Consider the following 144,179-nt stretch of genomic DNA (forward strand, 5'->3'; position numbering starts at 1 on the left):
GGATGAAGCTGCTATAAGAAAGATCGGTAGATGGGAGTCAGATCGCTTTAAAATTTATGTTCGGCCAGATTTAATTGTTTTAGAATTTTCTTCTTAGGTCCCCGGAACATTGTTGTCTGGATTGTAGGACACTCTTGTTTTCTGGGCTCAGAAGAGAGCAGCTGATCGTTGCTATAGTGAAAAGCTGTCCTTTGATGTGAACAAGCTTAAAGGTTTTCTGGGGAGGAGTTAGAGGTTTAAGGTGGAGAAATGTGTTACAAAATATTGTAAGTAGAAAAGAGTTCTGGCCGGAGCCTGATATTTTAATTATTCATGCAGGAGGTAATGACCTTTAAAAAATCTCTACTTTAACCCCTTAATGCCGAAGGTGTTTTAAACTTTAGTGACCAGAGCAATTTTCACAGTTTTGCTATTCACAGATGTAACGCAGTATAAGGGCTTATTCAGACGAACGTGATATACATCCGTGCAACGCGTGTGATTTTCACGCCCCTTTGTACGGACCTATATTAGTCTATGGGACCGTGCAGACAGTCCGTGATTTTTACGCAGCGTGTGTCCGCTGCGTAAAACTCACGACATGTCCCTTCTTTGTGCGTATTTCGCACATCACGCACCCATTGAAGTCAATGGGTGCGTGAACACCACGCATGGCACACGGAAGTGGGACGTGCGTGATTCGCGCAACAGCAGTGAAAAGTATGAATGAAAACAGAAAAGCACCACGTGCTTTTCTGTTGACAAACAGTGTCATAATGATGGCGGCTGCGCGAAAATCACGCAGCCGCGCATCATATGGTGATGACACACAGAGCTGTTAAGTGCCTTTTGCGCTCGCAAAACGCCACGTTTTTTGCGTGCGCAAAACGCACACGCTCGTGTGAATCCAGCCTAACTCTGTATGTGTTTTATGTATCTATGTGAATTTTGCACTGTCTTCTTGGGACATGTAGTGCTTCCTTTTTGTGGTATATATGTATAGGTAACATTTTTGTTACTTTTTTTTATAGCCGTGGAAAGACAGAAAAAAGAGACATTTTTGATATTTCATATTTAAAATGTAACAGTTTGAAAATAAAAGTAATTGTATCATACAAATGTATTGAAATATATTTTTTCATTTATCCTGATCATAAGGACACCTGACTTGGAGGTGCAGTTTATTTTTTTTGACCAGAAATATAGTATAAAACACAAGTGCCCCTTTTTTCAATTGCGCACTAAAATGTCTTAATTTCGTTTTTTACACCATGGTAGTAATGTATGGGTAATGGACTTGAAGTCCAATAAATAATGTTAAAAAAACATTGTGTTGTACAAACTAGACACTAAAGTCTATTTCTAGCATGCTTAGAAGGAAAGGAAGGTTGGATCCAGCATTCGTGGAAATAAAAGGAATCTTTTTCCAAGTTTTAATTATTCTTGTTATAGCAGTTCAATTTCCGTTTTAACCCTTCACACTTTTTATTTTAGATCCTTTTTATTGTCAATTTTCACATTTTCTTACAAACATTTCACGTAAAAGTTACATCATGAGTGCGCAGCACTCAACTGTCATTGAATTAACTTTGAATTGAATTCAACATAACATAACATATAAACATGGCATAAATGTCGATCTTCATATGGACCGAAAACATGACTTCCCCCAACCCCGATACGACTTAGGTCATCAATGAGTATCTACTTATCATTTATCCCCCAACTAGCTCAAAGTTGCAACCCCCCTAAAGTGCCTGTCAAGAGCTGTGTGCAGTACCACTTTGTGTGCTGGAAAGGCTTAACAATTTCCGCTATTTCGGCTGCTGTACATTGCGATTCTATGAATACTTGCCACTTATCAAATAGCTTCTTGGTTCCCGTCTCTTTCCGCCTTTCTACCTCCACCCTCTCAAGAACTAATAACTGTTTCAGCCGTGACACAATCAGATCTAACCCCGGTGTGTCTGCCTCCAACCATTTACTCAGCAGGCATCTCAAGGCTACCAGTAAAATCGTGTGCACCAGCACTGGAGGTGATCTCACTCCTCGAGCACCCTCTTCCTCTGGCGGCCGCGCCTGATGGAATAGTAGCGCTTGAGGCGTCAGTGGGAGGTTCGCTTTCCAATGATCCTTAATATATTTTTGTACCATCCCCCAAAATCGTTTCGTATGTACGCACCCCCACACTCCATGCCATAAATTCGTCAGAGGTGTATTGCATTTGGGGCAACACGTAATGCAGTCAGGGAAGGATTGTGAAGGCAGAATATTAAAGCCATATATAGCTGAATGCATCAACTTGAAATAGGTTTCCCTCCAGCTCTCATTTATAACACTCTTCCGTACTGTCTCCCAACCCCCCAGTATGATCTCTCCTATACCTGGATCTTGGGTCCACCGTTCCCAGATTTTGAAACTAACCCTTGATTGCGGACGAACAAAACCATCTCTCAGTGCTCTATACAACCCTGAAATAGTCGCACCCCCAGTTGTTGGACCTATGACCTCATCTAGAGTGTGCGAGGTAGCTTCCTTACTCAAATCCCTGAGCCTGGAGGTGCAAAATGCTCGTACCTGAAGTATTTGTAAAAAATTGACCCTACCTTCTATGGGTCTGAGTTTAGTGGTAATTTCCTCCCCAGTTAACCACCTCCTTTCCTCTGTGTGCATAAGATCCCCTGCGTTGTCAATGCCTACCATCCCCCATGAGGCAAATCCGTCCCCCTTGCCTACTCCCGGTAAAAATGCCGGGTGTCCGCTCAACGGCATATATTTCGATACCAGGTGAGGTAACCCAAACTGCTTACGTACCACTTTCCAAGCTAGGGCTGTATCTCTCAATACAATGGAGGTTTTGAGACGGCACGGGAGAGAAGCAACTCTACAATGTAACAAAGCTTTCAGGTTCCAGGGTGAGGCATACTCCCCCTCCAGATCCAAGTTGGAATAATTGCTTGTTTCGTGAAGCCAATCTACTACATGACGAAAAAGACAGGCCACGTTATAACGCCTGACATTCGGAAAGTTCACACCCCCTTCTTGTTTGCTCATCATGAGCTTGGTAAGTGCGATGCGAGGCCTTTTTCCTGCCCATATAAATTTAGTGAATGAGGCCGTCAGTTTAGAGACATCCACATGCTTCAATAAGAGAGGGATTGTTTGAAAGGGGTATAGCAATCTGGGGAAGCTAACCATCTTCATCAGGTGGCACCTTCCCAGGAGGGACAACGGCAATTGGCCCCATCTAGTGAGTTCCACTTGTATTTTTTTAATTAACGGGGGATAATTTAGGTCATACAGGGTGTCCGGCGCCCTCCCTATTATGATACCCAGAGTTGAAACACAATGTTCAACTGGGGATATCCCACACCCCAAGGATTGCCAAAAGGTCTTAGGCAATGGCCTGCCCAACTCCAGCAGTTCGCTTTTAGCTAGGTTTACTTTATATTCCGAGCATTGCCCAAATTCCTGCAAAAATTGAAAAACCGTCCTTAAATGTTCTTGAGGATTTGACATAAAAAAGTATAACGTCATCAGCAAACAGGGCTAACTTCACTGCCCGAGACCCTACTTGAATGCCTCTGAACATATCTGATTCCTCCAGAAATCTAGCCATAGGTTCCAATGCGAGATTGAATAACAGGGGCGACAGGGGACAACCCTGTCGTGTTCCTTTATGTAATTGGAAGGGATCCGACAGGAACCCTGAGGAGTGAACACGTGCCTGCGGGTTATTGTAGACACCCTTCAGGAAGACCCGGAAGTCTCCCTGAACGTTCATTTTGTCCAGCACCATCCCCAGCCATTCCCATTGTATGTTATCAAAGGCTTTCTCTGCGTCGAACGCTAATAGTGCTGGCCTGGTACCTGGCTGGGGATCGTGCCTGACTGTTTCTAGCACCGTCAACACTTTGCGTAGATTCGTCACTGCTGCCTTGCCCTTTACAAATCCTACTTGGGATTTTCCCACCAGTGTGGGTAGATACATAGCCAGCCGATTGGCCAAAATTTTTGTGAGCAATTTCTGATCTTGGTCTATCAGTGAAATGGGACGGTACGACCCCGGGTCAAGAGGATTCTTCCCCTTCTTGGGTAACACCTTTATATTCGCTACCTTGGCCTCTGCTGGTAAAGCCCCCGTCCTTAGTAAAATATTATAGTATGCCACCAAGATAGGGCTGATTTCTTCTCTCAGAGATTTAAAAAACTCTCCTGTGAATCCATCTGGACCCGGGGCCTTTCCGTTAGATAAGGTCTTGATGGCGCTCCGAACTTCCTTTAATGTAATCTCTGCGCTCAAGTGACCATTCTGCTCCTGAGTGAGCCCTGGCAGCTTCACCTTCTCCAGAAATTCCCTCCCTTTTTGGAGATCTATAGGTGTTTCTGAGTAAAGGGCTTGGTAGTATTTACTTAATATGGTGTTGATTTTTTTTGGGTCTGAGGTAGAAGTTCCATTTGATTCGTTAAGTGTTGAAATGTGTGACGGTGCATACCTCCCCTTCGCTAATCGCGCTAATAATTTGCCCGCTTTATTGCCGAAACGCATTAGATCGGCATCAAATTGGGACCGGTAAATACTCTCTCTTTTGTCTAACCACTGATCAAACTGTCGCTTGGCTTCCCTCCATTTCTCCCCCAATGGCGGTAATGGAGAATGTAGAAATGCTGTGTATGCACACCGTAATCTGTCGCTCGCTGCCTTGTATCCTTCGATCGTTTTGCGTTTAAGATTAGACATAAATTGCATAACTTTCCCCCTTATTACCACTTTGGCTGTACGCCAATACAATGACGGTTCCGAACGATGCGATACATTATCCCCATCAAATTCCATCCACCACCCCTTAAGCTTCTGTATAAAGCCCTCATCCTTTGCCAGAAAGGCGGGAAACGTCCAGATAAAATCCGTTCCTCTAGCTACTGTGTCGGCCAAGGTAATGGTAACCGGGGCATGGTCCAAAATAACTAGATCTTCAATCGCCGCTTCACGTAATCGTCGCGATAATGCGTCATTAACTAGCAAGTAAACAATACGCGACCATGACTGATGAACATGGGAGAAATGTGTATATTCCCGCGCATCTGGGTGTAGACTCCTCCACGCATCTATTAGGGCCGTGTGTCTTAAAAATTCGGGCAAGATCCTATCTCTATTTCTCTGCGAACTAGTCCCTGTGCTCCTATCTTCCCTTGAAGACCTCACAGTGTTAAGGTCTCCCCCCAGAATCAAAAACCTAGTGCGATCCTGCTGGAGTTCGGTTTCCAAATGACCAAAAAACCCTGTGTTAATCGTATTTGGGCCATACACATTATGAATACTGATAGTTTTCCCTGCATGCTCCATTACTAGATGGATCCAACGGCCCTCGTCATCCCGTTCCTGGGACACCAGCGTAAACGCAAAATTTTTATGTATCAAAATTATAACTCCCGCCTTACCCTCACTTGCCGACGAGCAAAAAACATGACCCACCCAGAATTTTTGCAAATACTTAAACTCTGGCTCGGTAAGGTGAGTTTCCTGTAATAGGGCCACATCTGGGTGCAATCGTTTCATGTGTCGCAAAAGTTTGGTCTGTTTCTGTGGGGATTTCAGCCCTTTAACGTTCCAAGAGACTATTTTCATGTTATTGGGCCGTGCATAAGATGAGCTAAAATGCCTAAAAGTCGTTATAGGTTCGGGGAGTCAGATCCGCCTTTTTCCAAGAGCCATGTATAAACATTAATAACATAACCAAAACCCGGCTTATAAACCAGAACCAAACTCCATGTCAAGGCCATCCGGCCCTTATCTAACAACACCATAAAATCACCTACGGCAAGGGTTATCAGCCCCTTAATACCCACTGGTGTAAGTGACTTCACTTTTTTCTGTTGTGTCAAAACACGCCCCTCCCTCCCCCTCCCCCCCAGACCTGCATATACGTCTCCTTCAATGAGGAAGCAGCACCTGCCCTTACCACCTCATTACCCCTTTGTCGCCTGTGCACACATTTATACATTCTCATACCGTCGGTTTAACAACTTAGAGTCCGTTTGGATTATATCCTCACATAACCACCTAAATCTTGTTTCGCCTCTAGGTTTCCCTGCCTCCTTTTCCCAGATCTCCTACCGCAACTTCCCCCAGTATGCTATCTGTGGCAGATATAACTAATCCCTTGTGTAGGGGAGGCATTGTATCATTCCCGGTCGATCCCGCCCACAAGGAAAAATCTCAGAACCTGATCTAACTCCCTCACTAATCTCCTGTAGCGAGAATGCAGGGAAATATCAAAAATGCATACATTTCAACATTGTAACATTATAACATTAGGTCAGCTGTTGACCGGTACAGAGTGCCGTATAAGACCGCCAAATATCGCCCTCAAAACTTTCAAATTATCTGCAAACTTCTCTGTAGCCGGTCGAAATCTGCAATTGGTCTACAACGTCCACAAAAATCATCATCCCATCAGCTTGAATAAAATGGTGCTGAAAAGAACTTCGTCCGTCAATCAGGAGACGTAGATCGGGTGCGGTCCCGCGTTCGCCTCTGCGGCTTCGGAGAGTCCCCTCCATTTCCGGCTCGACCCCCCCGGGATCTTCCTGGTGTGGGCATTAAAGCTTCTGCCCAGGTTCGCTCCATATTTTGTCGGTTCTGTTTGGCTTCTCTTGACTTGCGATTTGGACTGTATGCTGGACTGTGACGCTCCTCTTCTTGCTGGGGTCTGTGCCTGCAAAGCTCTGTAAGTGCGTCCTCCGCTTCCTGTGTCGTGGTGAAAACCTTGTTCCGCCCGTTCTCTTGAAACACCCGTAAGATGGCTGGGTACTGCAGGTTAAAGCGTATTTTCGCTTGGAACAGCGCGGTGCAGATCTTGCTGAAGGCCCGCCTTCGTTTTGCAACCTCCACAGAGAAATCCTCAAAAAGTAGCACTTTCATGCCCATTATTTCCAAAGGACGCGATCTGCTGCGGAAAGCTTTCATGAGTGCCACCTTGTCATTGTAATCCAACAGCTTAAAGATTACTTGTCTGGGACGAAGCGAACTGTGGTCATCTGTTGCTGGGAGGTTTCTAGGGTCCGGCCCCACTCTGTGTGCCCTCTCCACCCGGCAGGGACGGGGAAGACCTAAAGCTGCTGGCAATGTCCTCTCACATAGTCGCTGTAAATTAGAAGATATCACCACTTCCTTCAGCCCCACCAGTCGCAGGTTGCTCCTCCTGGAGCGGTTCTCCAGATCCTCCACCTTGTCCCCCAACTGCGTAGTAACAGACAGCACCCCTTTCAGTTTGGATTGCAGACGCTCATTTTCATCCTCCAGCAGCGTCATACGCTTTTCTAACTCATCAGCTCTGGTAGTGACTTGTGCCAGCTCCGCCTGCACGCGGTTTAGGGAATCTTGCACCGTTTTTTCCAGCGCCTTTTGCAGTTCTGGCGCTATCTGTTTGGCTACTTCACGGGCCAGGGCTACATAATCAATGGCTGCAGGATGAGAGGACATTATGTGTTCTGCCGGGCTTGAAAGCTGGGACTGATGGTGTTGCAGCTCATCTTCCTGTGTGTATAGCAGGGTCGAAGTGGCGGGAAGCGCCGCCATCTTACCTCCCTTTACAACGGCCGCGGCTGAATCTTCCATGGCTGGCTTCTGCGCGCTTCTGAGGAGGTACCTGTCCATACAGGCACCACCGGGTATGTTTCCGTGTGCAGGGCTGGTGGCTTCACCGCTGATTGTCGTCGCCGAAGCGACTATTGCGATCAAACAGGCTGGACGGGAGCGGGAGCTCAGTCACTCGCGTCCTGCATCGCCAGCGCCGGAACCGGAAGTCCTTCACACTTTTTACAGAATTTGTCCAAACTTGGGCCAAAAAAAATGTAAATTCCATTTTTTTTTTTTACAAAAGTGGCAAATTTCTTAAGCCATTTCGAAACACCATATGACATACTGGTAAAAGTGACACCTTTCCACATTCTGCTATTTCTCCCGTGTATGGCGATACCAAATATGTGTGTCTAATCTATTATATGGACCCGTTATAGGGCATATCATAGAAGGAGTCCACTTTGGGTTTTGGAGGCCTGTCACACAAGAATTAATTATAGTGCACCATGCTGCATTTGCCATAGTACTGGAGTGGCAGACTGTCAGAATTTACCAAAATGACCATGATACAAAAAAATACACACCCCAAATTCTATTTCTAGCGGTTCAATTTCTGTTTTAACCCTTCACACTTTTTATAGAACTTGTACAAACTTGGGCCAAAAAAATGTAAATTGCATTTTTTTTTTTACAAAAGTGTCACTTTTAAGCCATTTCGAAACACCATATGACATACTGGTAAAAGTGACACCTTTCCACATTCTGGTATTTCACCCGTGTACGGTGATACTAAATATGTGTGTCTAATCTATTATATGGACCCGTTATAGGGCATATCATAGAAGGAGTCCATTTTGGCTTTTGGAGGCCTTTTTACGCCAGAGCTGATTTTAGGGAACCACGCTATATTTGCCGTGGTACTGCAGGTCATTTTGACAAGTATAAATTTCCTGCTAATATTCATTTAGGGGTATAGTGAGTATTTTTAATAGATGGAAAGAAATAAAAAAATAGTTTTTTCCAGAAAATACAGTATTGCTGCATTTTTACAGTGAAACATTATCCAATAAGCAACCCTCCATTTTGGTTCTCCCTAAGCCAATAAGTAACCCTCCCTTTTGGTTCTCCCTAAGCCAATAAGTAACCCTCCCTTTTGGTTCTCCCTAAGCCAATAAGTAACCCTCCCTTTTGGTTCTCCCTAAGCCAATAAGTAACCCTCCCTTTTGGTTCTCCCTACAAAAACAGTGTGAAAGTAAATGAGTTAATAATGTGGGTAATATCACAGTCTTTGCCTTCATAGATTCTAAAGGCAGATGTGTAGCCTGTACCGCTCTCACAGAGCTTGTAGATTTTAACCCCATATTTTGCTCTCTTTGGGGGGGGATGTACTGGCAGAATGAGAGCCTGCCTTTGTAACTCATCAGTGATTCATCCACCGCTAGGTTTTTTTCGGGTTTGTACACCGGCATTAAATGACTCCTTCAAAGTTTTTATCAAGGGCCTTATTTTATACAGGCGGTCACGGTGTGGATCACTCCGGGGGGGGGGGGGGCCTGGTGATTGTCGTTAAAATGAAGGAAATTAATTGGCACTTCATATCTGCTTCTGGTCATAACGGCTGGAAAAAACGGTGTGGCATGTGTAGGGCTTGTTGTGCAATATGACCGGATTGAGGGCTTTTTCACTAACCCCATGTTGAGGATGAACCCCAAAAATGTTTACGTTCGCCAGTATTTGTGGGGTGCCACTGCTTTGCATAGGAGGATGTTGGCTTTTCAGCAAAGAATTGGCGAGCATACAGATTGGTTTGGTTGACAACCAGCTCCAATAGTTCATCTGTAATGAATATCTTAAAAAAATTGGGGGCTGTAAAATTTTCCACATTAATATTTATCCCTGGTGTGGCAATAAATTCTGGGATATTAGGGGAAAATGACTCTGTGTGTACCCACTCAATATATTCTGGGGGAATAGAGTGGGCCGTGTTTTGTGGTACTTCTGCGACATGCCCTGTGCTTGTGGACTCTGCAGCGACACTTGAATTGCAGAAAGCGTATCACTGTCATCATTATTACTGGTAGACAACATTTCTAGTCAGAAATTAACATGGCGTATGCCTCTTCCACCGTGAACCTTCTATGGGACATTGTAATTACACACACGTACAACAAAGACTCACACGCAGACAAATTTTATTATTTTTTTCTTTACTTTTTTTTCACAAAAATACACGGACGTCACAAAAGCAAGCTTCACAAAAAACTGATGTCGAACAAACACGTAGACTATAAAACTATTTTTTTTTTACATATATTTTTTTTGCACAAAAAAATAAAATACACAGACGTCACACACGTACGCTACACAAAACCCTAGGCAAAACCTAGGCTAACCCTAGAATAGGACCTAGAATAACCCTAAGGGCATGTTCACATGTGGCGGAATTGCTGTGGAATTCCTCTGCGGACAGTTGTTTCTATCCATTTTTAGGCAAGTTAGTGCAGACGTTGCGGAAAACTCCGCTGCGGACCATAGGCTGCGGTGCAGAATTTTCCCTCCGCAGCATGCACTGTCTGTTGCAGAGAAAAAGCGGAATTTCACTGCGGATTTCAGCCTTTGCAATGCAAAAACTGAAATCTGTGGCAAGTCTGCTGTGTTTTCTGTAACGTCTGAATTACCTGTCAAATATGCAAATGTTGGTGCAGATTCTGTAAAGGATCTGCCAGACACAACTTCTGTGTCGACGCCCATAGGTAATCATTCTGCACCTGCTTCTATGTCTGTGAGACTGACTCCATCTTCCACCACTCAGGATGGCAGGCTTAGGAGTGGGAGAGCCTATCACAGCCTGGCCAGACGGAGCTAGCTCCCGCCCTCTGTCTATTTATACCTGCCTTTCCTGTTCCTCCTTGCTTGTGATTCTTCTATGCTTGTTTCCTGGCTCTGCTGCAGCTTCTTGAACTACTGATCCTCTGCTTGTGATTGACCTTGGCTTTTCTGACCATTCTTCTGCTCTGCGTTTTTGTACCTCACTCATCTCCTGGTTTGACTCCGCTTGTTCACCTTGCTTGTTGCTCACGGTGTTCCCGTGGGCAACTTCCCCATTTCCCTGGCTTCTTTGTACCCTTGTCTGTTTGTCTGTCGTGCTCCTATTGAGTGTAGGGACCGTCGCCCAGTTGTACCCCGTCGCCTAGGGCCGGTCGTTGCAAGTAGGCAGGGACTGAGTGGCGGGTAGATTAGGGCTCACTTGTTTGTTTCCCTACCCCGACATTACAGATTCGTTGCGTAATTACCCCAAATCTGTACCAACATTTGCAGCGGAGAAACTCTGCCACGTGTGAACGTGCCCTAAGGATAACCCTAGCCTAGGTATACAATTTAAGTTTATATAAAGTTTATATATTAGATTTTTTGTAATTTTGTGTCTTTGGTGTCACAGTAAAATTCTCTCTCGGTCTCTTCTCATACAAAGTAACAAGTGTGAGGAGAGACAGAGAGACAGGTAGGAGAAACACTTTGTTTTTCATTTTGTGATCACTGTGAATGGTTCTCACAGTGATCACATGAACGGAGACCACGGTTATTGGTCTCCGATCATCACTCTGAAGCCAAGGCTGTTGCGAACAGCCTTGGCTTCAGAAGTAGATTACCCAATGACCGGGAAAACCGCTCCGATGCGGCTCCCTCCCTCCCAAATCACTCAGATGTGGCGCTTGCTATTGAGCGCCGCATCTGAGCGGTTAAATATGATCGGAGACCACTACTAGTGGTGTCCGATCGTTACCCTGAAGCTCGAGGCTGTTACCAGCAGCCCGGACTTCAGGAGATCCTCGCGAAAACCGCTCCGATGCGGCCCCTTCCCACCCAAGCCACTCAGATGCGGCACTTGCTATTCAGCACCACATCTGAGGGGTTAAATATGATCTAACAGCCCGGTCTTCAAGAGATCCCCGCACAATGACAGAAAAGTTCTTCTGAAGTGCCGACGTGAAAAGCCGACACTTTAGAAGAACTACCCTGAACGGCCGACGTAAAAACATTATACGCCAGTCGTTAAGGGGTTAAATTTGTTATGGGACATTAAGAACGATCTTGCACAGTTAAATTGTTTGTTTCCTGATTCAATCCTCTGTTTTTCAGAAATAGTACCTAGGTTGCTATGGTCGTTTTCTGATTTTGCTTTCACTGAGAAGATCCGAAAAAGGATCAATAGAAACTGGATGAAATTTATGCAATCTGTCGGTGGTATGTCCCTTAGGCATTTCGAGCTAGAGGGGTTTTTGTCAGGTTTCTATAGATCAGATATGGTGCATTTATCTGACATTGCTTTAGATATATTTAATGTGGATCTTCAATTATTAATTGAGAAGGCTTTGGGAGGGCCATAGCAATTAGAATTGCCTTGGCATGTGGGTTGTCGCCCAATAAAATATGGGTGGACAAGATCATTGATGGTTCAGTTTAAATTTGGACTCATAGGCTTGAGTCTTTAGGACTAAGCCTTGTTATGGTCATTATTTATGGATTTATTTTTTGAAATTTTAATATGTATGGTAACCCCTTAATAAATACTGCAGCCCTATTTATCCAAATGGTATTGCTTTGTGTCATTTTATTATTCATATCACAGTGGCGTCTATGATCCCATGACTTTCATCACGCTTCGGATTTGACATTGATTTTGGCACCGATTCTGTGCCAAAATCCACATCAAATCCAATAACAATCGCATTCCCATGCATGTGAATTTCACAAGGATTTTTATATGCCACTTGGAAAAAAATTAGCCACAAAAACAAAGTAGCATGTGATTTTTGCGGATTCCACATAGAAAAGCCGAGGATTAGCCCCCATTCAGTGATAATCGGGCTTATCCTTGTGCGGATTTGCAGCACAGCCGCGGCAGATATACCAGGCATTTTTGCCGCAGAAATACCAGGCATTTTTGCCAAGGATCATGTAGTAATGTATATAGCAAATCCAACAAGTATGAAGGGACCCACATAAAGCTGCTTGGATAGGACACCCAAATGGTATCCGTGCCAACACAGACATAAATAGCTACAATTCAAAGCAAGTTGTAAAGGATCTGCCAGGCACAGCTTCGGGGTTAACTCCCATAGGTAATCAGTCTGCACCTGAATCTACGTCTCTGAGACTGACTCCATCTTCCACCACTCAGGGTGGCAGGCTTAGGAGTGGGAGAGCCTATCGCAGCCTGGCCAGACGGAGCTAGCTCCCGCCCTCTGTCTATTTATACCTGCCTTTCCTGTTCCTCCTTTGCTTGTGATTCTTCTCGTGTGGTTTCCTGGCCCAGCTACAGCTCCTATCTATTTGATCCTGCTCCATACTGACCCTGGCTTACTGGCTACTCTCCTGCTCTGCGTTTGGTACCTCGTGCTCTCCTGGTTTGACTTGGCTCGTTCACCACTCTGGTTGCTCACAGTGTTGCCGTGGGCAACTGCCCCTTTCCCTTTGCTTTGTATTCCCTTGTATGTTTTGTCTCGTGCACTTACTGAGCGTAGGGACCGCCGCCCAGTTGTACCCCGTCGCCTAGGGCGTGTCGTTGCAAGTAGGCAGGGACAGTGTGGCGGGTAGATTAGGGCTCACTTGTCCGTTTCCCTACCCCCGTCGTTACACAAGTGCAACAGAGAAGTAGAGGCATTACCCGCAGCAACCAATCAGATTCCAGTTCTCATTTCTTAGAAGTCCTTTGGGAAATGAATGCATCTGCTTGACTGGTTGCTGTGGGCAACTAACCCATATGTCCTCACTAGTTTTGATAAATTTTCTTATTGTGGCTAATGACGTGAATAGTGTAGTGAGGAGGATATGCTGCAGAAGATAATTAAAAACTTAGATGCAGAAGAAGCTTAGTTTAAAGTATAGACAGGACATGTAGATTCTCCTTTATTTACTTATTTGGGAGGCACAATTCCAATTTTAGAAGCTCTATTACCACCTTAACTGGTTGCCGACACAGGACGAGCATGCTCGTCCTGAGCGGCGAGCACTTCGCGCATTAAGACGAGCATACTCGTCCTGTGTGACAGCCGTCTGTGCGCGCGATCGAGAGCGGGGCAACGGCTGTAATACACAGCCCTGGCCCCGCTCTGACAGTGGAGAGAATAGAAACATCTTCTCTCCGCCGTTAACCCTTTGAACGCCGCGATGACAGCTGATCACGGGCGTTCAAAGAGGGGGGACTGCACATTGATCGCGTCACAGAAAATAACTGTGACGCGATCAAAGCTCACAACTCGTATGGCCAGACAGCCCAGGGTCCATTGAAGGACCCCAGGGCTGTCTGAACATATTTCTTGTTAGGACATACTGAGGTATGCCCTAACAACTGCCTGTGTACAATCAGCAACAGGCTAATGTACTGGCATCAGGGGCGGACATACCGCATGTGCAGCCGGTGCAGCTGCACAAGGGCCCCGCGTGGGAAGGGGGCCCGTTCCTCTGCTGGCCGACTCAGTTCTCAGCTGCGCGATGCTGAGGACTGAGACAGAGGCCCGTGGACCACTGGCGTAGCTATAGGGGTCGCAGCGGTCGCAATTGCGACCGGGCCCCGAAGCCAGGGGGGCCCACGGCCCCCCGCACCACATCAATAAAAAGTTACTATAGTAACTCGGGCCGCGGGCCCCTGTTACTATAGTAACATACTTTACTTACCTTCCTGGTTCCGGATCGCAGCGGAGGTCCTGACGTCAGGCGCTGTGCGCAGCACATGACGTCACAGCGCTATGCGCCGCGCACAGCATCGAGACGACAGAACTCCCGCCGCGGCCGAAGAGGAAGGTAAGATAGCCCTGACTGGCGGGGTCCGACTCCTGGGACCCGCCAATCAGCTGTTTTGAAGGGGCCGCAGCACTCGTACGAGAGCTGCTCCCCTTCATTCCTGTCACTTCATTCCGGTCACACTGTGAATCGGTTTCGGCGATTCACAGTGTGGGCGAGTAGTGAAATGAAGGGGAAGCAGCTCTCGTACGAGTGCTGCGGCCCCTTCAAAACAGCTGATTTGCGGGTCCCGGGCGACACATCAGCTATTGATGGCCTATCCTGAGGATAGGCCATCAATGTTTAGGGACTGCACAACCCCTAAGCCTACGATGTAGCAGGCTTAGGGGGCCCATGAGACAGGATCACAGATTGTGTGATGCTGTCTGCTGGGCCCTGTATCTAAGCCAATCACATGGTAGGCTTAGATACATGGCCCATGCGTGATCCTGTCTGCTGGGCCCTGTATCTAAGCCTACCACACTGTAGGTTTAGATACAGGGCCCCAGCACACAGTAATCTTATACTGTATAAGATTACTGTCTGCTGGACCCTGTATCTAAGCCTACCTTGTGGTAGGCTTAGATACAGGGTCCCACAGACAGTATCACACATGGGCCCTGTATCTAAGCCTTAGGGTATGTGCACAGACACTAATTACGTCCGTAAGTGACGGATGTATTTCGGCCGCAAGTACCGGACCGAACACAGTGCAGGGAGCCGGGCTCCTAGCGTCGTACTTATGTACGACGCTAGGAGTCCCTGCCTCGCTGTGGGACAACTGTCCTGTACTGTAATCATGTTTTCAGTACCGGACAGTTGTCCGGCAGCGAGGCAGGGACTCCTAGCGTCGTACATAACTATGATGCTAGGAGCCCGGCTCCCTGCAGTGTGTTCGGTCCGGTACTTGCGGCCGAAATACGTCCGTCAATTCCGGACGTAATTAGTGTGTGTGCACATACCCTAACACATGTGTTACTAATCATTTTTTGTGTGTTTTCTTACAGGTTCGGTCGTTGGACTACGGCGGATTCCAGGACTACTTCGATGACAGCTTTTTTTTTTATTAATAAAATGGTTAATGAGGGTTGTGTTTTTTTTTTTTATTTCAATAAAATATTTTTTCTATGTCTTTGTGGTTTTTTTTAAACTATATTACTACCGCCTTAGTAATGGCCGCCGGCTGATTGACAGCATCCATTGCTAAGGCAGGGCTTAGTGTTAGCCGGTGCAGAGGCTAACACTAACCCCCTTTATTACCCCGGTACCCACCGCCACCAGGGGTGCTGGGAAGAGCCGGGTACGATCCAGTACCTGACCATCTGTAGTGATGGTCGGCCACTGGGGTGGCCGCAGGCTGGTATTATCAGGAGGGGAAAGGCCAGATACAGTGGCCCTTCCTACCCTGGTGATGCTAGGCTGCTGCTGCTTTATTGTATCTGGCTGGTTATGAAAATGGGGGGGACGCCACGTCATTTAAAAAATAATTGGAAAGAACGATGTCGGGTCCCCCCCAATTTTCATAACCAGCCAGATACAACACAGCAGCAGCAGGCAGCATTACAAGGGTGGGAAGGGCCACTGTTTTTGGCCTTCCCCAGCCTAATACTACCAGCCTGCGGCCACCCCGGTGCCTGCCCGTCACTACAGCTGGTCGGGTACTGGTTTGTACCCGGCTCTTCCCAGTACCCCTGGTGGCGGTGGGTACCGGGGTAATAATGGGGGTTAGTGTAGACTCTGCACCGGCTAACATTAAGCCTCGCCTTAGTAATGGAGGTTGTCAATCAGCCAGCGGCCATTACTAAGGCGGTGATAATAAAGTTTAAAAAGATACAAGCACATAGAAATTTTTTTTATTGAAATAAAAACACAACCCTCATTAACCATTTTATTGAGAATAAAAAAAACGCCGTCATTGAAGTCCTCGTATCCGAAGTCCAACAACCGAACCTGTAAAAAAAACACAAACACACAAAAATAATCAGTAACACATAAAGAAGCAAAATTATTATTCTTACCTTTCCTGGGTCCAGCGCTGGAGCCGCAATGTCAGCGAGCTGGGCCCTGTATCTAATCCTATCATGTGTGATACAGTCTGCTGAGCTGTGTATCTAATCCAATCATGTATGATACTGTGCTGGGCCCTATATCTAATCCGATCATGTGTGATACTGTCTGCTGAGCCACTGTATCTAATCCTATCATGTGTGATACTGTCTGCTGAGCCACTGTATCTAATCCTATAATGTGTGGTACTGTCTGCTGAGCCACTGTATCTAATCCTATCATGTGTGATACTGTCTGCTGAGCCACTGTATCTAATCCTATCATGTGTGGTACTGTCTGCTGAGCCACTGTATCTAATCCTATCATGTGTGGTACTGTCTGCTGAGCCACTGTATCTAATCCTATCATGTGTGATACTGTCTGCTGGGCCACTGTATCTAATCCTATCATGTGTGATACTGTCTGCTGAGCTGTGTATCTAATCCTATCATGTGTGATACTGCCTTCTGAGCCACTGTATCTAATCCTATCATGTGTGATACTGTCTGCTCAGCCACTGTATCTAATCCTATCCATAGTTTATAGGGTCGTAGTGCTATAGATATGCTATGCTGTCTCCTATACACACACTTTTTTTTGGGGCGGACACATATGTATTGGGGCTATTTCCCGGACATTTTAAGCCCTGAGGGTATGTTCACACGGCAGCGTCTGTTACGGCTGAAATTACTGTGCTGTTTTCAGGAGAAAACAGCACCGTAATTTCAGCCGTAATGGCATGTGCAGGCGTCTTTTGCTGCGTCCACTACGGAAGTAATTGAAGCTGGTTTTCCATGGAGTCCATGGAAAACGGCTCCATTTACATCTGAAGAAGTGACAGGCAGTTTTTTACGCGCCGCCTTTCGACAGCGGCGCGTAAAAAAAAATGACCATCGGCACAGAACATCGTAAGACCCATTCAAATGAATGGGCAGATGTTTTCCGACGCTTTTGAGCCGCATTTTCGGATGTAATTCAATGCTAAAACGCCCAAATTACGTCCGTAAATAGTGTGTGTGTGAACCCAGCCTTAGTGACGCACCGGCTGCTAGTGCTGCATTGTTGGGTCACTTAGGAGACCCAGCGATGCAGCTGAAAGCGGACCGTCGGCCATGAGAAGTTTGCGGGGTGGGGGGGGGGGGCCCTGGCACATTATCTGCACAGGGGCCTTTTGCAGTCTGTGTCCGCCACTGACTGGCATATAGATCTATGCCAGTACATTACAGTTACAAAATCAAAATCAAAATGATAAATCCCTTTATGGGATTAAAAAAAAAAGTTAAATGAATGTAAAAAATTTTTTATGATAAATAAATAAAAAGTAAAAAAAATACACAAACACACATTTTTTATAATAAATAAACTTTTTAAAATATAAGTCCCAAAACATGAAATATAGACATATTTGGTATCGCCACGACCGTAACAACCTGTACAACAAATGTATAACATTATTTATGATGATCGGTGTATGGTGTTAAAAAAAATAAAATATTAAAACTGCAGCGGAACTGCTTTTTTTTCTGCATTTTCGCCAAAATAAAAATTTAGAGAAATTAAACGATAATGTATTTGTTATGAGCGTCGGGATGCAAAGAGGGGAAATGTAAAAAAATTGCTCTGTCCTCAAGGCCAAAATTGGCCGTGTCCTTAAGGGGTTAAAGCTGCCTTCACAAAGGGTTTTTGACTGGCCTTTTAAACTGTATGAAAAAATCCATGTAAAAATGCCATGCATTTCTTATGGTGTTTTTAATATGTATTCTATGGAGTTTTTTTTATCTTGTGCAATTTTGTACATTCATTTTTCCTGGTGTTTTTGAAGCTCTATCCAGCAGCCTTTAGGGAAAAATTATAGAAAAAAATGCCAGTGACCACAAAAACCAAAGCATTATGAAAGTAGGCTATCTCATATTTCACTAGAAACATTAGCGGGCTCATGGGCTTAGCCCGTTCCATAGAACGAGTGTGACGGCTGTGTGTAACATCCGACACTTCAGTGTAACGAGCGGGATCCTGTTTGTTTAACTCCTTTAAAAGCAATTGCGACATCTTAGCGTTTAGAAATGGGGGCGGCCCCCTGTGATGTTGTGTCGCCCCCCCCCCCCCCTCACGACGCAATCGTGGGGTGTGTTGATGGTTGCATGGCAGCCTGGTGTCCTGATGAAGGCCCCCTAGTCTGCCATTCGGCAGGGCTTCATGCGGGACTGTCAGTATAATGAGACTATATATAGACAGTATAACAAGACTTTCAGTATATTTAAGCCGCACAGTGAAAGCTGTAAAAGAAAAAAATGAAACCGCCAGAATTGCATTTACCCAAAAATAGTACCAATAGAAATGACAGCTCATTCTGCATAAAATAAGCCCTCATATCCCTCAATTGATATTGAGGCGTTCTTGCACCTGCATACACGTTTTGTTTCATTTAGTTGGAATGTGCTGTTCAAATTTTTGTTGTGTTTATGGTATCCATACATGTGGGGTTAGTGACTGCCTCAGTTTTTTGATCTTGCACTCCTCCCATTCTGCCCTGGGTGATTTTAATTAGTTTAATGCTGGTTCCTACCATCCCCAAGAATATGTAGGCTTAGTCCCAGTTCTGGGTGCATGTGCAGCGTAGGTTACACCTATGAAGGACGCCTTGTCGTGGCAGGTGGGCTCACACAATTTAATCAAAATGTGTGCTAAGAACTTCCCTATTGTAAGCAGAATTTTCAGTAATGCATATTTATTTATATTCAGTGGCTTAGGTGGCATTCGCAGTGTGCTGTCACCTTGTTTTGTGTGCTGTACAGTATATATATATATATATATATATATATATATATATATATATATATGAAAGAAATCCCACAGCAGTCCTATAGCAGGACGGAAACGTTGCAGCTGTTGACTGAATAAATCACATACTTTTTGGATCTATCGGAGTGCTGTGTGATTTCTTTCATTTATGCCACAATCCACGGATCTGGATTACCTGCTTGCACCCATTACCGTGTTGGAATTTGACGCAGAGTGCTGCTTATTTCTATCTATCTATCTATCTATATTTTATACATTTTCCCTCAAGCTCAACGTAAATAAAAAAATAAAAAATATTAACATAACTGGTATAGCTGCGTCGGTAAAATTCTGATCTATTACAATATAACATTATTTAACCCGCATGGTGAAAGCTGTAAAAGAAAGAAAATAACACGCCAGAATTGCATGTACCCCAAAGAGGTACCAATAGAAACGACAGCTCATCCCGCAAAAAATAAGCCCTCATATCACTCATTTGACGGGGGTGGGGGAGAGTTACGGCTTTTAGAATATAGGTGACAAAACCCCCAAATTTTATTTTTAACAATCAGTTTTTTCTTTGTAAAAGTAGTAAAACATAAAAACTATATATATTTGCTATCGCCGTAATTGTAATAACTTTATTCTGCGGGTCATCATGCAGTTTTTACCGAACAGTGATCATAAAAACAAAACCCCCCAAAACATGGTGGAATTGCTGTATTTTCCTATTCCACCCCACAAATACATTTTTTCCAGTTTCCCACTGCATTATATGGTGCTGTGAAAATGTACAATTCATCCCGCAAAACACAAGCCCTCATACGGTTATATCAACGGAAAAATAAGTCATGGCTTTTGGAAGGTGGGGAGGAAAAAACGAAAGTGAAAATTAAAAAAATGACTGCGGCGGGAAGAAGTTAAACTAACATTTGGCCGCAATGTTTTTTCCCCCAAAAGGCAGTGAAAAATGTTCTACTCACAATGCGCCAGAATTCTGGTGGGCACCCTGTTTGCCACATTTATTAACTGTTTTACACTATTTTTTGTGCTGCGATTTACAAGGGGGCGTGCTTATCTGGAAAGAGGTGTGCTCTATCAGAAATTGAGCGTGGCTTAAATAGCGGCACCATGCTCCAGAACTGCGGGAACATTTTGGTGCAAAAACTGGCGTACACTAAGCCAACTAAGAAGTGGCATAAGGAAAAGTGGCTAAGATGTCTAGGTAGATGCGCCAAGTTTATCATACAGCATTTACACTGTGATAAATTTGGCGCATCTTCTGACTGCCTGGTCTAAGTTTACACTCTCTAAGGCTGGGTTCAAACGAGCATGTTACGTCCGTAATGGACGGAGCGTATTTTGGCCGCAAGTCCCGGACCGAACACACTGCAGGGAGCCGGGCTCCTAGCATCATAGTTATGTACGATGCTAGGAGTCCCTGCCTCTCCGTGGAACTACTGTCCCGTACTGTAATCATGTATTCAGTACGGGACAGTAGTTCCACGGAGAGGCAGGGACTCCTAGCGTCGTACATAACTATGATGCTAGGAGCCCGGCTCCCTGCACTGTGTTCGGTCCGGGACATGCGGCCGAAATACGCTCTGTCCATTACGGACCGAACATGCTCGTGTGAACCCAGCCTAAATCTTACACAGTGTTAGTAAATCTGCCCCAATAAGTGAAACTGGCCGGAGGTTTAGTGGAGGACACGGTTATTTTTGAGGACAGTTGCTACAACTTATAGGGCACCTGTCTGGCACCTGTGAGAACTCTTAGGCTGGCATTTGGAGGCACTGTGACTGGAACTTATTAAGCACTTTTAGGGTATGTTCACACGCTGTCATTTACGGCTGAAATGACAGCCTGTTTTCAGAAGAAAACAGCTGCGTCGTTTCAGCCGTAAATGCTCCTCCTCGTAATATACGAAGCGTCTGTGACGCTCGTATATCTTGAGCTGCTCTTCATTGAGTTCAATGAAGAACAGCTCAAATTACGTTGCAAAGAAGTGCCCTGCACTTCTTTGCCGAGGCAGACAATTTACACGTCGTCGTTTGACAGCTGTCAAACGACGACGCGTAAATTACAGGTCGTCTGAACAATACGTCGGCAAACCCATTCGGGTATGTTCACACGGTCTATTTACGGACGTAATTCGGGCGTTTTTGCCCCGAATTACGTCTGAAAATAGAGCCTCAATAGCGTTGACAAACATCTGCCCATTGAAAGCAATGGGTAGACGTTTGTTTGTTCACACGAGGCGTAATTTACGCGCCGCTGTCAGAAGACGGCGCGTAAATAGACGCCCGCGTCAAAGAAGTGACCTGTCACTTCTTTGGCCGTAATTGGAGCCGTTATTCATTGACTCCAATGAATAGCAGCGCTAATTACGTCCGTAATGGACGTTCAAGCGCCTGCACATGCCGTTACGGCTGAAATTACGGGGATGTTTTCAGGCTGAAACATCCCCGTAATTTCAGCCGTAACGGATGCCCTCGTGTGAACATACCCTTCAAATGAATGGGCAGATGTTTTCCGACGTATTGTAGCCCTATTTTCAGGCGTAAAACGAGGCATAATACGCCTCGTTTACGCCTGAAAATAGGTAGTGTGAACCCAGCCTTAGACTAGGACTCCACAGCGGCATTTGGTTGATGGATTGCAATCCATCCCTTGCCACTATGATGGAAATATTGGCAGGGGACTTGTGACAAGAATTCCAACATGTTCGCCGATTGAGCAACTTTTTCTCTCAAAAGGGATGTATTGAGGTTGCATGCAATTTTGTAAATACTGTAATTTTATTACGACTCGCAGGTGACCTTATGATGCTATGGAGCCCTCGTCTTATGGAAGAACTATGGGGGCACTGGATAGGGTTATGTGAAAACTGCTGTAGCGTGTACGGAGACAATGCCTGGGGTATAGAGAGGGTATGTGTATATATATATATATATATTTACTAAGTGTATAAGATGCCACAACAAGCAGCTCCACACTGTTTGTATCATGCCATCCAGGCTAGGTGCCCAGTGCTGCGCTCTGTCTCAGCATGTACCCGGGTAACAGCTCAGAGTTGTAGGTTGCAGGAGCAGCTCCAGACTCCGCCCCTCTCAGCTGTGCCCTCGCGTCACCTCCTCCCCGCAGGTCTCTCTCTTTCTCAGTCTACAGCTCCTCCTACTCGCTGCTCATTTGCATACGTGTTGACGCGAAGGGGCGGGACTTGAGTGGCTCCCGGAGCAGACAATGAAAGTCCCGGACCGCTAGCCGGGGAAGTGTCCATGTGATTGGTGTCTGTGGTCGGCTGGCGGGGACACTATCGGGTTATGTCAGTGTCTACGGGCCCTTCAGCCAGACACCATGGAGCCCGTACAACAATCTTCACCCCCAGTGCTATGCTCGGTGCTGTCGGTGAAAAGTCACAGCTGCGAGGTGACCCTAGATCCCGGCCGGGCGCTGTTGTCCTGGACAGAAGTGAGGCCGCGGCTGGGCAGGGATAGAAGCCGAGCTGGTGAGTGGCAGGAGCGGAGACCTGGGGTAATTGTTACAGGATCACATATTGGTGGTGTTGGCAGACGTGCCAGTCAGCTGGTATCATATGGGTACCCTTGTCATTGGGCAATGTATGGTGCAGATGCATCTGTTGTCTTCCTGGGTACTTGGTAAACATGTCTGTACAAGGGTAGATCACACATTTATAGCAGGTATTGGTTGTGGGCCGTGCGTTTATGTGCAGTGTGCCACCTATGACCCAAGGCTGGGTATATACACAATATGGATAATCTAATATTGTGTGCTCCAGACCATTGTACACAACTGTGCCCTTTCTGTTGGCACCCTCAGGCAACCATGTGTCCCTTTCAGCCTTGTTTGGGTTTACTGTCATTAGATACAGCACATTGTGCGACCGGCCTGGCACTTGTTGGCATAGCTTCTGTAGGCATCTTCTTTAGACAACTTGGTAGAACGTTCTGTACTTTTCCATTCTAATATAATATGATACTGAATGCCTGATTTCTGGACATGCTGTGCCTACAATGTTGGTTTGTGTAATTGTAACCCGTGTGGTGCAGTGGGTGCGTATGCCCCCTGCATGTTGCTCCTTATTGTTATACTATGATGACACCAGGGATAGCCGATCATTACGTCAGCTTGGCACCAAGGCCTTAGAACTGACAAGTTAATCATATTGCTTGGTACGGATCAAGGGACAGGCGTTGGCACTACAACCAGGGCCAGCCTATGGTTGGATGGCGCCTTGTGCGGGACTCTCTATTGCTGCCCCCTACACAAACCAAAAATTAACCACATATATAGCCACGCACATACATACTGTACACACAGACAGATATTTAGACATACAGGTGAATATACATACACAATCTGGACTATATACATACAGGTAAATATATAGACCTGCGCACAACAGACAGGAACATCTACAAATACATAAAAGGCGCATATATATATATATATATATATATATATATATATATATAATATAAATACACATTCCCAAACAGACCCATATATACCCAGTAGAGATAATGTCATACATTTGACGTGTAACACCACAGATAAGTGATAACTCTGAGTACAGATAATGTAGTAGATAACTATACCCACAGACACATATAAACATATGCACGGAGGTGTATATAAGGGGCAGCAGGGTATATAGGGGGCAGCACAGATATCTTTTTTGTTTTATCTGTTTTACTTTAATATTGAACACACCCTTTTACAAAGATATAGATACTCACGATCTCTCCTTGCTAACCGGATCACAGGCTTCGTGCAGGACGGGCTGTGGGCGGAGCTTCCTCCTCTTCTCTTGCTCCTCGGCTCTTATTTGCTCCATGTGTTTAACTAAAAGCAGAGCATGGAGTGGAGGCAGAGCCCAGTGGTGCCCTCTTCATGCAGGGAGGGTGCAGAGCCCTGTGCACTTGCACAGCTCCCACACCCCTAAGGCCGGTCCTGACTACAACCACCACAATATCACACTGATGACTGCTTGGTTGGTAGTTGGTTGTAAGGCTGCGTTCACATCTGTGTCGGGATTCCATCTGATCCATTTTGATACAATTTTCAGTGTTTTTTTTTTCATGGGTCCGTTTGAAGCGTCAAAAACCCAGAAACTTTTGTTCAGTTTGTATCAGTTTGAAATCCATTTTGCAGTTTTTTTTTTCTTTTTTTACGCATCTTGCAGATGAGGGAGGGGATTTCCAAACTCTTTTCTGGTCACTAGACCGTGCCCAGCACATGGGCACAACATTTTGACAGATCTTTCAGACGGAATGAATGACAGATACAAACTTAAGACATTCCGTTTGTATCCGTCATCTATTGACTCCCATGTTAAAAAGAAAGCTAGTACAGAAATCTCCGTTCCATCAAGTTTCCATTTTTTTGGAGGGGAAAAAATAGCTTTGCAGTTACAGAAAAGAAAAAAGCGGAAATCCCGAAGCGAATCCAGCCTAAAATTATTAAATGTATCATTTATTTGGCTTCTGTTGTATCTTTAATGTCACTTGACGCCGCCTGTTATGTTTCAATGTGGTTCATGAGCTAAGAAAAATGTTGTGGATCTTTGTATACCATGGCGTACGTCACCTATAGACCTTTATGTTAAAAAAATGACACCATGCGTTATATTTAATTTTATTTATTTTTTATATATGCGTTTCTGTTGTATGGGATAGCATAGTCTACTACGCTAATCCATACCTAAAAAATGTAGGTGTGACGACAAAAGAACGCTTTTTTTTTTGGCCTCCGTCAGGCTAACTGAGCCCTATGTACACGTTTAGACGTCGGAGAGCTTTCCTGATGTACACGCTAAACGTAGGGGAAAATGCCGCAATAAGGAGAGGCACAAGGTCCACAGCATAACTGGCTAGTATAGTAGGGCAGACTGCAAGCGGTGCTTCGCTTTTATAAGTGGTGCTCATATAACTGAGCTGTAAGTTACACAACTTTGTACTTCCATTCTCCCATTACAGCAGAGCGGCGGACTGAAGAGCTCAGAACGTGTGTAATAGGAGCACAGCAATGACTTTTGTACTGAAATTCCGCAGCATTTACATTAGCAGCAAAGTGAATGAGATTTAAAAAATCTCATGCCGACGCTGCCGACTGAAAATGCAGCGAAAACGTTCATAAATTGACCTGCGGTGCGGATTCCGCATCATGTCAATTTATACTGCGTTTTCGTTGCTTTCCTGTTGCGGGTTTTCCCTATTAAATTCGATGGGGATGTAAACCCTACAATAAATAACCAAGTGTTGCAACTTCTGAGGTGGAAACGCTGTGATTCCACTACAAAAATCACAACTCAGAAAAAAAAAAAAAATGTAATCTTTTTTTTGTTTAAAAGGAATTAAAAAGCTATTAACACCCGGGCGTTGTCATAGCGACACTTTCTTCTGTTCTTTCAGGCCGGTGTCCCGGGATGACATTTCATCCCATGTGACCTCTGCAGCCATTCACAGGCTGCAGTGGTCACATGGGCTGCAGCATTATCCCATGAGGCCGAACTGCACGGACAACGGAGGGACGCGTCGCCGTAACTGCAGCCCAGGGTAATGCATAAATATATATATATTTTTTTTAAGCGCTGCTTTCCGTAGCGGAAATTCCGCACAAACCACTACACCTAAATGTGATGCGGTTTTTCAGACTGAATGTGCTGCGGGTTCTAGGTAGGACATGCTGTGTAGTTTTACACAGCGTATGCGACCTGTGGGAACCTGGCATAAGCGTATGTGCACTTGTCATTTTCTGCCGAGTAGAAAAAATCTGATTCGGAGGCAGATTTTGAACTGCCTGCACCTATTTTCATGCTATTTTTAGTCCGCGGCTATTTAGGGATGTCACGATACCAGAATTTGGACTTCTATACCGATACTTTGTGTAGTATTTCCATTTTTGATACCAAGACGATACTTTTCCAACAGTAATAAAAAATAAAAATAAAAAGTTCTTCCATTTTCTGATGTGAGGCACGTGGTGTGATGAATTTTGAATGTGCCTCACATTAATAGTAATTAACCCCATCATGTTTCTCAGTCATAATGGGTTAATGTGTAAGGTACATGATGGGGTTAATTACTATTAATGTGAGGAACATGGAGGTTAAATTCATCCCACTTCGTGCCTCACAAGTGAAAGAAAGCAGTTTTTATTTGATTTTTTTTACAGCGTACACATCATAAATGACGCAAAAAAATTTGTTGTGCAGATTATTACGGCCGCGCCAATAACGAATGCATATATTTTATGTATTGAGACTTATTTTTTTAAATTTAACATTACTTTGTTTTTACTTTTTTATTTTTAAACTTTAATGTACTGGCATATATTTATATGCCAGTACATTAGCTTGTGTATGGAAACATGGTAAGACAGCCCTGGGGTCCTTCAATGGACCCTGGGCTGTCTGCCCAAATATGGTATGTCCCTCAATCGCGTCACAGGGATTCCCTGTGACGCGATCCAAGCGGCATCCCCCCCTTTCTCATTTTCCCCTGAATGCTGCAGTGGTGGTCAGCTTTGATCTCAGCATTCAGGAGAATAGCGGCTGTGTACTATGTGCACGCGGTCAGCATAAGGTGATGCGGCCGGCGCTGCACTGAGTGGCAGGCAGTGAAGACAACATGGGGGTGTTTTGCAGTGCGTCCGCAACGTTCAGTCTTCAGTGCCGCCGCTCATTAGTGCGACGCTGGTCGCATCATATCGTGCTGACCGCGCGTGCACACTTGTCAGGACTCACAGCCATTGCCCCGCTCCTATCACACAGCCGTAGCCTCGCTCTCATACATTCATGTGTTACTATACTGAGCTGTGTGGCTGCACAGCTTAGTATCGAAATACATGAAATAACGGTATTGAACTGTTTGAGGGTGCACGGCGTCTAAACAATTTCGACGTTTCGCTGCTTCGTGCATCCCCACGGCTATTAGGGTATGTTCACACTCTGTGTTTTCAGGCGTATTTCGGGAGCGTAAACCCCCCGAAATACGCCTGAAAAAAATGGTAGCTAAACGCCTACAAACATCTGCCCATTGAATTCAATGGGAAAAATGGCGTTTAGTTCAGATGTTAAAAAACGGTGTGTGAACTAGGCTTAATACGTCCTACTAGTAATGCATGGAACAATTAGGGCTTGGCCATATGTTACGGAATTGCTGCGTATTTTCCGTCCGGAATTGCGGACGGAAAATACGCAGTGGAATACAGTAGCAGCAAAGTGAGTGTGTCTTATCAATTGTCATCCACACGCTGCGGAAAAATTCAGTCCACAAATTCACCTCCGGTGCATAATATTAGTTTTGCAGCATGTTAATTATTGCTGTGGTAAGCGGACTGATTTCCTGCGCTTTCCTGATGTACTGCATAATTTGCTGTGGAAACGCTGCAGAATCTCTTATAGGGGGTGGAAATGACATCACAGGAAGAAGTAATATCACCATCACAAAGTCATTTTCCATGGTAAAAAACGCATGAAATGGTCTGGGTTTTCTGCATCGGATTGTCTGCTAGTTGATGCGTAAATGCTAAGGAAATATTCCACAGCAAATCCGTTACGTGTGGACAAGCCCTTAGCGTGCCATCTTCCTTTTACTTTTTTTTCTATCTTGTCACGCTTTTTTTTTTTTTTTTTTCCCCTATTTAAATTTCCAGTTTTCCTCTTTCCTGCCCTTTTTAGGCCTGTTCACATTAGCGTCGGACTTCCATCCATGGGTTCCGTTTGACCTTTCCGTTGGAGGAACCGATGAATGGAAAGCCAAACAAAAACAATAGCTTCCGTTTGCATTACAGTTGATTTCAATGGTAATTCTTCCGTTCCATTTGTTTCCGTTCTGTAAGGTTTCCGTTCTTTTGTGGAAACTATAGCATAGTCGACTATGCTATTGTTTCCGTGAAAAAACGGAAACCTTACGGAACGAAAACAAATGGAAACCAACTGCAACGGAAGAATTGCCATTGAAATCAAATTTGAAGAAAATGTCAAAAGACTATTTTTCAAGGTCCAGTTCTGTTCTGAAGTGGCTTTGAGGGCCTTACGAACTAGATAGACCCCATAAATCACCCCATTTTGAAAACTGCACCCCTCAAAGTATTCCAAACAGCATTCAGAAAGTTTCTTAACCCTTTAGGCGTTTCACAGGAATTAAAGCAAAGTAGAGGGGAAATTGACAAATTTTTTTCCCCGAAATTTATTTGTAATAAATTTTTTCCTGTAACACAGAAGGTTTTACCAGAAAAACGCAACTCCATAATTATTGCCCAGATTCTGCAGTTTGAAGAGGTCTTGTGGTGCCAAAACAGTGGAAACTCCCTATAAGGCCTCATGCACACGACCGTAAAAACTCCCGTAATTACGGGCACATAGACTTCTATTGGCCACGGGTACCTCCCCGTATGCTTACGGGAAGGTGCCCGTGCCGTTGAAAAAGATAGAACATGTCCTATTTCAGGCCGTAATTACTGCACGGGCAGCCAATAGAAGTCTATGGGGCTCCCGTAATTATGGGTGACTACGTGTGTGCACCCATAATTACGGGAGCGTTGCTAGGCGACGTCAGTAAATAGTCACTGTCCAGGCTGTTGAAAGAGTTAAACGATCGGCAGTAACTGTTTCAGCACCCTGGACAGTGGCTACCGATCACAATAAAGATTAAGCTGTAAAAAAAAAGACATTCATACTTACCCAGAACTCCCTGCTTCTTCCTCCAGTCCGGCCTCCTGGGATGACGTTACAGCCCATGTGACCGCTGCAGCCATTCACTGGCTGCAGTGGTCACATGGACTGCCGCGTCATCCAGGGAGGTTGGACTGGATGTCAAGAGAGGGACGCGTCACTAAGACAACGGCCGGGTAAGTGTGAATTTCTTTTACTTTTATTACGGAAAGGGCTGTCCCTTCTCTCTATCCTGCACTGACAGAGAGAAGGGCTGCCGATTTAGTGCAGTGAAATTTTGCAGCCAAAAACGTGCCCGTAAATACGGGTGGAATACGGGTGACACCGCACCTGTATTTACGGGCACGGGTCCGTAAATACTGGTGCAATACGGGTCGAATACGTGTGACCAAGGACCCGTATTTATGCCAGTATTTACGGGTGGACAAAAATACTGTCGTGTGCATGGGGCCTAAGTGACACGTTTTTGGAAACTACAAGCCTCAAGGAATTTATCTAGGGGTATAGTTAGCAGGTCTTTTGCTATATTTATTGGAGTTTGTCTGTGAAGATGAAAATCTACTTTTTTTTCAGACAAAATATAAAAATGTTAAATTTTTACAAGGAATAAAGAATAAGAAGCACCGAAAACTTGTAACGCTATTTCTCCCGATTACAGCAATACCCCATACGTGGTAATAAACTGCTGTTTGGACCCACTGCAGAGCTCAGAAGGGAAGGAGCACCATTTCGATTTTGGAGCGCAGATTTTTCTGGAATGGCTTTCAGTGTCGTGTCGCGTTTGCAACGCCCTGGAGGGACCAAAACAGTGGAAACCCCCCAAAAGTGACCCCATTTTGTAAACTACTCCCTTCAAGGAATTTTTCTAAGGGTATAGTTAGAATTTTGACCCCACAGTTTTTTTTGTTGTTGAATTTAGTGGAATTAGACCGTGAAAATGAAAATCTCTTTTTCTGAATTTGTCCTGATTTATGGCGATATGCCATATGTGGTAATAAACTGCTGTTTGGACCCAGGGCAGGACGCTGAAGGAGCAATATTTAGCTTTTCGACTACGCTATAGCTTCTGACAAAACGACGGATCCGGTGCACAACAGAGACAAACGGAAACCATGGGCACCGGATCCGTCACCATTGAAATCAATGGTGATGGAAACGGAAACCCCTGGTTTCAGTCTTTGTCAGTGTGTGTCTGTTCAGGGTCCCGTTCTGACGGAAAGCTTAGACGGAATGTCAAAACGGGACCCCAAAGCAGATGTGAACAGAGCCTAAGCTACAAATCTCTCCTTTTCTCCCAAAGGGACATTTTGGGTAAGCCTGGAATTACCTATCCGCTTCTGGCTTGGTCTTAAGAAAAGCTGTGACAAAAACTGCATGTGTGATTCCAGCCTAAGGCCAGGAAAACACTCACTCACTCACTCACACGGCAATTTTTATTTCCGTTTTTGGCTCTGACATGGACACAAAAGAAAGGAGATGCATCAGTCTTTTCGTTATACCTTTCCTTCCTTTTCGATCCACTTCTGGCTTTGAGCTAAAACTTCATCAAAAGTGCGTGTGTGCGTGCGTGCTCGTGATCCTGGCCTTTATAGGGGTTTTTCATATTGATGACCTATACACATCGGTATATGACCAGTGGGGGTCGGACACCGCAACGATCAGCTGTGCCCGGTTCCGGAAGCTGTTCAGTGTTCCGTGCCAAAAACAGATTTCCCCCACCGATCATATACTGATGACGATCCTGTGGATACATAATCAGTATGAAAACCCGCCCCATGCCTGGACAAACTCTTTAACCCCTTAATGACCGGGCATGTTTGTACCTTAATGACCAAGCCAGATTTGTCAAATCTGGTATGTCTGACTTTATCAGAGAATAAATCTGTGAAAGTTTTAAATATCCAAGTAATTCTGACATTGTTTTTTAGTCACATGTTGTACTTTATTTTAGTGTTAAACGTAGACTGATACCATTTGCGGAAATTAATTAAAAAATAGAAAAATTGAAGAAATTTTGTAAAAATTACCATTTTCCCCTATTTTTAACTGCAATATGTCACATATGTACACACATACTGTACAATTTTTTTTAATTAAATATATATTTCTATCTCTTTACTCTATTTTGGCAGCACTTTTGAAAAAATAAAATACATTTTCAGCAATTTAGAGGACTTACAAATTGAATAATAATTTTATAAATTTTGAAGTACATCTTGTTTTCCTGTACCAAGCCAGGTTTTCAGAGGCTCATAGGTCTCAGAGTGATGGAAACCCCCACAAATGACCCCATTTAGAAAACTAGACCCCATAAGGTATTTACCTAAGGGTATAGTAAGTATTTTGACCCCACAGTTTTTTGCTAAATTTAATACATAGCAGGTGAAAAAAAAAAATTCACCTTTTTTTCATAAAAGTATCAGTTTGAAGACCAATTTCTTTGTAAAGCGACCATAAGAATGAAGAAACACACCACAAAATCTATCACCCTGTTTCTCCTGTTTTCAAAAATACCCACATTGTGGCCCCAATGCGCTGCCTAGACACACGGCAGGACCCAAAAGGAAGGGAGCACCCGGAGGCTTTCAGGACTCATATTTTGCTTGAAAATGTTTTAGGCCCCACTGTATATTTGGAGAGGCTTTGAGCTGCCAGAACGATAGAAACTCCCCATAAACGACCCCATTTCGAAAACTAGACCCCTTAAGGTATTTATCTAGGGGTGTAGTGAATATTTTGACCACACAGGTTTTTCGCTAAATATATTGGAATTAGTCTTTAAAAATGAAAATGTACTTTTTTTCTGAAACATAGAAATTTTTATTATTTACAAGGAATAACGAAGGAAATGCACCGCAATATTTGTAAAGCAATGTCTTCCGATTACGACAATGCCCCATATGTGGTATTAAACTGCTGTTTGGACCCACAGGAGGGCTCAGAAGGGAAGGAGCGCCATTTGGATTTATGATTTTTCTGGAATGGTTTTCGGTGCCATGTCGCATTTGCAATGCACTGGAGGGACCAAAACAGTGGAAACCCACCAAAAGAGACCCCATTTTGGAAAAACCTTCAAGGAATTTTTCTAGGGGTATAGTGCGCATTTACACCCCACGGGTCTTTTGCAGAGTTTATTAGAATTAGGGCGCGAAAATTAATATCAAAATTTTTTCCACTAAAATGTTGCATTTTCTCATTTTCACAAGGGATAAAGGAGGCAAAAAACAACCATTTTTTATAAAGCAATTTCTCCCGAGTACGGAAATACCCCACATGGGGTCATACGTTTTTTCATTAGAAATGAATTAACCCTTTCAGGACTGATCCATTTTTTGCTTTCATATTTTAGATTTTCACTCCCCGCTTTCCAAGAGCCATAACTTTTTTTTATTTTTCCATCAATAGAGCGGTGTGAGGGCTTATTTCTTGCGGGAAGGGCTGCAGTTTTTATTGGTACCATTTTTTGGTACATAAAAAGTGATTCAAAAGTTGTATTACATTTTTTTTTTTTTTAGAGCGAAGTTGACAAAAAAAAAAAACTGCGATTTTGGCGGTTTCAATTATTATTTTTTTTTTAAGGTGTGCACTGTGCAAATTAAATATTGGTATATTGTAATAGTTCGGACTTTTACGGACGTAGCGATACCAATTTTGTTCATTTTTTTACATTACTTTAGAAGAAAAATGCGAAAAGGTGTTTTGTTTTTTTAACTTTAAAAAAAAAAATTCTCACTACTAATAACTATAATTCTTCTACACATTTTATTAATCAATCCCCTTAGGGGACTTGATCCAGCGATCATTGGATCACTGGTACAATACACTGCAATACTAATGTATTGTAGTATATTGTTATTCTTACAGGCTTCTGTAACAGAGCGATCGCTGTACCTGTCCGTTAGTACCGAGGGGGCCTGCTGTAATACACAGCCGACACCCGCAGCGTATGGAGCGGGCTCAGCACGTGAGCCAGCTCCATACATCAACCGCCGCACCATGACGGGCAATTAAGTCATAGTGCGCAAAGGGGTTAATGCGCAGCGGATGGTTCAAAGTGAAAATTGCAATTTTCCACTGATACGCCATTTTAGTGCATAATATGTTGTGCCCAGTTTGTGCCACAGAAGACAAATACCTCATAAAACGTTAAGCGGGTTCTCTCGGGTATGGCGACGCCATATGTGTGGGCGCAAACTGCTGCTTGGGCACGCTGCAGACCTCAGAAGGGAAGGAGCGCCATTTTGCTTTTGGAGCGCAGATTTTGCTTGGTAGGTTTCTGTTTTGGGTTTCGCTGGTATTTCAGTTTATAATGTGGGGGGCATGTGTAATCTGTGCGGAGAACATCAGGGCATAATAAGAGGGTATAATAATGGGGTAAATAAATAATATTTCATAGATATGTGCCCGGTGTCGCACTGATAAATGGCGCCCGATCTTATCCACTTTTGGACACTCTGCACATTTTGCATCGCCATATTCTGAGAGCCAGAACTTTTTTATTTTTTCACCACCGGATTTGTTGCGGGACAATCTTTAGTTTTCATTGGTACCATTTTGGGGTACATGCGATTTTTTTTTTTTTTTTTTTTTTTTTTTTTTTTTTTTTTTTATCACTTTTTCCCGCACTTTCCCTTATCCATACGACAAATGGTGAACACCGGTTCAGAAGCTGAGTCGGTGCCATCATCGCCGGATGACAGCAGTGTATTACAGCTGACATCCAGCTGTAATGGCGGGTACCGAAATTAGCTTCGATCCCCGCCATTAACCCCTTAAATGCAGGGATCAAAAGCGATCGCTGCGTTTAAGTTGTTTGCAGCTCATCGGAACCCCAGCAATGAAATTGCTGGCATTCCGGTGGCTGCGATGGCAACCAGGGGCCTAATACTGGCCTCCCGGTCTGCCTAGCACAGAAAACCTTCCAGGCCCCGCCCGGAGGCAGAGCCTGAAAGGCTTCCGAACCCGACGGAAAGATGAAACCGGCTCAGGAGCTGAGCCAGCGTTACCAGCGGTGGATGTCCGCTGTATGTTACAGCTGACATCCACCTGTAACAGCTGGTACCGAAGCTAGCTCCGATTCCTGCCATTAACTCCTTAGATGCAGCGATCTCTGCATCTTAGAGGTTGCTAGCAGATCGGCAGCACTCCGTGGAATGTCTATTCACTGTCTAAACACTTCAGTATAGTTAATGTGTTAGTATAAGGGTATGTTCACACGGCCAAATTTCAGACGTATACGAGGCGTATTTTGCCTCGTTTTACGTCTGGAAATACGTCTCAAATACGTCGGCAAACATCTGCCCATTCATTTGAATGGGTTTGCCGACATACTGTGCAGACGACCTGTTATTTACGCGTCATCGTTTGACAGCTGTCAAACGACGACGCGTAAAAATACAGCCTCGTCAAAAGAAGTGCAGGACACTTCTTTGGACGTTTTTGGAGCTGTTTTCTCATAGACTTCAATGAAAACAGCTCCAAAAACGGACGTAAAAAGCGCCGCGAAAACGGCGTGAAAACGGCGTGAAAACGCCGCAAAAAATGCGAGTTGGTAAAAAAACGTCTGAAAAGCAGGGTCTGTTTTCCCTTGAAAACAGCTCTGGATTTTCAGACGTTTTTGTTGACTACGTGTGAACATACACTCAGACAGCACATAAGGATCTAGCAGGATCCCTATGCGCTGAGTAAATGAATGGAGAGAAGTGTATGACGCTGATTGGTCAGCGTCATACACTCCCCTGTACAACGCCCACTTGGTCTAAAGTAAAAATACGCCCACTTGGGCATTAAGCAACTCATTAGCATAAATCTAAAATCGCTAATAAAGTGGTAAAAATAGATCGTTTTTTTTTAAATAAAAAGCATTACTGTCACCTACATTATAGCGCCCATCTCCTTATGTAGGAGATAGGGCACTTATAATGTGGTGACAGAGCCTCTTTAAATAGAGAAAAATGCAAATTTTGCCAGTAACATAAAGTCCAATGTGTCACGAGAAAACAGTCTCAGAATCGCTTGGATAGGTAAAAACATTCTGAAGTTATTACCACAAAGTGAAACATGTCCGATTTGAAAAATGAGGCTCTGTCAGGAAGGTAAAAAGTGGCCAAAGAGGGAAGGGGTTAATAATAAAAATACATTGTAATAGTAAAAAAAAACTAAAAATAAATAAATCTTCAAAGGTTTACATAGCCTTTAAGGCCCAAAAAGGCCTGGTTGTTAAGGGGTAAACAATAATAATGGTAGCTAATAATTCTAGTCTCTAAAGAGTGTTGAAAATCTAGATTCAGCTCTGTCCTCAGTATCGCATCTGTTTTTCACAGGGGCTGTTCTGTGTGTTTCGTGGCTTCCCTAGAAGACATCCCATCCAGGATACAACACTGATGACATACGAGTGCTATATGACCCGTGATGACAGGCGTGTTGAGGAACTTCTATCCTCGTGGGAAACTAGTCTAAGCTTGGGTTTTATTTATGATGAGGACTTTACCTAAAAGGACGCATGATAGACTCGGTCACCCAATTTTCAGAGCATTTGGCTCTCTGTCACCCCCATAAGTCCGTACTTGATCTAGAATGGTAATAAGCCATTTTATCCTTGATCTCCGTTTTTTTCTGATCACTGACACTGCTTACAAAATGCTATTTGGAGGTTGACCTTAACGTACAGTAGCTCGGTCAGCAGCATCGGCAAAGAGGTCCCAGGACTTTGCAGTATAATGTTGTCCTCAATGATGTATATGTCCTCCTGCCTTTCCTTTGAGGTCAATGTTCCCCACAGTTGTGAATATATAGCAGGATGATTTCTTTATCTGTAAACTCTGACCTTTGCTTGAACCCATATTGATCAGGCTGATTGATACAGGCCGGATGTACCATTTCCTTACAAGTATTCTGTTAAATCAACTGTCTAGAAAAATGCAAGTAAAATGTCCCTAGTGTCAGATGAGCATAAAGCGTCGAGGCGGTCCATAGAAATAAATATCCCGTAGTTCCGTTAATGATAAACACATTAGAATTTCATTCCGGTTTTATTATATCTGTAAAAATACAGCAAAATGTAGATTTCTGTGTCTGTAAGGTAACATTTTCCAGGGGTGTGCGCGCGGCGTATCGGAGGTGTTTAGTGCAGTGGGATGGGACTTGGCCATTATGACTTCATGAAGAATCAAATCTGTAGATGTTCAGAGATTGTTCCGTTCAGCAGTCCATACAAACTGGTCCCCGCTCGTATTTAAGGCATGTTTATTTTTTAAATTGTTCCCATCAGGTTTGCTTGTTCCCATAGCAACTGTGGTCCCTGGAGATGCCTGGGAAGTGTAGAAGCGATGTTTGCATGAGCTGCGCTCGGCCCTCCTAGGGTGGCCAAATGTCTATAAATTAGCATTCCCATAGTTGTTTGTTTGCATTAGTTTCTTGTGAAAGTCTGTCTATCTGCTGGGATCAAGAATGGGAGCGCTACTCCGGATAATTCTGTAAAGTGATAAGAACGCCATCTGGTGAAACGCGGCACATCCAGCCCCGGCTATGAGCTGCTGATGGGTACACCGGCTTTGTCTGTTCATACTGGCAACTCCGGTGCTTTAACCCTGTCATATCCATTTATAGGGGCTGTTTTGTAAAATAACAATAACGTGCGCGTGTTAAATCAAATAAACACGTGGAGAACAATGCATCCCTTGTAATACGGTTAATCTAGCTAACCAGGCTTATGCCGATGAATTATTTAGATTTTTCTAGTCCAACTGTACCTGCAAACACACAGCAGTTTTATCTAAAGCCGCTCGCTGTACGAGAAAAAGTCAAAGGTCAGTAGTTTCTGGAACTAGAGATAAAGTAGTGATCATGGGGGTGGATTTTTTTTGTCGAGCACGTCTGACTGTTAGGCCTCATGCACACGACCGTGTTTTTGCGTCCGCAATTCCCCCGAAAATCCACGGGAGAATTGCGGCCCCATTCTTTTCTATGGGGCCGTGCACACGACCGTAGTTTTTGCGGTCCGTGCACGGCCCGGGAGCCCGGACCGCTGAAAGTACGGCCATGTCTTATTACGGTCCGGAGTTGCGGTCCGGGCTCATTGAAAACAATGGCCGCGGCCATGTGCATGTGCGGGCGACTTGCGGCTGACAGTCCGCTGACAGTCCGCAGCCGGCCGACCCGAAAATCACGGCCGTGCACACGGCTACGGTCGGGCTACGGTCGTGTGCATGAGGCCTTATATCAATGAAGAATACTGCAGTAAGGCCGGGTTCCTACGCAGCGTAAACGCTGCGGAATTTCTGCAACTTAATTGTGTGCGGAAATGCCGCAGTTTTTACAGTAGCAAAGTGGATGAGATTTAATATATCTCATGCCCACGCTGCGGAAAAAAACCGCGGCTTAAACGGTATTAAGTTGACCTGCGGTGTGGAATTTAAATCCGCAGCATAAATTTGTATGTCAAATGTCAATTTATGCTGCGTTGTTGTTGATTTCCTGTTGTGGGTCTTGCATCCCCATTGAATTCAATGGGGATGCAAAATCCGGAACAGAAAGCCAAGTGTTGCAACTTTTGCAGCGTTATCACAGCGATTTACTCCGCAAAGATCGCAAATCCGTAAAAAAAAAATCATACTTACCCAGAACGCCCCCCTCCTTCCTGCGGTCCGGGCTCCTAGTGTCACTTTGCATCCCATGTGACCGCTGCATCCAATCACAGGCTGCAGCATCACATGGCCTGCAACGTCATCGTAGGAGGCCGGAGCGGACGTCAAAGGAGGGGCTAAGTATGAGCACTTTATTACGCAGCAGAATTTCCATCTGAAATGCCTCACCACAATGTGGTGCGATTTTTCGGAAGGAAGGTGCTGCAAGTTCCAGGTCGGATACGCTGCCTAGTTTTTACACAGCATATCTTACCAGTGGGAATCCCGGCCTAACTCCCCAGGCGGAAATGGCTTCTTGCAGAGTGGATTTTCAGTGAGGTATTTCACTGTTTTTTTGCCCAAAAAACACTGCGACTTTATAGTAGATAGTAAATGATGAGAAAACCTGCATACATTTGTCGTGTTTCTTTTGCTTTTTTTTATTAGGCTTCTCTATGGAACGTCAAAAACTCCATAAAAAATGCTTTTCCAAAATGATACAGAATAAAAAACTGCTTAAACACGTGAAAAAATTGACATTTTTTTTATAGGCATTTTAAAAAGCTGAAAAAAAAAGTGTGTGAAGAAGGGCTAATTCACACAACAGATTTGATCAATTTAAAAAAATCTGTATTTTCAAGCAAAAACCAGGACTGGATCCTAAACACAGGGGAAATATATTAGAGATTTTTACTTCTTCTCTTTATTGCATCCACTCCTGATTTTGGCTTCAAAATATTGACCGGTTCACACCTGCGCTAGCCATTTAGTTTTTCTGCCCCGTCAGAGGAGCGGAACAAGGGAATAACTGGAAACACCGCTTCTGGTGCAGCACGGACCCCACCGATGGCTGGTGGAAGTTGTTGAGTTTAGTGGGTTCCGTCGGGGTATCCGCGGTTTTGACGGAAACTGTAGCGCAGGTAGTAAAATATACTGGGGTACATTACTATTCAAAATGTGTCAGAATTCTTACTGAAATTAAGACTGAGTTCTGGCGTACGTGCCATGCCCCACGTTTATTAGCAGTTTTAGTCACTTTTTGGCACGCTCGACAAGGGGACAGGGCTTAAAGGGTGTGTGGTTTAAAGAGGCTCTGTCACCACATTAGAAGTGCACTATCGGCGGCGCTGTAATGTAGATTACAGCAGTGTTTTATATTTAGAAAAACTATAAGTTTTGACTTAGTTATGACCCATATTAGCTTTATGCTAATGAGTTTCTTAATGAACAAATGGGCGTATTTTACATTTTGGGCAAGTGGGCGTTGTACAGAGGAATGTATGACGCTGACCAATCAGTGACCAATCAGCGTCATACACTTCTCTCCATTCATTTACACAGCACATATCGATATAGCAGCCACATAAACACACTATAACGTTACTGCAGTGTCCTGACAATGAATATACATTACCTCCAGCCAGGACGTGATTTGTATTCAGAATCCTGTCACTTCTGTATAGTCTCTGTGATATTTACAACAAGACAAGCGTAATCTCGTTTGAAGTGACAGGTTACGTCGTAATCTCGCGACATTACTTTTGCCTTGCTGTAAATATCACACAGACGCTACAGAAGTATCAGGATTCTGAATAGACATCACGTCCTGGCTGGAGGTAATGTATATTCACTGTCAGGACACAACAGTAACGTTCTAGTGTGTTTATGTGGCTGCACATAGCGATAAAGCTATATCACTCTGTGCTGTGTAAATGAATGGAGAGAAGTGTATGACGCTGATTGGTCACTGATTGGTCAGCGTCATACACTCCTGTACAACGCCCACTTGGTCAAAAAGTAAAACGTGCCCAGTTGTCCATTAAGAAACTCATTAGCATAAAGCTAAAATAGGTCATAACTCTGTCAAAATGATTGTTTTTCTAAATAAAAAACACTGCTGTAATCTACATTACAGCGCCGATCACATCATGTACAATATAGGGCACTTATAATGTGGTGACAGAGCCTCTTTAAGTGAAGGAGGATAAACTTCAATATCAGACAAAGCAAATGTACAATGGTGTTGAGATTTCTGGAAAAAAGCAGACCCTATTTTGTAAACTCCTACAACCGCCTTAGCCTTTTATAGGACAAACCGTAAACTGAGTAATGTGTATATGTGCAATGCAGGCAGTTTTCAATGTATTCTGCAGAATGCATCCTGTTTGCATACCGCAGACTGCTGTAAACTGAATCCTATTGTCTGCTCATGGGAAACGTTGCAGAATGTGACCCCCCCCCCCCCACCATTGTGTATCTTGGATTTGTCTTTTGAGAGCAGTTCCCTTAATACGTTCTATTAATTGTTAATAACTTGTGAATGATCGCTCCAACGGTTGAATTACTATTTAGGGTTAGTGTAATGTAACTGGGTTAGAAGGTGATCTCCATATTATCTAATAACAATGTCTAGGTTATTTCTGTGTGTCCATTTTTTACCTTCATTTTTAGAATAGATTGGAGGGGGAGGAACTGACTCATTAACTATATCTGTCTCTGGAGGACTGTATTGTTATGCAGTATTCATACATTATGGTAATGATTAATGAATAATTTACAGCAGAGACAGTGATAAATCTTACGTTGCATAGCAATTAAAACTTCCGCTTTTACTGTCAAATATTACCGTACAGTTGTAGTTTTATTACCCACTGGGTGTATTATTATGTATAAAGAAGAAAAATGCTGTAAATATGTCAGGTTTGCGAAGTTTAGTACAGTTATGGTGAATTTTCAGTGATAAGGCTATGAACCCTAAAGACTGTGTACTGCAAGTATTTCAAAATACACCATTTCATAATAGTAAAAACTGCTACATAAGCGTAAACCGTATTTCCCTGTGATATTAATGTATATGTATTGGCATAGGTCAATAGCACATATGATAACATTAAACTTTAATATTTGTTATTAGGCAAAGGTGGCAACTTCCAGGAACCTGTAGTTGCCTGTTTACTGCCTGTAGGCCCCTCACTCGCTAAAAAAGACGTCTTCGGTATTACAGTAAATATTGGACAGCTAATAGGGGGATTAAAACTGCAGCATCACTCTGTGTAGCTATGAGACGACATGCTGTGAGAGGGGAGTTTTCAGATTGGCTCAGCTCTTGCATCAAATCATGGAGAGACGGCCCCTTGGAAAGCTTGGAGAGAGAGAGATTTTAATTCATGTCCATTCAGGAGGCGATGTCTGGTCATTTTTTCGACGCTCCGGTAAAGTTACTGTGGGAGTAAGTGACAGCACAGCGTGATCTCGTGAGATCACGCTGTGCTGTGAGTAAAGCTGGACATGAATGAAGAGAAGTGTATGACGCCTTAAGTTGCTGTCCATATATGGACAGTGACGTCGGCAGCAGTAGTGGAGTCCCCGAGCAGAGCATAAGCTGATGCTCTGCCTGGGGACTCCAGCATTAGGCAGTGTGACAGCCCCTTAGGGTCATGACATTGATAATACGCCGTCACGAAAAGCACGGGAAGCAAGCCCTCAGTCACGTGTGGCCGTGTCGGCGCGTCCTCAATATTAGAAAAGCTCCAGGACTCACGGGAACAGTACACCGGGTTTGAATGGCACCATTTAGTACCGAATTTTTAATTAAAATTCATTAGTAAGTGACTTCTTTTTACATAAAAATATGAATGCAAAGCAAATATTTGGTCCCCGGATAACCCCTTTAAAGATATGTTCTTGGCTGTCTCTGTAGACTTTGAATGGAGCGATGCTATGTGAAAGCGACCTAACAGAAATAAATGGTAGCTTGAGGTTACAGATTTACCAAAACTATCCTCTTATGGATGTCTGTGACATGAGATGATGATCAACCTCATTTGATTTTTATTTACATTTTCTCCCATCTTTTAGACATGGGAGAAAATTAAACTACTCTATTAATCCACAAGTGTTTTTGTCTTTTGCTTAACTATGAGAAGGCAATTCCGTACTATGGGTCTGAAAGTTTGTGTAATTGTAAAGAAGCCGTTACTGAGAAAAGAAAATAGACAAATAAGAACATTTGCACTAGATCACTGAAACTGGTCATCCGATATAGGGAGCTGTATGGACTGATGAGTCTAAATACAGTGCATTTGGAAAGTCTTCAGACCCTTTCACTTTTCTTCTCATTTTGTTATGTTGAGGCCTTGTGCTAAAATAAAAAAAATAAAAAAATGTTTTCCCCATCATTCTGCGCTCAATATTCCATAATGACAAAGTGAAAAGAGAATTTTAGAATTTTTTGCAAATGTATTAAAAATGATAAGCTAAAATTTGCATGAACATAAGTAAACAGACCCTTTGCTATGACTCTTGAAATTTAGCTCTGGGCCTCCCATTTCTCTAGATCATCTGTGAAATGTTTCTACACCTTGATTGGAGTCCACATGTGGTAAATTCATTTGATTGGACATGATTTGGAAAGACGAACCTTGTTTATATATGGTCTCACAGCTGACAATGCATATCAGAGCAAAAACCAAGCCATGAGGAGGAAAGAACTGCCTGTAGAGCTCAGAGACCGGATTATGTGAAGGCACAGATCTCGAGAAGGGTACAAAACGAATTCTGCTGCACTGAAAGTTCCCAAGAGCATAGTGACCTCCATAGTTCTTTAATGGATGGGGTTGGGAACAACCAGGACTATTCCTAGAATTGGCCACCCCACCAAACTAAGTAATTGGGGGGAGAAAGACCTTGGTAAGAGAGGTGACCAAGAACACAATGATCACTCTGTCTGAGCTCCAAAGAGCATGTGTGCAGATGAAACGTCCAGAAGGTCCACCATCACTGCAGTACTCCACCAATCGGCTTTATGGCAGAGTGGACAGAAAGAAGCCTCTCCTCAGTAAAAGCCACATGAAAGCCTTCTTGGAGTTTGCATAAAAAGCACACAAAGGACTCTGACTTTGAGAAACTGTGGTCCGATGAAACCAAGATTGAACTTTTTGGCCTCCATTCTGGAGGAAATCCGACACTGCTCATCCCTTGCCCAATACCATCTCTACAGTAAAGCATGGTGGTGGCAGCATCATGCTGTGGGGGTGTTATTCAGTGGCTGGGACAGGAAGACTGGTCAGGGCTGAGGGAAAAATGAATGGAGCAAAGTACAAAGATATTCTTAATGAAAACCTGATCCAGAGTTCTCTGGACCTCAGACTGGGCGCCGGTTCACATTCCAACAAGACAATGACCCAAAGCACCCAGCCAAGACCACACAGGAGTGGCTTAGGGACAACTCTGTGAATGTCTTTGAGTGACCCAGCCAGAGCCCTGACTTGAACCCAATCAAACACCTCTGTAGAGACCTGAAAATGGCTGTCCACCTACAGTCCACATCCAACCTGACAGAGCTTGAGAGAATCCGCAGAGATGAATGGCAGAAAATCCCCAAATCCAGGTGTGCAAACCATGTGGCATCATACCCAAGAGGACTGGAAGATATTATCACTGCCAAAGATGCTTCAACTAATTACTTAGTAAAGGGTCTGAATATTTGTTAATGCAATATTTCAGTTTTTGATTTTCCATAAATTCGCAAAGATTACTAACCTTCTGTAATCACTTTGTCATTATGAGGTATTGAGTGCAGAATGATGGGGAAAATACGTGAATTGATATATTTTATCACAAGACCTCAACATAACAATATGTGAAAAAACTTAAAGGGTCTGAAGACTTTCCGAATGCATTGTATGAGATCCTTGAAGTAACAGAAGGCAGCATGTAGACCACCATGTCTACAATCATCAGATAAGCATGGTAGAGCACCGTTGCAAGTTCAGGGATATATAACTACCAAATTTAATACATCATATATTAACCTCTGAAGAACATATAATTGGGGAAAAGGTATATAGTCAAATAATGACTTAATGACTTGTCAACAAAGAGGCTGTGGCGTTGCTAGAACATTAGGCTGACTACCACAGAGCCCAGACCCAATGTCACTTAATGTGTTCATGATTGCTTGGCTGGTGAGCAGAAAATGCAACCAACTTTGATGGCCTCATCCACATTACTGTATGTTGACTCTGTACAAACGCCAGAGCCGAAGTACAACACCCATAGTCTTCTACACTGTACCTCTATTTGCCTCTTTTTTTTTTATATGCAGGCATATAGAGGTGGCATGCTCAATTGGACATAATTTCACTACGGTATCTGTACCAAGCACCATACATTGGCACACGGAGTGTGCCTCCATAGTATGGAGCCACAAGGACTCAGTGTGTCTTCATAAAGGCTCAATGCACATATTTGTGCTGTTTGCTCAAGTCCTAAGACTGAACTTTAGTGGTGTTTTATAAAAAGCATTAAAAATATCCTGAAATCATTAAAAGCATTAAAAATATGGCTGAAATCAAGTCTCCTAAAATAAATGGAATTTGTAATAGAAGCAAAGGGGTGACACAGGGAATACCGAAAAAAGTATATAATATGTGTTTAGCCTGGTGCCACAAGCTATCGATTTCCAGGCAGGGACTACTGGAGAAAGGTTTGCGCTTGCACGCCATTCTCTCCATTCTGTTCAATGGGACTTAGGAAAACAGCCGAGCAAGCTCCCATACAACACAATAGAGAGAGCTGCACGCAAGCTCTCACCACTAGTCCCCGCTTGGAATCTGAGTCCAGTGGCTGCCGTACCTGGCGTAACAGGGGTCATGTGGCCCCTGTTCTCGATTCTATAGGTGCAGGGTCCCGCGTCTATCAGACATTTATGGCATATCATGTGGATATGCCATAAATGTCTACGTTATAAACCCCCTTTAAGTGGTCTTCTTTCCAGGCTGAAATGAGAGGGGTTCTCCAGGATTTTTTTCCAGAAACAGCCCCATGCCTGTCTCTGATTTTGCAGTCTATTATATAAGTATGTCAGGTTTTCTTTAAATGAAAAAGCAATTCTTTAGTAACCAGGTTGTCACTTTATTATGATCATGGCCAAAATGACTTGATCTTTTATCCTTGACTTGCGCTTGAAATGTCTGGAAGAAACAAAGCTGCTGTGTAGATGAGTATACCCTCGTGCAGATGAATAGTCCAGAAAATGAAGCATAATTAGTGTTTCATACATTAATATGACAGCCCGGTAATTAGAGTGAGACCAATAATGAGCAGTAATGGAGCAGTGCAGCATAAATGTGCCGCGCTCTAGGTGACACATCCAGTATTTCCCGAAAGGGAGAGTCCACATTTTAGTTTACGTGGTATTTCTATTCTTCACATTCCAAGCTTATTGGGTGACTTTGTCCTTTCGATTTTAAAATGACGTCCTCACTCGGAAAGCTGCTTCACTATAAAAATGAGTTGTGACCTTTTCAAATGCCTCTTGTTTTTTTCCCTGTGCCCCTTTGCTTTGGGTTTAAGTGAGCTGGAATAAGCTGCATTTACTGAACACTACTTATATTAGCAGAATTGACAAACTAAAATGAATAAAAAAAATAAAATTTGAAGGTGTCCCTATGAGCGGTGGCCATGGTGTGGTAGTGTACCGCACACAGTTTTACCTAGAACGGCCCCTGTCTGCTGCGCAGGTTGTACAAGTGAAGCATTGAAAACGTGCATCACCTTTAAAAGGTGTGCGGGCGCATCTTAAAACGGCAACAATTCCTGGTAAAACCACGTAAGGTCTTGCCATCTGCTTCAAGGTTGTGAAGCTTGCTACTCCAGCACGACCGCTAAAGTACAAGTTCTAAGAGCGACCCACAAACTGTCAAATGTTCATCAATGGATTTGTCAGAGAATAACATTTTCTTGGTCACCACATTTTTATTGCCAAGTATATCATGTTTCTTTGAAGCTGTCGAATTGCACAACAGGAAATAACCCAGACACTGAAGATTTATTGGCTTTGACAGAGGGGTTATCATAGTTTGGCAGTGGGTTCATCAAGATTTGTTGGAAGGTTGACAGATCTGAAGTAAAGATGAACAAGATAAATGGCAGTGAGCAAGGTTTGTATGAGAAATGACAAGCATTTGGTGAAAAACATGACCGGAGTATTTTTAGGAATGACATCGGACTGTCCGTGATGATGCGTTTTCTATGGCATGGGCGACTTGCAGATGGAAGACGTAGTTGCTAAGGAGAGTAAAATATGTTTGTGAACTCTGTGGAAGGGGAAATATGATCAGAGTCGGAAGACGTCGTGAGATTTGACACATTTGTTGGTCATTATCTTGCTGGTAATGGTGCAGAAACTCATGGGACAGCTTCTGTGTGCCGTGTGATATGAACTAGGCCAAGTTTACTACATATCTTTCAAAATGAATCCATGTGGTTACTATAGAAAAAGGCTGTAAGAATGCAAAAGAAATGGCATATAGTAATGCTTGAAAATCTTCAATATGGAAATTCTGGAAAACTTGTCTTCTCATAGAAAAAGCTTGTTCTGATCATTTAAAGATTGCTTATTTTGTTATGCACTTCTTTCCTTTTTAGGGTATGTGCACACGACCTGTTTTCGTCCATTTTTTTGGGCCGTAAACATCCTGAAAAATCAGAAGCAGAACGCCTCCAAACATCTGTCCATTGATTTCAATGGGAAATACGGCGTTCTGTTCCGACGTGGCATGTTTTTACACCTCATTTTTTAAAAACGGCACGTAAAAAGACACCTGTAAAAAAGAAGTGCATGTCACTTCTTGAGCCGTTTTTCAGTGACTCTATAGAAAAACAGCTCCAAAAGCGCCGCGAAAGACGCGAGTGGCTTAAACGTCTGAAAATCAGGAGCTGTTTTCCTTTGAAAACAGCTCCGTATTTTCAGAAGTTTTTTGCTAAGTGTGTGAACATACCCTTAGGGTAAGTTTAAACGTAGCATATATACTGCAAATTTTCCACAACCGATTTAGTTGAACAAATCTCATCCACACTCTGCGTAAATGTTAAGCGGAAAGAACACTCATTAAATTGACCTGCGGTGCATTTATTTAATCCGCAGCATGACTATTTGTATTTGCGTTATCGCTTCTTATTTGTTACGGGTATTCCCCCATTGAATTCAATAGGGAGATAAATTCTGCAACAAATAGCAGATGTTGAGATTTTTGTGGCGGAAAACCTCCGATTCCGCCGCAAGAATCGTAACTCAGAAAAAAAAAACTTATACTTACCCAGAACTCTGTGTTTCTTCGTCCAGGCCAGCCTCCTGGGATGACGTTTCATCCCATTTGACCACTGCAGCCAATCACAGGCTGCAGTGGTCACATGGGATGAAACGTCATCCCAGGAGGCAGTGGACCAGCCAACCACTCCAACCCATCAGTTAATACTATTCCAAGGGAGAAGAAAACAATGAAACCGACCGGAGGCGTGACCCCCATCCGGATCCCAAAAACCCAAATCCCCAACAACTCCTCATATAGGCATGTTCCCCAGGAGCACTTGTTCTTGAAACCAAACCGTAGATTCAAAACATTGTTTTATTTTCAGTTGTATATTGTGTGGGAGTAATAAAATAAGTTTCCAAGGTATCAAAAAATAGTTTAACCTTGAATTCCTTGTGAAGGGAAGCCTCCATCCAATCCATTTTTAATAAATAGGATAGTTTATGAAGAAACAATTAGAAAGGTGGAGCCTGCTCGTGAAACCAGGTCTGCAGAATGGCCTTCACCCCCGCTGCTACCACATAATGAAGCAGTTTGTGCTCCAGGGGAACATTTATTCCGATCAGGGTCTATATGTCCAAAGACGGCCCACAGCACGGGGTCAGGAACAAAATTCGTGAGGTGCCTAAAGGTGAACACTCGTATCCTGGACCAGAATATTTGGATGTTAGGGCAGGACCACAGTCCGTGGTAAAGGTTAGCATCTGGGGCGCTGCATTTAAAGTGGCTCTGTCACCAGATTTTCAAACCCCTATCTCCTATTGCAGCTGATCGGCGCTGCAATGTAGATAACAGTAACGTTTTTCTTTTTCAAAAACGAGCATTTTTGGCCAAGTTATGAGCATTTTTATATTTATGCAAATGAGCCTTTCTTATGGGCAACTGGGCGTTTTTAATCTTATTTCCAACTGGGCGTGTATTGTGTTCGTTACATCTGGGCGTTTTTACTTGTTTTACTAACTGGGCGTTGTGAATGGAAGTGTATGATGCTGACGAATCAGCATCATCCACTTCTCTTCGTTACCACCCAGCTTCTGGCAGTGCACAGACACACAGCGTGTCCTCGCTCATCCGACGTGATGAAGTTCCTGTGGGAGGAAGTGAGTGACGTCACAGCGTGATCTCGCGAGGACACGCTGTGTGTCTGTGAACTGCCAGAAGCTGGGTGGTAACGAAGAGAAGTGGATGATGCTGATTCGTCAGCATCGTACACTTCTATTCACAACGCCCAGCTAGTAAAACAAGTAAAAACGCCCAGATGTACACACACAATACACTCCCAGTTGTCCATAAGAAAGGCTCATTTGCATAAATATAAAAATGCTCATAACTTGGCCAAAAATGCTCGTTTTTTAAAAAGAAAAACGTTACTGTTATCTACATTGCAGCGCCGATCTGCTGCAATAGGAGATAGGGGTTTGAAAATCTGGTGACAGAGCCTCTTTAACCCCTTCAAGACCAAGCTATTTTTGGCCTTCAGGACCAGACCCATTTTTTCAAATCTGACATGTGTCACTTTATGTGGTAATAACTCTGGAATGCTTTTACCTATCCAAGCGATTATGAGATTGTTTTCTCGTGACATATTGTACTTTAGGTTAGTGAAAAAATTTGGTCGATAAATTTATTGCTTATTTGTGAAAAACACAATTTTTTTTTCTGTAACACAGAAGGTTTTACCTGAGAAATGCAACTCAATATTTATTGCCCAGATTCTGCAGTTTTTAGAAATGTCCCGCATGTGGCCCTAGTGCGCTTATGGACTGAAACACAGGCCTCAGAAGCAAAGGAGCACCTAGAGGATTTTGGGGCCTCCATTTTTTAGAATATATTTTAGGCACCATGTCAGGTTTGAAGAGGTCTTGTGGTGCCAAAACAGTGGAAACCCCCAAAAGTGACCCCATTTTTGAAACTACACCCGTCAGGGAATTTATCTAGGGGTATAGTTAGCATTTTGACCCCACAGATTTTCTGCTAAATTTATTCGAATTAGTCTGTGAAAATGAAAATCTACTTTTATTGTGGAAAAACTTAGAATTTTCGAATTTTTGCAAGGAATAAAGGAGAAAAAGCACCCCAAAACTTGTAAAGCTACTTCTCCCGATTACGGAAATACCCCACATGTGGTAATAAACTGCTGCTTGGACCCACGGCAGTGCTCAGAAGGGAAGGAGCGCCATTTGGATTTTGGAGCACTGATTTTACTGGAATATTTTTCGGTGCCGTGTCGTGTTTGCAATGCCCTGGAGGGACCTAAACAGGGGAAACCCTCCAAAAGTGACTCAATTTTGGAAACTATGCCCCTCAAGGAATTTTTCTGGTGGTATAGTTGGCATTTTGACCCCACAGGTTTTTTGCTGAATTTATTAGAATTAGTCTGTGAAGATGAAAATAGACTTTTTTTCTGAAAAAAACATAGAATTTTCTAATTTTTATAAGGAATAAAGGAGAAAAAGCACCTCAACATTTGTAAAGCAATTTCTCCTGATTACGGCAATACCCCATATGTGGTAATAAACTGCTGTTTGGACCCACGGCAGGGCTCAGAGGGGACGGAGCACCATTTGGATTTTGCAGCTCAGATTTTGCTGAATTGGTTTCCGGGGGCCATGTCGCATTTGCAGAGCCCCTGAAGTACCAGTATAGTAGAAATTCCCCAGGTGTGATCCCATTTTGGAGACTATACCTATCAAAGAATAAAATTAGAGGTGTAGTGAGCATTTTGAGCCCTCAGGTGTTTTATAGATTTTATTAGAATTGGGCCGTGAAAATGAAAATAATTTATTTTTCCAATAACCTATAGATTTAGCACATAATTTTTCATTTACACAAGCAATACAGGAGAAAAGACACCCCAAAATGTGTGACAAAATTTCTCCTGAATAGAGAAGTACCCCATATGTGGTTGTAAACTGCTATTTGGACATACAGCAAGAGTCTAAAGGGAAAAAGCGCAATTTAGTTTTTGGAGTGGAGATTTTACAAAATTTCTTTTTTACTCCATGTTGCATTGCGCTGAGGTACCAGTACAGTGAAAACCCCCGAAAAGTGTCCCCATTTGGGAAACTACACCCCTCAAGGAATTCATCTAGAAGTGTAGTGAGCATTTTAACTCCAAAGGTTTTGTAGAAATTAGTGCACAGTGGTTGTTGCAGATTTAAAATTGCCATTTTCCACATATATGCTATTTCAGTGCCCAATGTGTTGTGCCCAGCTTGTACCACCGTAGACACACACCCCATAAATTATTGTTAAGGGGTTCTCCAGAGTACAGTAATACCCCATATGTGTTCATTAACTGCTGTTTGGGCACACTGCCAGGCCCAGAAGGAGCTCCATTTGGCTTTTGAAGCGTAGATTTTGCTTGGTAGTAGTTTTGTTTAGTATTTTACTGGTGTTTCAGCTTATAATATGGGGCATATGTAAGCTGGGCGGAGTGCATCAGGGTATATGTAAGCTGGGCGGAGTACATCAGGGTATATGTAAGCTGTGCAGAGTACATCAGGGTATATGTAAGCTATGTGGAGTACATCAGGGTATAGGTAAGCTGGGCGGAGTACATCAGGGTATATGTAAACTGGGCGGAGTACATCAGGGTATATGTAAGCTGGGCGGAGTTCATCAGGGTATATGTTTGCTGGGCGGAGTGTATCAGGGTATATGTAAACTGTGCGGAGTACATCAGGGTATATGTAAGCTATGTGGAGTACATCAGGGTATATGTAAGCTGGGCGGAGTGCATCAGGGTATATGTAAGCTGGGCGGAGTGCATCAGGGTATATGTAAGCTGGGCGGAGTGCATCAGGGTATATGTAAACTGTGCGGAGTACATCAGGGTATATGTAAGCTATGTGGAGTACATCAGGGTATATGTAAGCTGGGCGGAGTGCATCAGGGTATATGTAAGCTGGGCGGAGTGCATCAGGGTATATGTAAGCTGGGCGGAGTGCATCAGGGTATATGTAAGCTGGGCGGAGTGCATCAGGGTATATGTAAGCTGTGCAGAGTACATCAGGGTATATGTAAGCTGTGCAGAGTACATCAGGGTATATGTAAGCTATGTGGAGTACATCAGGGTATAGGTAAGCTGTGTGGAGTGCAACAGGTCATGTAATAATGGGGAGAATGAATAATACAATGAATAATCCATGGATAGTGACGTACGCTTTCAACCAATCCTTCATGCACAGGCCGGATTTTTGGGTGTCGGAGTCGCACTTCTAAAGGGTGTCCGTGGTATTGTACAAAATATCCGCACTCCAGCATTCTCTAATCTTTGACTTCACTACTTCACTAGCCCCATATGTAGCACAGACGCCAAAATGTCATAGTTTCCGCTGCATTTACAGGGTCTACCAGTGGGGGCTGCAAATGATGACGTGGGGTTTTAGGTGAAGAACTGCTACACATATAAATTAGTTTGGGTCGTCGTTTTGCATTATTGCGTTCCAAGAGTCATAACTTTTTATTTTTCCGTTGACGAGCTTTGTGAGTGCTTGATTTTCATGTGATGAGCTGTCGTTTTTATTAATATCATTTTGGGGTAAATGTGATAATGTGATCAGTTTTTATTCAATTTTTTGGAGACCAAAAAACAGAAATTCTCTCGCTGTTTTTTTAAAATAAATTTTTAACGGCGTTCTCTGTGCTGCATAAACAACATGTTTGCTTTATTCTGCGGTTTGATACGATTATGGCAATACCAAATTTATATAGTTTTTATATGTTTTACTACTTTTACACAATAAAAACCCTTTTTATAAATAAAATATTTTAGTGTCACCATATCCTGAGAGTCATAACTTTTTTATTTTTATGTCGACGGAGCTTTGTGAGGGCTTGTTTTTTGCGTGACACACTGTAGTTTTTATTGGTACCAAGTTTGGGTACATGCGACTTTTTGATCACTTTTTATTCCATTTTATTGGAAACAACGTGACCAAAAAAGGAAATTCTGCCATTGTTTTTTATGGTATTTTTTTTACGGTGTTCACCGTGCGGGATAAATAATATTATATTTTTATAGGTCACGCCGATACGAACGCGGCGATACCTATTATGTCTAGTTTTTGTCTTTTTTTCCATTTTTTTCTAATTATAAAGGACTTGATCAGGGACACAAGATTATTGTTTTTATTACATAAAACTTTTATTTATTTATCTAAAACTTTTTTTAACCTTTTTTTTACTTTTTATTTTACACATACTAGGGGACTGGAAGATCTGATCTTCTGATCCCCTGCACAATACACTGCACTACTTGTGCAGTGCAGTGTATTATAACTGTCATTTTATAACTGACAGTTGAGCCTATTACGTCCTGCCTCGGGCAGGACCTAATAGGCTCCCGTACCTGGCACCCAGGAAGCCATTGCTAGGCTTCCTGGTTGCCATTGCAACCATCAGAAACCCGCGATTTTTCGCGGGGGGCCAACGGGGTACAGAGGGAGCCCCCTCCCTCTGTATCAATCACTTAAATGCCGCTGTCGCTATTGACAGCGGCATTTGAGGGGTTAAATGGCGGCGATCGGACATAACCGTGATCGCCGCCGTTGCAGCGGGATGTCAGCTGTATATTACAGCCGACACCCGCTGAGGATGAAGCGCGCACAGCTCCTGTCCTGTGCCTGCTTCATCCTCAGGACGTTACTGTACGCCCATTTGCGGGAACGAGCCGATAAAAAGGACGTACAGTAACGCCCATTTGCGGGAAGGGGTTAAAGCAGTGAGAGGTGTGATATATACCTATTTTATTACCTATGAGTCTCCAGAAAGCGGGCTGAGGGGAGATGTTTATGTGCCTGATCTAAAGCTGCTAAGATGTTCGTATATGTTCAAAGTGGTGTGAATAAATTGGTAATTGTTCGTTTTGGCCTTTAAGAGAATTTATAGATTTAAATAGAGTTGCAGTGAGGTGGCCTAGCAGGAAGCTGCTGCACTTGTTCTAGCATGCGCGCACCCAGGTACCTGCCCATCCTCAATGTAAATTTTTTTTAGAGCGGCGCAAGCTCGGCCACCGCTGTTAGATTGTGGCCGTGGTTGTAACCATAGACAAAGGCTGCCAAACAAAGAGGAGCCTTGGTGGAGAGGAATCTTCATCTAGATAACAGTATATTTTTGAAAAAGAAATGTATTTGATAAATTAAATATATTTACATTATCTATCGGATTAAATAGGATTGCCGAGATGGGAATACCCCTTTAATGTTGCAGGAATTGGTTCAGTGTTTGTTTGGAGCGATTTCCCTGATATAAATTTTCTCCATTATTTTTGTGAAAAAGTTGCATTACAAAAATAAGTATGGGATCTGAAACCAGGGTATTAAAAGATTTTTATATTGTGAACTACCAGACCAAAAAGAGGGTACATCTAGAACAGTCGAATTGGAAAACAAGCAGTGACAATTGTGATGCGGGTTGAATCCTTTTATTTGTTTAGGAGAAATGAATCGTGTGTGGAGACAGAGGCTGGCACTAGATGTGCTGTAATGGTACAGGCTGTTTTGGGTGCTTTTTTATTAAATGCTTACTCCCCCTTACCCTTTATCTGCCCAATCTCACAAACTGGCTAAGAAACCATTAGGGTATGTTCACACGGCGGGGGTCCGTAACGGCTGAAATTACGGGGATGTTTCAGCCTGAAAACATCCCCGTAATTTCAGCCGTAACAGCATGTGCAGGCGCTTGAACGCCGCGTCAATTACGGCCGTAATTGGCGCTGCTATTCATTGGAGTCAATGAATAGCGGCTCCAATTACGGCCAAAGAAGTGACAGGTCACTTCTTCTACGCGGGCGTCTATTTACGCACCGTCATTTGACAGCGGCGCGTAAATATACGCCTCGTGTGAACAGACAAACGTCTGCCCATTGCTTTCAATGGGCAGATGTTTGTCAGCGCTATTGAGGCGCTATTTTCGGGCGTAATTCGGGGCAAAAACGCCCGATTTACGTCCGTAAATAGGCCGTGTGAACATACCCTTACTGGGCCCTCGCGAGAGAGCGATTTATACCCGTTGTATGCTTCCTCATTAACCTAGCAGGGCTCAAACATTAACCTATGACAAAGCAACTACACATTGTAATCTTCTATTGGGAATGATCCAATACGCATTCGATATATAGAGGCTGAAGTCCCCCATAGAAAGGGAATGCCTACATGTCTGGAGCATGAGCAAGAACCAGCCCAAAACCGGTTTTAAGGAGGGACTTTGGCCTAACATGTTTACTTAAAGAGGCTCTGTCACCAGATTTTGCAACCCCTATCTGCTATTGCAGCAGATAGGCGCTGCAATGTAGATTACAGTAACGTTTTTATTTTTAAAAAACGAGCATTTTTGGCCAAGTTATGGCCATTTTTGTATTTATGCAAATGAGGCGTGCAAAAGTACAACTGGGCGTGTTGAAAAGTAAAAGTACAACTGAGCGTGTATTGTGTATATACATCGGGGCGTGTATTATGTGCGTACATCGGGGCGTGTTTACTACTTTTACTAGCTGGGCTTTCTGACGAGAAGTATCATCTACTTCTCTTCAGAACGCCCAGCTTCTGGCAGTGCAGACACAGCCGTGTTCTCGAGAGATCGTCACGCTGTGACGTCACTTCCTGCCCCAGGTCCTGCATCGTGTCGGCCACATCGGCACCAGAGGCTACAGATGATTCTGCAGCAGCATCGGCGTTTGCAGGTAAGTCGATGTAGCTACTTACCTGCAAACGCTGATGCTGCTGCAGAATCAACTGTAGCCTCTGGTGCCGATGTGGCCGACACGATGCAGGACCTGGGGCAGGAAGTGAGTGATGACACAGCGTGATCTCTCGAGAACACGGCTGTGTCTGCACTGCCAGAAGCTGGGCGTTCTGAAGAGAAGTGGATGATACTTCTCATCAGAACGGCCAGCTAGTAAAAGTAGTAAACACGCCCCGATGTACGCACATAATACACGCCCAGTTGTACTTTTACTTTTCAACACGCCCAGTTGTACTTTTGCAAGCCTCATTTGCATAAGTACGAAAATGGCCATAACTTGGCCAAAAATGCTCGTTTTTTAAAAATAAAAACGTTACTGTAATCTACATTGCAGCGCCGATCTGCTGCAATAGCAGATAGTGGTTGCAAAATCTGGTGACAGAGCCTCTTTAAACTGATGTAAAGGTCCTCTTGCATGGCCCGTCCTGGGCCGTGTAAACGACCACGATAAACTGGACAGCTCGTTGATCGCCGCACATTTGCTCCTGTCACACGAAGCTATGGATCGGGACGAGCGGTCGTTACTCCGATCGCTCGTCACCATACATTAATATCGTGTCGACAGAACGTCTCCCTGCTTACATAAGGAGATGTCGGTAGCACAACGATAATATTTTTTCATTTTTAAAACTATATGAACAGCTCGTTCATCTGCTGATCGCTGCCCTATTTACACAGGGCAATTATCTGCAACGAGCGCTCTATGAAGTTGGTATGAAGTCTCGATAGTTGGGCAGTGTAAGGGTATGTTCACATGCTTAACCAAAAACGTCTGAAAATACAGAGCGGTTTTCAAGAGAAAAACAGCTCCTGATTTTCGCTGCGTTTTTTACGGCTGTTTTTGGAGCTGTTTTTCAATAGTCAATGAAAAACTGCTCCAAAAATGTCTCAAGAGGTGACATGCACTTCTTTTTCGCGGCCATTTTTTTACATGGCCGTTTTGAAAAACGGCCGCGTAAAAAAGCGGCCTGTCGGAACTTAACGCTGTTTTCCCAATGCAATCAATGGGCAGATGCTGGGAGGCATTCTGCTTCAGATTTTTCGGCTGTTTACGGCCAGAAAAACGGCCGAAAAAAAGCCGTGTGAACATACCCTTAAATGGCCTTAACCTTGTATATGTGATGACATTAACCCTACGCTCACAACTTCGTGGCTGAGTTGCTGTGGTTCCTAAACACTTCCACTTTGCAATAATACCACACACAGATTGTTTCCTGAATGGACTTGTTACAACGGTGACATCCTATTAGAGTACCATGTTCGAATTCAATGAGATCTTTAGAACGATCCATTCTTTCGCAAATGTTTAAAAGGCAGATTGCAGGGTGTGTCCCAATACATTTGTCCATATGGTGTATGTACACACAACTGTTCGTATAGTTGCTCTTGCAGGTTTAATAAACTATAAGCATATAACGGATGTGGTTGGTGTCTACTTATGCATTGTTATTTTTAAGACTATGTCCAAACCACATTCTTGTGGAGTACACACGCTGTAAATACTCCTGGTGTGTACGGCGACCACCTACCCAGAATTTTATGTACCTGACGTATGCCAGGGGTGTCTGGCCGATGCATGTCTGTATGCCTAAGCTTTTAAAAAGAAAGGGCTCCAGCAAGAACAAAATATACATGGACTTTTTAATTTTTTTTAATAAGAAAGTCAATGGGCAACATATGCAACTGTATGGCAGACCTGACACTCGGGCTATATGTCTGGTGAATACATCTGGGTATGTATGTATGTATGTATGTATGTATGTATGTATGGACAATTTATTTATTTTTCTTTTTGTTTTTATAGGTGCTTGCTTCACACGAGTCTTGCACAGAGCACAAGGCCTGACAGGCAGTTTAACTTATCGTTTGTATACAGGTAAGAAAGTTGCTTAAAAGGGTTGTCCAGGAATATAAAGAATGGGCATAAAGGGGCTTTACTATTAGGGACATTGATGACCTATCCACAGGATAGGTCATAAATGTCAGATGCGGGTCCCACCACTGGGACATGCACCTATCTTTAGAATAGGGCCCCGTTCTACCGCTCTGTGTTGTGGCTGACGCGTGTGATTTCCAACCATGAATTACGGAAACAGCGTAGCTCAGCGAGTTTCATCTGTAATTCATGGTCGGAAATCACACGCTTCAGCCGCAATACAGAGCAGTAAAATGGGGGGCTAGGGGGCCCCGTTCTAGAGATAGGTGCGGGTCCCAGAGGTGTGACCCGCATCTCTGACATTTGACATATCCTGTGGATATGTCATAAATGTCCCTGATGGGAAAACCCCTTTAACAGCAGGAAATGCCATTAAAATTAAAAAAATGCCTATTCAATGCCCTGTCGTTCCAGCCTAGAGTAGATCTCTGCACAAAGGTTTTTGCATCAGCTGAGCAAGACTGATATCCTGTACAACTGTCCGTGGAGAACTACTATATAAGTACAGATTTCTGATAGGCAACTGTTTTCAATGGCTTATTGTCCATAATTATGTAGACTCTACAAGTAGATCTTCCCCTAAAGTTGTGTTTTATAAGAAGAGACTAAAACCCTAAGAAGCACTACCATAACAAGCATGCTAAATGTCATAGCCCTTAGTTTAAATAACAGATAACCCATTAACATGAGAGCCGCCATGGCAATCCGCTTTTCGTGGTGCGTCTGGCTTTCGAGTCCACCTGCAAATAGCTGATTTTGATGAGGGAAGTTGTCATCCGCTACTCTTTGCCCATTTCCCCTGCAGCAGCCGTTACAGATAAAATTTTTTTTTAGTATTACAAATGAATGGCCGTCCGTATAATGAACAGACTGCTCCAGTCCCCCTCTATAATATCAAGATGTTTTCATAGGGCGTATGGTCAGGAGTTGTCCTGATGGGACAAACTTTTTAAAGTTGGGTTCACACTGAGTTTTTTGCAGGCGGAAAATCTGCCTCAAAATTCTGTTTGGAATTTTGAGGCAGATTTTGCTCTGCCTTTTCGCACGCGGCTATTGAGCGACGCGGGTCAAAAAAACGCTCTGAAATACGCTTTCTCTGCCTCCCACTGATGTCAATGGGGGGGTCAGCGGCGTAAACACCCGAAGATAGGGCAAGTCCCTTCTTTTTCCCGTGAGAAATCAATGGGAGGCATTTTCGGACGTTTTTTGGCATGTTTTCCGACGCGGTTTCCGCGTAAAAAAAAAACTCAGTGTGAACGCCCCCTTAAGAGGACCAACTCTTATTTTATTTGGAAAATAGTTCTTCCCTCCCAGAAAAAATTTGTAATTAAACTTCTCTAAATATAACACACAAAAATTGTAGAGAAAAAAAAAGGTGCTATATTATTGGTCGCTTGTCTATTATATAAATGAGTCGGGGTCCAAACTTCCTGGTAATGAGATCCTGTCATGCCCAGCTTTTTCCCATAACCCCCCAAGGCGGCATACAATGTAAAGGCCAGCGAGATTTCTCGTGGCTCTGAGTAAAAGAGTGTCGTCCACAGCATTTCTATATAGCAAATGTATGGATAACCACTATATAAATGTGCTAGACAGCGCATCTTTTAGTCAGCCGTGAGATCTTGCGGCTTCACACTATATGCCGCTGTGTGGGGTTATGGGAAGCCCCTGGGTATGACTGAATTTCCTGACAAGGAGGTTTTCATTAGACTCCTGTGGTGAGTTGGATCAATACATACTGGGTGCTTGACATATAGTGTTTTTTTTTATCTTCATTTTTTGAATAAATTATATTTAGAGAAGATAACATGGGATTCATGGGTTTCATATTACACATCTCAGGTCCTTCATATAAGCAATTCTACACCATAAAAATGTGCAGGCGTCAGATCGGTGATGTTGATTATCCTTTGGTCTGGGTTCTATAGGGTCCTATTAGAGGTCCTTTTGTAGGATCATGGTACTTAATATGCTAAGGTATTGATATTTGTAGTGATGTATTGTATTGTACCTTCAGAGTCTGTATGTGAGCAATGTTTCAAATGTTGTATATGTTTTTCTCTGTTTTATTTTATTTGTTTTCTTTTATTTTCTGCTATGTATGCACTGTTGTATATAAGTGATGCATTGAGATTTATTATTTTGGGTCCCTGTGAGTACCACTCATCTTTGCGGTATTGTATCATTTTCTGAAAGTTGATATTTTATAACTTTGGAAATGAAGAGAATTTACATTTTTAAAATTATATTAAGAGCAATATAATTTTTTATTTTTTTTGAAGAGCAAATAATTGTATAAATAAGTAATCCTGGTGATAGGTACTTTTTAATGCACTGACTGAACACTGTTCTGTCCAAAGTGTCTTGTTAATGAAAGTAACCTTATACGCTTGCTTTGGAGATGTCCGAAACTGAGATGTTACGTTTGCGATAATTACTCACTTGCAAAATATATTTAAGCTAAGAATTGAGCATGACCCTATTATAGGTATTCTTGGTTACTCCAATATACGGGGCAAAAAATAACATAGAACTGCTATTCTTAGGGAGCTATTTGTTGCAAGAGAGGTAATATTGGATAACGGATAAAGTCCCATTTTTTAATAGGGGGAAGAGGAAAATGAATACTTATAATCAAAGCATGCATATATATATATATATATATAATTACATTGGCTTGCAGACATCTCTGACCCAACGCCCAGACCTGTCATCGGCTGGCTTGTTATCCTGATGCCACTCTCTATGACATTGGTGTCCTTTTAAGTTTCTTGTGGATGACAACCTTACTATGGTGTTAAATAAAAACCTGCACCTTCATAAGGACTTTGTAAACAGACATGTTTTTTTTTTTCCTTTACGGTTAAGCTATAGGTACTAATTGTAGCTCTAAGTACATTTAGGCTGGGTTTTCACTGTGCGTTTTTAATGTTTATCTTTTTTGGTTGATAAACTCCTTTGCATTTAAATGGGAGTTCATGTGACTTAACCAGAAAAACGCATATTAAAAAAGCAACACGTTTTGTACGGTGTGAACCCAACTTAAAGGCCCTTTTACACTGGCAAACACTCGTTCATCGGCTGAATGTATCGTTTATGCAGCTGAAAATATTATCTTTATTAGCAGCACATCACCCTGTCTAAACGGGGAGACGTGCTGCCGACATTATAAAAATGTGTGGGGACGAGCGATCGGAGTAACAATCGCTCGTCCCTAAACATAGCTCGTTGTGAAAGGAGCAAACGATCACTGATCAATGAGTTGTCTCGTTGAACGTGCTAGTTTACACGGCCCACATCGGGCCGTGTAAGAGGACCCTAAAGTGGACTATTTTAAGCTAAGCTCCCTGGGGCGTCTTGTCACAATATTCAGTATGCAGCTAGCAGACTTTTGCCTCACAAATACTTTGTCATTTTTTTTATATGTATTGTAGTAGACCGTGTGAGTCTTCTCAGACCTAATAGGTTTTGTGCTGCAAATGTTTATTTGCAAGCTTTGGTTTTTCTTCTTTTCCCAGAAATTGTTCTTTGTGTAAATACAAGCCCTAGGACTCCTTCTGCCCAATGCTTTTAAACATTGATTTACTTAACAAACTAAATTTCATTGTATGATTTAATTAGAAATGCTTATTTGATCTTGTTCTTGCAACGGGTAGAATTTTTTCACCCACAGTTAGAATACTTGAACTAGCAAAAAAACAGTTACTTTATTTTTTGATCTGCTTAAACTATTTATAAAACCTCATTAATAGTACTACTTGGTTACATTCAGGATTATGTATGAAACCCCAGTAGATTTAGAAAGAGGCACTCTACTTTTTATTCACTATATTTATTTAACCCAGCACTAAAAGTGCTGTCCTATTTATATTTTTCTTCCATTCATAATTTGGTCCTTGAGCTGAGATGTCAGGGACTTTTTATTTTTGACGTGGTTTATGGTACCTTCTTTAAAAAATATATTATTTTGTTCAAAAGAACACTTAACCTAAAAATAAACCAAAGAAGAAAAACTTGACGACGGTCTTTTGTATCAGGCGCATACAAGAAGTCATGATGATTGAAAGACAGTAATCTTGCAGAGGATACAGGTGTCCATTTCCTCTCTATCCCTTCCGTTTTTGCGGGCTGGGGGACTGGGCTGAACTAAGGGATGGGGCTTAGGCTGCGTTCACACAACCTATTTTCAGACGTAAACGAGGCGTATTATGCCTCGTTTTACGTCTGAAAATAGGGCTACAATACGTCGGCAAACATCTGCCCATTCATTTGAATGGGTTTGCCGACGTACTGTGCAGACAACCTGTCATTTACGCGTCGTCGTCGTCTGACAGCTGTCAGACGATGACGACGCGTAAAATGACTGCCTCGTCAAAGAAGTTCAGGACACTTCTTCGAAACGTAATTTGAGCCGTCGTTCATTGAATTCAATGAAGAACAGCTCAAATGATCGGCCGTCAAAGACGCCTCGCATAATGCGAGGAGGAGCATTTACGTCTGAAACGAGGCAGCTGTTTTCTACTGAAAACAGTCTGTCTTTTCAGACGTAAAAACCAGTTCTCGTGTGCACATACCCTAAGTGTTTCTGGTCTCCTATTGCTGACAGGAGTAGGAAAAAGCTCAGTCTACAGCCAGTTACCTTGCATTAAGACACAAGTTGAACTCCTATAGAATAATTCTTTATATATTTCTTACAGCTCCTTTAACAATGTTCTGCACTTAAACCTATTTATGACTAACTTGTATTGAAAATAAACAGCAGTAGTGTACAAGAGGTCAAATCAATTTGCTATTTTATTGCTAACAAGTTTTACTGTATTGCTTTTGTCTTTTATGAACATTGCATGCAAAACATCTTCATTGAGCAAAACAACTTGTCATGCAGAGCAGAATACCTCTTCTCTTCAAGCTGTGCTAGGCTACTTGGCATACATGAGGCTTGTATTAGTTATTGTCATAACTTATAATATCTAGGTTTGTTTCCCTTTTCCCATTTTTCAGGTGGTCATATTGTCCCTGTATCTGAGATTGTATCAGTTGGAGAAGCCGAGATTGATGAGAAATACTATCAAGGCATGCAGTGGAAACACATGTGCAAACCTCATGCATTTACAGGTAGACATATGTTCTCCGAATCAGAAAAACATGAATAGACTAGATAAGGCATTACGCTGTTCTAGACTTGTAAGGATTACATTTTCATTTTTTATTGACCAACAGTTGCCAGTATGCATAGGAGCAGGCTGACTAAATGGATCATTCACCTTGGGGAGGCTTTACACATTACATACTGTAGTTACTTAGGTTTAAAAATAGGATAAGTGTGTATCAAGTTCAACATTGTTTCATCCAGAATAAGGCAGAACACTCCCTGGAAGATTGTAGCCAACTGTGCCTCAGGGGGGAAATGAATCTACAAATAAATTTGGTTAATTTCCAATGGGTGACTTTAACCTATTATTTTTCTTATTACTACCTCTTCCAAAGCTTGAGCCCTGTCCTGTATTAATGTTGGGAAATGTATTTTCTAAATGATGTCCCCTAGTTTGTTGGGCTAAATACACTGATCAGCCATAACATTAAAACCACCTGTCAAATATCGTGAAGGTACCCATCCATGCTGACCCAAAAAAAGACCTTGACCCACCGAGGCATGGACTCCGCAAGACCTCTGAAGGTGACTTGTGGTATCTGTCACCGACGTTAACAGCAGATCAGTGACATCCTGTAAGTTGTGAGGTGGGTTCTCCATGGATCAGACTAGTTTTTCCAGCACATCCCACAGATGCTCAATTACATTGAGATCTGGAGCATTTGGAGGCCAAGCCAACACCTTAAACTATTTGTCGTGTTCCTTAAGCCATTCCTGAACAGTTTTTCAGTGTGGCAGGGTGCAAACTCCTGCTGAAAGAGGCCACTGCCATTCGGTAATACCATTGCCACAAAGGGCTGTACTTGGTCTGAAACAATGTTTTCTTAGGTAGTACATGTCAAAGTAACATCCACATGAATGCCAGGATCCAAGGTTTCCCAGCAAAACATTTCGCAGCGCATCACACTGCCTCCACCTCCTTGCCTTCTTCTCATAGTGCATACTGGGGCCATCTCTTCCCCAGGTAAGTGATGCAACTGGCCATCCACCTCATGTAAAAGAAAACGTGATTCATCAGACCAGGCCTCCTTTTTCTATTGCTCCATGGTCTAGTTTTGATGCTTATGTGCTCATTGTAGGCTCTTTTGGCGGTGGACAGGGGTCAACGTGGGCACTCTGACCGGACTGTGGCTAGGCAGCCCCAAAAGTATAAAGCTGCGATGCACTAGTATCTCTTCTGTGGGATCGGTCTAACCTTTGCTTCTCACACACATCAATGAGCCTTGGGCGCCTATGATCCTATTGCTGGCTCATCAGTTGTCCTTTCTTGGACCACTTTTAGTAGGTATTAACCACTGCATGGTGGGAATACACCACAAGACCTGCTGTTTTGGAGATGCTCGGACTCTAGCCATCACAATTTGGCACTAGTCAACATCACTTCAAGAACTGACTTTACTTGCTGCCTAATATATCCCACCCCTTGACAGGTGACATTGTAACAAGATAATACATGTTATTTTCTTCACCTGTCATTGCTTTTAATATTCCATGGCTGATCAGTGTAGTTTGTGTGCCAATTCTTTTATATATGTATACTATGTAATAAAGTGTTATTCCCTTCACAGAATGTGATGGCATACTACTGCCGGAATTCCTACCAAACCCGAGAGTGAACCGGCTGCAGCGCTGGTTTAGCACTGCAGCCCCTTTACTGTTTTTCAGTTGGCCAGGAGTACCGTTTTTCAAGAAATTGCTGCACTTCTTTATTCAAGTTAATGCAACTGTGCTGTGTCTCTCCTGCGCAACTCGTGGCCAGCAGCGCCGCTGTGCAGGGAGAAACTAAAGTGGTGATGTTGCATCTTTTAATCTCAGCATCAGTATGGGTCACGGCAGTCCTATGCCATCACTTTCTGTAAAGGAAATAACCCTTTAATAAAATCACCTCCTAAGGAATCTTATTTTCAAGCTGAACAAGCCCAATTTTTTTTAAGCCTTTTGCTGTAAGGCCTCATGCACACGACCGTAGCCATGTGCACGGCCGTGATTTCCGGGTCGGCTGGCCACGGAGTGACCGCTGCGAGCCGCCCGCAAATCACGGGCTGTGCACATGGCCGCAGCCATTAATTTCAATAAGCCCGGACCGCAGAACACGGCCGTAATAAGGCTTGCCCGTTCTTTCTGCAGTCCGGACTCCGGGGGCCATGCACGGACCGTGAAAACCACGTTGTGTGCATGGCCCCATAGGAATGAATGGGGCCGCAATTCTCCCGTGGATTTTTCGGGGAATTGCGGCCGCAAAACCACGTTTGTGTGCATGGGGCCTAAGAGAAACTATTTTATTAATTTACTCTAGTTGCCCGCTTTTGAACGCTAAGTTTTCTTATATCCTTTTGACAATGTGGAGCCCAAAATTATACCTCCAAATTGTTTTGAACCTTGCAAGGGATTGCTAGAAATGCAACATTACGTTTTAATAGTTGTTTTTTTTTCTTCGTCATCCGAAAAATTTTATTTGCCTTTTTTTAGACGCATTTTGGCAAGCTGCTGCCTAGCTTACTATTAACCTGTGTATACGCCAAGTACTTTGGAAATGACATTAACTGAATCTTTCATTGTCTGGGGCTAGACCAAGACTTTTGTGTGACATCTTCAAAATCAACTGCTGCTTGACAGTCACAGTTGTAAAACTTTCCCTAATATCCCCTTCGGGAATGTTTCCCCCTCTCCGTTGGGCTGCAATCTCTCAAACGTGATATGCAGGGTGCCTTACGTAAGCAACATAGATTATTTTCGGTTACTGTACAGTACTCTGGTATTTCAGTTTATTTAGATGTGCATTTAACCTTCCTCTAGTGCACTACGTGCAGAGAATGAAGAAGCATCGCTGGCGGTGCAAAGCAGTGACGTTCTGGTGCGGCGATGAATTTCTGTGTTGCCACTGGTTACAAGCACTTAATGATCTACTTCAACAACAGAGTAAGTCGTTTGTTTGTTATTTTTCCTTACGCCATATTAGCAGTTTAGGTGGAGATTCTACCCGAGAAAGTTAGCATCTTATGATACAAAATGCTGAACATGGCCATGCTGATCATTTACTTTGACCTTCACATCTTTCACATGAAGAACTTAAATTGCTAATTTAGAAAGAAATAACACCTCCAGATTCTTGGAAACCGTAGGCTATAATTTTTTAAAGACCGTCAAATCTGACACGGAATATATTTGTGCAAGCAAGTCAATGCTGCTTTTCAACATCTTCAGCAGGGAGCCATCGACTTCAATTTCCAGAGATATTATTGACAGTGCTCTTTGTAGAAATTCAAGACACATTTGGGTAGATATTTATAAAAGTGCCAGGCTTAATAGATGTGGGAGAAGTTTTTTGGAACAAAATATGCAATGACTGTGTAACGACAGTAGGTTCTGAAGAATACTTTATAGAATTCTCCGTTATTCTGAAAGATAGTCATTGAAAACAAGGGTAGTTCTACCTCAGAGCATTTTCCTGTTTTGCTGATTAACATCGGTAAAACATTCTGTCTCCCTTCCTGAAAGATCTATTGCTTCTTTATTACTCTCCGTTGACATCTCAGTTGAGGATTTTGAATGCTCAAAGAGGCTAAAAATGTGAATAGAGTAAAAGGGAGACAAGATTTTTCAGATATTATATAACATAATCTAATGATGGAAAAATAACATGGACATAACACCTCTTTATTATATCTAAGACATGTTTTGATGGCCGGTTCTCCCTTTGCTGTCAGTCCTAAAAAGAATGTTTGTATTTTCTTCTCAATAGCTTGGAGACCAAAGCATTTACTTGTCTATATAAACCCATATGGTGGAAAGAAGAAAGGAAAACAAATATATGAGAAGAAAGTAGCTCCTTTGTTCAGCCTTGCCACCATATCTACAGAAGTCATAGGTAAGAATAAAAATGTCTTCTAATGTCCATCTGTGATATACTTCCCTCTTGCATTGGAGAATACTATGTAATTCAAAACTATTCACTAACAAAGCATAGTCTTTCCTTCTGCTGTAGTGGGAGAAGAGAGAGGGCTTCAACATCCAAAAATGTTATTTATAGCCTTATATTTTGCATTCACCATTATGTAACCCCATCAGGACCAAGCTCATTTTGGCCTTCAGGACCAGACCCATTTTTTTCAAATCTAACGTGTCATCTTATGTGGTAATAACTTTGGAATGCTTTTACCTATCCAAGTGATTTGGAGATTTGTTTTCTCGTGACCTATTGTACTTTATGTTAGTGGAAAAATTTGGTCGATAATTTCATTGCTTATTTGTGAAAAACACAAATTTAGAGAACATTTGAAGAAATTATGATTATTCTATTTTTAAATGTATCTGCTTGTAAAACAGATAGTAATACCATACAAAATAGTTACTAGTTAACATTTCCCATATGTCTACTTTGTTTGCATTTGTTTTTTAAATATTCTTTTATTTTTCTAGGACGTTACAAGGCTTAGAACTTTAGCAGCAATTTCTCACTTTCAAGGAAATTTGAAAAGGCTATATTTTCAGGAACGAGTTCAGTTCTGAAGTGGCTTTGAGGGCCCAATATATTATAAACCCCCATAAAACACCACATTTTGAAAACTGCACCCTGCAAAGAATTCAAAACAGCATTCAGAAAGTCTTTTAACCCTTTAGGCGTTTCACAGGAGTTGAAGCAAAGTAGAGGTGAAATCTACAAATTTCATTCATTTTTTGCCAAAATTCATTTGTAATACATTTCTTTCTGTAAAACAGAAGGTTTTACCTGAGAAACGCATCTCAATATTTATTGCCCAGATTTTGCAGTTTTTAGAAATATCCCACGTGTGGCCCTAGTGTGCTAATGGACTGAAACACAGGCCCCAGAAGCAAAGGAGCACCTAGTGGATTTTGGAGCCTTTTTTTTTAGAATATGTTTTAGGCACCATGTCAGGTAAAAAGAGGTCTTGTGGGGCCAAAACAGTGGAAACCCCTCAAAAGTGACCCCACTTTGGAAACTACACCCCCCAAGTAATTTTTCGCATTTTTACCCACAGGTGTTTTGCTGATTTTTATTGACATTAGTCTGTGAACATAGAACTTTCACATTTTTATAAGGAATAAAGGAGAAAAAGCAACTCAAAATTTGTAATGCAATTTCTCCTGATTACGGCAATACCCCATATGTGGCAATAAACTGCTGTTTGGACCCACGGCTCAGAAGGGAAGAAGTGCCATTTGGAGTTTGCAGCGCAGATTTTGCTGAATTGGTTTCTGGGGGCCATGTCACATTTGCAGAGACCCTGAAGTACCAGTACAGTAGAAATTCCCCAGGTGTGATATAATTTTGGAGACTATACCCCTCAAAGAATTTAATTAGAGGTGTAGTGAGAATTTTGATCCCTCAGGTGTTTTATAGATTTTATTAGAATTGGGCCGTGAAAATGAAGAAATATTTTTTTCCAATAACATGTAGATTTAGCTAATAATTTTTCATTTCCACATGGAATACAGGAGAAAAGACACCCCCAAAATTTGTTACACAAATTCTCCCCATATGTGGTTGTAAACTGCTATTTGGGCACAAGGATCTAAACGGAAAAAGCACAATTTAGTTTTTGGAGTGGAGATTTTACAAAATTGTTTTTTGGCACGATGTTGCATTGCGCTGAGGTACCAGTACAGTGAAAACCCCTGAGAAGTGACCCCATTTAGGAAACTACACCCCTAAAGGAATTAATCTAGAAGTGTAGTGAGAATTTTGACCCCAAAGGTTTTGCAGAAATTAGTACACAGTAGATATACTATTTCAGTGCCCAATGTGTTGTGCTCAGATCGTGCCACTTTAGGCACACACCCCATAAATTGTTAAGCGGGTTCCCCAGAGTACAGTAATACCCCATATGTGATCATAAACTGCTGTTTGGGCACACTGCCAGGCCCAGATGGAGCGCCATTTGGCTTTTGTAGCACAGATTTTGCTTGGTAGTAGTTTTGTTTTGTTTAGTGCTTTACTGGTGTTTCAGTTTTTTTTTTTTTTTTTAAATATCCTTTTTATTGTCAGTTTTCACATTTTCTTACAAACATTTCACGTAAGAGTTACATCATGAATGCGCAGCACGCAACTGTCATGGGATTCACTTTTAAATTAAATTCAACATAACATATAAACACACCAACATAGAAACATGGCATAATTGTCGATCTTCAGATGGACCAAACAAACATGACTCCCCCAACTCCAACACCACCTAGATCATCAATGAGTTTCCACTCATCCTTTCTCCCCCAGCTGGTTCACAGTTGCATCCTCCCTAAAACGCCTGCCAAGAGCTGCGTGCAGTACCACTTTGTGTACTGGAAAGGCCTAACAATTTCCACTATTTCGGCTGTTGTACATTGCGTTTCTATAAATACTTGCCACTTATCAAATAGCTTCTTGGTTCCCGTTTCCTTCCGCCTTTCCACCTCCACCCTCTCAAGAACCAATAACTGTTTCAGCCGTGACACAATCAATTCTAACCCCGGCGTGTCTGCCTCTAACCAGTGACTCAGGAGGCATCTCAAAGCTACCAGTAAAATCGTGTGCACCAACACGGGAGGTGATCTTACTCCTCGAGCACCCTCTTCCTCTGGCGGCCGCGCCTGATGGAATAGTAGCGCTTGAGGCGTCATTGGGAGATTCGTTTTCCAATGGTCCTTAATATATTTCTGTACCATCTCCCAAAATCGTTTCGTATGTACACACCCCCACACTCCATGCCACAAATTCGTCAGTGGTGTATTGCACTTGGGACAACTTGTAATGCGATCAGGGAAAGATTGTGAGGGCAAGATATTAAAGCCATATATAGCTGCATGCATCAACTTGAAATAGGTTTCCCTCCAGCTCTCATTTATCACACTCTTCCGTACCGTCTCCCAACCCCCCAGTATGGTCTCTCCTATATCTGGATCCTGAGTCCACCGTTCCCAGCTTTTAAAACTAATCCTTAATTGCGGACGAACAAAACTCTCTCTCAATGCTCTATACATTCCTGAAATGGTCGCCCGCCCAGTTGTTGGACCCATGACCTCATCCAGAGTGTGCGTAGTAGCTTCCTTACTCAAATCCCTGAGCCTGGAGGTACAAAATGTTCGTACCTGAAGTACTTGCAAAAAATTGACTCTATCTACTATGGGTCTGAGTTTAGCTGTGATTTCCTCCCCAGTTAACCACCTCTTTTCCTCTGTATGCATAAGATCCCCTGCGCTACCAATGCCTACCCTCCCCCATGAGGCAATTCCTTCCCCCTTGTCCATTCCCGGTAAAAACTCCGGATGACCGCTCAACGGCATATACTTCGATACCAGGTGGGGTAACCCAAACTGCTTACGTACCACTTTCCAAGCTAGAACTGTATCTCTCAATACAATGGAGGTTTTGAGACGGCACGGAAGAGAAGCGATTCTACAATGTAACAAAGCTTTCAGGTTCCAAGGTGAAGCATACTCCCCTTCCAGATCTAAATTGGAATAATTGCTTGTTTCATGAAGCCAATCTACTACATGACGCAAAAGACAGACCACGTTATAACCCCTGACATTCGGAAAGTTCACACCCCCTTCTTGTTTACCCATTATGAACTTGGTGAGTGCTATACGCGGCCTTTTTCCTGCCCATATAAATTTAGTGAATGAAGCCGTCAATTTCGAGACATCCACATGCTTCAATAAGAGAGGTAGCGTTTGAAAGGGGTATAGCAATCTAGGAAAACTAACCATCTTGATCAGATGACATCTTCCCAAGAGGGACAACGGCAATTGGCCCCATCTAGTGAGTTCCGCTTGTATTTTTTTAATTAACGGGGGATAATTTAAGCCATACAGAGTGTCTGGTACCCTCCCTATTTTGATACCCAGATAGGTAATGCAGTGTTCCACCGGTGATATCCCGCAACCCAAGGATTGCCAAAAGGTCTTTGGCAATGGCCTGCCCAACTCCAGCAGTTCGCTCTTAGCTATATTGACTTTGTATCCCGAGCATTGCCCAAATTCCTGCAAAAATTGAAAAACCTTCCCTAAATGCTCCTGAGGGTTTGACATAAAAAGTATGACATCATCAGCGAACAGGGCTAATTTCACTTCACAAGATCCCACTTGAATGCCTCTGAACATATCCGATTCCTCCAAGAATCTGGCCATAGGTTCCAGTGCTAGATTGAATAGCAGGGGCGACAAAGGGCAACCCTGTCGTGTTCCTTTATGTAATTGGAAGTGATCTGATAGGAACCCCGAGGAGTGAACACGTGCTTGCGGGCTATTGTAGACTCCCTTCAGGAAGACCCGGAAATCTCCCTGAATGTTCATTTTGTCTAGCACCATCCCCAGCCATTCCCATTGTATGTTATCAAAGGCTTTCTCTGCGTCTAGCGCTAAAAGTGCCGGCCTGGTACCTGGCTGGGGATCGTGCCTGACTGTTTCTAGCACCGTCAATACCTTGCGTAAATTTGTCACTGCAGCCCTGCCCTTTACAAAGCCTACCTGAGATTTTCCCACCAGTATGGGTAGATACATAGCCAGTCGATTGGCCAAAATTTTTGTGAGCAATTTCTGATCTTGATCTATCAGCGAGATGGGGCGGTACGACCCCGGGTCAAGAGGATTCTTCCCCTTCTTGGGTAACACCTTTATATGCGCTACCTTGGCCTCTGCTGGTAAAGCTCCCGTTCCTAGTAAAGTATTATAATATGCCACCAAGGTAGGGCTGATTTCTTCTCTCAGAGATTTGAAAAACTCCCCTGTGAATCCATCCGGACCCGGGGCCTTTCCGTTAGATAATGTTTTAATGGCGCTCCAAACTTCCTCTAGTGTAATCTCCGCGCTCAAATGACCATTCTGCTCCTGGGTGAGCCCTGGCAACTTCACCTTCTCCAAAAATTCCCTCCCTTTTTGGAGATCTATGGGTGTTTCTGAGTAAAGGGCTTGGTAATATTTACTTAATATGGTATTGATTTTTTTTGGGTCCGAGGTAGGAGTTCCGTTTGATTCTTTAAGTGTTGAAATATGTGCCGGTGCATACCTCCCCTTTGCTAACCGCGCTAATAATTTGCCCGCCTTATTGCCGAAACGCATTAAATCCGCATCAAATTGGGACCGGTAAATACTCTCTCTTTTGTCTAACCATTGATCAAACTGTCGCTTGGCTTCCTTCCATTCCTCCCCCAATAGCATTGATGGCGAATATAGGAATGCTGTGTACGCACGCCGCAATCTGTCGCTCACTGCCTTGTATCCTTCGGTCGTCTTACGTTTAAGATTAGACATATACTGCATGATTTTCCCTCTTATTACCGCCTTGGCTGGCTGTACGCCAATACAATGACGGTTCCGAGCGATGCGCTACATTATCCCCATCAAATTCCATCCACCACCCCTTAAGCTTCTGTGTAAAGCCCTCACCCTTTGCCAGAAAAGCGGGAAACCTCCAGATAAAATCCGTTCCTCTAGCTACTGTGTCAGCCAATGTAATGGTAACCGGAGCATGGTCCGAAATAACTAGATCTTCAATTGCCGCTTCACGTAAACGTCGCGCCATTGCGTCACTAACTAACAAATAATCAATACGCGACCATGACTGATGAACATGAGAGAAATGTGTATATTCCCGCGCATCTGGATGTAAACTCCTCCACGCATCTATTAGGGCCGTGTGTCTTAAAAAGTCGGGCAAGATCCTATCTCTGCTTCTCTGCGAACTAGTCCCTGCGCTCCTATCCTCCTTTGAAGACCTTACAGAGTTAAGGTCTCCCCCTAAAATCAAAAACCTAGTGCGATCCTGCTGGAGTTGGGTTTCCAAGTGACCAAAAAAACCAGTGTTAACCGTATTTGGGCCATACACATTATAAATACTGATGGTTTCCCCTTCATGCTCTATCACTACATGGATCCAACGGCCCTCGTCATCCCGCTCCTGGGACACCAGTGTAAACGCAAAGTTTTTATGTACCAGAATTATAACTCCCGCCTTACCCTCCCTTGCCGACGAGCCAAAAACCTGACCCACCCAGAACTTTTGCAAATACTTAAACTCCGGCTCGGTAAGGTGAGTTTCCTGCAATAGGGCCACATCAGGATGCAATCGTTTCATGTACCTTAAAAGTTTGGTCCGTTTCTGTGGGGATCTCAGCCCTTTAACGTTCCAAGAAACTATTTTCATGTTATTGGACCGTGTTTAAGATGAGCTAAAGTGCCTAAAAGTCGTGTGGAGTCCAGGGAGTCAGATCCGTCTTTTCCCAAGAGCCATGTACAAACATTAACATTAACATCATAACCAAACCCTGGCTTGTAAGCCAGAACCAACAAGGCCAACCATCCCTTACCTAACAAAATCATAAAATCACCTGCGGCAAGGGTTAGCAGTCCCTTAATACCCACTGGTGTATGTGACTTCACTTTTTTCTGTTATGCCAGAACGCGCCCCTCCCTCCCCCTCCCCCCAGCCTGCCTATATGGCTCCTTCCATGAGGAAGTAACACCTGCCCTTGCCCCCTCAGTACCTCTTTGTCGCCTGCGCACCCTTATGTACATTCCCTTATCATTACTTTAACAGCCTAGAGTCCGTTAGGATTGCATCCTCACATTTCCCTATGAACCTTGCTTCGCTTCAAGGTTTCCCTACCTCCGTGTCCCCTATCTCCTACCACAATTTCCCTCAGTCTGCCATTGTAACAGATAACACTAATCCCTTGCGTGGGGGAGGCATTGTATCACTCCCGGTCAATCCCGCCCACCAGGGACAATCTCAGATCCTGATCTAACTCCCTCACAAATATCTTGCAGTGAAAATGCAGGGAAATATCAGAATGCATATACTTCAACCTTGATAACATTGTAACAATAGGTCAACTATTGACCGGTACATAGTGCTGTATAAGACCGCAAAATATCCCCCTCAATAACTTTCAGATTGTCTGTAAACTTATCTGTAGCTGGTCGGAATCTGCAATTGGTCTACAGCGTCCACAAAATCATCATCACAACAGCTTAAATAAAATGCGCCAAAAAGGACTTCGTCCGCCAATCAGGAGACGTGGATCGGGTGCGGTCCCGTGTTCGCCTCTGCGGCTTCGGAGAGTCCCCTCTATTTCCGGCTCGACCCCCCCCCCCCGGGATCTTCCAGGTGTGGGCATTAAGGCTTCTGCCCAGGTTCGCTCCATATTTAGCCGGTTCCATTTTGGCTTCTCTCGACTTGCGCTGCGGACTATGTACTGGACTGTGACGCTCCTCTTGCTGTGATCTGTTCCCACAAAGCTCCGCAAGTGCGTCCTCCGCTTCCTGTGGAGTGGTGAAAACCTTATTCCGCCCGTTCTCTTGAAACACCCGCAGGATGGCTGGGTACTGCAGGCTAAAGCGTATTCTCGCTTGGAACAGCGCGGTGCAGATCTTGCTGAAAGCCCGCCTTCGTTTTGCAACCTCCGCCGAGAAATCCTCAAATAGTAGCACTTTCATGCCCATTATTTCCAAAGGACGCAATCTGCTGCGGAAAGCTTTCATGAGTGCCACCTTGTGATTGTAATCCAACAGTTTGAAGATCACTTGTCTGGGACGATGTGAATTGTGGTCAGCTGTTGCTGGGAGGTTTCTGGGGTCCGGCCCCACTCTATGCGCCCTCTCCACCCGGCATAGACGGGGGAGACCTAAGGCTTCCGGCAATGTCCTCTCACACACTCGTTGCAAATCAGCAGATATCACCGCTTCTTTCAGCCCCACCAGCCGCAGGTTGCTCCTCCTGGAGCGATTTTCCAGATCCTCCACCTTGTCCCCCAACTGCGTAGTAACAGACAGCACCCCTCTGAGTTTGGATTGCAGGCGTTCATTTTCATCCTCCAGCAGCGTCATACGCTGTTCTAACTCATCAGCTCTGATAGTGACTTGTGCCAGCTCCGCATGCACGCGGTTTAGAGAATCTTGCACCGTTTTTTCCAGCGCCTTTTGCAGGTCTGGCGCTATCTGTTTGGCTACTTCACGGGCCAGGGTTACATAGTCAATGGCTACTGGAAGAGCGGACAGTACATGCTCTGCCGGGCTTGAAAGCTGGGACTGATGGTGCTGCAGCTCATCTTCCTGTGTGTATAGCAGGGTCGCAGTGGCGGGAAGCGCCGCCATCTTACCTCCCTTTACCACGGCCGCGGCTGATTCCTCCATGGCTGGCTTCTGCGCGCTTCTGAGGAGGTACCTGTCCATACAGGCACCACCGATGATGTTGCCGTGTGCAGGGCTGGTGACTTCCCCGCTGATTATCGTCGCCGTAGCGACTATTGCGAGCTTACAGGCTGGACGGGAGCGGGAGCTCAGTCACTCGCGTCCTGCATCCCCAGCGCCGGAACCGGAAGTCTGGTGTTTCAGTTTAAAGGTGGGGGCATATGTAAGCTGGGCAGAGTACATCAGGGTATATGTAAGCTGGGCACAGTACGTCAGGGTATATGTAAGCTGGGCAGAGTACGTCAGGGTATGTGTAAGCTGGGCGGAGTACATCAGGGTATGTGTAAGCTGGGTGGAGTACATCAGGGGATATGTAAGCTGGGCGGAGTACATCAGGGGATATGTAAGCTGGGCGGAGTACATCGGGGTATATGTAAGCTGGGCGGAGTACATCGGGGTATATGTAAGCTGGGCGGAGTACATCGGGGTATATGTAAGCTGGGCGGAGTACATCGGGGTATATGTAAGCTGGGCGGAGTACATCGGGGTATATGTAAGCTGGGCGGAGTACATCGGGGTATATGTAAGCTGGGCGGAGTACATCGGGGTATATGTAAGCTGGGCGGAGTACATCGGGGTATATGTAAGCTGGGCGGAGTACATCGGGGTATATGTAAGCTGGGCGGAGTACATCGGGATATATGTTAGCTGGGTGGAGTGTATCAGGGTATAAGTAAGCTGTGCGGACTACATCAGGGTAAATGTAAGCTGGGCGGAGTACATCAGGGTATATGTAAGCTGTGCGGAGTACATCAGGGTATATGTTAGCTGGGTGTAGTGTATCAGGGTATAAGTAAGCTATGCGGACTACATCAGGGTATATGTTAGCTGGGTGGAGTGTATCAGGGTATAAGTAAGCTGTGCGGACTACATCAGGGTAAATGTAAGCTGGGCGGAGTACATCAGGGTATATGTTAGCTGGGTGGAGCGTATCAGGGTATAAGTAAGCTGTGCGGAGTACATCAGGGTATATGTAAGCTGGGCGGAGTACATCAGGGTATATGTAAGCTGTGCGGAGTACATCAGGGTATATGTTAGCTGGGTGTAGTGTATCCGGGTATAAGTAAGCTATGCGGACTACATCAGGGTATATGTTAGCTGGGTGGAGTGTATCAGGGTATAAGTAAGCTGTGCGGACTACATCAGGGTAAATGTAAGCTGGGCGGAGTACATCAGGGTATATGTTAGCTGGGTGGAGTGTATCAGGGTATATGTTAGCTGGGTGGAGCGTATCAGGGTATAAGTAAGCTGTGCGGAGTACATCAGGGTATATGTAAGCTGGGCGGAGTACATCAGGGTATATGTAAGCTGTGCGGAGTACATCAGGGTATATGTTAGCTGGGTGGAGTGTATCAGGGTATAAGTAAGCTGTGCGGACTACATCAGGGTATAAGTAAGCTGTGCGGACTACATCAGGGTAAATGTAAGCTGGGCGGAGTACATCAGGGTATATGTTAGCTGGGTGGAGTGTATCAGGGTATAAGTAAGCTGTGCGGAGTACATCAGGGTATATGTAAGCTGGGTGGAGTACATCAGGGTATATGTAAGCTGGGTGGAGTACATTAGGGTATATGTAAGCTGGGCGGAGTACATCGGGGTATATGTAAGCTGGGCGGAGTACATCGGGGTATATGTTAGCTGGGTGGAGTGTATCAGGGTATAAGTAAGCTGTGCGGACTACATCAGGGTATAAGTAAGCTGTGCGGACTACATCAGGGTAAATGTAAGCTGGGCGGAGTACATCGGGGTATATGTAAGCTGGGCGGAGTATATCGGGGTGTATGTAAGCTGTGAGGATTACAAATCCTTTTCTGTATCACAAGAAAACTATTCCCTCCCTAGTAGAGTTCTTTTCCACTACCTGCAGATTAAACACTTTATTTCTTCCTTGATATGATCTAGTCCTGCTCCTCTGGCACTTCTTTTGAACTACGTTTTCGTCAGAACCCGCACACCCCGGGCACTATTTCTCTTTTGTATACTTGTCTCTCCCACTCTCAATTTGGCCGTCAGCTGCATTACGTACGAATGTGGGAAACCGATTTATGTACAGTACTAACCAACTCCAATTGGACACAAATTTGCCGGCACTAGACATTTATTGAGTACTCTTATGCTTAAAACTAATATCAAGGTCCTCACGAGATGGTACCGGACTCCCTCCCATATTGCTAAAGTTGCCCTGGAATACTCACCCTTTTGCTTTAGGGGGATGTCAGGAGACATGTTAAATACATGGTACTATTTAACGAGTTCTGGAAAAATCTTGTGAACATAATTCATTCGTTTTTGCAATTTGTTTGGCATGGTCATCTTCCAATGCCACAGCCTTAAGCAAATTCTAGTAACCGGCACCTCTCCTCACTGAGGGCTCTGTAGAGAAGAGGAATGGGATCAGATCTGCCCCAGACTGCATGCAATTTCTAAAAGTGTGCCCCAACTGTAGTTTAAAGGCTATATACACCTTTTTTTTAAGCTAATTTTTTTTTTAATTAAATCTACTTTTTTTTAATCTACTTTTATAAAAAATTGTTTTTATTATTTAAGATACAGCTTCTATGTATCATATGTGTGTGTCTATAGAAGCTGTGTCGTTCTATGCCTCTGAACTGAGAATGAGTCCTGAATGTCTGACACACAGAATCCACCTAATAACCATCACATCTAAGTTTATAACTTGGATGTTTTCGATTACCTCTGAATCCCGTGTGTTAGAGACACGCAAGAATCTCTCTCAGCCAAGTCCTCCATTCAGCTACACAAAGGCAGAACGATATTGATTCAAAATATAGCTGATACATAAAAGCTGTCTTAAATAAAAAAAAATGGTTTTTACTTTTTAAGTAAATTTAAAAGTTGATAAACACAAAATACATTCATTTAATAAAAAAAAATTTGCTTACAAATGTGTAAATCACTTCTAAAGCTGTGTCAGTTCGATTTATTTTTTCCGTCTCTAAAGCAAATCTTGCCGCGACTCTCTAATGGATAGAATGGGTGTTGGTCTTTTGTTTTTTCCTGAATACTCTTTCTTCTCAAATATTGATTTATGTGACGCATGTCATATTTTTACTACATCAGCTGTTGCCTTATTAAAATAAAAAGGACCCTGAACAAATATCCCACTAGGAGTAAACATGTTTCAACTTTACCATTACACACACCAATAATGTTTTGATTGTGGAATACTTAATTCTCAATATTGTATTGTACTTTTTTTTTTCTCCTTTTTTTTTATTTCCATTTATTTGATGGGGAGGTGTGTGTATTTGTTTTATTGAGTTAAAGGGAATCTATCACCCTTAAAAATATTTATTATTATTTTAACTAATTAAAACCAGGTAGTGAATTTATATATTTTTTTTCTAATCCGTTTTTTTTATTTTTGGGTTGTAGATTTTTCTGTAAATGATTATTGGGGCAGCCATCTTACCTGAACTGTTAACAGCATTTACATAGATGCTTTACAACATCCACATGGACGATAGGAACCTGTGAACAGGAGGGTACAGACTGACCTCTATGGGAGACTTTTCTAGGCATGCTCTGTGACCTGTGTAGAAAGGGGGGGGGGAGAGCTGTGTCTATCCCATATTGTCAATGGTGGATCCTGTGTTATCTATATAGAGGTGTTACCTGTCATTGTAATCCTGCCTGTGATGATGAGATGATTGCTGAGAAGTGATCTCTACAGAACAGGAAGTGTCAGTCTAGTGTGAGGCTCAGAGGCCAATGCAAAAACGGCAAGATTTCAGGTTTATTCTTTAACATAGATATTTACCGTATAATATATAAAATAAAAATTCTTAAATATGTTTCACATAAAAACTTGATTTCAACAATCGGTCATTTTCTGATGACACATTCCCTTTAAGGTTATTTTAATTAATGTGGAAGCACAGCTGTCTTTTATTGTAGGGAATATTCTAGATCATTTCCTATTGTACTTGCATTGGAGGAAGGTTATTGCTCGACTGCTAATCATTAGTAATGTTGCTATTGGAACATGATGACGGAATGCCATTCACAGCTCAGGCGCATTCTGCAGTTGTCACCACTAATGATACAGTGTCAGATAAATGGCACATAGCTGTTTTATTTTTATCTTTATAATTGTAGCAACATCTTAGAAATCTGGAACTGTAGTAATTATCAGCTTTGTCAGTATTCCCATATTTCATCTGCTTTCTTTCAATCCTCTTTAATTTAAAGGGATTTTTCAGTTTCCTGTGCATTTTTGCTGGCACCAGGTAGTTCAGGCAAATTATTAATTGACAGAATATAACAAAAAAATTGTTACCTTTCAAAATAATGCTACTTGTTTTATTTACTCCATTTAGATGTGATAGATATATTTTACTTTATTTTTATAAGAGTATCCCAAACCTCGAACTAAGTAAGAGAATTAACTCCTACATTATGTAATCCTGTGTGAAGTAATTAATTAAGGTCATCTTTAGTAGGGCTATGAAGGTATCTGTTAAATTACATAGGATATTTGAACACTTTTGTGTTTATAATGGAATCCATATAGAAGAACTTAACAACACTCAAACTTTTTTGATGCAATTAAAGTTTAATTTTCTAATCTAATAAACCATGGGAATGTAAAATGGATATTTGACAATTTATTTTTTTCGAAGACTGGACATTTCGGTCCTCCCGGACCTTGACCTCTAGTATGGCTATGATGTAAATAGAAAAGCACGTGAGAGCAATTACCACAAATGTCCTATAAATTATGCAAAATATATTTTTCTGATGATTTTATTCTATGGTAATATTTGTGGTTATGGCTCTTATGCGCTGTTCTATTTTTATCATAGCGATACTGGAGGTCTGGGCAGACCGAAATCTACATTCTTTGGAAAAAAAAATTAAACGTATCGCCAAATATCAATCACGCATGAGTTCCATTGACTTCCTCTATATGTTTTATGGGATTTCAATATGCACCAATCAGAGAATTCTGGCGTGCTGATCAATTTTTATTCAATAACGGAAGCCATGATGTGACGTATGTTTTCATACGAATCCCGGTTACTTTACATGAGGTCCTTTCGGATTCTGTTATCCTATACAGAAAGAATAGCACTGCAGAATTGCTGTAGAAAATAAAAAAATAAAAAAAGGTATAGCAGACAGAAACTCTAACGTGGGCTCCTGATGCTAGTGTTAATAGCACTCCTTTGTTGCTTTTCGTTTGCCTCAGTATGTGTGTGCCAGTTATGTTTTTTTTCACTGGTGATTTAATTACCTGTAGTTTAGAACCATTCTGTGTTTGCTGTAATAGAAATCTGCTCTTCATACACTGATTTCCTGGTCTATTTGCACTGATATACAGCGGCAAATCTAAACAAGCAAAGCTGCAGTGTAAAGCAGTAGGCACAGACAAGCTAATGATGACATAAGGTCAAGATTTCAGATAACCTCACTCGCATTGGACAAAACGACTAAGCAACAGTCATTGGGGAGCACTCTGGCGTAAAAATATTTTTGCATGAAAATGTAGTGACTTTTCCCATTTTGACACCTTCCCCGCCTCTTTTTAAAACAGGGGTGAGACTTACAGGTGGCTCAACAAATTCACTATAATTTGTCAGAAGGTGGCATAAATTATTGCAGGAGATCTACACCTACTCATAACTGGCGTAGATTTCCTTTACGGACACACGGACAGCCATAGATGCGCCTAATTTTTTAAGGGATGTTTGCCTCTTAATAAATTAGATGCATTTTACCCCAGCGCTCTTTATATTAAGACTCGCATATGAAACGACAATCTTAAAACATTTCACCAATTATTCTTAGGTGTGCTGTAATGAAGTAGAGCTAAAAATGTAGCTAAGCAGCCAGCACTAAAGAAAAAAAATAGTGAGTCCAGGGATACTATCTGTGCATTTAAAGAGTAACTACACTTTTATCAAACTTTTGATATGTCATAGAGACATATCAAAAGTTTGGATTGGTGGGGATCCGGTGGCTGAGACCCCCAATGTTGATGATACGACGGGGCAGAAGTGCTCAGCTGAGCGCTTTGCTCCTTTGGCTGAGATGGGCGCTCCTTGTCAAGCTGAAGACGGCTCACGTAGACGTTCTATGGAAGTCGTCTTCAGCCTCATGAGCGCTGGTCACAGACAAAGGAACAAAGCGCTCAGCTGAGCACTTCTGCCCCTTCGTATCATCAACATTGGGGGTCTCAGCACTCGGATCCCCACCAATCCAAACTTTTGATATGTCTCTGATAGTGTGGTTCAAAAATATTCCCTTTGAGTTAGTGCCAAGGTTTATATAGTTCTGAAAGTTCCTCTATGAATTGCATTATTTTTCAGTGTCACCTGATAAATGTAATTTGATACTAGACTTTTCATTTGTTCTCAACTTTTAACAGTGACAGAATATGCAAATCACGCTAGAGACAACCTGTACGAAGTCAACTTAGAGAAGTATGATGGGTAAGTTTTTTTTTTTTCCCCTTTTAAAATGATTGCGCTGCACATTTTCGTGCGCTATAATCCTTTAACATAACTTTTTAGAAATGTGAATTTGTACAAAGAAAAGGGATAATCGGGCGCCTGTAGACCTTTTTTTTTTTTCTCTTTCTAAACTATTGTCATTGGTGTGGGCTTCTACTGATAGAGGAAAAAGGCATGCGGTGTATAAGGATTGGTCTTTAGCTACAATGAACTATTTTGTTGCTTAACTCTTGCATCTGGAACGTTTTACCCAGGGCTTCTTTCTAATTTTGGCATTCACTGCATGTTAACAGACCTTACGGCCAGGATTAAAGAGGCTCTGTCACCAGATTAAAAATGCCCTATCTCCTACGTCATTTTATCGGCACTGGAATGTAGTTAACAGCTGTGTTTTTTATTTTGAGAAACAATCTTTTTTCAGCAAGTTATGACCTTTATTACATTTATGCAAATTAGTTTCTTAATGCCCAAGTGGGCGTTTTTTAACTTTTAACCAAGTGGGCGTATTACAAAGAAGTGTATGATGCTGACCAATCAGCATCATACACTTCTCTCCATGACACCGAAGCTTGTTTCACTGAACAGCGTGATCTCGTGTGACGTCACTTCCGCCCACAGGTCCTTCATCTCTAGGGAGTTCTATATGCTTACCTGCACTGTGTGATGCTGTCGCCTCCGCTGCTGCTGCAGATCCGACGACTGTAACCTCTCATACGCCTGGAGACGATCTATGTTCAGTCTTCAGACGCAGGGATGAAGGACCTGTGGGCGGAAGTGACGTCACAGCGTGGTCTCGCGAGATCACGCTGTTCAGTGAAACAAGCTTTGGTGTAATGGAGAGAAGTGTATGATGCGGATTGGTCAGCGTCATACACTTCTTTGTAATACGCCCAATTGGTTAAAAGTTAAAAAACGCCCACTTGGGCATTAAGAAACTAATTTGCATAAATGTAAAAAAGGTCATAACTTGCTGAAAAAAGATTTTCTCTAAATAAAAAACCACTGCTGTTAACTACATTCCAACGCCGATAAAATTATGTAGGAAATAGGGCATTTTTAATCTGGTGACAGAGCCTCTTTAAACATGCAGATTTTGACTTCCAGATTTTTTTCGTTTTTTTTTTAAGCTAAAGTCAGAAGTAGATTCAAAAGTAAGGAAAAGTATAAAGAAAAGACTGATCCATTTATTTTCTTTTGTGTCCACTCCTGTATTTGACTAATAAAAACCTGAACCAAGAACTGCATCAAAACTTGGTGTGTGATCCTAAAGAAGACATACCTGAAGAAATAGGCCCTTAAGTACACAATAAAAATGTTTTTCTTTTTTCAACTAGTATGCTAAGTTTTTGGGCTTGACACTACAGACCCAAAGCACGGGGCTGATCTGCTTTGATGATCTAAAAAAAAAAAGTGTTCTGCTTTTTATAAAGTTCAGTTTGGTCATTGGAACGTTATATGGATCTAAATTACCATTTACGTCAATGTTCACAGATATGCACACTGTAAACATTACTGGGGATAGTGATTTGGATTTGAGGCTGCGAAAAACTCGGCAGTGGGGCATCCTCCGTCTCTGGGCCTGTCACGTCAAATACTGATAACGGCAGAGAGATAAGATATTAAAACCTGGGGTTTTTGTTTTGTTTTTCCCCTCTTTCTCTAATGTACAAAGGGCATTTTATATATTAGAAGGGTTGTCTCACCAAGACAATACCTTTTAAAAAAAGAAGCCGGAGCAACCATCATCGGGTCCAGGTTTTTGTAACCCCTGACCATCAGCTGTTATTGCTGGGGAGACTGTGACTGCACATTTATTTCCCCTGCAGTGGGTACTAAAGGAAAAATTTAGCATGTAGCATTCTGGCTTTTAGAGTGTCGGCTCTATGGCATCCATGTTCTCTATTTGGGCACATAGACCGGGGTTGTCGTTATGAGACAACCCCTTTAAATCTAGTTGGTATCATTTAAAGCTCACATTGAATAGGGGAGCCTGTGTATGATGGAATTTAGTCCGTCCTACACGTGGCAATAAAATCCTATTCCAAATCAACAGAGTTCCACTTGTTCTGTATAAAGACTAATCACAGTCTTATTGAAAGAAATACTCAGGCCATACATTATGATTTTTGCATTATCCTATTTTTATTACTAATAAAGCCAGTGACGGGTCCTATCTGGAAAGTTGCTGGTTTAAAGACTGATGTTTCATATCTCACTGCGAATGTTTCTTTTAATCCCACTTTGGCAGTTTGAGGTTGGATAGTGATCAACCATTTTCTGTGTCTTAATGCTGATCTGGACATAAGTGGTAGACTTGGACTGCTAGGCACATCAGTTGACTGTGCGTTACAGCTCATAGCCATGCTACAATTGCTAGTTAAATGGGAAAAGGCTTGAGTTGTATTGAAACCATGGTCTTCATCTCTGAAAATAGGCCTTGGGAGGAGAAGACATTGGGAAAGATATATTTAAGCACTTACGCTAGTTTTCTAGCGTTAAAAAGTCAAACAAACATATTGGCGCACTGCATGTTTGCACAAAATTTGCAACCTTTCACTTCTATCGCCACTTTCTGAAAGTGGTGCAAAATATGGGTGGGGTTTAGCGGGTGGGGCCTCCTCCAGAACGACAGATTTAGCGTAACTTATACCAGAAATCTGCTTAATATCACACAAATCTATATCTGCTCATAGCAGGCGCATGGACAGCCAAAGATGGGCCAAATCTATTAAGAGGCATGCACCTCTTAATAAATTCTGCAAATTCCATGCTGACTTAGTTTAGTTTAAGACTAACATTTGAAACGCCAGTTTTAAAAGGGTTGTCCAGGATTAGAGGAAAAAGCCCCGGTTCCATAGGCAACGATCACAAGGAGTTGCCGGTAATAGTATAGTATAGGAAGCAAAAAAGGAACCACAGTGGCGCTGCGATTTAAAATAGAATGGATGCTACGCGTTTCAACACCGGACTGGTGTCTTCGTCAGGTGGGAGAAATACATACAATCAACATAGATGGATATATATATATATATTTATATATATATATATATATGTATGAATGAGCGGGTAGACCTCAAGATTATAATAATGAATTGATCTAATACGTTGGAACAGCGAGCCGAAAAAAATGCCAAAGGGAGGCGGGTCAGAGTTCAAAGATCAAAGCAACAAGAGGCTGGTTGTATACAGCCACGGAAGAATACAAGTGTATAAACATTAAAACATTAACAATATGAAACATTGTATGTGTAAAAAACAAAAGCAATACAATAACGGCAATACAAAAAAGACAAGGTTATTATAAATCTAAATATAAAAACTCACTAGGGTAGAGAGGAATGACAGCTAAAAGCAGAGCAGTAATATGATAGAGCTTGATCGGGCGTCAAGGCAACCGCAGGGACTACGGGAGCCAAAGGCAGTAAAAAAAGAGGACATGAACCGCAAGATGACACGCAAAAAAGACAGTCCATTTTGATGGGAAGGAAATAAGGGGAAAAGTAAAAAGATAAAAGAAAAAGGTGAGATAATATGCAATTTTGGAATATGTAACAAATAATAAACAAATGGAAATGTAAGACAATGGATAGTACATAGGATAAATGTAATAAAAATATAAAAAGCATCTTACATGCCACAACGGAAAGAGCCTTTTATGGACGTAAACATTTTGTCCGAATTTGGTTGGATATTGCGCAGTTTACTAGGTGCTATTAGATTCCTTAGTTTTTGCTCTTCTAAAAGTAATTTTAGGTTTGACTGGAAGGAGCGTTTTCATGAATGGATCATTAGTCAAGATATGCCAAAGTTTTTGTATTGTGTATGCAATTAATCTGCTGCCCTTATTAAAGGAAGTGATAAAATTGCATCTATGATCCATATGTTTGTCTTTTTTTGTATCATGGGCTGCAGGATTTACACATTCTAATTGGATTAGTTGACTTGCTTTACCAATTCACTGAAGTGATACGAGTAAAATATAAATCTTTAATTGGTAACTCTCTAAAAACAGGGGTACAATCACCACCGTGAAAAGCCCCACCGTGTGTGTTAAAAACGTGTTAAAAACGTATTAAACAAAAATACTCCAGGTCCTGATTCAATTGTGAACCCTATATACCTGGATGCATCACAAAGATACAAATTGGAATCAGCGTTTGCACATTGGTATAACAGTGGTTTAAACCCTCAGACACACTAGAGCCCGCGATTACCGCAACAAAAACTCCTAATGCTCAGGTACACAAACAATGCCACTGTCTCCTACGCTCTAATTCCTCACTTGGAACCAACTCTACGCGTTTCAATATACTTATCGTCAGGGGTCTGTAGCTTGATAAGTCTGGCCAAGAAGCCAGCGATATTATTTCAGCAGCAGATATTCTGCTGTACACCACGGAAGCATGCTCGCATAGATATCAGCGGCATGCTTCACTACGGGACTCTGAGTTACTATGTACATGTAACTCCTCCCCCTGGCTTCGGCGGCGCACTCCCTACCAGCCTATCACGCTCACCCACCAAGCTCGTGATGACTGACCATGTGACCACCAGTGTCACACTGACCGCATCAAACCGAACGCGCAGGCGTAGTGGAGGCTGTAGGAACACCTCGTTGCCGCTCAGGAGCTACTTTAAGTCGAGGATGGAGTATAACGATAATGAGTTTGGGTATATATTGCGGATCAGCTCAGGCCCACAACCGGACTGCCATTGATAAAACAACATCCCTGTATATACATATTGCATGGAGGATTGATACAATGTCCACCACACTTGGAACCTTAAATCAATTGCTAAACACAAACACCACGTCTATTATCTTTGATGGCATAATGCAAGGCGCTACACAAGAATTCAGCACCCTTAATTAAACTCAAAGGAAATTTTTATTCTTTAAAACCTAGTTTTCAAAAGATCACATTCTTTAGAAAACTCCTTCTCACTAGAACAGTTTTTTCGTATCCTCCTGAACTGGCCAAACGGTAAATTTTTTAGCCAAGGAGGGTAGTGAGCGCTCTTGAAATCCAGATAACTGTTTACGTCAACTGATTTAAAATGAGTTTTTGTAGTGAAGGAGTGGCCAGTCTTCACAATTGTGAGGTCAAGAAAATCTATTTTACTGTTTGAAAATGTATGTGTGAAAGTACATACAATGTTTCATATTGTTAATGTTTTAATGTTTATACTTTTGTATTCTTCCATGGCTGTATAGAACCAGCCTCTTGTTACTTTGATCTTTGAACTCTGAGCCGCCTCCCTTTGGCATTTTTTTTTCGGCGCGCTGTTCCAACGTATTCAATCAATTAATTATATAATCTTGATGTCTACCCTCTCATATATATATATATATCTGTTGATTGTATGTATTTCTCTTGCCGGACAAAGACGCCAGTCCGTTGTTGAAACGCGTAGCATCCACTCGATTTTAATCACTATTAAACATGAACTTGGGTTCATTTTCATCCTAAGCAGCGCCACTGTGGTTCCTTTTTTGCTTCCTATACTATACGTAGACAGGTGTGGCACTTTTTCGTGAAGAAAAACACTGTCTTTCTAATCCCGGACGATCCCTTTAATATATTTCCCTCATTAAATCACACTTCAAACTTCTAATAATTTGTGCGTTTCATGAAAAATGGTCGGACAGCTCAACATTTAGTCAACATTTGTTGCAGTGTATTCACTCCATTGCCGTTCGAGCTGGTAAGATTGTGTGTGTGTGTGTGTGTGTGTGTGTGTGTGTGTGTGTTTTAACTTAAATCTCTTCTCACCTGCAGCGTTGTTTGTGTTGGTGGCGATGGAATGTTCAGTGAAGTGCTTCATGGACTCATAGGCCGGGTACAGAAGGATTCTGATGTCGATCATAACAATCCCACAGTGTCATTATCTCGGTGCAATATGAGGATTGGCATTATTCCTGCTGGTAAGGGGACTAATTATGTTCATGCTGACCTCATATTGTTCTGCTTCATTTGTGATTTTTGACATTGACTTTTCTGCTCAGTGATGCATCTGATTTTAATATTCCATATGTGACCTTACACTGCTCACAAAGCTATTTTAAGTATGGTACCGAGCTAGCATATCAAAATGATTATACATTCTGATTCATGCTAGAGTCAATGAGAAATATACCGGGTGCATATACTCATTAAGTTTCTCTGCTTCTGGGCAGGGTCACTTATGTCATCTTCTTTCATGCTTTAGTCAATCATTTTATACTTTGTATGTAATTTTCCTGTGCCTAAAAACATTTACTTTGTGTGTTGGAAATGTTTTAGTAATGTAAACATAAATGCATTAAGCAAAATAAATAACTTATTTTTTAATTCGATTCACGGTCTATAAACGAAGAGTGAATGAGCTGTTAAAGGAGTTGACCAGGGAACGTTTTTCTAAAAAGTCTCCCCCAGCTTTGGTTTGCCTGCCCTAAAACTCCCTACATACCGTCTAACCATTTTCTGTTTGATCTCAATCGTCACTGCTGCTCTTTCTATTTGTTTACATCCCTAGCTTCTGGTCCTGGCTGTTTCCTCTCTTGTAATCCACCATACCCATGATCTCTTGCTGTAGCTGAAAAGACAGTTTACAGTCCCGTCCCGTCCCCCCGCCTTCCTCCCTCCACAGCATCCTGGCCAGCTCTCTATGTTCACAGGGTCTCTCTATGAACACTGTCACCCAGCTCCCTCCCTGCACACTGTCATAAACAACCACTAATAATCATCATGCTCCTCTGTGTATCCATCTATCCCTGCTCCAATTACAGGAACCTATCTCCCTCCCCAACCCCCTTTCACAGCCTGATAGATGTAAGTCTGCCCACTCCTCCAATGTGAGACATCTTGGTACACGCAATCCAGTCAGCACATCTTCATCCACTGCTGCTGTCCTGTATTACAGTGAAGCAAACACCAAATACTACTCCACACAATGGTAATAGTTTTTTGTTTACATAATTTACCATAAATGTATGTAAGTCTCTGTCTCGATACCTCCTAACTATCAAGTATTGCAAAGAGGGATAAACGATGTGGCACGCGTAGCGCCGACACAACAATTATTTTCTTTTAAACCCACGGCTCTAATCCCACCCAATCCCCGCCCATACACACTCTGTTCAGCCCACACAGTATCATTCTTCCATAGTGGTTTCCCACAGTATAATTCCCCTATAGAAACCCCCACACCGTATAATACCCCTACAGCTGCCCCCACACAGTATAACGCCCCATAGTGTCCCCACACCGTATAATACCAAATATTTGCCCCCACACAGTATAGTTCCCTCTAGCTGCCCCACACAGTATAATGCCCACACAGATGCCCCCATACAGTATAATGCCTCCATAGCTGCCCATACATTATAATGCCCACACAGAGGCCCCCATACAGTGTAATACCCATATAGTATAATGCCGCCCCTTCTGCCAGTGCCCACATTTAGTGACCATGTAGATAGTGCCACTCACAGTGCCCATCTAGATAGCGCCATAATGTCCAATATAGATAGTGCACATATAGTGCCACAGTGCCCATGCAGATAGTGCCGCTTCCCCTAGGAGCGGAAACTACAGCCAGAGCATCAGCCACACTGTTGGCAGGGAGTCCGCGCCAGGAGGTGCCCATGATGTCACTGTCCATATATGGCCCCAATGGTGCCATCTACAGGGGGGGTAGCACTATCTACGATGGGTGGCGCTATCTTTAAGGGGGGTGTTTCACTCTACATGGACACTGTGGCACTATATGGGCACTATCTACAGCAAGAGGAGAGGAATCCAGGACACAGCAAATGGAGAAGGGGGCGTGGATGCCGCAAGAGGAGGCGGGCAGGCAGTGGGACCAAAGGCGGAGCTCTGAAGAGCTCAGTGAAAATTCGCACAGCCCACTGCCTATACAAGTAATTGATGGCGAGCAGTGCCTCAGCCCAGCCTGCACTTCCGGTTGTGACGAGGAATGGAACGTCACAGGAAGTTAAAAATTCAGACTGTGCCCGTGACTGCATTACAGAACTTTAAAAACCCTCGGACGTTGAAAAAAGCAAGTATATTAAAAAATGACTTCTGTGCAAATGAATGCATATTAAAAATAACAATTATTCCTGGCCGACCCCTTTAATACAATTCTGCTCGTTTCTGCTGTACATTGTTTATGAACAACTTGCATCATGGCATTTAGTTTAAAGACCTATGTCTTGATCTGCTGCTGGAAATACCTTTGTATATTCCATGATAATAAAATATCATGTTTTGTCTCCTGACTGAAACCTTGCTTGAGACCAAGGGCTACTAGACAAACCATCTGTAAATTGGTCTTTATTAAACTAGATTAAATGACTTGTGCATGGTCTGGTATAACAAACATAGAAGCTTTAAAGGGGATGTCCAGGATTAGAAAAAGTTTCTGCTTTTTACCAGAAACCGTGCCACACTTGTCCACGGGCTGTCTTGTATTGCAGCACAACTGCTTTTTCTAATCCCACACAACCCCTTTAACCAGTACATTATGATATAATGTAAAGACGGAGAGCATCATATATAGCGAATTATGTGGTGTGTTGTCATTGTTGTAATAACGTATTTATATAAACCTCGGCAATGTCTGTTAAGCATAGCTAATATATTCTCTTGTAGCCACTTTCACACCGCAATGTTTTGCTTCAGTATTTGTAGGCCAAAACCCAAAGGAACTACAAATCTGTTCATTATACTTTTACTTTATATTCCACTCCTGGTTTAACTTTTTATAAATACTGACTAAAATACATAAGGCCAAGTTCACTGAGTTTTTTTTACGCGGAAACTGCGTCTGAATCGGCGTTAAATAATGTCTGAAACCGCCTCCTATTTTAATGGGAGGCGGGTTTTTTTCCGCGGTAGATTTTAGCAGCTCGTAGTAAAAAAAAGTGGCATGCTCTTACTTTCCGCGGTTCCGCCTCTGACTTCCCATTTGAGATCAATGGGAGGCAGAAAAAAGCGTTTTTCGTTGTGTTCAATGGCGAAAAATGCAATAATCAAAATTCCGAATGTTGAGGCGGATTTTTCTGCCTGTAAAAAAAAAATAAAAAAAACTGTGAATAGGGCCGAAGTGTGAAAGTGGCCTAAAATATGTCTCCAGTTTTATACGACTTCTTGCATATCCTAGAGGCATGTTAGAAGCTCATCAATTGCACCAGGACCTCTTTGTTTTACAGATTAGTTGGGATCCCAGCGGGAACACCCCATCTAATGTAAACTTTTGTTGTGTTAAAAGTCGAAAAAGTTCCAAGTTTAGGTATACATACAGACTTAAGTCGTCTATCAGAGCTGAAGGGTCTGGTCCTGTCCCTAGGTCTGAGACCTTTGTATTCAGAACATCAGTAAAAGTCCTAGCTCCATCCCAACCAGTGTTGTTTTCTGAAATCCCTAAGTGACATGTTAGAAAATCAGAAAACTGCAGAATCCCTTTGTCATTATCCTTGCAGTGTTTTGGTAAAAGGGCAGTGCAGGTGTTCTGATCTTATAGCTGATCTCTGCTGCCCTCTCACGGATTATTTATGGGAAATTCATTCCAGCCATAGAAACATTTGTCCTGGAACATACATTTCTCTATTATGGAGAAAATGTGCAAATGTATCCAGATTGTGCCTTTTTATTAAAGTGTAGCTAAATGTTTGACAAACTTCTGACATGCCCTAGTGACATGTCAGAAGTTTGGACTGGTGGGGATCCGGGCACTGAGACCCCTACCAATTGCTGGAACGAAGCAGCTGAAGCACTCGTGTGAGCGCTCAGCCGCTTCGGGTCTGTACGGCTTTTTCCGGAAAGCCGATGTATCGGAGTACGGGCTCATAGACTTTCTATTGTGTCCGTACACCTATAAATTTATTTATGGAAAAAGCCGAACAGACACGAAGCAGCTGAGTGCTCACACGAGTGCTTCAGCTGCTTAGTTCTAGCGATTAGTGGGGGTCTCAGTGCCCGGACCCCCACTAATCCAAACTTCTGACATGTCACTATGACATAAGTTTGTCAAACGTTTAGCTACACTTTAACGTCTATGCTTTATTTAATAATATTGGATTTTTACTTTTCATAAATGTCTTCAGAAGTTTATGCCCTAAAACCAATCTAGACAAATATTATTGAATAGTTTTATAGTACATTGTTAGTCTGAGACGCACCCAGATACTATCGGGAGCCATATTTGGGGTATTATTCCCTCTAATAAGTCTTATTCCTGAGCATCCCCATGTACTTAGCTACTACTTGTGGGACCAAATAGTGTGAAATACAAGTATGTTCCTTCTTTTTTCGTCTTTATTTAATTTATTTTCTCTCCATACAAATATCCATTCAACAACGATTAGTATGACTGATGCCGCTGGTAACCTTCTGTGGCCCTATATAGTCTCAATTATTAAGTACAAGGCTTTGTGCTGGCTGAAAAGAAAATTCCCACAATGAGTACACTAGTCACTGGGAGTATTAACCTGGGATTATCCACGTTTCATGACGGATTATGAGCAGATTGTTTGACCTCTGATTATAATCTGCTTCTTGGATACACACAAAAGTTTTATGTGTAAAACATGTAGCTGCGAGCGATAAAGTTCTGACTCGCATTTAACCAAGTTTACTTTACAGCTATAAAAATAGTTTTCACTGTCACATGGTACAGCAATTTCAATCTTCTTGTTGTTTTTAGGCAAATGTAGATGGTGCGACCTATTGCTGTCGTGGGCCCTTTAAGAATGTTAAAAGATTTTTGTGTGGCTTTCATGCTCTTTTTATTTTATTATTTTTTTTTTTTTAGTTCCCTGACAAGTGTTTAAATGTAGCCCAGGGCTTGGTAATCAATGAGACTTTAGCAGCACTGTACTCATCCTTGTAATGATGAAGTGTACTCTCTTGTGCATCGCCGCGCTCTTATGAATGTTCTTCGGACTGGTTACACAGCTATCCCTTATTAGTCTGCTCCCCACCCCCTTTTACTTTCATACACCGCACAATTTCTTTCCTGAGGTCTTGACTTATTGCAACAAACTCAAAATATAATAAATACCTCTGAAATCCAACTGCTCTGTAAGGCAGCGCTTTTATTAGTAATATGTCAAAGACTGAGATTTATCTGATGTGTTGACTTGAGCGTATAGTTCTATTGAAGCACCATCTTTTTTCCTAAGAGCTGCAAAGACTAATCCTTTCTTGAGAAGCATATGCCCTTGGAATTACATTAAACTTTTTATGTGGGCAGTGATAGAAATAGGGCTGCTCCTGCATAGCGTTTTGATCCATTGCGGCTTTTACTACCAGCTTAGTAAAACTCCATTTAACATCCAGTACAATGGCTTGAGCTGGGCAGGGTTCCAGCTCTTCTCCACAGAAAAGAGGAAATAACTGAAACTCACCAATTCTCTGTCCAAATTTAACAAAAGCTCGGTCTATATCGGGGATAGAAAAACTAATCTTACAACCAACTGCACTATCACGTTTTCAGTGGACTTTTTTTTTCTTTATTGTAGTCATTCCTGTTTAAAAGAAAAATCCTATATTTAATGATCTTGGCAGACTACCTCTTACATGGGAGCAAACATGTCTTACAAGCATGCGTTTATTGGATGACACCTTATGTGTATTCCTAATGATATGCCATAAATGTTTAGGGTAATAAGCCTTTAAAACCTTGTAACATGGCCTCAAAAGAGCAAACGAAAGACTTTTCAAAAATATATGTATTAGAGGTAATGGGAGTCCGCACCGCCAAGCACCAATAAACCTCCTTAAAAATAGTGTGTGTCTGGGTGTGTATATATATAATATATATATATATATTATTACCGCCTTTCTTAAAAAAAAAAAAAAGCTGTGTGTAGTCATACCCATATAAAGGATGCAGTATTTCTATATACAGCCAGCAGCTGACATGGAATTCTCTAGTTGGTTGATAAGTTCTTGTAATATCGGATGTTTTTCATGTAAATATAAAATGATTGTGTTTCCCCAGGATCTACAGACTGTGTATGCTTTGCTACTGTGGGCATTAGTGATCCAGTAACTTCAGCTCTGCACATCATTTTAGGTATGTATTTTAAAGCTGGATTTACATGGGATGGAAACGCTGCAGATGTTCAGTTCAGAAAACCTGCAGGAGATTACAGTCGCAGGCATGTGGATGGGATTTCAACAAATCTCATCTACATGCTGTTGAACTTTTTCGGGAAGGAAATCCGAGCATGCTGCAAACTCTTAGGCCCTGTTCACATTGAGTGTTTTTGCAGGCAGATTTTGACCTGCCTGCACACCATTTGTTGCGTTTTTCGCTGCGTTTTTTCAGCCGCGGCTGTTGAGCGCCACGGGCGAAAAACGCCTTCTCTGCCTCCCATTGATGTCAATGGGAGATCAGAGATGGAAATGCCCGAAGAAAGGGCATGTCGCTTTTTCCTGTGAGTGTTTCATTGAAATAATGGAAGGCGATTTTGTCCGTTTGTTGCTGCACGTTCCGTGACACAAGCCTCTGAAAAAAAACCTTTGTGAACATACCCTTATTCATATTGTTTTGGATGGTCACCCTTTTCAATGTAGAAGGGGTAAAATCTGCACGTATCACTTGCAGATATGCTGCAGAAAATCCAGAGCATTTTATCAAACCTACTAAAGGTTTTTTGTTTTCTTTTTTTTTTATAACACCCAGTACTACAGCTTAAATATGTAAGATCTAAGCAACACTGACCAAAGCTATGAATAAGGAGCTGTGGAATGGCGCCACATTCAGAATTTGTGTCACCTTAATTCCGAATACGACTGTGTGCATTGTATATGTATAATTTAGTAAGCCGTCTGCCTCAAGTGGCTCAGCTCTTCAGGTCAAAGCTCGATTAGTACTGCGCAGGCAGCAGTCATGACAGGCTGTTTCATATTCTGGGGTATTAAGGCTGAGCTCACACTAGTGTACGTTTCATGTGTATGCCGGTATAAGGTCCGGACTTATAGGTTAAACGGATACCTCCAACAAATGCGACACAGTGGCATAGGCTCCCATAATAAAAAAGAAATTGAAAGTGGTATACAGTTTTTTATGGGATGCTTCACGATATAATAATGTAGTCGACTACACTATTCAGCAAAGAAAAAAAAAAGGTATACCGCCACGATCGGGGCTAAAAGGTTACTCTTTTGACCTCTAAGTGAAATGGGGCCTATAGATATGTTTAGTGTACATGCCTGGAGCTTTCCCGGAGTATACATTAATCGTAGTGTGAACCCAGCCTAATCACATTTTTCTAAAATGTCGTTTAGATTGAGAACTTTTAAGTAGTGTATGTTGTTCGATAGAACTAAAAAAGGAATGCCAAGGGTCTACAGACCACGTTTATCATTCCTTCCTTCCTTACATGACAGATGGAGTTCTTCATGAAGAGGTTTTCCATCTCTCTGTGTGATGTTGAGGGTTATTCTTAGCACTCACTATCTTCCTGTACATTGCCTTCTTTTGACTCGGACTGTTCTCATGTGTGTTGCCACCTTAACAGAAATGTCTGAGATGGGTAAAAAGGATCATGTTTTTTTTTCCCCCAGAACCAGTGTTACTCTTGTCCATGAGCCGTATTCAAGCCAATGGAAGTGTGCTGTAAGCATACGGGCAAGAGTAGCGCTGTTTTTCGAAAACAATCCCTATAGACGTATAATTCTCATAGAACATATTTTTTGTGCCTTTTCAACAGGTGATTGTCAGCCACTGGATGTAAGCTCGGTTCACCACAAAAAGATGTTTGTTAAATACTCTGTGTCGTTGTTGGGCTACGGTTTTTATGGCGATGTGTTGAAAGGCAGTGAAAAGAATCGTTGGCTGGGTCCGGCTAGATATGACTTTTCAGGTAAAATAACGTAACTTTTGTGTTTTACATAATGGATTTGCTGCTTGATTCTGCATCTTTCTTTAGAATAATTGAATCCAGGACAGATGGGAGCTATAGGCCATAAATGTATAATACAGTTTGAGGATAGTCAGAGGCTGAGCACAAGCTTCGTGATTTGCTTTTTTTTCTTACATCTTTTAATCTCAATTTTGTCATATCTCCTGATAAAAGTTTAATCATTCATCATGGGAAGTAATTCAGATCTGTATCCAGTAGCCATTTATCAAGGCTTTCTCCTTCTGAAGAGTAATGTTTAGAATGTGGTGTCCCAGTAGGAAAATTAAAAATAAATTTGTGCGAAAGTCGTCTAAGCTGTGATACGCAATTAAAAATGTAAATGTAATTTGTGGGTCTGAGAGTTGTTTTGCTGAGCAGCAATGATCTATTATTTTCCTGCACTAAATCTCTCCAATACTCCAACATCCTTATATAGAATTATGGAAATTGTATTTATTGTTGTTTTTGGGTGTCTCTGTGCTTCCAAATGCCATAAATCTTTGCAATTTACTTCAGTAAAATCACCTTTACTCTTATATCAAAATTAGGCTCCAAACAAATTACGGCTTACCATCATTAAATAATGCCGCGTTTTGTTATTTAAATGATTGCACTTTCTCCACTTCCACCTCATCTCGTGTTTGTGTCAGAAATACATAATTGGATATAAATACATAACTTGGTTTGGGTCGGGAAACTTAGGTTTGTTAGTAAACCTGAATTCAGTTCTGATGGCAGGGACAAATAATGCAAATGGCAGCTGTGCACAATGGGATTTGACTAAAGCGAATACAATATTATGTCAATCAGCGAAGTAGCCACATGGGCAGTGACATTTTTTCCTCCTGCAAAAAACTCTGTGTGTCACACAGAGTTTTTTGCAGGATGAAAATTCCTCCTGCAAAAACTGCTCCAGTAGGTTTTTGCACAGTGGTTTGACAAAAACTCGTCAAAACACTCGTCGAGGTTTTTTTTCCCTCTTTCTGACTGATTGAAATGGGGTTTTGGAGGCGGAAACTGCCTCAAGATGGGTCATGTTGCTTCTTTTTACCACGACGAGTTTTTTTTACTCGTGGTAAAAAAACTCGTCTGCCTCCCATTGAAATCAATGGGAGGCATTTTCGGGCGGTTTTTGAGGAGTTTTTTGGCACGGTTTCTGCCCCAAAAAACTCAGTGTGAACAGGGCCTAAGGCCTATTCAGAGGAGTGTTCTTCACATCCGTGTGCTGTCAGAGGGTAGAACGGACTGCACACAGACTAAACACTGACACATTAAAGTCAATGGGCCAATTCACATGTCCAATAATCGCAGCATGCACTAGATTCCCGCTCTAAACTCACCTATTCAAGTCATTAGGTCAGTGGAAAAAAAACAGGCCGTACATGGATGCCACCTGAAAGCAGTCCGTTTTTCACTGGTTGCTAGCAGATGCTGAAAAGAACACAAACTCCTGCCTGTCAGTACTTCATTGTTTTTTGTTTTTTTTTCAATAGTTGTGAAAAAATATTTGGTCACTGATGCTACATGGAAGTGGAAAAACTGGCACACGGAACAAACTCAATCCTGATTGAACTCTGATGAAAAATCTGTTGTCCGTTTTACCCTGATGGCACACTAGCGAGTTTTACAACGCTCGTCTGAATACAGCCTAAGGCTCTGTTTACATCTTTGCTTCAGAGGGTTCATGGGTTCCGTCTGAGCTTTCCGTCGGGAACCCATGAACGGAACCCTGACTGAAACAAACGGAAACCATAGGCTTCCGTTTGTATCACGATTGATCTCAATTGTAATGGAACCGGTGTAAATGGTTTTTGTTTGTCCCCATTGTGCAAGGATTCCGTTGCTTTGAAGGAATGAATAGCGCAGTCGACTACGCTATTGATTCCGGCTACACCACGGAACCCTTAAACAACGGTGACAAATGGAAACTATTTACACCGGATCCGTCACCATTTCAATCAATGGTGAGGCAAACGGAAACCTATGGTTTCCGTTTGTTTGTCAGGGTTCTGTTCATCTGTTGGCCTGAACGGAGCCCTGACGCAGATGTGAACGAAGCCTTATATGTACTCTTTTTCTCTCCTGCTTTTCTTATTTCTTGAATGGCTTATTTTACAAGCAGGAACAATTCTCATAATCGAGCAGGAAGTACAAGTGAATCTACATTTTTAACGAATAGAAGTAATGTAATTGCAGTAAACGTTAGTTCCATCGTTTAAGCTTCTATAAGGCGGTGGTCTAAGCTGCGTGGGCAATTTTTATTAGCCAGTCTCACTAATAAAATTATTAAATGAACTTAAACTGAAAGTAGTAAAAAAGTGCTGGTTTGACCTTTGCTGAATGACGCAGTATGTAAGCAGGTATAGGGATGCAGACACTGACCCTTTGTGCTGTTTGCTTCTTGTCAGTCTTCTGGTAAAGAGAGGTGAGGCCAGCTAGCCAAACAGGGATAGAATTCCTAGTACAGCACCACACATGAAACCCTTTTAAAATACTGCTTAAAATTATGATCAAAATTGCTCTATCGCAGTGCTTTAAACTCGCTGTTAAAAATCAGTATAGCTTAGGCCTTAACATGAATAGGAGATTGACAGCAAGACGGTCTCTAAATTCTTAAAGGGAGTCTGTCACCAGATGTCCGTATTGAACTACCAACAGGCTATTCTAGATTAGGCTATCCTAACCGGATTCTGATATGTATTATGTCTTTCCACAGAGTGCCGCCTCTGAAGAGAAAAAGCTTTTATTGCATTTATGCAAATGGACATTTTGGAGCAACGAGGGCGTCACAGTTGCTCCAAAATGCTCTCTCTTCATTCCCCAGTTTACCAGGCGGGTGAACTGGGGAACAAAAAGAGAGCATTTTGGAGCAACCTGTCCCTCCTTGCTTCCTTTGATTGACGGAAGCCAGGCAGCGTACTAGGCGAGTTCACGCCGGGCCGTGTACGCACGCGACCCTACATCCTAATCGGCGCATGTACAGTACTGCCAATTAGAAATATAACAGTAAATATTACACTGCGCATGCGCAGATTGAGATGTAGGGATTACGATTATGGATTACGGAGATGCCACATTTTATATAGTTTTTTTTATGGTTTACTACTTTTGCAAAGACAAATCTAATTGTTAAAAATAACATTTGTGTTTTGTCGCCATATTCTGAGAGCCATGACTTTTTTTTTTTTTTTTTTTTGTGCATCGATTTGAGTGGGTTGAGGGCTTATTTTTTTGCGGGCGAGCTGTAGTTTCTATTGGTACAATTTTGGGGTACATTAGACTTTTTGATCACATATTTAATTTCTTGTGGGAGATGATGTGACCAAAAAATAGCGATTCTGGCGTTTTTAATGTATTATTTTTTTACGGCGTCCACTGTGCGGGTTAAATAATGTTATATTGCAAAAGTTCGGACGTGATGATACCGATTTTGTTTAGTTCATCTTTTTACATCACTATAGAAGAAAAGGAAAAGCATTTTTTTTTAACTTTTAATATATATATTCCTTTATTTACTAAAACTTTTTTTTTTTACACTTTTTGTTCGCTGGTACAATACACTGCAATACTAATGTATTGCAGTATATTGTTATTTCTACAGTCTTCTGTTAAGCCCTGCCAGAGGCAGAGAGAAGGCAGACCATGACAACCATCGGCACCCCGTGATCAATGGGGCCAATGAGCTGCCGGGGTGGGCCCCCCACTTTCTAACTCCTTAGATATGCAGCGTATGGAGCCTTCTCAGCGCGTGAGTCCGCTCCATACATCAACCACCTCACCAGGATGTGCTATTACGTCGTGGTGCGGGAAGAGTTTATCCCCTTAGTGACCACTGATACGCCTTTTTACGTGATTCACTACTGGGCTTTAGGCTAGGCTGACGCCTTTTCACGTCAGCCTAGTCTAAGTCCTGCACGGGTCTCCCGTGCAGGCAGGAGCCGGGGCTCTGCTGTCTGATGACAGCTGAGCTCCTGCTCCAACGCCCGCGATCGAAGTTTACTTCGATCGCGGCTGTTTAACCCGTTAAATGCCGCCGTCAATAGCGACCGCGGCATTTAACTTTGTTTACAGAGGGAGTGCGCTCCCTCTGTCACCCATCGGCGGCCCGCGAATGCAATCGCGGGTCTCCGATGGGGTGTCATGGCAGCCGGGGGCTTGATAAAAGCCCCCAGGTCTGCCCTGGACATATTCCTGTTAGGACGCGCCGGAGGCACGTCCTAACAGATTGCCTGTCAGATTTACACTGACAGGCAATAATGCTCTGGTATACGAAGTATACCAGAGCATTATAGCAGCGATCGGATGATCGCACAGTAAAGTCCCCTAGTGGGACTAATAAAATCAGTCATCAAAGTGAAATAAATATTAATAATAAAAAGTACAGTAAAAAAATAAATCCATTTTTTCCCATAAAAAGTGGTTTTATTTAGTAAAAGTGTAAAAAAAAAAAAAAAAAGTACACATATGTGGTATCGCCGCGACCGTAATGACTCCATTAATAAAGTTAATATGTAATTTAAACCACAAAGTGAACACCGTAAAAAAAAAACGCAAAAAACCATGGCGAAATTGCAATTTTTTTCCATTGCCCCCCAAAAAAGTCATAATAAAAATGAATCAATAAGTCCCACGCACCCCAAAACAGTACCATTCAAAACTACGTCTTGTCCCGCAGAAAACAAGCCCAAAAAATCACTACATTGATGGAAAAATAAAAAAATTACGGCTCTTGGAAAGCGACGATGCAAAAACAAATAATTTTAGTTCAAAAGTGTTTTTATTGTGCAAAAGTCGTAAAACATAAAAAAACCTCTACATATGTGGTATCGCCGTAATCATACCGACCCATAGAATAAAGGTAACATGTTATTTACGTCGCATAGTGAACGGCGTCAATTTAAAAACGCATAGAACAATGGCGGAATTTCAGGTTTTTTTTATAATCCCCCCCAAAAAGGTTAATAGAAGTTAATATAAAAATTATATGTACCCAAAAATGGTGCCATTAAAAAGCACAACTAATCCCGCAAAAAACAAGTCCTCATACAGCTATGTAGACGAAAAAATAAGAACGTTATAGCTCTTTGAATGCGACTATAGAAAAACAAATAAAATAGCTTGGTCATTAGGGCCTAAAATGGGCTGGTCACTAAGGGGTTAATAAACTATATTGCTCCAGAAACTATCTTTTTACCTAATGGTACGTCAACAATTCTGCAGCATTGCAGATTTCACCCATTTGCTGCGGAAAAGTAAATCCGTGGCATTTCGGCAACATTCTTGTTTTTAAGTGTGTATTTTCTCCACTATTTGCGGATGGGGTTTTGAAGACTCCATCCACTTGCGTTGTACTGTAAATTGCTGCGGATTTGCGTGTGAATTCCTAGCTGCATATTAGACCCGAACTTGTATGTTATTTTATTATTTGGTTTAATTTGAATCCGAACAATTTCTACATATAGATGATTTATATGCTGATATTAAAACTATTAAAGTGTGGAAAGGCATGAAATCATTGAAAAAAAGTTGGGAGGTTTGCATATAAAACCCATCAGCTGAAAAGATCATTCAGGCTGACATATTTTTTCCCCGTCTCCCTTGTCCAAATCCAATAATTTCCCCTCAATATGAGATGTTGGAGAGACAGTCAGGCTGCACTATTAGATTTAAAAAAAAAACAAAAAAAAAACAATGTCTGCAGAACTCAGATTTGTTCACATTAATGCTCTATTCACACGACCGTGTACGAGTGTTGGCCGATAAAAACGGCAGTTTGGGTCCGTTTTTCTCGGCCTTTTTGCATCTCTTCCGTGCTGTTTTCCATTTTTAACAGCCAATTTTGACCCATTTTGCAGCCGTTTTTTTTCCCTGTCGGTTTTAAAAACGGATGAATTACATTTGTCAATTTTTTGCCACACACTTCCCTCTATAGATAATTCCACACAGCCCCCCTTGTAGGTAGTGCCGCGCAGCCCCCCTTGTAGGTAGTGCCGCGCAGCCCCCCTTGTAGGTAGTGCCGCGCAGCCCCCCTTGTAGGTAGTGCCGCGCAGCCCCCCTTGTAGGTAGTGCCGCGCAACCCCCTTGTAGGTAGTGCCGCGCAGCCCCCCTTGTAGGTAGTGCCGCGCAGCCCCCCTTGTAGGTAGTGCCGCGCAGCCCACCTTGTAGGTAGTGCCGCGCAGCCCCCCTGTAGGTAGTGCCACACAGCGCCCCTGTAGGGAATGCCACATAGCCCCCTGTAGGTAGTTCTTCACAGCACCCTTTTACATAGCAACCCCCCTATCTTTCTGTAGATGGCCCCACTGTAGGGGACCGTTCCAGGAGAAGTCACTGACTTCAATGTCCATATATGGACCGTGAACTCAGGGACTTCTAAGGCGGAAACACCGGCTACAGTGCGGGGGATTACGCTTCAAAAGTCCCTGACGTCACTGTGTCCACATTAGTACAGTGAAGTCAGGGACTTCTGGAGCGGAAACACCGGCCATAGCTTTGGCAACGCTGTGGCTGGGGATTGGTGATTCCGCTCCTACAGGGAGCAAAAAAATATCCTCCTCACATTCACTTCACACTGTGAGGAGGAGAAGAGAGCGAACGAGCGGTGGAAAGCTCGGCCGTCACTCGGATCACATCCGAGTGACAGCCGTTCTTTGCACGGCCCTTTAAACTTCTATGAGAGCCGTGCGGCCGGGAGAATGGCCGGAAATAGGGTATGCACCATTTTTTGATGGCACGGTTTACCGGGCCGACAAAACATCGGCCGTATGAATAGCCCCATTTGGGTTGTATTGTTCCTGCTGCATTCAAAAAACGTCCGTCACACTGCCGGGAAACCCTGTCGTGTGAATAGGGCCTAAATCTGGGTGTACTCACTGTATACAAGAAATACATCATTATATCCCTACACAACACCTCAAAGTCAAAATTACGGGTTAAACAAACATGGCAGGACAGAAAAAAATGTAAATTGCGAAGTCACAAAATGTCCTAATAAAAATTACAGACTGTATAGAAAGCCTTGATAGTTTCTCCTAGAAAATCATGCGTATGGCTTCACATTTTCAATGTATCTAGTTTACAATTTTATTGCATTTGGTGTTTACTGTCCATTAAAAATTTCCATACTTTATTCCATTTCTGATTCAATTATTTTTTTAATCAGTTAAAGTTACTTAATTGATACTGATATTTATTATTATGTCTGTTATCTTAGGTTTCAAGACGTTTTTGTCACATCGATACTATGAGGGAACCGTCTCTTTTCAACCAGCAAAGTGGGCTGTGGGATCTCCAAGGGACAAAATCTGTTGCACATATGGGCAAGTTGCTTTAATAATATCTGATTCCTTGATAAGTACAGAGCAGTTTACAAGTAATATTTCTATACCTATAATGCCTTGTTCAAGCGTGGCGTATTTGTACGGAGAATTCCACCCTGAAAATCCACCACAAAATACTGTACAATCTCTGGGATCTCAGGGCATGTTGCACGTTTCAAAATCTGCGGCCTACTCTGAACAGCTGGATTTTGACACTCTAATAGAGTAGATTGTGAGGAAAATCTGTGTGTAAATGTGTAAGTTAATGCTTAGAATTCCAACGACAGGAGAGCAAATGTCATAAAAATATCATTGACATTAGAAGTTCTGTCCTCAATGTTTAGCCATGTTTAGTATTGGTGCATTAACCCCTTTATGAGGAATTGTCTTTCCCGTTCCAGGTGCTACATTTGCAGGCAAAGTAGCAAGCAGCTGGAGGAGCAGCAGAGAGCGAGGACCTGTGGGTTAGAAAACAATGGTGAGGCCATGTTAATGAAATTTTAATTGCTACCTCAGTGTGGCCAAGAGAATTTTAACACCCTTGTGAATATTTTTAGTATTTTTTTTTTTTTTTTTAAAACCATCATAAAGATACGGTTTACTTCACATACATGAAACTGCTTAATAAAAATATTTAGTACGGTACTGGATAGGAAGAAGTGACTGCTAGAAAGGCCACGCTGTAATAGTTCATTTTGCTGGAATCAACCTTTACGCTGATTTGTAATCGAGAAAATTGTCATTTAAAAGTTTGAAAATGGCAATTTATTTAAACATAAAATGTGACTATTTCTCAAAATATTTCCCTTTAGGGCTTGTTCACATGTAATGGAATTGCGGAAATTTTCTGCACAAACGAGTAGACATGCCGCTGTGGAAAAACCGCACCGTTTCCTGCGTTTTTTTTACTGCAGAAAATGGTCCGCGTTTTTCTCAATGCTGGGAGATGGTGACATCGCATCTGAAAAACATAGAAATTCGGTCCACTTTCCGCAGCAGGAATTGACATGCAGCGCTACGAAAAATACACACCGCAGGTCAATTTCTGCTCGGAAAATATGAAGCAATTCCGTTACGTGTGGACAAGCCCTTACTGTAATTTTTCTACTTGGTTCATTATGGGATTGTAGTGAATTTGTTGGCATCTATATTTTGCATTTTTTATGTATACCTTATCCCACCAGTCAGATATTTTCCCGGACTCCGTCGAAAATAGCTACTATGTTTTCATATCTAATCCATCACTAATGACTGAAATGCCTATTTTTTCATACATAAGTACTACCACCTAAGCAGCACCAAGGTGAAATCTCTAAAATCGGAGTGTATTTTCATCCCAGGCAACTCACGGAATGTGAAGAAATATCGCCAGCGTTGGTCAAATAGATTGCTGGTGGAGATTCATGTGATTAGTTCCTACTGAAAAGCTGCGTACAGAAACATCAGTGTCTCCGTGGTGTAAGAAGTCAGGATGTTGCTTCTCCAGCCATCTGAATGCAGCCCAAATATATCGATATTCATAGAAATGGTGATTTTGAGCCAAGTAATGTCCTTCTGAAAAGGCTGAACATGTCTAAAGCACAGGAAGTCTTGTCATGGGAGCTTCGGAGTAGAGCCGCTTCATGATTCCACATCACTGATAACATGACCTGAGTAGTAAGGCCCCATGCACGTGACCGTATATTTCATCTGTAATTACGGACCCATTCATTTCTATGGGTTACAGACCCCTTTCCGTATTTTTACGGATGGGTGTCCGTTACGTAGAAATGATATGAAAAATATAGAACATGTCCTATTCTGGTCCGTAATTACGGCACAGGCTCACTATAGAAGTCTATGGGTGGTTCTGTAATTACAGACGGCGACGGATGTACACCTGTAGCCGTTTGTATTTACGGAAGCGTTGCTAGATGATTTGTGGGTTTCTTTTTGCGGATCCGTATCTACGGATGCACTACGGACCCGATTTGCGAATACCTTTCCATATATGCGGATAAGTTGCGGATGAGTACGGATTCGTATTTACGGACAGTATTTACGCATGGATGAAAATACGGTCGTGTGCATGGGGCCTAAGCTGTGTCGGATGTGTCTTATGATGGATTCAAACGGTGATCGACTGACTCCTTTGACTTATGACGTCCATAGGGGATCCATAAATGTTTCTGTTTTGACAGCAAGCATAGTGACGGTGCCCCTGACGAAGGCTCACAATGGCAGTGTGAATAGAGCCTTTAGACATCCTCTAATGTTTTTAAAGTAATGACAATAATATGCAAACATTTAAAGTCTGACACTAGCCAGTGTAACGTTCTCCTTATTGGGTTTTAAAGTGTCAGGCCAGTTATACTCTCCCCACCCAAACTGAAATTGAACGTGGAGAGAAGCTCCTGCACGCTGGGTGGCTGTTACTGTGGCAACCGTACGACGCTCCTCGAGTATCATTTACGGGTCCAGTAATTGGAATCGAACCCATGCACGATATCCTCCGGGCGTCTTTAGTGCTGTAATCTTATCGACTCCAGAGCACATGGGATCTCTCTTAGGGGGTCACATGACTGTGGCACAGATCCATAATATGGCAGCCGTAGAATTCTAGAAGTCCATACTGTACCATTGGGTGCCTCTGATTTCTCACAGATAGCGCTAGTATGCAATAACAAAATTTGAGGCAAGCTCCATCACATGCCGTGTTGTGGAGGTATTCTCTCCTAACTTTTGGAATATGGTTCCTCATGGAAGGGCGGTTATGTTTGTACTACAGGCTTGTAGAGGCAAGTGAGCGCAATGTCGCTAGAAACAAATTCCCTGGAAACAAAACAATGACACCTTGTGTCCTGATGACCCATGTCACCTGGAAGGCTGACACGTGTATAGCTGGAACTAGAATAATAATAAAGGAGCACTGGGTTTTATGCCATTCCAAGGGTTATCAGGACTTTATTATAGCTTTTTCCTTGACTGTAACGAAAAACCCATCCGTTTGTAATACAGGGCTGTGTTATTGGTAACGGCAAGATTGTAAGCCTTTTTGTATAACAGATGGACAGTAAATGACTTGTATTGTCATCTGACATCTCCTCTTGGAGCACAGGTGGAAGTCCCGTAATTAGCTCATCTGGAAGCAAGGACTAAGTATTGGTTTTCAGCTTGTTTATTCACCTTTGTGCTGCCATGTTATCAACTGTTGGTGTATATTGTAACCATTTATTTGGAAATACTGGGCAGATTATTAACCCCATCTTCTGCTGCTGCTGACAAGGTTAATATGAACAAAGACTGATTTGGTTTATCATATTTGGCGCATTTGTTCGGGTGATTTATCCAGATGTCTTCGGAAACAGAAAAACAATTATGGGATTGGCAGATAGTCTTGTTGCTCGGTGTTTGGCATGGGTGACATTAGGGCTTCTTGCCCACAGGAACTTAAATCTGAACTGCCAGAATCAATATATAGGAGCGGTTTCTTTATGCTGTGGGTTTATTGTGGAGTGTGACGTTTTTATCTCAAATCTCAGGGTGATAAAAAAAACAAACAAACTATTATGTTTCATATTTAGCAATGCTTTACACCGTTGTGGGAGCTTCACTGTTGTGTACTGCATTTCCCACCCATTTCCTAGGAGTCCGATAAATGGCAAATGCACTTCTTATGGGCTCGCCGTAAGGCTGAATGCACACGTTGCGTAACTTGATGCGGAAAATCTGCATCAAAACCGCAGTTATACGCACATAATTACGCAGCTGAAATCACACCGAATGGTGCGTTTTTCGGTACGGTTTTTCCGTTTTGATGCGTTTTTCGTCACGTTTTCATTCTACAGATTTTGGTGCGATTTTTTTTATTTTTTTTTCCTCTGCACTAGGCAGAATTGGCAAAAAAAAAACGCAAGATAAATTGACATGCTGCGGATTCTAAAAAACGCACCAAAGGTCAGTTTCAGTCCCGAAAAATACTTCAGCGTGTACATGAGATTTCCTGTAATCTCATTGACTATGCTGGTACTGTATTACGCTGCGGATTTGCCGCACGCAAATCCGCGCTGCAAAACCGCACATAATACGCAATGTGTGCATTGACCCTAACTGCTAGATTTAACGCTGCTTCCCTTTGTAGACCATCTAGAGCTTTACCTTGAATAATGTGAACAACAGCATAATTAAACCATTAAAAGAAAATACGAGTACCCTGGGCTATATGTAACCTGTCAGAATATAAGTTGTGTTCTCTCAACGTTGCTTTTAACTGGCCAAGGATGTGGTTCTTTACTGAACTTTAAAATGTAGTTTATTTGATTTCAGGCCCTGTTCACACTGAGTTTTTGGTTCTGATTTTGATGCGGAAACCACGTTTATTTCTATGGGAGACAGAGGCGTTTGGCCACTCAAGAGAAAAATAAGTGGCATGTTCTTTCTTACCGCAGCTTCCACCTCTGACCTCCAATTGAATAAATGGCAGGCATAAAAAAAACGCAGCGCTGTTTTTCTGCCCGTGGTCCTTTCGTTAGCGTCATTGGCTCCAAGTGAAAACCGTGGGGAAAAAAAGCACAGGCAGTACAAAATCGGCCTCCATATTCTTGGAGGAATTCTGAGGCAGATTTTTTCTGCCTGCGAAAAAACTCGGCCCTGTTCACACTGAGTTTTTTTTACGAGTTTTTTGGCGCGGAAACCGATCCGCAAAAACCGCCTGAAAATGGCTCCCATTGATTTCAATGGGAGGCGGATGAGTTTTTTTTTTTTTACCGCGAGCGTAAAAACCGCGCCGCGGTAAAAAGAAGCGACGCGACCTATCTTGAGGCGGTTTCCGCCTCCAAAACCCCATTTCAAACAGTCAGAAACGGGGGAAAAAATGCCTCGACGAGTGTTTTGACGAGTTTTTGTCAAACCAATGTGCAAAATCGTCTGGAGCAGTTTTTGCAGGAGGAATTTTCCTCCTGCAAAAAACTGTGTGTGAACATAGCCTTACATTGGAAATAATGCCGTTTACTTATATACCTCTTGTTTTGTTTTTCTTGGACTGTTTCAGCAATATCAGACATCATCTTTTGTGTAACATGACAGTAAGCTCGTGAAGAAGACTGCTAGTGCTACCATGGCAATCCCTGAGCAAACGAAATATTTACATTAGTGCAGCTGTTATAAGGATCTGGAAAAAGAGAACATTCACCTCGTTTTATTTTTCTGAGAGCCCTTATATTTAAAAAGAGATCAGATATTACATGTGCGTTCCATATCCTTTTGCAGTCCTGTGCTGGATTATCAGACTTTTTGGATCGTTGGCATGCTCCCACTTACAGATTGAAGCCCTTCGCTGCTGTGTGACCTTCCTAGCCCAGTTACAGTAAGTGGCCAGATTAACCCCTTAACTTTTTTCCTGCCAAGGATGTATCTCAAACATCCTGCCAGGGAAGCACTTCAGTAGGCAAAGACATATCGGTTACGTCCTCGCTAATAAAGGCTCCAGCTAAGGCTAGATCGTGGCTAGAGCCACAATCTCTTGTTTTAAAGCGAAGACCGTAAGGATTTTTACTGTGCGCAAATACGGATCCGAAAATATGGATGCACATCCGTACCCGTCCGCAATTGTGGAAGCACCCATAAACTTCTATGGGCGAGTCCCTGATGCAATTGCGGACAAGATTAGGATATGTTGTATATTTTGCGGATCATTTCTACGGCCCAGACACACATCCGTAAATATACGGAAGGGTGTTCACGGCCTATAGAAATGAATGTGCCTGCAGTTTCATTCGTAATTACCTGATCCGTAATCACTTCTACTTCCTCCTGGATTAACTTCTGGTTTTGGTAATAAAAAAAACTGCATCAAAATCTGCAACAAATACGCAATGTGTGAATCCAGCCTCTTTTTAATACTTCTATTTAAATGATTAATCAGAAGCTATGGTTCCATAACTAAAATAATTCATTCTTAAGTTGCTTAAAACTACTATTATAATACTATAACTAGGGATGTCACGATACCAGAATTTGGACTTCGATACCGATACTTTGTGTAGTATTGCGATACTCGATACCAAAACGATACTTTGCCAACAATAATAAAAATAAAAAAAGTTCTTCCATTTTCTAATGTGAGGCGCGTGGTGTGATGAATTTTGATACTCCATGTGCCTCACATTAATACTAAATAACACCATCATGTTTCTCAGTCATAATGGACAACATTGGGTTAATGTGTGAGGAACATGATGGGATTAATTACTATTAATGTGAGGCACATGGAGGTTCAAAATTCATAATACCTCGTGCCCCACATTAATAAGTTATTTTATAATAGCGTAAACATGAATGACGCTATAAATGTGTTAGTACGGACGCGACGATACCGAATGTGTATATTTTATGTATTGAGACTGTTTTTTGTTTTTTTTTTACTTTTTCTTAACTTTAATGTACTGGCATATATCTATACGGATAGTACACAGGCAGTTGTTAGGACATACCTAAGTATGTCCTAACAGGAAATATGTTCAGACAGCCCTGGGGTCCTTCAATGGACCCTGGGCTGTCTGCCCATATATGGTATGTCCCTTGATCGCTTCACAGGGATTCCCCGTGACGCGATCCAAAGGGCATCCCACTTTCATTTACCCCCTTCTCATTTACCCCTTGAATGCTGCAGTCAGCTTTGATCGCAGCATTCAGGGTAATAGCAGCGGAAATAAGAGATTTCCCCGTTAGAGCGGGGCTGCGGCTGTGTAATACAGCCATTGACCCGCTCCTGACAATAAGTGTGCGCGGTCAGCATGTGGTGATGCGGGCGGCGCAGGCACTGAAGACAGAACATGAGGATGTTTTGTAGTGCGCCCTCCATGTTCTGTCTTCACTGACAAAAATCATTAGTGCAGCGCCGGCCGCATCACATCACACTCACCGCGCGCACTTGTCAGGACTCAGGAGTGAGGCAATGGCTGCATCACACAGCCGCAGCCCCGCTCTAACTACATGCATGTATTCCTATACTTAGATGTGCGGCCGCACAGCTTAGTATCAAAATACATGAAATAACGGTATCGAACTGTTTCAGGGTGCACGGTATCGAAGTTTCGATGCATCATGCATCCCTAACTATAACATAGAAAACATTAAAGCAGTTCCCACACCATGTACTTTTTAATATTAGTAATATAAGAAAAAAACTAAAGAATAATATGTATGACAGGTGAAGTGAATAACATTGATTTTCTCTTAACAATGGGATTTATTAGTCAGCTATTGAAAAGTCCATTCTTGAAATTGATGTGTTGGAAGCAGGAAAAATAGTCAAGCGCAAAGGCCTGGTGTGATGAATCAGAAGTTATTTTACATAATGTGGGAGAGGGCACCAGGATGCACTATGAGAAGAGGGCCACCTAGCTAAGGCAGTGTGGATAGGAAGAAATTGAGACAGCACTCCAAAATATTCAAAAATAAGGATCCTTTATTCCACGTGTGCAACGTTTCAGCTCAGTGCGAGCCTTTCTCAAGCATCATTGAAATTGTCCTGTGCTGCTGATCTCCTTCTTTCTAGCTAAGGCAGTGTGATGCTCTGGACAATGTTCTGCTGGGAAATCTTGGGTCCCGACATTTATGTGGATGTTACTTTGACACGTACCGCCTACCTAAACATTGTTACAGACCAAGTAAACCACTTCTTGGCAAAGGTATTCCCTAATAGCATGGCCTCTTTCAGCAGGAGTTTGCACCCTGCCACACATTGTTTAGCAATGCTTTGAGGAACATGACCGAGTTCAAGGTGTTGACTTTGCCTCCAAATTCACCAGATCTCAATCCGATGGAGCATCTGTGGGATGTGCTGGAGAAACAAGTCTGATTTATGAAGGCCCCACCTCACAACTTACAGGACTTAAAGGATCTGATGCTTCCGTCGTAATGCCCGATACCGCACAACACCTTCAGAGGTCTTGTGCAGCTAAAACAGCTCCGACCTGTCAAAGCATGGAATCCACAAGGGGGACCTACACTATTTTAGACAGGTGGTTTTAACCCCTTCCCTCCGTAGCCATTTTTTGGATTTTTACTTTTGTTTTTTCCCCCATCAACATTGCCATATGAGGGCTTGTTTCTTGCGGGACGAGTTATAGATTTTCACTGCACTTCATTTTTTTGTACCACATAATGTAGTGGGAAACAAGAAAAAATATATATGGGGTGGAATAGGAAAAAAACAGCGATTCATCAATCTTTTGGGTGGTTTTGGTAAAAACGGCATGTTCACTTTATTCTGCGGGTCAATACGATTACAGCGATACCAAATTTATATAGTTTTCTTTGTTTTACTACTTTTACAAGGAAAAAACTGATTGTTAAAAATACAATTTTGCGTTTTGTCACCCATATTCTGAGAGCCATAACTTTTTTATTTTTCTGTCGATTTAGTGGTAGGAGGGCTTATTTTTTGCAGGGCGAGCTGTAGTTTATATTGGTACCATTTTGGGGTACATGAGACTTTTTTATCACTTTTTTAATTTTTTACGGCGTTCACCGTGCGGACTAAATAAGGATAGATTTCAATAGTTCAGACTTTTACGGACGCGTCTAACAGTTATGTTAGCTTTTTATTTTTTTACATTGTGCTTGAGGGAAAATGGGAAAAGGTTTTTTTTTTTTTTTAACTTTTGAACTTTTTAAAAAAATATATGTATTTATTAAAAAAACGTTATTTTATGTTTTGTTTTTTTACTTTTTTTTTTTTTTTCTTGTCCCCCTAGGGGACTTTAACCAGCGATCGTTAGATCGCTTGCATGATATACTGCAATACTAATGTATTGCAGTATATTGTGATTCTGACAGTCTCGTTTGAAGCCCTGCCGGATGCAGGGCTTCATAGGAGTACAAAGATGGCGGACATGGGGGCCTTCATCAGGCCCCCATGCTGCCATGCCAACCTACGACACCCCCCTATCTCGCCGCATAGGGGGTGATGGAGCGTTACAGGGGGTTGTCCCCCTGTTTAGTCATTTAAATGCCGCAGTCGCTACTGACCGCAGCATTTAACGGTTTAAACCAGTGGGATCGCTAAAGCGGGATACCGCTCGTTACCCAGAAGTGTTGGCTGTAACACACAGCCGACACACTCACTCTATGAAGCGGGCTCAGCCCGTGAGCCCGCTCCATACTCCCCCACCCGGCGTACGTTGTGTATATATACGGTGGATGTCGGGAAAGGGTTTTAATGTCTGATTCATGTGTATGTGTTTGAGTATGTCTTTGTATGTGTGTATCTAAATAAAATATTACATTTGCACCTTTCTATTCTGGAGTCTATGAGTGCATTAACTATGGGACTTTTTTTTTATAGCATTTCCAGTGATTTGCAGTAAGAGTCTGTAAACACATGTTGAACAATGACAAGTTTCCAGTGACCTCTGGTCAGACATGAATGTAGTACCTCTGACTGGACATGGATCTGTACTCTTTCAGCCCACTAAATCAGCTGTGAACGGGAGTCAATCTGCTGTGAATGTCATTCTTTTGCTTGACTGACTATTTTTTTCCTTGTCATTATCTTTTCGTTTTAGATAAGCAGAAAACAACTAGAAAGCTATTTTTTGGCTGCAGTGATTACTTTTGCGTCGGCGCTTCAATAAGGGAGTTAATTATCTCCTAGGCAGTGTCCATGTCTGTGGAATGTTTGGCGGTTCTAAAATTGAGTCATTGCTTCACTTTAGAGACTATATCCAAAAATAAGCCTGATCAGAGTAGGAACTATGCATTGTGACATTTAAATAGCGGAATAAAGGAAAGGTAGAGCTGTGGAGGGAACTCCTGTGAACTAAACCGACCCGCATGCAAAGCAGATTACAGACCACTCACGGAGTTAAGTAGAATATGATTTGCCATTTCATATCCAGTCCTGCCGCATGTCTTACAAAGGAGCCCTTATGCACACACTATTGACTTTGCCATAGAGATCAATGGACTCTATTTCAGCTGCCAGTGAGCAAGAATTAAAATACCTCGTCTTTGTGGTTAGAACCTTTTGAAGGTAAACTATAGATTTATACACTTGGAGCCTTGCTACACTTAAAAAATGTCAAGAGGCTAAAACCCTTCTCCTTTTAATAGCCTAGAATTCTGTGACCCCCACCTATTGTGAGAACATGGGTCCCCTGATTCACTGTTTCTATAACTTCAATGGAGAGCGTCGTGAACATGGGTGGCCACCTCTCCTCCTTTCAGTCGTCTTTTCTATGCGGATAAGACCATCACATACTGTATCAGACATTGATAGGAAATCCTGTGATGTTGCATTAGAGAGGCGCTGGTAAATAGAAAAGCTATTTTATGGTTGATTGAGTACATGTGAATATGAGTAGTGTCACTAATGTAGTCCTAAAAAGGCATTAATACTGTAATAAACGGTTTACAAAAGACAATACTTGAGTTTTGGTTTATGATTAAATTAATTTATTTTCTGTCTAACATAAGCACTGTTTTTTGGGGTTTTTTAGAACAAGAAGATTGGACAACAATCAAAGGAAAATTTATGGCAATTAATGCAGCCAGCATGAGTTGTGCCTGTCCACGTAGTCCGAAAGGCCTGTCACCAGCAGCTCACTTGGCCGATGGAACAGCTGATCTTATTTTAGTTCGTAAATGCTCCAGATTAAATTTTCTTCGGCACCTTATCAGACATACGACCAGCAATAGTGATCAGGTATTGCTTAAGAAAAAGAAAGTTTGCACCCTCACACTATGGGCTAGGCAAATGAGACAAGAGGATGGGAAAACACAAGATGAACGTGTGGCTCGCAGATAATGTGTTGCCATAATAATTCTTTTGTTGTCAGCATGCAGAATAGAGAAAGTCATGTATCAGATGGCTTACTAACATTGTAGCTTTGGAGCGAGAGATGATCCCAAGATCCATACAAGCCATGTAGTGATAATACATAAACTTCAAAATCTCAAGTATTAAGACATTACACAGAAGGACTAAAAGCCACAATTCTTATGATCACAATAATACGGGTATCGGCTGGCACTCTCCTCCGATGGGTGATTGTAAACAAATACACGTTCAGTACATGAACATGTAAGACGCGTGTATTTGTTTACAATCACCCGGAGGAGAGTGCCGGCCGATATCCGTATTATTGTGATGATCTGTCACAATTTAACATGTTTTATATTCACCTCATTTTAAATGGATTTGATTATCCGAATTGCTTGATTGTATCACCGAGACCCTATATTTGTGTTGTACACACGTATTCATTGCTTGAAAATGCCTTCAATGACCATGTGAAACGTTGTCTACACACTGGGTGAATAAACGCCATTTTTGTACATTACTCCGGAGTGCTGCCTTTCTTCCTTGCAATTTTTTTCCCTTGGACTGTATACGGGCTCATTAGAGAACTGATTTTACAGAAATTACATCATCTACTTGTTTATGGAGCCCATTAATATTTCATAAAGGGAACAGTACTAAAATGTGTTTGATTTTCCCGTCTCCTTAGGCCAGGAGCCAAGCACAGGAGTGGACACAAAAGAAAGGAGATTCATCAGTCTTTTCTTTAGAATTTCCCTTCCTTTTGCATCCTTTTCTGGGTTTGGCTCAAAAACTTTGTGTGTGATCCTGGCCTTGAATATGTTTTAAGTTCAATGACTAGTTCAAATATTTCCTCGTAGTCGGAAACACTATCATACCCTTTACTTCCGCTATATAAAAGAACGTCGTTGTCCAAAGCGCACATATTTGTATGCTGATAGTTCAAAATGTACTGTTTCTGCCCTGTGCATGTGTGTGGATAAAAGTTCAATTTTGCCATCATACTGTATTTGTGGCCAGATAGGACAAAATCCATGTAAACTTGCTGGAAGTGTGGTTGCACTAGAAATATCTTGCTACACAATCGAACGAGTGTTTGAGGTATTATTGCAAATTAAAGGGAAGCTGTCCATAGACTTTAGGGCAATAAACCACCAGCATGTTGCTATACTTCTAGAGTTTAGCGTCCTTAAAATACCCCTTGCGAAACAGCCTATTTAGCATTTTGTCTAAAAAGAAGTTATAATAAAGTGTGCGCCGTATGTAAATTACCGGAGAAGAGTGAAGAGGGACAATTCATTTATTACATAACGTTAATGTTTTTGTAGATCGAACTGAAACAAATGCCATAGTCCTAGTAATTGTGTCTTGTGTTGTCTGTAGTTAATGCCTTATAACTAAAAAAAAAAAATGCTAACAATAACTTTTTTATTTTTGTAGTTTGATTTTCCATTTGTTGATGTTTATCGGATAAAGAGTTTTCAGTTTACTCCAAAACATTTTGAAGAAGAAGATTCAGAAAGCACTGACTTGGAGATCATTGGCAAAAAGAACTTTGCTCAGATTTGCACAGACCACCCCTCATGTGGGTGCAACCAACTAAACAGTGTGTGGAATTGTGATGGGGAAACTCTGGACCAAACGGCTATTGAAATGAGGTATAATTCAAAGATCACTATTGTCTGCAGAAATTTTCACCCACATCTGGCTGTATTCTGATCTAAAATTATATTTCCTATTATTTAAGAAAGAAAGAGGGTTTTTGGATTGAATGTCTTTACGTTTTGCTGTGATCACAGAGCTGAGCACGACTGCATAACCACATTGCAGTGGCGGTCAGTTTGCTCCATATGCACCAGTGCATTAAAAAAATACTTTAACCAGCAACATTTCATCTGGAGTCCTAACTTTTCTTTCTCTTGATTATGAAATTAATTGGGAGATTTTGCTTTGGATGGTTCGTTACCTGGACAACGGATAGAATTTTGATAGCGTAGCTTGGTAACCACTACAGTTTTTCTGTGATACATTACATGTGGTTAATGGATAGTTGCTGAAAAGGATCTTCATAGGATTTCAGTTACATCACACGGCCAATGTTCCATTGTCGTAGGAGTTCCTGTTAATTCCTCCTTATGCTATTCCATCACAGATTATTTTATTTCTCGAAGAATGGTTCCCCTTTTGAAGATTGGTTTCAAGTTGATATACTGTAACTGTGTTCAGTAATTTTGCAAATACTTCCCATTACTTATCTTATGCTCATTTTATATTCTATTCTCCTTTTACATCCAAAGCAGCATTGAAGATTGTAGGTCAAAATGGAAGCAATCACTTAGAGAGAAAAATACACAATGGCGCGCAGACATAGGGCATTATCCAATGTTTGCAATTGTCAAGAATAATAGACTATTGAATAGTGCTCACCTGGTGATGTCATGCTAGGAGCACGGCATCCCTGTAGACATATTCAAGGGAATGTAGAGGTCCAGGAAACTGCAAGCCGCGGGTTTGTCTGGATGCAAAACTTTGTCTGGTTACAGTGCAGGAAAAAAGTTGTATAGGTATATTCCTAGGAAGCTATACCTAAAAAGAAACCTTGGTGCGGCACTGTTCCCAATCGTGAAAATCCTTTGAGTGGTACCCAGTAATGAATATCCAAAAGTAACGTTGAGGTTGTGCAAATAAAAGGTTTTAATTGTGATCATCAAAGCAACGCGTTTTGGAACCGTACCGGCTCCTTCATCGGGCAGTATTACAGAGATTCTGTGACACTGTCTGATGAAGGAGCCAGTACAGATTTTCACGTGTAGAGAACAGCGCCACACCAAAATATCTTTTTAGGTATAGCTACCTAGGAATATACCTATACAACTTTTTCCCCAAAATAAAAGCAATAACATACTGTTTAGGCTCCATTCACTTCTGCGTCAGGATCTCATTCTGACGTTACGTAGTTGACTACGCTATTCATTCCATCAAAATGACGGAACCCCTGCACAACTGGGACAAATGGAAACTAATGGCACCAGATCCGTCACCATTGAAATCAATGGTGATGCAAACAGAAACCTATGGTACCCGTTTGTGACAGTCAGGGTCCCTTTCTGACGGGAAGCTCCGACGGAACGTAAGAACAGGACCCTGAGGCAGATGTGCACGAAGCCTTAAAGGGGTTGTCCAAGATACCATCATATGCACTGGCTCTGCCGCTTTGTTGATCTTGAATTATTTTCCGGGTATACGACACGTTACTTGTGACGTGGTGTATATCGGCTTGTTCTGTTGTAACGCGCCTGCGCGGCCCCTGCTGTTATCTCGAGAACAACAGGGACCGCGAGAACAGCAGTGACAGCGCATACGCATTACGGGCTGTGAAGCAGAACAAGCCGATATACACCACGTGACAAGTGACGTGTCGTATACCTGGCAAAGAATTCAAGATCAACAAAGCGGCAGAGCCAGTGCAGAGAGTGACGTCGCCAGTCAAGTTCCCCACGACAGGATCTGGAAACGGGGCCACTTTGGAAAATGTAAGTATATTACACATATATTTACAGTTATAAATTACATGCATTAAAGGTTTTTTTTTAAATCTGATGGTATCTCGGACAACCCCTTTAAGTAGCTATTGAAATGGAATACTCCAAACAAAACGGTCATAAATCGCATTGGATGGCAGCAAGTTGAACTACAGAAACCACATTAGCGTATGGCCATTTATTATCCTGTTATAATGAAGAATATAATACACATCAAATTTCTTACAATTGTTTTTTTGTTTTTTTTTAATTTTTCCCAGGATTCACTGTCAATTGATTAAATTATTTGTACGCGGCATTGAGGAATCGCAAAATGAAGATAAAAACCCAAGCAGGGTTTAGCTGGACTTTCGATGTAGTTCCCGATGAATATATGGTGTTTTGTTTATTTATTTTACATTTAGATGTAATCCACGCTGAAAGAAATATTGCTTAACATAATTTAAAGAAAAAAATATCTATGATGTATTTTAATTTTAAAGTTGTAAGTTATAGTGATTCATTCTTATTGAGTGGCATAGCTACAATACTCATTGTGTAGCCTTAATATTTGCTCCTAGTAGGCTTTGAAGTGTTTTCTAAATTGCTTCTATTCTTCTACATTTTGGCAGATTACATATGTTTATGTACTCAAATAAAATATGAGCATAGGCAGTTTTGATCACCGCTATATAGAAAATGTAAATCCGATCATCGTAGTCATGATTTACTATGAGCTACTTAAGTTAGAATTTGTTGTGGTGCAATGTTTTCATAATGATTAATCATTAAAGCGACAAAATTTTAAATGTGATGGGGTATATGAAGTAACATTACCTGGTGCCCTCCGGCTGCACCCCTATGCCATGGATCTGCCATTTTAAGAGTTCCCACTGTATTGTCTCAAAATAGCCACAGCGCTTCTCAGACTGAGTCGAAGATGCCCCACCTGTTCACCAATTTGACGGAGCTGCTCATGTGAGCAGCTCTGACCAATCCGAGAACGGTGGGAGTGTCTCAGACTCGTAGTAGCACTGCGGCCATTTGAGGACATCACAGAGAGGACGTTAAAAACAGCGGATTCACGGCAGAGGGGCACAACTGGAGGGCACCAGGTAAAATAACTCCATATATCCCATCATTTTTAAAATGTTGTCTTGGGACCGGAGGGTCGCTTTAAAAGATTTTGAAACATTGTTAAAAATATTGCATTGTCGCCTTTAGGGCTATATCCAGCAAATTTGTAATCCTATTGTTGGCTCTGAGGACCTTTTTATAGTAGTTTGTAAGCAGATTTGTATGCTTTCACAGGTTGTGTAGTAGTAGCTAGCCTTGTTGAATGTGTGTCTAAACTTTTTATTTTTACTTTTGTTTGATCTACACTAAGGATGTAGAACTCTTATAGGATATGGAGAGGCTGTCCATGTCAATTTTGTTAAGACTAGGCAGTTTGTGTATGATTTTCTTTTTTAAGAACAACAAATTGTTGTATATCAGTCCGAGCTCACCAGCAAACTGAAGTGCTTTCATGAACTAATTTTCACCTAAAAATAATTAGTTTATACTCTCATTAGTGGAATTGTAAAACTTGCTTACCAGTCCTTTTGAATGAAGTGGTCTAAAGTGATAGTCTGATTACTGACGCCCATTCTACGTGTGTTTTTTTTGGGGGGGATGGGTTGTTTTGTTTTTACTGTGTTCAGTAGAAATATGGAAATCATGTGTAGATAATATGTCAAATGGTTTAGCTTTCTTATCTAAGTAGAGCATTATTAATCCACGGTGTGTGTTTTCATTGGAGACATTTTTTACTCTAAAAATATTGCAGTTCAACTTTTTACGGAAATCGATGTAGCGGTATACAGACTCAATAGAAAGTCTATGAGCCCGTACTCCGCTACATCAGCTTTCTGGAAATAGTCGAACATAAAACTTCATTGAGCAGCTGAAACGTTGCACCGTCCTTTTTGCACATCTGGGAGAATAAACCCTTTGAAATCTTCTATTTTGATGTATAGAATAGAGGCAGCAGAAGCGCCGCTGCCTCTATTGTTCCTGGTGGTCCTGTGACTGGTCACATAATGGCTGGGATGCCGTTCGTGGCAGGCTTCTGCTCGGTCTAACTAGACCCGGCACAGCCCTAACAGTGACAATAGTCCCTATAAGTGGACTGATTTTCCTTTCAACTGGGGCTGCTGTGCAGTCCCTGTTACAGGGGAAAAATATAGCTACAAAAAAAAGTTGTCAGAATGTCTCTTCCTTCGATATCTGCTTTTCCCTTTCAGTTCATGTTTAACCAAAGTTCTACTTTCATACAAAATGAGCAAGTCATAAAATGGATTTTGATCAATCACGTGTATTATCTTATTAACCCCTTTTTATTTTTAAAATCTATTTGGTCATTTCTTTAAATTAACTAGTGATGTATTCCCCAAAGTGGGGTTGATTTAATAAATCCCTCGATTGCCTCAATTATTATGAACCAAACCACACCTTGTGCATTATTACCCCTGTGTCTAGGTCTGATGTTTTCAAGATACTGCATTCAAGAACTTCAAAAATGTTACCGTTATACTGACTATACTCCTGCATCAAACAATTGTTAAATGAAAATTCACGACTGGCACAAAAAGTGTTGCATAAAAGTAAAGTTTAAAGTTAGGTAGAACTGGTCTTTCTTCCTCCCTTGGGCACTGTAAAACATTAGATTTCATTCTAGTTTTCTTTCCACCCGATGTGAGATCATTACAGATACCTTTCAAGGTCTAAGGCCCCATGCACACGACCGTAGAATTCATCCGTGATTACGGACCCATTCACTTCTATTCACCACGGACACCTTCCCGTATATTTATGGGACGGTCTCCGTGCCGTAGAAAGGCTCTACAAAAGATAGGACATGGTCGTGTGCAGGGGGCCTTACAGAGGATCTGTCACTAGTTTAGTAATGGTCAATCTTCTATTTAATCTAATAGGCGCTGTCACGCTAATAATGCTAGTGAAAATTGTTTATTTTAAAAGTTGAGCTTTTTTTTTGCATTATGCAAATGAGGCTATACTAGCCAAAGGCTCGGTAACGCTTCCCTTTCTCTGTGGGCGTTATCTTTATCCTATAATACAAAATGAAAATATTTGCCTTAGTAGGTGGCAGGTAAATTTTATGACAAAACACAATTGGCCTATAAGCTAACAAACCCTATTTTCCACACTCCTAACAGAAGGTATTGAATTGTTCTTTTCACAGTTATTCTATTCACATCTTGCTTTGAATGTAGAACAATTCAATACCTTCTGTTAGTATTGTGGAAAATAGGGTTAGTTGCCTATAGGCAAATTGTGTTTTGTTGTCTGTATGATTCTGTCCAATCACCGTCATACATCTTCTCCCCTTCCCTGCACAGCGTGATCTCGGCATCAATCGCGAGATCACGCTGTTTTTATATTTCTGGCCACAGGTCCTTGACCACTCTCAGCGCTCATACAGGAAGTCAGTCCTATTTACTCCCATGGTAGAGTTTTCTAGGCATGCTGTGTGATTTGTATAGCGGTGTGTAGGTAAAGGGTAGGGGGCGGACTGTTTCAATCACCTGTTGTCAATGGTGAATCCTGCGTTATCCAAAAGATTTTCATTGTAATCTTGCCTGTGATGATAATGAGATGACTGCTGAAAAGTGATCTCTACAGAACAGGAAGTGTCAGTCTATTGTGCTTCTCGGTGGCCAGAGTGAAAACTGCACAATTTTAGAATTATTTGTTAATGTATTGATATAGAGAATTGAAGAAAAAAAAAAAAATTCTTAGATATGTTTAACATAAAAACTTTATTTGAATAATAGGTCACTTTTTGATGACACGTTCCCTTAAAGTCTTCCATAACAGATTGCATTGAAGCTAGTGGGTTTACAGATATATTATTAGGTCATCCACCTATAAAGATTTAATGATAATTAAACTCCTTTACTCTGGTCCCATCTGATCAATATTTCCAAAATGTAAAACCTCTTTTCTCGACCAAGTAAAATTTTTGATGGCGTTCCCAAATAAAGGTTATATTTGAGCGTAGTGCTGGAGACTATCAATGATATTTTGTTTTTCACACTATATTGATCATAGTGTACTTTCGTCAGCAATGATTTCCCTGTCATGCAGAATACATTTGAGAGGTATTATTTTAGAGAGTGACAGCATAGTATTTTGTACTATTATGTGATTTGCGCAGTATGAGTTACAGTTAATAGTAATGTATTGCTGATAAGCATTTAATGAAACACTCATTGAACTAGCTGGCATATCCTATCCCCCAACCCTCCTAATGTTATCAGAGGATATTTGGCTATAAACCATTATTGTTGACTATAAAACATGAACTATGAAGCCATAAACTGCTAGCTAAGGTTGTCTTTATACTTGATCTGTATTGTCTATCTCCAAAGTACATACAAATGCTGTAATGTAAGAATGTATTTGGTGATTTATAAGAGCATGTTCCTTTTAATTTCAGTTTTACTGTGCAACTCGGCAATGCAAAAAAAAACTTTCCTGCTATTTTGAAATCCTTAAATAAATATTTTAGTTAGCAAAACAAAATAACGTCTCTTACTTTTATTTGTGAATTGTCATTTTTAAATACAAAATATCTGCCTTAAAATAATATTGATACATGAAAGATGAGTTTGCATGTTATTTATTGTTAACCCCTTAAGGACGCAGCCTAGTTTGGGCCTTAAGGCTCAGAGCCCATTTTTCAAATCTGACATATTTCACTTTATGTGGTAATAACGTCGGAATGCTTAAACCTACCCAAGCGATTGTGAGATTGTTTTCTCGTGACACATTGGGCTTCATGTTCGTGGTAAAATTTGGTCGATATATTCAGTGTTTATTGGTGAAAAATTGCAAAATGTAGAGAAAATTTAGAAAAAATAGCATTTTTCAGAATTTAAATGCATCTGCTTGTAAAACAGACGGTTATACCACCCACAATAGTCACTAGTTCACATTTCCCATGTGTCTACTTTAGATTGGCATCGTTTTTTGAACATTCTTTTATTTTTCTTGGACGTTACAAGGCTTAGAACATGAACAGCAATTTCTCATATTTTTAAGAAAATTTCAAAAGCCTTTTTTTTAAGGTACCTCTTGAGTTCTGAAGTGGCTTTGTGGGGCCTATGTATTAGAAACCCTGATAAAACACCCCATTTTAAAAACTAGACCCCTCAAAGTATTCAAAACAGCAATTATAAAGTTTTTTAACCCTTCAGGCATTTCACAAGAATTAAAGCAAAGTGGAGGTGAAATTTGCAAATTTCATTTTTCTTGCTGAATTTCAATTTTATTCATTTTTTTTTTCTGTAACAGAGAAGGTTTTACCAGAGAAACACTACTAAATATGTATTGTCCAGATTCTGCAGTTTTTAGAAATGTCCCACATGTGGCTCTACTTCGCTCATGGACTAAAACACAAGCCCTAGAAGCAAAGAAGCACCTAGTGCATTTTGAGGCCTCTTTTTTATTAGAATATATTTTAGGCAGCATGCCAGGTTTGAAGAGGTGTTGAGGTGCCAAAACAGTAGGAATCCCCCAATAGTGACCCCATTTTGGAAACTACACCCCTCAAGGAATTCATTTAGGGTTGTTGTTACCATTTTGACCGCACAGTTTTTTCACAGCACGTATTTGAATTGGGCTCTGAAATGAAAAAAATTTCATTTTTTCCAATAAAATGTCATTTGTGATCAAAATTTCTTATTTTCACAGGGAACAAAATACCCCATTTTGTTGCCCAATTTGTCCTTAGTGTGGCAATACACCATTTGTGGTGATAAACTGCCGTTTGGGCCCATGGGAGGGCTCAGAAGGAAAGGAGCGCTATATGTTTGTTGGAGTCCAGATTTTGCTGGATTGGTTTTCGGGTGCCATGTCGCATTTGCAGAGCCTCAGAGGTATCAAAGCAATGGAAACCCACCAAAAGTGACCCCATTTTGGAAACTACACCCCTCAAGGAATTCATTTATGGGTAATGTGACCATTTAGACTCCATAGTTTCTTCACAGAACTTATTTGAATTGGGCTGGGAATTAAAAAAATATATATTTTTTCCAATAATATGTCATTTTAGCTCAAAAATTCTTATTTTCACAAGAAATAAAATACTCCATTTTGTTGCCCAATTTGTCCTGAGTGCGGCAATACCCCATTTGTGGTGATAAACTGCCGTTTGGGCCCATGGGAGGGCTCAGAAGGAAAGGAGCGCTATGTGTTCTTTGGAGTACAGATTTTGCTGGTTTGGTTTTCGGGTGCCATGTCGCATTTGCAGAGCCCCAGAGGTATCAAAGCAATAGAAACCAACCACAAATGACCCCATTTTGGAAACTACACCCCTCAAGGAATTCATTTATGGGTGTTGTGACCATTTTGACCCCATAGTTTTTTCACAGAACTTATTTGAATTGGGCTGGGAATGAAAACAAAATTATTTTTTTCAAATAATATGTAGTTTTGGCTGAAAATTTCTTATTTTCACAAGAAACAAAATACCCCATTCTGTTGCGCAATTTGTTCTGAGTGCCGCAATACCCCATTTGTTGTGATAAACTGCCGTTTGGGCCCATGGGAGGGCTCAGAAGGAAAGGACCACCATTTGGCCTACTGGGGATTTTCTAGTGCGAAGTCATGTATGCAGAAGCCCCTGAGGTACCAGTACAGTTGAAACCCGCAAGAAGTGACCCCGTTTTAAAAACTACACCCTTAAGGCATTCATCTAGAGGTGTAGTGAGCATTTTGAGCGGAGACATACAACCCATAAACTGTAATGTGGGTTCTCCCGGGTATGGCAATACCCTACATGTGGCTGTTATCAGCTGCCTGGACACACAGCAGGGCCCAGAGGGGAAAGACGAGGGGGGATAAACTGTGTGGAGTGCATCAGGGTAAGTAAAATTGGGGTAAATTATAAACCAAGGGATGTATGATAAATTTTAAAACACTTTCATACAGAGCTCTGGTTATTCGGGACACGTGTCACATTGATATATTGTGTCATCCATTATCGCCCTCTTATAGCAGACTTTGCACCTCTTTTGACTTTTTCCCTTCTTGCCAGTTTGGGGAACTTCTCCTGGAAAGTGTTGCCGCCTTGGTACGATGCGTGTGGCCCCGCTTCCAGAAGTACTGGGTGCCCCCCCTTCTTGGTCCCTAAAGATTAGGTTCTTGATAATCACCTCTTGAAATTCCAGGAAAGTTCCCGTCTGGCCTGCACATCGACGTAGCACGTACGCATTGTACAATGCCATCTGTATGATGTGCACGGCCAGCTTCTTATACCACACTGCATGGCGCTGTAGGGCTTCAGGGCTTGATCTTACAAGTCCATCCCTCCCATGTACCTATTGTAGTCCAGGATGCAGTCTGCTTTGGGGGTGGCCTTTCCTTCATATATCCTAAACCTGTAGGTATACCCTGATACACTCTCGCACAGCTTATACATCTTCACGCCATACCTTGCCCTCTTACCCGGCAGGTACTCGCGGAATTGAACCTTCCCTTTAAAATGTACCAGGGACTCATCAATAGAAATACACGTCTCGGGGGTGTATGCTTGGGAAAACCGGGCACTGGAACGGTCTAATAGGGGTCTCCGTTTATCCAAACGGTCAAAACTGGGGTCATCTCGGGGTGGGCACGGCTCATTATCAGTATAATGTAAGAAATGAAGTATTGCCTCATTTATTTATTTTTTTAGGTTCCAGTTCATGTCTGAAGTTGCTTTGAGGGGCCCATATATTAGAAACCCCTATCAGATACCCCATTTTAGAAACTAGACCCCTCCAAGTATTCACAACAGCATTTAGAAAGTTTATGAACCCTTTAGGTGTTTCACAAAAATTTCGAGCAAAGTAGAGGTGAAATTTACATTTTTTTTTTGTCAGAAAATCCTCTTTATACCATTTTTTTTATAACACAAAAGGATTTATCAGTGAAACGCAACTTAATACTTATTGCCCAGATTCTGCAATTTTGAGAAATATCCCACATGTGGCCCTAGTGCGGTAATGGACTGAAGCACCGGCCTCCGAAGCAAAGGAGGACCTAGCGGATTTTGAAGCCTCTTTTTTATTAGGCACCATGTCCGGTTTGAAGAGGTCTTGTGGTGCCAAAACATTGGGAACCCCCCAAAAGTGACCCCAATTTGGAAACTAGACCCCTTGAGGAATCCATTGTAGTTTTCTTGGGGTGCATGCGGCTTTTTGATCAGTTTTTATTCTATTTTTAGGTGGCGTGGTGACTAAAAAACAGCAATTGTACGATTGTTTTTTTTTCTTTTTTTTTTTACAGCGTTCACCGTGCGCTATAAATGACATGTTCACTTTATTCTGCGGGGCGATACGATTACGGCGATACCAGATGTTTATAGTTTTTTTTTATGTCTTATGGCGTTTGCACAATAAAATACGTTTTGTAAACAATCATTCACTTTTTGTGTTACCTTATTCTAAGAGCCAGAACGTTTTTATTTTTCCATCAATAAAGCCGTGCGTGGACTTATTTTTTGCGTAACGAACTGTAGTTTCGATCAGGACCATTTTTAGGTACATGCGACTTTTTGATCTCTTTTTATTCCATTTTTTGGGAGGTGAAGTGACCAAAGAATTGTGATTGTGGTTCGGTTTATTATTATTTTATTTTACGGCGTTCACCGTGCGAGATAAATAACGGAATAATTTTGTAGTTCAGGCCGTTACGGACGCGGCGATACCAATTATGTATAGTTTATTTGTTTGTTTATATATTTTTATTAATAATAAAGGACTGATAAGGGAAAAAGGGGGATTTTTACTTTTAATACTTTTAAATCTTTTATTTTCTTATTTTTACACATCTTTTTTTAACTTTTTTTTAACTTTATTACTTTGTCCCACTAGGGGACATGAGGGCAGGAGGCCCTGATCGCTATTCTAATACACTGCACTACATGCGTAGTGCAGTGTATTAGAACTGTCAGCTACTCACTGACAGCAAGCATAGTGGGTCCTGACGTTGTCAGGACCCACTAGGCTTCCGTCTATGGCATAGCCGGACGCCATTGTTTGGTGTCCGGTTGCCATAGTCACCATCGCCGGCCGCTGTCGCGTAGCAGGCCGGCGATGGCAGCTTAACCCCTAAAAAGCCGCGATCTCTATAGAACGCGGCTTTTAAGGGGTTAATCAGCGGGGACACAGCGATCGGTCCCCGCTGTAGGAGCTGTGACAGCTGCTGAACAAGACAGCTGCGTCACAGCTCCTGTATGTGTCGGGAGGACGGCCGAAACGGCCGTTACTCCCGTGACGTACTATTACGGCATGGAGCGCGAACGATACAGCTGCCATGACGTAATAGTACGTCAAGGAGCGGGAAGGGGTTAAAGGGAACCTGCCACCAGCATTTCACCTATTCAACTTTACTTATCCCTCATTGGCCGCTGCTATCAAAAGTTCATTTCCGTTATCCCCTCTCCTAGACTCCTCCTCCAACTGTAAATAACGGTCTGCAAACATTTTGCACTTTTTATCATTATAATCCGGTGTCCCGTTGTACACACACCAGAAGCGGACATCAATGCACAAGCGCAGGATTTTGTGTGCTGGGGGAAGGGAGGAGCTGTCAATCAAAAGTAAGGAGGCGGGGTAAACTCGGAAAGACTTGAGGAATGAAGATCTGACTCTTTTCAAATGAAGATATGACTCTCTTCTGCTCATTAGCATACGGTGTGGGAACTCAAAAAAAGCAGAATACTAAAGCTACAGAGCCGACTAAGAAGACAATTATAGTTTATATAGAAAAAATTTTTCGCCCTCTACCACCAGGTATTGCTGGTTTAATAGGTGAAATGCTGGTGACAGGTTCCCTTTAAGCTTGCCATATCCAAGTTGATTCAGCCCATTGGCGAAGTGTACCTCTAAGTATTTACCCATTATTTTACTTTTGTATCTTCTGTATCCTGTTTTTGTTTTTTGTTATTTTAAGCATGATGGGCAATTTGTTTATTTCAGCAGGAATAAAAGTCTTTTTTTTTTTTGTTCTGATTTGGCATCCGTGCTACACTTCCTACTGTTTTTTCAAATTAGAAAGTGCCGAAAGCTGCAGCTCTGATTCCTGCCTCCACATGACTGATCGATAATAGGCAATGGGAAACTGATAGAAAATGGATGCAGAGCCACGTTATTTTTCTAAAAATAGTTCTTGGTCAGAGGAATAATAAGGAATAAAATCATGAGAGAAAACATTCAATTACATAATGCATTGCAACGATACAGACTGTTAATTGACAGACAAATGGATCAAAAAACGTAGACAATTCCCCCCTCATCCCAATCTTTCCACGCAGTTGTTAGTATGGAAGAAAAACTTATCCTTTTACATATGTGGGTGGGCATATGACATACTCTTAATGGCAGGATTGGTTATTCTTGCTGATAGCGGTGCAGTATTTTAGCAATTGGTGTAGATTGATTGGGTTTGAACATTTCCATCACACACAAAAGAACTTTCCAGTTTTCAGAGTTGACCTTCCTCCATTCCTGTTGGCAATCTGTGATTAGAAATCTGATTAATGCAGCCTGTATACTGGCGCTGTGGCACCAGGCGACTGCCCCTACCATTGGGCAATGGTTTGCTAAAATTCAGAAGGCGATGCGGATGGGAGAACTCGCTGCTACGGTGCATAACCTTCAGGATAAATTTAATAAAACCTGGTTTCATTGGATGTGTTTTCAGAAGTCTGCGGCTCTGATCTAAACTCATTTTGAAGTATCTCTTCCCTTGACCACTCTCCCCTTTTTTTATTTTTTCTTCTCTCTCTTTTTCATTCACTTTTTTCTTAGGTCTTAACGTGTACATGCACTATATGGACAAAAGTATTAGGACACCTCCACATTACACCTACAGGATGTTTTATGACATCCCATTCTAAATCCATAGGCATTATTATGGAGTTAGTCCACTCTTTGCTGCTAAAATAGATTCCACTCCTCACAATTTTGGAATGTGTCATGTGGGAGTTTTTGGCCATTCATCCAAAAGAGCATTTGTTGGATGAAAGGGCCCTGCTCGTAATCTCTGTTCTTTTTTCCCAAATCTTCTTTTATTTTTAAGACAAATTTCAAATACAAAAAAACAACTGTACATATCGCATATACCCTATATACAACAATAAATATTAACATGATCCGAAACCAACAAGCGGACACTTCGCTAATACAATCCCGACACTACAGCACAGCAAGCGCAATCTAGTTTGAAATGACAGTTTACAGCGTAATCTTGCGAGATTACGCTTGCTGTGCTGTAGTGTCGGGATTGTAATAGCGAAGTGTCCGGATTCTGAATACACATCACGTCCTGGCTGGAGGTAATGTATATGCATTGTCAGGACACTGCAGTAATGTTATAGTGTGTTTATGTGGCTGCACATAGCGATATAGCTATATCGCTATGTGCTGTGTAAATGAATGGGGAGAAGTGTATGACGCTGATTGGTCAGCGTCATACACTCCTCTGTACAACTCCCACTTGGCCAAAAAGTAAAACACGCCCAGTTGTTCATTAAGAAACTCATTCGCATAAAGCTAATATAGGTCATAACTCAAAAATGATCGTTTTTCTAAATAAAAAACAATCTACATTACAGCGCCGATCACATCATGTACAATCGAGTCCACTTATAATGTGGTGACAGAGCCTCTTTAAGCATAGATACTACCTATTAGGGGGACGACAAGCAGAAGAGGGGAAGGAGAAATAAGTGGAGGCAAAAAACAAATGTATAAAAAATGAAAACAAAAAAAAACACAATCTCTTCTAGTTTATCCCAAAGGTGTACGATGGGTTTGAGGTCAGGGCTCTGTGCGGGCTAGTCAAGTTCTTCCACACCCAACCATACCTTTTTTGGACCTTTCTTTGTGCCCCGTCATGCTGGAACAGAAAAGGGTCTTCCCCCCCAAACTGTTCTCACAAAGTTGGAAGCATACAATTGTCCAGAAATTTCTTGATATGATGAAGCATTAAGATTTCCTTTCACTGGAAAACAACCTCATAGTTTTATACCTCCTCCACCAAATTTTACATTTGGCCCAATGCAGTCAGACCGTTAACGTTCTCCTGGCATTCGCCAAACCTAGAATCGTCCATCAGTCAACCAGAAAGAGAAGTGTGATTTGTCACTCCCCAGAACACGTTTTCACTGCTTGGACCCCCACCGATCAAAAAAAAGGCTAAGGGGTTAATATAGTCAGACGATTAACATTCAAATTTAACATACACTCTAACCATGAATTTCTAGCGTGAATGATGAATTTTAACGGAGTATAGTATAAACGATAGTCTTAACCCCTTGCAAACGCAGCTATTTTTTGGATTTTTAGTTTCTTCCTCCCTGCCTTCCAAAAGCCAAAACTTTTTATATTTTTCCATTGACATAGCTGTATAAGGGCTTGTTTTTTTGCAGAATGAGTTGTAGTTTTTCACAACATTATTTAATGTGCCATATAATACTGGGAAACTGAAAAAAAATATTTGTGGGATGGAATGGGAAAAAAAACTTTGAATCCACCTTTGTTTTTTGGCTTTCGTATTTACGATGTACATCATGCGGTAAAAACGACATGTTAACTTTATTCTACGGGTTAATACGTTTACAGAGAAACCAAATTTATATAGTTTCTTTCATGTTTTACCACTTTTATAAAGAAACTTTTTGTTAAACAAAATAGTTTTGTGTCGCCACTTTGAGAGCCATAACTTTTATTTTTCAATTGATTTAGCAGAGTGATGGATTATTTTTTCCAGGACGAGCTGTAGTTTTTATTGGTACCATTTTGGGGTTCATGTGACTTTTTCATTTTTTTTTATCACTTTTTATTTAATTTCTTTGGAGTGCTAAGATGACGTAAAAACAGCAATTTGGGTGTTTTTAATGCCCTTCCCGAAGCAGGTTAAATAACCTTATATTGACGTGGCCATACCAGTTATGTATACTTTTTATTTTATTTTTTTATAACATTACTTTAGGGAAAAGATGGAAAAAGGGTTTGTTTTTTTTCTAACTTTTTAATGTTTTTTTATTTTGTTTTTATATTTTATTTTTGTACATTACAGAAAACTTTAACTGTATATTAGTTGTTTTTTTTTTTATAAGTCCCCCCCCTAGGGGACTTGAACCAGTGATCATTGGATCACTTGCATAATATACTGCAATACTAGTGTATTGCATTATATCACTTTACTGACAGTCTCATATGAAGCCCTGGAGGCAGGTCTTCATAGGAGTACAAGATGGCAGACCTGGGGGTCTTCATTAGGCCCCTAGGCTGCCATAATAACCATCACCCCCAATGGCATTGTGGGGGGGTCCGATGGCAGATCGGAGTGCGCCGCTCCCCTTATTTTAACGGCTTAAATACTGTGGTCGCTATTGACCGCGGCATTTAAGTAAATGGGCGGAATCTAATGGATGTTCAATCCTGCCCATTGCACTGGGGTGTCAGCTGTAACATACAGCTGACACCCGCTCAGTATGGAGCACGCTCAAACTGTGAACGCGCTCCATACTTCCTATTGGCGGCAATCACGTACATATACGTGACTTGTCGCCAAGGGGTTAAAGTTTAGTGCTTTTTCATTGGGAAATTATTACTCATAAGGGTACAAATTGTAACAGTTAGAGTTCTCAAATATGATTTGGAGTGTGTTCACATTATAAGCTTTTGTATCAATTTTAGTTTTTATAATTGTTTTTTTTACAAAATGTATGGTCCTAACAAACCAAAGCAAACATCCATTTTCATCTGTTTTCACTTGTTCCCCTCAATTTTTGGGATGCATTAATATAATTTATTTACATGTTGACCTTCTTGTAGCAATCTGTTCATACCCTGTGTTTTGGGAGAAAGAAAAGTGGATGACCACAAATTACACACAACAAACTGACAAATCAACCAGTTAACGGACAGGTATAGGCCTTATTTTTTTGTTTAATAAAAATTCCAGTAAAACTGATAGTGAACATAGTCGTAATGTGATAGATGCTAATAAGTTGTTGGCGATGTTCTTTAGCTTATAACTGAAAGAAATAGCTAAGGCACAAAGACGATACATACAGAAAATGATGAGCAGAGTTATGAAGACCATGGTAGGATGACGCAAACAGCGTGGATATAAAATGACAGGTCACGTTTTACTATTTCGGTTAAGGCAGAAGATGTGCATTTTTGTATTCTGCACACACTGAATCTATATCTGTCTTTGGTAGGAACATGGTTTGTTCAATTAAAGGGATACCCTGGCCAAAACGAAACTTTCTCACTTAACCTCCATGACAGCACTACAGGAGGATAGGGTTCTGCCTCCAGTTGGGACAGGAAACAAAACAAGAGGTTAAATAGCACCTCTCTCCTCAGCGTTTTTTCCCTGTTCCTATTGGGCATCAAGTGGTTGCTGCTGGCTTGGCTGGTGTCAGTCAGTTAGCTTACTTTAAAAAAAAAAAAAAAAAAGGGCAGTGAGTGGTCGTGCCTCACCTCCACTTAATCACCGCTCCAATCGTCCTCGAAGGGACCCTGTTCACCTTTCTTGCACCTTCGGGTAAAGCTAAGGTGAAAAAATGTGCAAGCTCCGGTACTCCCTGAGCTCCCCAGCTGTGCGCTCCCCCTGTGAATGGGAATCCTTCTGCTGCTCATAGCATGCGTTCCACAGTTAGAAAGCATGCTTACGTCACTTCCAGCATGAATGAGCGGATGCCGGAAGTGTCATGGCGGTGCCCTGTTACCGGCGTCTGCATGGAATGGGCCTCAATTGCAGAGCTTCCAGGAGCAAACCGAGGAGGAGCGCGCTATTGATTGGTAGACATCACGCTAGTCCTGGTGATTCAGGTTAAAGGTCACCTGGACATGAGGCCTTGTTCTCTCAGGTAGGACTGTTTGTATCACTCCTATCTTGCCTCTACCATGTCTGAGTCTGAGAAATCTGCCCGATGTGATAGAGCCTAGCGTGTTTCCCAACCCAGTAAGTATTCTGGTTATGGGAATGGTTGTATGGGGATTAGTTACTTAAGTGTTCCCCTCAATGTTGTTTCAGTGTGAGACATCTAGGAAGCCCAGGAGAGAACCCTTATCTCATATATGTGCTATATGTCACAAAAAGCTCCTATGCCATTCCTGCACAGCGAATATCATCTGGGATGAACAACCATCATTTATGGAGGAGATTAAGGGGATGGTGAAGCAAGAGCTTCAATCTTCTTTGGCCTCTTTCTCTCAGGCATATTTTCCCTCTCAGCCCTTCCCACACCTAAGAAAAGAAAAATTGTGGTAGAAGAGGATTCCGGGTCTGAAGGGGGTTACTTACCTTCCCTCTATGTCGGGTGATATCCCTGAGGAAGAGGGAACTACCGGGACCTTCTGCTTTCCAAAAAGAAGAAAAGTATTACTTTTCAAGCGAAAATATGCAAGAACTTCTTAATGCAGTGACAAGCACTATGGATAGATTTCTGCTAGATGAAGACACATTAAGATGAATGGAAGTCACAAAAATTGACATCCAGGTTGCCAAAGTGGGTAAAAAGATTATTCTATCCACTCGATAGGAAAGCTGACAGCCTATTGAATAAGTCATGGGAAGTTTCTTCTGCCTTTCTTCAAGTAAACATTGAGGCTACCTGTGTCGCAAGGTCCATCTACAGATGGTTAGACCAGTTAGAAGTTCACCTCAGGGAAGGGACTCCTAGAGAGTACATAATCGCCACCATTCCCTTACTAGCCAAAGCAACAGGGTTCCTAGCTGATACCTCTGCGAAATCGATGAAGATTGCTTCAAGAGCAGGTTTTCTTTCTGACACAACCGGAAGGGCTCTCTGGTTAAAAATGTGGACAGATGACCCTCTGTCAAAAAACAAACTATGTCCAAGGGGAATATGTGTTTGGGCTAGACCTAGATAACCTCTTGGAAAGGGCATCCATTAAGAGAAAAACACTTCCGGAACCTGCTCCCAGGAGGAAACCATCCTTTCGTTCCTTTCGTGGTCCGTCACAAAACTATAGAGGGAAAGGGAAAACAGGTATGTGGAGTTATGAAAAAGGTAGAAAAATCTTCTTTAACCATAATAAACCAAACCAGAATAAACAATGATGCCAAAGTTGGGGGGGGGGGGGGGGATCTCAAATCATCTAGAACAGTGGAAGGTAATAACGAAAAACCAGTGGATCCTTTCTTCTATAGGAGGGTTCAAAATAGTGTTAACCATATTTCTGCAGGGATAGGAGGTAATCACATCCCTGCAAGATACTACACAAAAAATAGCACTAAGAGAAGGTCTTCAAAAATTGTTAGCACAGGAAGTTATTTCACTAGTCCCTCCGATGGAAAGAGGGTTAGGTCACTATTCCTGGCTTTTTCTATTCAAAATACCCAACTCCTCCTACAGGATAATTATAAATCTAAAACCCCTAAACAGTTTTGTAGCTTACTACAAGTTCAAAATTGAATCAATAAAATCTACAATACCACTGATAGGACAAGATTTTATGATGGTTACAATAGACCTACAGGATGCATACTACCACATCCCTATCCATCAGAAATATCAAAAATTCCTAAGGTTTGCCATTTTGAAAGATCAAAAAGTAGTGCATTATCAGTTCAATGCCCTCGCATTTGGAATATCATCTGCACCGAGAATATTCTCAAAGGTGATGGTGGCTTTCCTCAGACTTCAGGTTATTGACCTCATTCCTTATTTAGACTACCTTCTCTTAATAGCACCAGATGCTGTTTGTCTAAAAAAAAATCAGGTCATACAGACACAACAGATCGTACAAGGTCTGCGCTGGATTATAAATATGAAAAAATCAGACCTATTGCCTTAAAAAAAATAATTCTGGAGTTTCTCCTAGACTCCCACAAACAAAGGTCTTTTCTCCCACTGGAGAAAATAATTTTGTTAAAACAAAAAATAAGTTATCTACCACAACAAAGACAGGTATCCATAAGGACGGCAATGCCAGTCCTAGGGTCCATGACATCTTGTATCCAGGCAGCAGACTTATCTCAGGCTCACTCCGTAGATTTGCAGGACCTGATATCTCAGTGGAACAGATCTCATCCTTTCCTAGACAGATCTTACTGACAAGGTGTGCAAACATCCCGCTCCTGTGGTGGTTAAAAACCAACCATCTAAAAAAGTGAATGCATTGGCGCCCTTATCCAGTAAAATCCATAACTACGGATGCAAGCAAAAGGGGTTGGGGGAGCAACACTAGATCAAGGATCTTTTCAGGAAGTTTGGCCATAACAAAGAAGTTATCACTTGTCAAATTTCAGAGAATTAAGAGCAGTCCTGGAGTCTCTAAAGTTAACAGAACATCTTATCCAAAACTCTCACAAGAGAATTTATTCAGACAATATGACGACAGTTGCATACCTGAGAAATCAGGGAGGTACCACACAGAAAAGCCTGCAGATCCTAGCTGGCCAAATATTTTCTTGGGCAGAACCTCGACTATTATCCCTTTCAGCCCTCCATATCAAAGGTTCCTCTGACATCGAGGCAGATTTTTTAAGTCGAAGGGATTTAGATCCAACTGAGTGGTGCCTAAAACAGAAAGTCCATCTCCAAATAACTCAGAAGTGGGGACTTCCGGAAGTGGATTTATTTGCAAACCATAAAAATTCAAAAACTCCTCTATTCTTTTCCCTAAATCCAAGAGAAAAGAGTCTAGAAGTGGATGCATTGGCTCACAATTGGACAGTCCAACTTGCCTATGCTTTTCCTCCAATTCCACTGATACCAAAGACCTTACAAAAGATCAGGCTAAGGAAAACAAAGGTGATCTTAATTGCCCTCCTCTGGCCAAAAAGGGCCTGGTTTAGACCGTTAAACATTTTAAAACTAGCAGAACCATGGATACTACCAGTATCTCAGGATCTCCTACATCAGGGGCCAATCCTATATACAGACCCTCAAAAGCTCCAACTAGCAGCCGGGCTTCTGAAGCCTCCGTCGTAAAATCAAAAGGATTATCTGAATTGGTAATAAATACGCTACAAAGAAGTGACCAATGCAATTTATAATATGGTTTAGAAGAAATTCCTTTCCTAGTGTAGGGATGAGAAATCAAATATTCTTTATCCCGACATAGCAAAAATTCTGGACTTCCTACAAGCAGGACTTGAAAAGGGGTTAAATCCATGTATGCTAAAAGTGCAGATATCAGCGCTAAGTTTATATTTCGATTAGGACCTTGCTTCCCACAGATGAATCACAAGATTCTTTGTAGGAGCCTACAGACTGTCTCTAAAGAAATGGATTCTAGTCCCTACCTGGGACCTAAATATTGTGTTAAAGGGATTAAGTTTACCTCCATTGGAACCTCCAACTGAAATAATAGCAAAGCAGCAGTTCAAAAAGTAAGTACAGTATACATAAAACAAGTGTAGCGTGTGGTATACAGTCAGATGGCGAATGCAGACCTACAAAGTATGGGAGCACTGCCTGTAAAAAGCAAAAGAACGGACATGGTCCATAATTTGCGGTACACGTCTACGGCCCAGACACCTTACCGCAAATATATGGGAAGGTGTCTATGGTCAATAGAAGTGAATGCGACCGTAATTACGGTCTGCATTTACAGATGATTTTTACAGTCGTGTGCATGGGGTCTTAAGCAAGTATATCCACATTATTCTTCGTGTTCAGGGAAATTGGCTTCACTGCAAATTTATAGACTCCTTTCAGAATGCCGTTCAACATGCTTAATGGTTCAAATGCAGCCGCAAAGTATTTGGATTTTCCTTTGCCTAGGACTCAGGATAGTTGTATAGTTGGTTGATAATACAGCTTTAAAAATACATTGTCTTGGCTAGTTTTCTTAGAATCCTTGCATGGTGAAGTATCAAAAAATGCTTTGAGATGGATACTTCCAAGTAAGAACAAACCTTAAGGTGGGACCGTTATGTCCACAGATTGCTTTTAAAATTGACCATAAAATGTGAAGTTATTGTTGTTTGTTGTTTTTTTAAAGTTGCTTCCTCAATTTTTTTTCGTTATATTTATCTGAGGACGTCTACTGCTATGTTTAGAGCAGTAGATCGTATCCAGTTTGATTGTGTAGTATATATATGTTGTTGTGCCATTTGTTTTAGAAGGTTCTGCAATTTCACAACTTGATGTCTAAATTGGGAAAATCATGTGACTGACAGGCTAAATAAAATGGAACAGCAACTGTGAAAAGGTTTTCTTTTTTTACAATTCCACAACCATTATAAAAGATGGAATCTGTCAGACAATCGGTAGGAAGTTACATCTCCATCAGGGAATAAAGACCTGTCTGTCACTAACCGGTAGCTTTGCACAGTGAGCTGAATTTTACATTGCCTTGTATGAAAAGCCTTGTATTAATGCTGATATCATTCTTCTTTCTATGTCTCAGAATGACCAGATAAACAAGTCCAGGTTTAAAGTATAAGCACATGATATGCATTATGTGTGGATTTTTCTGGGGCAAATCTGCAGCGTAATACAGTAACAGCAAAGTATCTAAGATTGCAAGTGTTGTCATCTACACCTTTTAGAATTTAGTGTTTCCGTCTCAGAATTGTATGATAGTTTATAAACAAAAAGGGACTAATCAGCACCGGCTTCCGCATCAAAATATAAAATCTGCAGTTTTGATGCGGATTTCACATCAAATTCCGTAACGTGTGCATGTTGATAGAATGCCAAATGTATGAAATTAGGATCACATTTATTTACTTTTTAAAAAAAATCATTATATTTATACAATACACATGCGGACATAAACAGGAGCAAAAATCAGTGGACATGAAATGAGACAGCCCCAAACGCTGCAAAGAATATGAAGATCTCCCCAAATACCATTACTAATGTAAAGCACATATGACTGGAGTAAAAAATTTCTAAAAGTCACAAAGCATGCATCAAGGTTTTGCGAAAATAACCACTATATATAGATATAGCTATGGTGAAATACAGAGACAATGGTATACAATCAATTAACGTAATAGATATAGGGGCAGATTTACTAAAACTGGCAATTCATACGACATTCTTAGCTATCTGTACCGCTGGAATAAGATGCGACAGATTTATTAAGAGGCGCACGCCTTTCACCCCCCCTCAATCGGACATAAAATTAAATAATGTACACTCGCTGCTACTCTTCACTTTTCCCCTCCAGGTCCCTTGTTCATTCTGAGGCTCATACAAGGTCCTGATGCAAAACAACTTCAGGACCCTATATGCAATGCAGCACCCAATGTCATTACTGCTGAGTACATACTTTGTACTGACATTGTATCAGCTGTAGGCGGTAGTGAGAGCCTGAGGAGACCTAAAGGGCCTCTAACTTTGTATGCCCCACACCGTGAAATCCTATGCCCGCTAGGATCGGGCGTAGATTTCCGCTATAATTTTTGCCAGTTTTCTGGCGTGAATTATAATAAATTTGTCGGACTGCGGTGGCCCTGCCAACTTTTTGTAAGCAATTAGCGGGAAGTCTCGTGAGATTTAACGCAACCTCACTTGGCTCTATCCGGGCGGTGGAGCGTGATTCTGCGCTCACCTGCTTTCTCTGTCTGTGGGACCCTGAGATTAACCTCTGGCATCCCACAACGGATGGTCTCTCCTGCATCGCCGTCCCAGTTTTGCCTGCTGGGACGCCGCTGCAGCCGACTATCCGTCCATGGTCCAACCGACCGGGCACAATCCAGCGAGAATCACTCACCCCTGCCGCCTTGCATTTCCAGACTACTCCCACAGCACTGCTGCTCTGCTGATCTAGGCAGGGAGCACCGCTGCGGGGGTCTGTTTCGTCCGGACTGCAGCCAAACACTCCGGACGCTTGTCCTGCATCGCTGCCTCAGCTCTGCCTTGCTGGGGCGCCGCTACAGTATCCCTCTGTCCGGAGTGGTCAGGCATTAGATCCAGACGGCATCCCTCACATTGCTGCTCTGCTCTAACTAGGGAGCACCGTTGTGGGAGAGTGCACTTTCTGGACCTTATTCAGACAGTGCTGCATGTCGATTGCACGGGGTGCCTCAATACCGTGTGGATCACTTTATCTCCAACCTCCATGGGTAAGTTCTGATTTTTTTATTTCCCTGGTATAGCCAGGTGACTTAGGTTTTTCCTTCTATGCCAGGTCAATTCAGGTTATTTTTGCTCCTGTTTTATGTCCTGGACCATGCAATAGAGTAGTTAGACATAACTCTCTAGACAATATTGAATATATGTCAGTTATTTAATGGATATGCATGGTGATACTTATTAGAAGGATGGTATAAAAGTTGTTTCAGTTATTCAGTACCATTTGTATGAGACAACATTTACTTGAGTTTTCTTATAATAAACCAAGAGTCAATAGAATTTTTAATGTTCAGCATTGATACTATACCTGTGTTGAAGGTCTAGACGACTGATCCACCAAGTGATTTTTCAGTTTTAGAACCTCGTTGTGTTTTTATAGTTTGTGTCTTTAACATTGGATGTAATAATAAAATCATATATTTTTCTATGTACTTGTGGCTCAATGACTCCTTTTTCTCATGGTTTGTAATGTCGATTGCACGGTAGCAGAGCACTAACGTGCTATTCTTATTGTGGTTACAGTACCAGTGACATACACATGTCACACTGTTCATTTGGCCTACAGGGTATGTGAGTCTGGGGGTCACTCACACATACCCAATTGCACTAATTGGAACTTTTATTACATATTGTCTAATTTAATCAAATAAATAAAAGTTCTATATTACAAGACCACATATTTTCCTTCTCCCTTTCCACAATTATAAAAAAATAATTCTTGACACCATAGCAATATCTACACAAATGAGCTCTTCCACGGCGCTTTACCAATGCATGATAGGTATATTTTCTCTGCTCACTCACAGCCAAAGTAGTAGGGTAGGTAGGAGACAAAAGAGGAGTCGTTAAAGAATATGTCAATGGAAAGGCTGTCTGTGATCTAATATTAGATTTAATGTATATATATTTCAGATATCAGTAATAGTGACGGAGTATATAACCATTAAAATATGAAGTGCATATCATGTCCAACTTCCTAAAATTACAAAACTATATGTGCTAAATATAATGTGAAATAAATTATTAATGTATGAAGTATTATACAACTAATTTCAAACACCTATGAAGCCATATATATTTACTTTTAAATCAATTTAACGTGCAAATTCATATACATTACACATTCTAAAAACAAAGTGCATCTGCAAAACAAAATTATATATCATGTACAGTTCACTAACTATACAGTACGTATAAATATAAAACTTGCTCCTATTAAAAACTTCTCAAAGCAGGGGGTGGAAGCTACATGGAGGAAGCTTGATCCAGAGCTCCTGCTGAACAAACCCGTCCTGGCCTTACTAACGGTTCATTCTGCCGCAAAAATGGTGAAGCCTGCAAAGAATCGCCTTAGGGACCACCCAGAGACTAACAAATCTAAACGAGGTCAGTTGAAGTTTATAAGGAGAAAGCCGGAGGCTTTTCCTACGCGCTCACTTAAAATGGCACTGGTCCCCAGCCTGACTGATATAGCTGACGACTAAGACTTAGAGAGCGCACAGGTTCTCTCTGACAATGATGTAGGACTTGATATAACTCCTCTCTTCCAATCTTCTATTAAACGGAACCTTAACCAAGCCTTATTACAGGTAGTGAAGGAACCAGCTGCGATTAAGGTGGATATTTGCTAGGTAGGCCACATAGCAGAAGCTCTGGAATCCAGACAGGCCTCGCTAATCAACTTCAGTATGGTGGTGGAGGAAAACTATAAGGCCCACACTGACTCGCTGAACCGGGCCCCTCTCATAGGGGATCAGGAGAACCACTGATGCCGAGAAGGCCTTTGATCTAATTGATTGATTCTATATGTAGAGAGTTCTTCATAAATTCAGCTTCCCACCGGAGACTATCATTGCCCTATTTCTCTTCGATAGGGAGAAAGAACTTATTTAAAATATTTATTCTACCTCAGATACTTTATGTGCTACAGATGGTTACTATATAACACTAACGTTCTTCCTGGGTCAAGTCTTTATTTCTTTCCCATGGAAAGGCAGGAAATCACGCTTTGCCGACCACCAGCTTATATTGATAAAACTACAAGGGGGGTTCGGTCTCCCAGAGATTTATACGTACTACAAGGTGGTACATCTAGGTAGCTGGCTACAACTAGCCAACCTACCTTTTCACATCCTGGACACTGATAGAGAAATAGCCACTTTAGGTCCCGATGCCTCCTGTTGGGCATTGGACATAATTGAACCTAATAGACCGTCTAACTGTATTTCTACTTAGTTTTTAATCATCTGAATGGTTTTTGATTCTGCTTAATCCATCGAAATTTATGCCAGCCTTTTTATTGCCTGACTCAATCCGCCCATCCAAGAATTGTAACCATCAATTGTGGACTAAGTTTTCAAACTGATCTATAGATTCTCCCATGTAAGTAGTAACTTTTCCTGCACATGTGGGTCTTTTCTTACCAAATTCAACCCTTTCAAAGAGCCAGTATAGCTAGAAAAAGTTTTGTCAGCATCACACTTTCCCAAAAAATCCATAGCCATGTTTTATAACGGTATACTCATGTCAGAGAACCTAGGGAAACCTGTGCATCTGAGGGGACAGATTCAGGAACTTGGCAGATTGTTCACAGAACCGGAGGTGGCGTCTATGCACTCTTTTTATGCTGCTTGAAAAAAAGCTCATACCGTGCTGAAATGTCGATGCTGTTGGAATAAACAAACCACTTTCTTCACAGAGTGCTGCCTGACTTTGGACTGATTACTAAGGTACTTTGAACCTGGTACCCTCCAGGAATGCAAAATTTATTTTTGAAAGCTTATATTTAGATTATTCAGTGCTATTAGCATCTTCTCTATTTGTATATACTCCAACACATACGGCTTTTAGCGCTATGTCTTCAAAGAGAATTCTTACAAGATAATGACCAGGTGGTTTAAAACGCCAGTAGTTCTTAGACAAATGGGCTTTAACACCACTGACAGATGTTGGAGATGTGGATCTGATAAAGGCACCATGGCTCATGTTTTCTGATCCTGTCCTAATATTAGTTGATTTTGGTCAGACATACGGAAAGCCATTAAAACTATTTGTGGCTCCCCAGATTCTATCATGCCCAAGATGGTGCTGCTATGGTTGCCAAACCAACCTTGTTACCTGTCCAAGCAAAACTTAGCTACGCACCTTATTCAAGCTGCCAATTTGCTGATTGTTACAATCTGAACCTCTGTCCTTAGATATGTGTTACAATAAAGTGGAACAGCTGTTCAGATTGGAGGAACTAAATAGCTAAGAGATGAGATCCCATGACAAATTTATCAAACTGTGGGATGCCTGGTCTCACTATGAGTGTATGTTCACACGGAAGCTGTTCCGGCAGAGCGTTTTTCGCGGCGTTTTTTTAGCCGTAAAAAAACCGGCCGCGAAAAAGAAGTGCAGGACACTTCTTGGGACGTTTTTCGAGCCGTTTTTCATTGACTCTAGCGAAAAAAGCTCCAATAATGGGCGTATAAAACGCTGCGAAAAACGCAGCGAAGATCGCGAGTGGCAGAAAAAATGTATGAAAATATCTTGAAAATAGCTCCGTATTTTGAGACGTTTTTGACTTTGCGTGTGAACATACCCTAATACTGAACGACAAGATGGGTTCGTATCATAGGTGAGAGAGCACACTTCCCCACCATTAAATGAGTGTAAAATGTTATTAGCAAACTTCTATCATCAGCACACTTATATAATACGATGAGTGTGTTTGATTAGCTTCTACTAGATGACTCCCTCCATCTGAACTGGTGTCCTACTCTAGACGTGGTCATGCTATATATCTGAATATTACTGAATTGCATATATTTTATAATGATTCAAATACTGATACAGTCAATTGTTCTGTTCCCATTTTCCCTCTCCCCTGTGTTATCTTTTCTTACAATGTTGCTTATGTACATATTGTGCTTGTACAATTTGATTGTCCTTTGATTATCTATAATGATAAATGTTCTTTCATTATAACCTGCACGTTGTGAAGGTGCTGTTATATTTTTTTTAATAAAAAGTATTGAAATAAAAACCTCTTCAAATAGAATCCCATACAAACACCCACAAAAACATGACGTATACTCCACGCCCAGTCCACAATGCTTTATCCAATTACCGACCCCAATGTTTCCAAACAATGCAGTTTCTCCTCGCCCAATTACAATGGTAATGGACCAACCAGGACTGGGTTCTCTATCCCTCCCAAGGGCCCTATAGTAGCCGCATGATCTGCCTCGATGGTATGTACGCCTCTGGAAATACAACTGCCTTGACAGCTAATAGTAATTAGAATATTTTGGCTATGACTACACCTAGACTTTCTTTTTATCAAACAAAAAATTACTTTGAAATAGCTGTCCATAGAAATGCACTGAGTAGCTTGAAAATCTATTTAAAATGTCTCCAGTCACGTGAGTTACTAGCAATTTCTTTTTATTCTCTATATACTGGGATTTACTTTTTTCCTCCGCAGAGTAATATGAAAATCACTTGGAAATCGCATGCAAATCACTTAGGGTTTGAATTACTCTATAGAAAAACTCTTACTATAACAAAAAGTATCTAGGAATAGCGCTAGCATTAAGCTGGCCATGTATTAGGGATTTCTGACAGCCATTTTCTGAGTGACTTGTCTTTCATGAATGGTCTGTGAAGGTTGTTGTTTTGAACGACAATTCTGTAGTTAAAATGACAGATCACTGATCAACCTCTGCCTTGATCTGTGGCCTGGTCTGGGCTTCTATTGATGGGATGCAGATCTGTCGTTCAGCAGGAACGACTTTACAAGACTGCACCTGACAACGACCGAAGAACTCCAACATGACAGATCAACTTTTCCACACATAGCTGTCTTCAGTCGGAATCTGTCACGGTCAACCGAAAATTGTTTAAAGCATCCTTTTTGGCCAACTAACCTCTCTAGTGCATGGTCAGCTTAAGATTCCTCCTCTTTGATTGACTTCTTCTCAGGTCTCTCTTATCTATATAATGATCTGATTTTATCTTTGATCAACACTGACAGCATGCTTTGTCTAGAAATGTACTGAATATAAGTCACAAAACAAAAAGCCAATTTATGAATTCCTACTGGTATATAGCACGATAAAAAAAAACGTGATTTTCCAGTGTACTAGCACTGTGTTCTGCAAAATAGAAAACAAAAACTTTTTGTTCAATAGTTTAATTCCATGGAGCAGAAAACATATTGCGAGCACAAGTCTTGTAATTCTCCCTTGGAGGAACCCATCTGCTTTCTTGTATAATCTTGTATAATCTTGTTCATTAGGTTATACTAATGAGTGCTGCATAATCACTGTAGCTGATATAGATTAACAATTGTTTTATATTTACTCAACATATGAGCTCACAGCTCATTATATGCAATCTATATCAATTTGCTAATAATAATGTTGAATATACTGTAGGGTCTACATCCCTAAAAAAGCTAAAGATGTATTTCTTAGAATGGTGACCTCATGCTCATATAACTTGAACTTGTTATTTTTGTTCGTGTTTTTTATTATGGGCTTGCGCTCTTAGTGGTAAATTAAAAAATGTGGTCCAGAATTCGATAAAAGGTTTTAGTTTTTTTGCGTATTCCAAGAAACAGGACTATGTCTGTCTGGTATTTCAACTCAACGCCATTCACGTGAATACCAGACACAGCTCATGGACAGACACAGTACGGTTTCTGGGACTCTTTTTTTTTTTTTTTATAATCTTGGACAATACTGGACAATACTTTTAACACAATATATAGCAAATATATAATTTACTGAAAGATCACTGTGGACTATAATATCCTTATTAATTAACAGTTCTATTGAGGGAAGGGCTACTCTTCTTATGTCCTTTTTATGCAGGGTAAACATCAAGCCCACATTTTTTAATTGCCTTTCCACTATTGTCTCTACAATCATATGTTCTGGTATTTAAATGGGTTATTCATTTTGGACATTTTTGTTGAGTTTTCGGACAATAAGCTGATCACAGGGTTTTCAGCTACTGTAACCTCCAGTGATCAGCTGTAAACTGTAGAGGAACCCGGTAGGAAGTCAATGGGCTGTCTGCGTACTGACTGACTGACTGCACAGGCGGTCCTCCAGGGAGATAGATGCTCCTTGAGGTAAGTCTCCGCTCTGACTAGAAGATGACTATGCTGAATCTATTGACTCAGACTCTCTAATAGGTGTAATGACCGGGGGGTAGGGAAACGGACAAGTGAGCCCTAATCTACCCGCCACTCTGTCCCTGCCTACTTGCAACGACCCGCCCTAGGCGACGGGGTACAACTGGGCGGCGGTCCCTGAACTCAGTAAGTGCACGACAAACACGACAAACATACAAGGGAATACAAGCAAGGGAAAGGGGCAGTTGCCCACGGCAACACCGTGAGCAACCAGAGTGGTGAACGAGCCGAGTCAAGCCAGGAGTGTGCGAGGTACCAAACGAAGAGCAGAAGAGTAGTCAGTAAGCCAGGGTCAGTATGGAGCAGGAACAAAATCGAAGGAGCTGTAGCTGGGCCAGGAAACCACACGAAAAAGAATAACAAGCAAGGAGGAACAGGAAATGCAGGTATAAATAGACAGAGGGCGGGAGCTAGCTGAGTCTGGCCAGGCTGTGATAGGCTCTCCCACTCCTAAGCCTGCCAGCCTGAGTGGTGGAAGCTGGAGTCAGTCTCAGGGATGTAGATTCAGGTGCTGACTGATTAATTAAGGGAGTTAACCCCGAAGCTGTGCCTGGCAGATCCTTTACAGTACCCCCCCTTTTATGAGGGGCCACCAGACCCTTTCTAAGTGGACCTGGCTTACTGGGGAAACGCAGGTGGAACCTCCTGACCAATACCCCAGCGTGAACATCCCGGGCGGGTACCCAAGTCCTCTCCTCGGGCCCGTAACCTCTCCAATGGACCAGGTACTGGAGGGAGCCTTGGACCATCTTGCTGTCCACAATCCTGGCCACCTCGAATTCCACCCCCTCAGGGGTGAGGACGGGAACAGGAGGTCTCCTCGAGGGAGCCAAGGACGGGGAGCAGCGTTTAAGGAGGGAGGCATGAAACACGTCGTGTATATGAAAAGACGGGGGTAACTCCAGCCGGAAGGAGACAGGATTGAGGACCTCAATGACCTTATACGGCCCAATAAACCGGGGAGCAAACTTCTTGGACGGAACCTTGAGACGCAAGTTCCTAGACGACAACCACACCAGATCCCCGACCATAAACAGGGGGTTAGCAGAACGTTTTCTATCAGCCTGAGTTTTTTGTACGCTCTGGGACGCCTCTAGGTTCTTCTGAACCTGGGCCCAGACTGTGCACAGTTCCCGATGAACGACCTCTACCTCGGGATTGTTAGAACTACCAGGTGAAACGGAGGAGAACCGTGGATTAAACCCAAAATTACAGAAAAAGGGAGAGACCCC

The 144,179-nt window shown here is 41.9% G+C and overlaps 1 protein-coding gene across 2 annotated transcripts; it reads left to right on the plus strand.

Annotated features, from left to right (window-relative positions):
* The first annotated feature begins 22,398 nt into the window (after positions 1–22,398).
* CERK (ceramide kinase) lies at positions 22,399–120,210 on the plus strand. Of its 2 annotated transcripts, XM_075857225.1 has the most exons (14): positions 22,399–22,688; positions 56,150–56,221; positions 61,283–61,396; positions 64,230–64,352; positions 65,176–65,301; positions 80,011–80,074; positions 85,876–86,021; positions 92,084–92,158; positions 93,801–93,953; positions 101,203–101,308; positions 101,710–101,786; positions 111,790–111,995; positions 113,553–113,770; positions 115,915–120,210. In XM_075857225.1, exons 1-14 carry the CDS (start codon positions 22,538–22,540, stop codon positions 115,994–115,996), a joined length of 1,713 nt encoding a protein of 570 aa, XP_075713340.1. In that variant the 5' UTR covers positions 22,399–22,537; the 3' UTR covers positions 115,997–120,210. The 2 variants fall into 2 exon arrangements, with proteins under 2 accessions (XP_075713340.1, XP_075713341.1); XM_075857226.1 differs by lacking the exon at positions 56,150–56,221.
* The last annotated feature ends 23,969 nt before the right edge of the window (positions 120,211–144,179 follow it).

Source organism: Rhinoderma darwinii, chromosome 3 (genome assembly GCF_050947455.1).
Source record: "Rhinoderma darwinii isolate aRhiDar2 chromosome 3, aRhiDar2.hap1, whole genome shotgun sequence".
NCBI lineage: Eukaryota > Metazoa > Chordata > Amphibia > Anura > Rhinodermatidae > Rhinoderma > Rhinoderma darwinii.

Bases quoted from the DNA above. Each gene is read 5' to 3' on its own strand.
- CERK (XM_075857225.1), top strand. From the start codon at position 22,538: ATGGAGCCCGTACAACAATCTTCACCCCCAGTGCTATGCTCGGTGCTG. The intron at 80,075-85,875 runs GTAAGTTTTTTT...TCTCACCTGCAG, and splicing joins AACTTAGAGAAGTATGATGG to CGTTGTTTGTGTTGGTGGCG. The intron at 93,954-101,202 runs GTAAAATAACGT...CTGTTATCTTAG, and splicing joins GGCTAGATATGACTTTTCAG to GTTTCAAGACGTTTTTGTCA.